The 130,549-nt window shown below is 57.7% G+C and overlaps 12 protein-coding genes and 1 non-coding gene across 36 annotated transcripts in view; 4 read left to right on the top strand and 9 right to left on the bottom strand.

Moving 5' to 3' along the window:
* Positions 1 to 149, top strand: part of SLC10A3 (solute carrier family 10 member 3) — a 3,396-nt gene extending 3,247 nt beyond the window's left edge. For 12 of the 13 annotated variants that reach the window (XM_010369217.2, XM_030933869.1, XM_030933870.1 and 9 more), the window contains one exon: positions 1 to 149. This exon is cut by the window's left edge and continues 1,627 nt beyond it. The gene's annotated coding sequence lies outside the window, so the exon portion shown is untranslated. The other variant, XM_010369224.2, reaches the window with a different exon arrangement.
* A 609-nt stretch (positions 150 to 758) lies between these two features.
* Positions 759 to 3,715, top strand: UBL4A (ubiquitin like 4A). Its single transcript, XM_030933872.1, has 4 exons — positions 759 to 916; positions 1,120 to 1,225; positions 1,474 to 1,682; positions 1,801 to 3,715. The coding sequence occupies exons 1-4, from the start codon at positions 869 to 871 to the stop codon at positions 1,909 to 1,911; spliced, it is 474 nt and encodes a 157-aa protein (XP_030789732.1). The 5' UTR covers positions 759 to 868; the 3' UTR covers positions 1,912 to 3,715.
* A 6,732-nt stretch (positions 3,716 to 10,447) lies between these two features.
* LAGE3 (L antigen family member 3) lies at positions 10,448 to 11,994 on the top strand. The gene is made up of 3 exons (XM_030934805.1): positions 10,448 to 10,972; positions 11,313 to 11,441; positions 11,666 to 11,994. The coding sequence occupies exons 1-3, from the start codon at positions 10,785 to 10,787 to the stop codon at positions 11,778 to 11,780; spliced, it is 432 nt and encodes a 143-aa protein (XP_030790665.1). The 5' UTR covers positions 10,448 to 10,784; the 3' UTR covers positions 11,781 to 11,994.
* Positions 11,995 to 15,797: 3,803 nt separating this feature from the next.
* PLXNA3 (plexin A3) lies at positions 15,798 to 31,587 on the bottom strand. 2 transcript variants are annotated; one of them, XM_010369210.2, is made up of 33 exons: positions 31,442 to 31,587; positions 29,085 to 29,705; positions 28,227 to 28,766; positions 27,544 to 27,726; positions 26,271 to 26,399; positions 26,100 to 26,200; positions 25,717 to 25,840; positions 25,478 to 25,634; positions 25,290 to 25,389; positions 24,922 to 25,036; positions 24,575 to 24,775; positions 24,271 to 24,367; positions 23,962 to 24,152; positions 23,729 to 23,874; positions 23,539 to 23,659; positions 23,297 to 23,433; positions 23,016 to 23,186; positions 22,659 to 22,752; positions 22,339 to 22,578; positions 22,122 to 22,265; positions 21,809 to 22,043; positions 21,586 to 21,728; positions 21,251 to 21,507; positions 21,081 to 21,147; positions 20,841 to 20,987; positions 20,595 to 20,754; positions 20,328 to 20,431; positions 20,026 to 20,122; positions 19,614 to 19,804; positions 19,135 to 19,304; positions 18,444 to 18,656; positions 18,123 to 18,273; positions 15,798 to 16,847 (listed from the first exon to the last, which is right to left on the bottom strand). In XM_010369210.2, exons 2-33 carry the CDS (start codon positions 29,676 to 29,678, stop codon positions 16,752 to 16,754), a joined length of 5,616 nt encoding a protein of 1,871 aa, XP_010367512.1. In that variant the 5' UTR covers positions 29,679 to 29,705; positions 31,442 to 31,587; the 3' UTR covers positions 15,798 to 16,751. The 2 variants fall into 2 exon arrangements, with proteins under 2 accessions (XP_010367512.1, XP_030790348.1); XM_030934488.1 differs by lacking the exon at positions 31,442 to 31,587 and having other exon boundaries at positions 29,081 to 29,236.
* Positions 31,588 to 39,020: 7,433 nt separating this feature from the next.
* On the bottom strand, positions 39,021 to 45,533 carry FAM50A (family with sequence similarity 50 member A). Of its 2 annotated transcripts, none has more exons than XM_010369208.2 (13): positions 45,319 to 45,533; positions 43,983 to 44,067; positions 43,789 to 43,888; positions 43,142 to 43,287; positions 41,147 to 41,223; positions 40,951 to 41,017; positions 40,738 to 40,799; positions 40,395 to 40,471; positions 39,955 to 40,009; positions 39,743 to 39,791; positions 39,574 to 39,644; positions 39,354 to 39,464; positions 39,021 to 39,249 (listed from the first exon to the last, which is right to left on the bottom strand). In XM_010369208.2, the coding sequence occupies exons 1-13, from the start codon at positions 45,427 to 45,429 to the stop codon at positions 39,241 to 39,243; spliced, it is 1,020 nt and encodes a 339-aa protein (XP_010367510.1). In that variant the 5' UTR covers positions 45,430 to 45,533; the 3' UTR covers positions 39,021 to 39,240. The 2 variants fall into 2 exon arrangements, with proteins under 2 accessions (XP_010367510.1, XP_010367511.1); XM_010369209.2 differs by having other exon boundaries at positions 39,743 to 39,758.
* Positions 45,534 to 46,198: 665 nt separating this feature from the next.
* On the bottom strand, positions 46,199 to 52,756 carry GDI1 (GDP dissociation inhibitor 1). Its single transcript, XM_030933728.1, has 11 exons — positions 52,376 to 52,756; positions 51,035 to 51,142; positions 50,803 to 50,902; positions 50,528 to 50,662; positions 49,523 to 49,721; positions 49,124 to 49,255; positions 48,431 to 48,530; positions 47,846 to 48,017; positions 47,385 to 47,529; positions 47,232 to 47,286; positions 46,199 to 47,141 (listed from the first exon to the last, which is right to left on the bottom strand). The coding sequence occupies exons 1-11, from the start codon at positions 52,418 to 52,420 to the stop codon at positions 46,989 to 46,991; spliced, it is 1,344 nt and encodes a 447-aa protein (XP_030789588.1). The 5' UTR covers positions 52,421 to 52,756; the 3' UTR covers positions 46,199 to 46,988.
* A 371-nt stretch (positions 52,757 to 53,127) lies between these two features.
* On the bottom strand, positions 53,128 to 60,952 carry ATP6AP1 (ATPase H+ transporting accessory protein 1). The gene is made up of 10 exons (XM_010369207.2): positions 60,737 to 60,952; positions 60,414 to 60,537; positions 57,692 to 57,766; positions 57,138 to 57,331; positions 56,641 to 56,681; positions 55,894 to 55,979; positions 55,155 to 55,393; positions 54,442 to 54,489; positions 54,124 to 54,355; positions 53,128 to 53,948 (listed from the first exon to the last, which is right to left on the bottom strand). Exons 1-10 carry the CDS (start codon positions 60,889 to 60,891, stop codon positions 53,739 to 53,741), a joined length of 1,404 nt encoding a protein of 467 aa, XP_010367509.1. The 5' UTR covers positions 60,892 to 60,952; the 3' UTR covers positions 53,128 to 53,738.
* A 5,511-nt stretch (positions 60,953 to 66,463) lies between these two features.
* On the bottom strand, positions 66,464 to 76,804 carry TAZ (tafazzin). Of its 5 annotated transcripts, XM_030933519.1 has the most exons (12): positions 76,381 to 76,801; positions 76,119 to 76,247; positions 75,075 to 75,120; positions 74,760 to 74,845; positions 74,272 to 74,274; positions 74,137 to 74,223; positions 68,632 to 68,712; positions 68,509 to 68,550; positions 68,162 to 68,224; positions 68,003 to 68,055; positions 67,524 to 67,601; positions 66,464 to 67,384 (listed from the first exon to the last, which is right to left on the bottom strand). In XM_030933519.1, exons 1-12 carry the CDS (start codon positions 76,487 to 76,489, stop codon positions 67,283 to 67,285), a joined length of 879 nt encoding a protein of 292 aa, XP_030789379.1. In that variant the 5' UTR covers positions 76,490 to 76,801; the 3' UTR covers positions 66,464 to 67,282. The 5 variants fall into 5 exon arrangements, with proteins under 5 accessions (XP_030789379.1, XP_010367506.1, XP_010367508.1 ...); XM_010369204.2 differs by lacking the exons at positions 74,137 to 74,223; positions 74,272 to 74,274 and having other exon boundaries at positions 76,327 to 76,803; XM_010369206.2 differs by lacking the exons at positions 74,137 to 74,223; positions 74,272 to 74,274 and having other exon boundaries at positions 76,381 to 76,798.
* A 2,437-nt stretch (positions 76,805 to 79,241) lies between these two features.
* On the top strand, positions 79,242 to 87,281 carry DNASE1L1 (deoxyribonuclease 1 like 1). 3 transcript variants are annotated; one of them, XM_030933518.1, is made up of 9 exons: positions 79,242 to 79,260; positions 79,555 to 79,639; positions 83,352 to 83,573; positions 83,924 to 84,012; positions 84,093 to 84,179; positions 85,424 to 85,524; positions 85,667 to 85,779; positions 85,858 to 86,106; positions 86,207 to 87,281. In XM_030933518.1, exons 3-9 carry the CDS (start codon positions 83,439 to 83,441, stop codon positions 86,339 to 86,341), a joined length of 909 nt encoding a protein of 302 aa, XP_030789378.1. In that variant the 5' UTR covers positions 79,242 to 79,260; positions 79,555 to 79,639; positions 83,352 to 83,438; the 3' UTR covers positions 86,342 to 87,281. The 3 variants fall into 3 exon arrangements, with proteins under 3 accessions (XP_030789378.1, XP_010367502.1, XP_010367500.1); XM_010369200.2 differs by lacking the exon at positions 79,242 to 79,260 and having other exon boundaries at positions 79,479 to 80,189; XM_010369198.2 differs by lacking the exon at positions 79,242 to 79,260 and having other exon boundaries at positions 79,480 to 79,639.
* An 828-nt stretch (positions 87,282 to 88,109) lies between these two features.
* Positions 88,110 to 91,900, bottom strand: RPL10 (ribosomal protein L10). Of its 2 annotated transcripts, XM_010369201.2 has the most exons (7): positions 91,684 to 91,900; positions 90,529 to 91,006; positions 89,677 to 89,735; positions 89,476 to 89,583; positions 89,130 to 89,268; positions 88,400 to 88,562; positions 88,110 to 88,320 (listed from the first exon to the last, which is right to left on the bottom strand). In XM_010369201.2, exons 2-7 carry the CDS (start codon positions 90,549 to 90,551, stop codon positions 88,168 to 88,170), a joined length of 645 nt encoding a protein of 214 aa, XP_010367503.1. In that variant the 5' UTR covers positions 90,552 to 91,006; positions 91,684 to 91,900; the 3' UTR covers positions 88,110 to 88,167. The 2 variants fall into 2 exon arrangements, with proteins under 2 accessions (XP_010367503.1, XP_030789380.1); XM_030933520.1 differs by lacking the exons at positions 88,110 to 88,320; positions 91,684 to 91,900 and having other exon boundaries at positions 88,443 to 88,551; positions 90,529 to 91,541.
* LOC115898877 lies at positions 88,611 to 88,745 on the bottom strand. The gene has a single exon (XR_004058532.1). It is a non-coding gene; the product is annotated as a small nucleolar RNA SNORA70 (small nucleolar RNA).
* Positions 91,901 to 96,152: 4,252 nt separating the features above from the next.
* LOC115898579 (collagen alpha-1(II) chain-like) lies at positions 96,153 to 98,624 on the bottom strand. The gene is made up of 2 exons (XM_030933516.1): positions 97,063 to 98,624; positions 96,153 to 96,870 (listed from the first exon to the last, which is right to left on the bottom strand). The coding sequence occupies exons 1-2, from the start codon at positions 97,248 to 97,250 to the stop codon at positions 96,159 to 96,161; spliced, it is 900 nt and encodes a 299-aa protein (XP_030789376.1). The 5' UTR covers positions 97,251 to 98,624; the 3' UTR covers positions 96,153 to 96,158.
* Positions 98,625 to 102,426: 3,802 nt separating this feature from the next.
* On the bottom strand, positions 102,427 to 129,851 carry FLNA (filamin A). 3 transcript variants are annotated; one of them, XM_010364786.2, is made up of 48 exons: positions 129,738 to 129,851; positions 126,074 to 126,562; positions 123,078 to 123,326; positions 122,876 to 122,973; positions 122,632 to 122,779; positions 121,890 to 122,008; positions 121,721 to 121,798; positions 121,468 to 121,630; positions 121,184 to 121,384; positions 120,510 to 120,647; positions 120,297 to 120,420; positions 119,988 to 120,124; positions 119,693 to 119,886; positions 119,387 to 119,500; positions 119,150 to 119,293; positions 117,447 to 117,570; positions 117,204 to 117,364; positions 117,028 to 117,118; positions 116,765 to 116,934; positions 116,456 to 116,573; positions 116,075 to 116,337; positions 114,794 to 115,391; positions 114,530 to 114,703; positions 114,282 to 114,444; positions 114,044 to 114,204; positions 113,782 to 113,952; positions 113,254 to 113,377; positions 113,009 to 113,165; positions 111,308 to 111,497; positions 111,125 to 111,148; positions 108,709 to 108,956; positions 108,500 to 108,595; positions 108,264 to 108,366; positions 108,035 to 108,175; positions 107,799 to 107,927; positions 107,438 to 107,611; positions 107,182 to 107,343; positions 106,887 to 107,090; positions 106,658 to 106,810; positions 106,439 to 106,561; positions 106,067 to 106,333; positions 105,770 to 105,907; positions 105,467 to 105,582; positions 104,791 to 104,923; positions 103,915 to 104,091; positions 103,533 to 103,751; positions 103,246 to 103,449; positions 102,427 to 102,935 (listed from the first exon to the last, which is right to left on the bottom strand). In XM_010364786.2, the coding sequence occupies exons 2-48, from the start codon at positions 126,444 to 126,446 to the stop codon at positions 102,748 to 102,750; spliced, it is 7,944 nt and encodes a 2,647-aa protein (XP_010363088.1). In that variant the 5' UTR covers positions 126,447 to 126,562; positions 129,738 to 129,851; the 3' UTR covers positions 102,427 to 102,747. The 3 variants fall into 3 exon arrangements, with proteins under 3 accessions (XP_010363088.1, XP_010363089.1, XP_030789375.1); XM_010364787.2 differs by lacking the exon at positions 111,125 to 111,148; XM_030933515.1 differs by lacking the exon at positions 121,184 to 121,384.
* Positions 129,852 to 130,549: the final 698 nt, after the last annotated feature.

Below are 130,549 nucleotides of genomic sequence, written 5' to 3'. Positions count from 1 at the left end.
CTCATGCACTATGCACTCAGAAAAATCCAGGCTTATTTTTTTTACTGATTTTTTATTCTCCAGCTTTCAGTGCCACAGAGGCCATGCTGAGTTAGGTAGGTGGGTGCTGCCCAGAAAATATATTTCAATAAAAGAGAGAAGCAAGCTTGGGTCCCTTCTAATCTTTGCCCTTTGGGGCCTGGGCGTGGGGGTAGAAAGAATGTGCTGGGTAGGTGTGGACCAGGGTGGAGGGCCAGCTTGGGTGACACGGTGACCCCTGCACAGGCTTTCTCTATCAGCCCTTCCCGGGCGTGTCCCCACTGTAGGAGAGGTGGGAAGATGAGGGCAGAGGCTGGCCCCCCACCCCCTCTCAAGCTCAGTGGGGTGTTTCGCAGCCAGACCAGAAAGGAGGAGGCAGAAAGCCACCAGGCAGGGAGCCGGGGCGGGCCGTCTGTGGGTATGCAGGGCCAGGTTCCGCCAGCAGTAACGGCGCGTGGGGTGGTCCAGGCAGTCTGTGGGGGCGAGCGTACCTTCTGGCCCTTCCTTCTCCATCCCCCAGCTCCCAGATGACGCCAACCTGGCCCGACTGGTTCCTGCTCCCAACTCCCCGGCGCTGTTGCTTTGGGAGGGGTCTGCCGGCCAGGGAAGTCGCTGCGCGTGTGCTAGGCGGGACCCCAGGAGCACTCCTCCCGGGGTGCAACTGGGCCGGGGGGCGGGGCCGGGGCGTGGACGGGGCAGGAGGGCGGGGCCGGGAAGCGCGGGCGGCGGGCGCGCCCCTCTCGCTGCTTCCGGCGGCGGCGGGCGGTTCCAGCGCGCGCCCGGGGCGGCGGCGCGCGGCGGGGGGTGGTTGGGGTGCGCGCCGGCCCGAGTGGACGCCGTCGCGACCGCCATGCAGCTGACGGTGAAGGCGCTGCAGGGCCGGGAGTGCAGCCTGCAGGTAGGGTCCCCGGGCCGGGCGGCCGGGTCCGGCGCGCTCTCTCGCCCGCTCCTGGCAGGGTGACCAGCAGGGCCAAGGGCGGGCACGGGGCGGCCGGGCCGGGGACTGGGAGCCGGGAGAGCTGCCCTCGGGAGCGGACGCGTGGGCTTCGCCGCCTGGGGGCCGCGGCCTCAACCCTTGCCTCCCACCCTCCGCGCGGCCAGGTGCCGGAGGACGAGCTGGTGTCCACGCTGAAGCAGCTGGTCTCCGAGAAGCTGAACGTCCCCGTGCGCCAGCAGCGGCTGCTGTTCAAGGGCAAGGCCCTGGCAGGTACCCAGGGAGAGGAGACGCCCAGGGAGCCCCGCAGGAAGCGGGACTGGGGTGCGCGGGCCGAGGCCGGCAGCCATGTAACGGGTCGGGGTGCCGGCGCCAAGCGCCACATGACCCCCAGGGAGGCGGCCGCATGCCTCACTGCCGGATGCCGCAGCGCTCCGCTCCTGCCGCCCGAGGCGGTCTCGCGTCCCGGGCCACCCCCACGGCGGCGGAGGAGGAGGAACCCATCGATCTGTCTTTGGCAGATGGCAAACGACTCTCGGATTATAGCATCGGGCCCAACTCCAAGCTCAACCTAGTGGTCAAACCCCTGGAGAAGGTGCTACTAGAAGAAGGCGAGGCCCAGAGGCTGGCCGACTCCCCACCCCCGCATGTCTGGCAGCTAATCTCCAAAGTCTTGGCCCGCCACTTCAGTGCGGCAGATGCCAGCAGGGTCCTGGAACAGCTACAGAGGGTGAGAAGGGTAACCCTGGGTATCCTCTCCAGGCCCAGTTCCTCCCAGCCCCTACCTCTGTTGCAGTGTATGGCTCCCCACTGGCAGCCCCTGAATCTTCCTGCCGTTCTCTCCCCAGGATTACGAGAGGTCCCTGAGCCGCCTGACGCTGGACGACATCGAACGGTTGGCCAGCCGCTTCCTGCACCCTGAAGTGACTGAGACGATGGAGAAGGGCTTCTCCAAATAGCATTCTCGGAGCATGGGGAGGTGCCCAATGCCAGGCCACAGCAGCATGTCGCACTAAGTGTGTTCACCTGTTGCAGTTGGGCTCATAATAATAGCTGGCATGTACCTGGCTCTGGCCAGGTGCTAGGCACTCCTCACAGCTTGACCTGGGTTTGCTTCCACACCCTCAGAAGAGGTGAGCCAGCACAGCAGAGGCACTGGCCATGAAGTGGCGGAGCCCCAGTCGGAATCCAGCGGCTTCTGAAAGTGCCTTGGTGTGAGAAGGAGGAAGGGGCTGCTTGGAGAGCTGGGCTCTGGCATGTCATGTTTAGCCCACTGAGAATATACTCAGGTGACTCCTTCCCAATCCTGAAAGGGAAAGCAGCTGTCACCTGACCTCTGGCGGGTCCAACATAGCCTTCAGCTTACCTCTGCAGGAGGCCAAGTGACAGCCAGCCCTGGAACCACCACACCCCCACCAGCTGCTGCAGCCAGTGTGCTTTCGACAAATGAAAAAGCAGGTTGGGGCCAGGGAGTCAGCAAGTCACCCCAGCTCTGTGATGTGACTTCGGGGGAGTCTCAGTGCCACTTTAGTCCCCAGCCACGGACTCTATACAGTGAGGGCCACTCCCCGACCTGAGTCAGTGTCCTTCGTCTCACAGTGCCCCCTTCCCTTCTGTTCAGTAAACAAACTGAAGCCAAAAGCGAAGCAGTGGCCAAGTGTGACCCAGAGATGGGGTGTCCTGGCCCTTAGTGACACAGCTCCTCTCTGGGGCACCCTGTCTGCTTGTCTCCTCCAGGAAGCGTTAGGGCTGATGGGTGACTCAGCAAGACAGTGTCAGAACTGGGACTGGGCATAGGCCTTTGTCCTCGTCCCCAGCACTCGCCTCCCTGTGGAAGATGAACACATCCCAGCCACCTGTGTACAGGGGCTCATTTTGTGTGCTCCTTGTTGCCTGAGAGGAAACCTTGGGGTGCCAGGGTGGGGACAGAAATATAAGCTGGGTTCCGGTTCCTCCTCCACTGTGCCCTGTGCATGGGCACGAGAGGACATCTAGCCACCTGCTCCTTGGAGGCCCCCAGGGGTGGTAGAGGCTAGAAGGAAGCTACAGCAGGAGGACGCCACTCTGGGCCCTCCACCCTTGCCAAGTGAGCCGCTCACAGTGTGGTTGGGGCTGCGCATGCTGGAGGCCCTCCTGCCTGGGCCTGATGGGGCAAATACTGGGTCCCCCAAATATTGGAAAGATGGACAGAGGCCCAATGGGTGAAGGCTTTGAAGAGCACACAGAAGCCCCTGGCCCCCACGAGAGCTGGAGAGCCATGTATATGTCTTCAAAACCACCCATGGCAGGGACACACTTGTGAGCATGGGTGGCCTGCAGCTCAGGTGATACATTTACCAGTGCTCTTGTTTGCGTGGTGCCAGGAAGTTGATTTTGGAAAATGAAATAACATTAAAGGTGAACGTGAGACTTCCACTTTTATCCAAAAGGAGCTATATTAGCTAGGCTGTTTCTGATGTCCGGTCATTGGTTTAACAATAAAGGCAATTTGTTTAATCAGTAACGGAAATTTCTTGGCTTATGAAAGTGAAAAGCCCAGTGGTATCGGTATTGGCAGCAGGGGAGCAATTTCATCCAGTGTCTTCCTGCCTCCCTCTGCGTTTGTATCTGCCACATCCCAGGCCACCACCTCCAAGGATGAAAAGATGACTGCCTGCAGCTTCCACAGAATCCCTCCCTCACTGCCAGAGCAGCACCTTCTCTGTAGCACCTCTGCTGTCTCAGATGCCTCCAGCAAATAAACACCCTTCTCGTTGGTCAGAACTGGATTGTGCGTCCAATCATTTTGGCCGGGGTAGGGGGTGATTATCCGTCAGGGCTGGCTCCCTGGAGCTAGGCATGGGGTCACTTCCCTGGACACACATGGGCTGTGCAAGGGACAGAAGGCTCTGGAGGAGGGCTGGATGAATGGATGTCCTCAATGGTGGCAGCAAGTGGCAGCTGTCCACTACAGGGGAAATGCATGTGTCATATCAGGGCCACCTAACAGGTAGTGGAGGAGAGGGCTGGAGGCATCAAGATCACACAGGGAAAGCGTTTCCTGAGGCTTGCGTTAGGGAAGGCACCAGAGAGAGGAAGTGGGGGGGATCATTAGAGGACACTGGGGACTCTGCATGAAGATGGAGCAGCCACAGGCTGCAGCCCCCCAATGCTGAGATCCTTTAACGGGGGTCAGAATGTTTACTGCAGGTGCTGCACCCCTCTGAGCCAATTGTCGGCCCTGAAAGGTAGCACCAAGTCATCCACTGCCCCCTGCCCGGTGAAGGGCCCTGAGATCCACCACCTGCCCCTCAGGGAGGGGTCTCAGCACAGTGTCCGACCCTGCGGCCATAGTGTGACTACGATGACCTCAGGCGATGGCAGCATGAGTGAAGGGCCCGGCTGGGATAAGATGCTTTTGGTGTCATTTCCCAAGGGCCCACGGGAGGAAGAGCGGCCTCAGAGGACAGCAGCATTTGCCTTGCAGTGGGGAGGTTCCCTGGCAATGGATTAGCTGTGCCCACAGTTTGCTGGCGCCTTGCAGGTGTCCCATGTGGGCCTCACCAGCTCCAATAGATCTGCCTGGGCCTGGTACTCCCAGGAGTAGATGCGGCAGAGGTGGCCAGCCTTGAGCCTCCCAGCCCTGAAAAGCTGTCAGGAGAGATGAGAGACACGCAGCAAGTACCCTGTCCTCCTCCAGGGCCCAGCTGGAGCGACCTGCACACACCTTCCAGGCCCCACTGAATGGCTGGCAGTCCTCATTCCTCAGCCCTCACCCTCTCCTGCCCTTGCTCGCGTGCTGTTTCCACCGCTTGCTCCTTCTCAGGCTCTCTTGCTAGGTCTTCACACACACCCCACCCCTCAATGTTGGGGCCCCAGGGCTCTGTCTCTGAACCCCTTCTCTTCTCTCTCTCTATCACTTCTTGGGGGAGCTCATCCAGCTTTGTTTCTATTTCTGTGCTTCACTCCCATGTATACGTCTCATCCCAGCCCTCTCTCCTGAGCTCCAGCCCATGTCTTCCAGACAGCGCCTGACTTTGCTGCAGACACCCTGCTCATCACTCAGTGCCCCCTGTGTCCCAAGTGCTGGCAACCCTGAGACTGGACAACACAGTCCCTTCCCTCTTGGCACTCACATCCAGCACTGGCCAGCTCCTCAACACACACATTTTCTCCATGGCCCACCTGGATGAATGGCAATGCCACTCAGCCAGGCTTCTGAGGGAGCAGGAGGCCATCTTTGCCTCTCCCAACTAGCCATTCTCCACAGGTAATCAGGCAAGAATATTTTTGGAAGCATCCAGGGCAACTGATACTGTATCCTTTCCTCCTCTGACCACACTCACCCCCAGCCCCGCATCTGGCGGCTGGCAGGGTCAGGCTGCCCCACTGCTGGGGAGGCTGTTTGATCACATAGCCCAGGTGGCGGCTGCCAGATCTCTCGCCTGTAAAGACGCAGTTTCCCTTCCTGATTCACAGGTAATTTGGGGTAATATTTTGAGACTTTGTGAATATCCTGTCCCCAACAATCTTTCAGCTAATGCTTTTGCCATCCAGTGACAATCCTTGCCTGAATCAAAATTTTTTTTTTTGAGACAGAGTCTCGCTCTGTCACCCAGGCTGGAGTGCAGTGCAAGCTCTGCCTCCTGGGTTCAGGCCATTCTCCTGCCTCAGCCTCCCGAGTAGCTGGGACTACAGGTGCCCGACACCATGCTCAGCTAATTTTTTTTTTTTGTATTTTTAGTAGAGACGGGGTTTCACCGTGTTAGCCAGAATGGTCTCAATCTCCACCTCATGATCTGCCCCGCCTCGGCCTCCCAAAGTGCTGGGATTACAGGCGTGAGCTACCGCGCCCTGCAATTTTTTTTTTTTTTTTTTTTTTTTTTTTTTTTTTTTTTGAGACGGAGTCTCGCTCTGTCGCCCGGGCTGGAGTGCAGTGGCCAGATCTCAGCTCACTGCAAGCTCCGCCTCTCGGGTTTACGCCATTCTCCTGCCTCAGCCTCCGGAGTAGCTGGGACTACAGGCGCCCGCCACCTCGCCCGGCTAGTTTTTTGTATTTTTTAGTAGAGACGGGGTTTCACGGTGTTAGCCAGGATGGTCTCGATCTCCTGACCTCGTGATCCACCCGTCTTGGCCTCCCAAAGTGCTGGGATGACAGGCTTGAGCCACTGCGCCCAGCCTTTTTTTTTTTTTTGAGACCGAGCCTCACTCTGTCACTCAGGCTGGAGTACAATGGCGTGGTCTTGGGTCACTGCAATCTCTGGGTTCAAGAGATTCTCCCGGCCGGGCGCGGTGGCTCAAGCCTGTAATCCCAGCACATTGGGAGGCCGAGACGGGCGGATCACGAGGTCAGGAGATCAAGACCATCCTGGCTAACACGGTGAAACCCCGTCTCTACTAAAAACTACAAAAAACTAGCCGGGCGAGGTGGCGGCGCCTGTAGTCCCAGCAACCTGGGAGGCTGAGGCAGGAGAATGGCGTGAACCCGGGAGGCGGAGCTTGCAGTGAGCTGAGATCCGGCCACTGCACTCCAGCCTGGGTGACAGAGCGAGACTCCGTCTCAAAAAAAAAAAAAAAAAAAAAAAAAAAGAGAGATTCTCCCGCCTCAGCCTCCTGAGTAGCTGACACTACAGGTGCACGCCACCACACCCGGCTAATTTTTTTTGTACTTTTAGTAGAGATGGGGTTTCAGTGTGTTGGCCAGGCTGATCTCAAACTCCTGACCTCGCAATTCACTTGCCTTGGCCCCCCAAAGTGCTGGAATTTCAGGCGTGAGCCACTGTACCTGGCCATCCTGAATCAATTATTAAGTTAATAACAATTAATTATTACATTAATGATAATAACGGTTGCAAAATGGTAATTTTCTGATCTTTTTTCTACAGCTATTACTTGCCATTTCTGTATAAAAACCTTTCCTTTATCTCTGCTTTATTTCCTGAACATCATGGACTTTTTCGTTTGTTTGTTTGATTGAGACAGAGTCTCACTCTGTTACTTATGCAGAGTGCAGTGGCTAGATCATAGCTCACTGTAGCCTCGACTTCCTGGGCTCAAGAAATCCTCCTGTCTCAGCTCTCTAGTAGCTAGGACCACAGGCACATACTGTCACAGCCGGCTAATTTTTTTTTTTTTTTTTTTTTTTTTTTAGACAGAGTTTTGCTCTTGTTGCCCAGGCTGGAGTGCACAATGGCATAATCCAGGCTCACCGCAACCTCCGCCTCCTGGGTTCAAGCGATTCTCCTGTCTCAGCCTCCCGAATACCTGGGATTACAGGCTCCTGCCACCACAACCGGCTAATTTTTGTATTTTTAGTAAAGATGGGGTTTCACCATGTTGGCCAGGCTGGTCTCAAACTCCTGACCTCAGGTGATCCATCCATCTTGGCCTCCCAAAGTGCTGGGATTATAGGAGTGAGCCACCATGCTAGGCCTGGCTAAAATTTAATAATTTTTTTTTTTTTTTTTTTGGTAGAGACAGGGTCTCACTATGTTGCTCAGGCTAATCTCGAACTCCTGGCCTCAAGTGATCCTCCTCCCTCAGCATCCAAAAGTTCTGGGATAACAGGCTTGAGTCAAGACACCTGGCCAAGCCAATTCATTTTTTTGGGGGGTGGGGGGTGGGTAGAAATACTATATGGTGGGGCACGGTAGCTCATGCCTTAATCTCAGTGCTTTGGGAGGGTGAAGCGGGTAGATCACTTGAGCCCAGGAGGTGGAGACCAGCACAGGCAACATAGTGAAACCCCATCTCTACCAAAAAATACGAAAATTAGCGGTGGGGGAGAAAAAAATTACAAAAATTAGCTGAGCGTGCTGGCACACAGCTGTACCACACCTGTAGTCCCAGCTACTCGGGAGGCTGAGGTGGGAGAATCGCTTGAGTTCAGGAGGTGGAGGCTGCAGTGAGCTGAGATCGCGCTGGTGCACTCCAGCCTGGGCAACAGAGTGAGTCTCTGTCTCAAAAAAAAGGAAAGAAGGAAGGAAGGAAGGATGGAAGGAAGGAAGGAAGGAAGGAAGGAAGGAAGGAAGGAAGGAAGGAAGGAAGGAAGGAAGGAAGGAAGGAAGGAAGGAAGGAAGGAAATAAAAGAATAAATACTATATAGTAAATTGAAATGGGCAAATGTGATGAAGAAAGCTTGCGGGTACTGAGTTACACTGGTGATCCTGAAGGCCTCTTGGAGGTGACATTGGAGACAAGGTCCTGATGATGAGGAGGAGCTAGCCCATGGGAAAGTTTGGGGACAGTCTTCCAAATAGAAGAGTAAGTGCAAAGGGCTGGGGTCAGGCTGCCCTTGGTCGGAAGCAGAGAGAAGGTCCCAGTGGCCACAAAGAATGAGGGAGCAGGCAGGTGGGGTATGAGGCAAGAGAAGGAGCTGGGAGTTAGATCACACTGGACTTTGAGAAGATAGGGCAAGGGGTTTGGACTTTAGTCAAGTGCAAAGGGAAATCATTTTAGGGTTTTAAGCAGGGATGTGATCCCATGCATTTTTTTTTTTTTTTGAGGGAGTCTCACTCTGTTGCCCAGGCTAGAGTGCAGTGGCACAATCTCAGCTCACTGAAACCTCCACCTCCGGGGTTCAAGTGATCCTCCTGCCTCAGCCTCCTGAGTAGCTGGGATTACAGGCGTGCACCACCACACCCAGCTAAGTTTTGTATTTTTAGTAGAGATGGGGTTTCACCATGTTGGTCAGGCTGGTCTGGAACTTCTGACCTCAAGTGATCTGCCTGCCTTGGCCTCCCAAAGTGCTGGGATTACAGGCATGAGCCACCACGCCCAGCTCCATGCAATTTAAATTAGAATTAAAAAGTCATTCTGCGGTGTGGTGAATAGGTTGTAGAGGGGAAAGTGTAAAAGAGAATCAGCCAGGAAGCTGTTGAGGGCAGTCAAGGAAAGATGCTGGCTTCCATTGCAGACTAGCAGTGGAGAGCGAGAAGTGGGCTGATGTGGAACCTATTTCAGAGGGAAACCCAACAGGATTTGCTGATATAGTTCAGTGTTCAATCCTTCCTTATGACTGCAAAGGAGGAAAATAGGTTGTCCAAACATGACAAACACTGTTGGAAATTTTGTCACTTCATTTATTCATTTTTTATTTGCATTATTTTTCTTTTTGAGACAGAGTCTCCCTCTGTCACCCAGGCTGGAGTGCAGTGGTGTGATCTCGGCTCACCACAACCTCCACCTCCCGGGTTCAAGTGATTCTCCTGTCCCAGCCTCCCGAATAGCGGGGACTACAGGCGCGCACCACCACATGCAGCACATTTTTGTATTTTTAGTAGAGACGGGTGTTTCACCATGTTGGCCAGGATGGTCTTGAACTCTTGACTTCAAGTGATCCACCCACCTCGGCCTCCCAAAGTGCTGGGATTACAGGCATGAGCCACCGTGCCTGGCCTGATGTCACTTTAAATATTTTTTTTTTTTTGTATTGTAAATGTCATAAAAGACCACTTTGGAAAAACTAGAGGGAAAACACAAAAAGGAAATTAAAACCACCCACCATACTATTAGCAGAGATCACGAGGATTTACATGTTGCTGTATTGTTCTAGGATTTCTCTACATATGTACTGTAAGAGACTAAGTTGGCATTTTCTTTTATTTTTTGAGGCAGGGTCTCACTCTCTCAGCCAGGCTGGAGTACAGTGGGGTGACCATGGCTAACTGTAGCCTCCGCCTCCCGGGCTCAGGTTATCTTCCCATCTCAGCCTCCCTAGTAGGTGGGACCACAGGTGCGCACCATCACACCCAGCTAATTTTTGTATTTTTTGTAGAGGCAGGGTTGCCCAGGCTGGTGTCGAACTCCTGGGCTCAAGCAATCAACCCTCCTCAGCCTCCAAGAAGCTAGGACTACAGGCACGCTCCACTGCGCCCAGTTAATTTTTAAAATTTATTTTTGTATTTTTTGTAGAGATGGGGTCTCACAATGTTGCCCATGTTGGTCTTGAACTCCTGGGCTCAACTGATCCTCCTCCCTTGGCCTCCCAAAGTGCTGGGATTACAGGCGGGAGCCACTTTGCCTGGCCTAAACTGGCATTTTCATACTCAAGAGTTGTGCAGTCTGATTTTTCACGTTATATTAGACCTAGACCCACTGCCAGTACTTTCGTTCAAGGCCCTGTCATTTTTCGCCTCCGTGCAGGCCTTCTGCTGACGGGTTCCCGCTCTGCACAGCCCACCCACTCTAAAACGCTTCCTGTAAAATGCAAATCCAGTGCTTCACAATCCATGGTGAAGCCTCCTTGGTTGGGCAATGGGGTCGAGGGCGAGCAGTATCCTTGGGGGTTACCCGACCTTGCCACCCTCCCTCCGCGAATCGCAGCATGGATGTTGTGCCACATCTCCTGGGGATCTTGGGTCCAGGTAAGAAACAGGGCGGGGAGCGTCCAGGCACCCCAGGGCCTCACTGGGGCCCCCAGGGCCGAGGCGGCAGGCCCCGCCAGCGCAGGCGCGCTAGGGTCACAAGGCGCCGTTAGGGGCGGAGCCTCGCGGAGTGCGCCTCTGGGCTAGGCGTCCACGGTGTCTTCAAAAGCCCCGTCAGGGCTGGCTTCCTGGGGCCTGACTGATTGTGGGTCAGTTTGCACCAGCGCCCTGGGATCGAGTTACGAGCGAAGGGGCAGAGTTTCTGGAGGAAACCGCAGCCTCTCAACCGCTGACCGGGTCTCAGAAGGCCCCCGGCAAGGCCGCTTGGCGGGAACTGACCACGCGCCAGGCAGGCTCTCCAGGGACCCGCGCAGGCGCGTGTGGACGGAGTCGTGCGCAGGGGGAGGGGCTTTAGGAAGGAGCCACAGAAAGGGCGGGGCGTGGGGCCTGCGCTTCGTGGGTGGAGTCGGAGCGGCGCGGCGGCGGTCATGCGGGACGCGGATGCAGACGCAGGCGGAGGCGCAGATGGCGGGGCTGGCCAGGGTGGCCACAGCTGCCCCGGGGGCGCGGACACAGCTGCAGCTCCGGCCGGTGGAGCTCCCCCACCGCACGCGCCAGGTCCCGGCAGAGACGTCGCGTCTGCGGCCAGGGGGCCAGGAATGCGGCCGCACATATTGTGTCCTTTCCGAGGGGAGGCCAAGGAACGGTCTGGGGGCTGCTTGCGGCGGGGCGAGGGCAGGACTCGGGGAGAAAGAAAGGAGGGCGGGGCGGGGCGGGGGCCGACGGAAAGGGGAGCAGGGGGACCGGGGGCTGGGGTATACGGTCAGGGTTGGTTGGAGGAGGGGAAGAAATTGAAATGGAGGAAGAGAAGCTCTGCCAACGGTGGCCTGGGCGAGGTAAGGAGTGAAGCGGGTGATGCTGGGCAGGGTGACCTGAGAGGGGGCTTCAGAGGAGCAAGAAGGCCTGAGACATAGGCAAAGTCGTGTCAGATGGCACCTTAACCGAATGACTCCCAGCACCCTCAGCGTGCCTTTCCCAACCCCCTTGGAGGCGGAAATCGCCCATGGGTCCCTGGCTCCAGATGCCGAGCCCCACCAAAGGGTGGTTGGGAAGGATCTCACAGTGAGCGGCAGGATCCTGGCCATGTAAGTTCTGAAGGGGACCCGGGTTGGGGGAGGCGGCCGACGGAGACATGGGGAACACCCAAGGATGAGCCCTAAGGAGTGCTGCCAGGCGCGCTGGGCCGGTCTCTGCCTGAGGGGCTGTGTAATGACAGGGCTCCCAAGGGTTTGCTGTAATGGGTGCCTGAGGGGCAGAGCGAGGGACCAGGAGTTGCTACCTCCAATTTGATTTTCTTTTCCCCTTTTAGCCGCTGGAAAGCTGAAGACTGCCGCCTGCTCCGAATTTCCGTCATCAACTTTCTCGACCACCTTTCCCTGGTGGTGCGGACCATGCAGCGCTTCGGGCCCCCAGTTTCCCGCTAAGCCTGGCCTGGGAAAATGGGGCGAGGTCTCACTTTACCTCTCCTCCTAGGCAGTGCATCATCCATCCTTCCCTAGGGCAGGAATTCCCAGTTGCTACTTTCCTGTGAGGGCCTCATGGTCGGCTTGTACTGGCCTTTGGGTGCTCAGAGGCCCTTTGTTTTATCTGGTTCTTAAATGTTTGTTACTACAGAAAATAAAACTGAGCTACTATTCCAAGTCTGAGTTTATTTTCAGCTGCAGCACCTCCCAATATTCTTGTCGTTGTGCTTGGGTTGCAGGGGAGATTCCAGAATTCAGATATTCAAGGAGTACGAGGAAATTGAAGACAATTTAGGAAATGGAAGAAAATGAAAATCAATTGGGTTCTGTCATTCGGGATTAACTACTGTCAACATTTTGGAATACTTCCTCAGTTTTACAGTTGCATTTACGTAGTAAATGTGTAACTAATATGTACCACATAATATTTGCAAGTTTAGTGTTAAATTTTTTTCCTTATTTTCAAATCTAACATGAGCTGTTTTTCTGTAACGATCAGTAAAGACAGTGCTGGGGCAATTGACTAGTGTCTGGGGCAAGGATTTGGCTCCCTGGAAAATACAGCGTCTCCAGCCTTGCTAAACTCAGTCTTAGGGCTCTTTCGTAGATTCTGTCGGATTTTCTGAGTGGAAAGGAAGAAGTACAACTGCTTTTATTCTCAGAAAACATGGAAATGGTTTGATCCTTTTGAATCTTGTTTTGAAGATGTGCTGTGTGGGACCAGAGCAGCTCTTACTGTAGGCTTCAGTTTCCCTCTACGGAAGCAACAAACAGCATTCTGGGCCCCCTGGCCAAAGCTCCTTAGCCAGTGCTCCCTAGGTGAACATAAGCTTCTCTATCCTGGTGGATGGGGACAGCTGCTAGGCCCTGTCCTGCTTGCACACTGGAGTTACTGTTCATCCTCTCCTGCTGGGGTGATGGCCTTCCCTGGCCTTGGGTAGCTTCCTCATGCGCCGGTGCTCACCAGTAGTCGTCTGCTCAATACTGGAGCAGGAGCCTCTGTGGATATCCAGGGTTCTTTCCCTGTGCAGCTCTCTTCTCTCTGGTTCTCCGCCCTGCAAACACCAGCTGCTGGGATTCTCTGAATCAGTTTCAACTCCTAAAGTCCGAGTGTCTGCCAGGCTCCACCAGGAAACTCCACACACGACACTGGGCCAGCCGCATGGCTTACCTTGTTTCCCAGTTCACACACCTCACTAGCCCACAGCCAGTTTCTTTACACTCTACATTCCATATATTTTGTCTGGTTTGGGGGGTTCTTTCATATGGCAGGACATATTCAGTCCCTATTACTCCATATGGAGGAACAGTTTCCCTTTGTAGAATCGGGAGCTCTGCCAGTGGTGACGTTGGCACTGGTCTTCAGCTTATGAAGATGACGCTTTCCTCTCTCCCTCTCTTTTGCTCTTATTCCTTTCTTCCTTTCTTAATATTTTTTAGACATTAATTATTGATGAATAGTTGGCAATATAGATCTTTCACTGTTTTTTTTTTTTTTTTTTGAGCCGGAGTTTCACTCTTGTTGCCCAGGCTGGAGTGCAACGGTGCAATCTCGGCTCACCGCAACCTCTGCTTCCCGGGTTCAAGCAATTCCCCTGCCTCAGCCTCCCAAGTAGCTGAGATTACAGGCACGCACCACCATGCCCAGCTAATTTTGTATTTTTAGTAGAGACGGGGTTTCTCCATGTTGGTCAGGCTGGTTTCGAACTCCTGACCTCAGGTGGTCCACCGGACTTGGCCTCCCAAAGTGCTGGGATTACAGGTATGAGCCACCACGCCCAGCCAATCTTTTTTTTTTTTTTTTTTTGATACAGGGTCTGGCTGTGTCACCTGGGCTGGCACAATCATGGCTCACTGCAGCCTTGGTCCCCCAGGCTCAAGCAATCCTCCCACCTCAGCCTCCTGAGTAACTGGGACCACAGGCATGCACCACTACGCCAGGCTAATTTTTTATTTTTTGTAGAGAGAGGGTCTTGCTATGTTGCCCAAGCTGGTCCTGAACTCCTGGGCTCAAGTGATCTTCCCGCCTGGGCCTCCAAAAGTGCTGGGATGACAAGTGTGAGCCACCACACCTGGCCCCAATTTAGTTCTGTTCCCCTTCCTCTTCCTCTCATGATGCTGCTGTTAGATTCCATTCATTTCTGAGGGATTTCCCCTGAGGTTAAAAACTGTCTTGTTTTCCTGTGGCTTAGTTGTTATTATCATATGATGGTAACATTTTCAACCATCTCCCTTACCTCTGTCCCCTGTCCAGATGGTTCTGTCTGGGCCGATGGCACAGCTGTCATCCCACAACTTCTCTTTATCCTGGGCTACAATCCAGTCCTGCCTCACACGTCCTTCTCTTTATTATTTTACTCCTTATTTGTGCAGTTGGTTGTTACGTGGACATGTCTGGTTTTGGCATACCTACAGTCCTGTAACCACCACCACTGTCTGGCACTGTGGCCCCATAGCTGGACAGCTGGAACTGGCAGCTTTTAAACCCAACTCAGGTGGCCTCCAAGCTGTCCAAGCCACCCTATTTAAAATTGCATCTCACTTGGCTGGGCACAGTTGCTCACAACTGTAATCCCAGCATTTTGGGAGGCCAAGGCAGGAGGATCACTTGAGCCCAGGAATTCAAGACCAGCAAGACTCCATCTCTACTAAAGAAAAAAAAGAACAGCTGGGTATGGTGGCAAGCACTTGTAATCCTAGCTACTCAGAAGGCTGAGGCAGGAGGATCACTTGAGCCCAGGACATCAAGGCTGCAGTGAGTTGATTTTGCCACTATACTCCAGCATGGGAAACAGGGCAAGATCCTGTCTCAAAAAAAAAAAAAAAAAAAAAAAAAGGCCGGGCATGGTGGCTCATGCCTGTAATCCCAGCACTTTGGGATGCCGAGGCAGGTGGATCACGAGGTCAGGAGATCGAGACCATCCTAATACAGTAAAACCCTGTCTCTACTAAAAATACAAAAAAATTAGCTGGGTGTGGTGGTGGGTGCCTGTAGTCCCAGTTACTCGGGAAGCTGAGGAGGAGAATGGTGTGAACCCGGGAGGCGGAGCTTGCAGTTAGCCGAGATCATGCCACTGCACTCCAGCCTGGGCGACACAGCAAAACTCTGTCAAAAACAAAACAAAACAAAACAAAAAACCATAAAAAGTAAAAATAATAAGATTCCATCTCACCTGGCCAGACACAGTGGCTCATGCCTGTAATTCCAATACTTTGGGAGGCTGAGGGGTGAGGATCACTTGAGGTCAGGAATTCAAGACCAGCCTGAACAACACAGCGACACCCTATCTCTATTAAAAAAAAAAAAAAAAAAAGCCTGGCATAGTAGAGTGCACTTACACACCCAGCTACTCAGGAGGCTGAGGTGGGAGGATCACTTGAGCCCAGGAGTTTGAGACTGCACTGAGCTGTGATCTTGCCACTGCACTCCAGCTGGGGCAACAGAGCTATACTCTGTCTCAAAAAAAAAAAGTAAATTGCATGTCACCTTCCCCCCACCTGCATTACTTAATAGACCTGGGAGTTAAGACTTTGGTAGGTGCACCATGATGGGTGCCACAACCTTGACAGTACACAATTGTCAGGTTTTGAAGGAGTTGGCCACAGCTGAAACCACTGGAGGGTTCTAAACAGTGAGGCAACATGATCCACCTTATATCATAACAGGATCTCTCTGCCTCCCACACTGAGAACAGGCTGGAGAGAGCCAGGGCAGAAGCAGGGAGACTGGCATCCAGGCAGAGATGATGGCACGGGAGAGCTGGGTAGGGCTGGTGGAAGGGAGGAGAATCTATCTATCTTGAATCTGTCTTGAAGGTAGAGCCCAGGGTTTGCTGATGGGTCGGGCATGGCCCTGCACCTCCCCAGACCCTCTGGGACCCTGCAAGGAGTGGTCCTTTCTCCCATAATGCAGCTCTAGCTCATGCAGCATCCACAGGTCTACTGACCTGCCCCAAAGACAGAGCCCCACATGGGCGCCATTTTCCCAACATTTAATTAGGAAAAAACATTCCATGAACAAAGAAAAAATCTCATGCAACTAAGAGGAGAGAATGGGGGATCTGGGACCATGAGACAAGGTCAGATTCCTCAGAGGAGGCAGAAGACACGGAATAGTAAGGCACGGCCGCCGTGGCCCCTCAGGGCGGGCGCTGGACGGAGCGGGCGCTGAATGGGGCGGCTGAGTGAGTCGGAGCAGGTGCACACAACACTGAGGACGTTTGGCAGTAGGCTGAGGAGGAGGAGCATTCTGGGGCCCTTAGGCCTAAGTCAGGCCCTGGCACAAGCCTGGGTCCAATCCTCCAGATGCTCAGCAAGAAGAGGGCCCCAAGATGCTTGAGGGGGACCCTGTGGCCCAGTGTGGCACAGCCACAATTCTGAGGAAGCTTTGGAGACCTCACCCCAAGTGCCACTGGTACTGTGACCCCGCCTTGGAATGGGTGGGGTCAGCCATGGCAGGGGTGAGGTGCCAGAGGCCAGACCAAGGCTGATAATGCTACACAAAGGAGCCCAGACGGGTGGCAGGGCCCAGGACAGCTCAAGAACAGGCAGGTGAGTGAGACTGGCAACATCCCATGGGGGACACATATTTACAGATGGAGACGGAGGCGGAGTTTGATTCAATAAATAGGCAGAGGGATATAAATAGCAGGGAGAGCGGATCTGTCCCAACACCTGGGCACAGGGCAGGAGGGTGGGGGTATTGCTGCTGCTGGGATGGGGGCTCATCCTGTCACCCCTCCCCCTGCAGGGCCCAAAGCAAGGCACTAATGAAGGGGGCCTGGGTGTGCTGGGGGCATCCTGGCCAGGGTGACCTGCTCCACGATACCCAATCCAGGGCTCAGCCTGGGGACCCATGCTCGAGCCAGCCGCTCCCCTGGAGGGGAGGACGGCTCAGGACTGAGAAGCCCCTCCTCACCCATTCCACCGCCCTTAGCTGTCACTGGACACGAGGCTGATGATCTGCTCCAGTTTCTGCCGTATCTTATGCTTCCGACAAGAGGCATCTCGTTCCAGAGCCGTGAGAATCTGGGGGAGAGGAATCCCCTGGAGCTGGGCTCTGTAGGGGGTGCAGCTCCTGCCGTGCAAAGTCCCCACTTCCCAGCTGGGCTCCTCCCTCCCACATGCCTCACCCCTCCGTCCTCCCCCGCAGCCCCTGTACAAACCCACCAGCTCTCCTCAGCCCCAAATGCCCCTCGGACAACAGCACTTTCTCCTCCTCTCCACGGCTAGGGTGCGACCTGGACTCTGGACTTGCTGTGCTGGATTCCCCCTCCCATTACCTCCTAGCCCAAGCCTCCCTCACCAGGCCCGTGACCCTTGCCAGACCCCGTGAGCGTTCTGCAGGACACCATCCTTCACCAGCAGCAGCGCTGGAAGACAGAGCTGGCCACTGCCACTCCCTGACCTGTGAGGGGTCCTCACTGGCTCAGGTTGCCAGACTACACCAGGCGCTCTCGGGCATCCTCCCTGCTGGCTGCCGCGCCTCCCCTCCCCTCCCCTCCACTCTTTGTGTCCTGGGGCCCTGGGCTCAGTGCTTGGGCCGCTTCTCCCTCCACACCCACTTGCAGCTTCCCTGTGAGCTCATCCAGGCTCAGGGCTTGATGCCATCCAGAGGCTTGCAAATGTGTCCGGCCCAGACTCCATCCTAAAGTCCACACCTCTATGTCCTCCTGCCTCTGGCCATTTCTCATCACAAAGCCTGGCCCATCCCTTCCAGTGCTCAGGCCCTTTAACTTTTGCCCAGTGGCCACTTTGTACCCAGCCAGTGGCTTATCTCCTGGGTCCCTCAAATTCCAGCATCTACCTGTGATCCCAGAGAGCATCACCTGTGCCGGCCCCGGGCCCTGGTCGGGGAGAGACCGTGAACAATCTAAGAAATAGGCTCTGTGGCCGGGCGCGGTGGCTCAAGCCTGTAATCCCAGCACTTTGGGAGGCCGAGACGGGCGGATCACGAGGTCAGGAGATCGAGACCATCCTGGCTAACACGGTGAAACCCCGTCTCTACTAAAAATACAAAAACTAGCCGGGCGAGCTGGCGGGCGCCTGTAGTCCCAGCTACTCAGGAGGCTGAGGCAGGAGAATGGCGTAAACCCGGGAGGCGGAGCTTGCAGTGAGCTGAGATCTGGCCACTGCACTCCAGTCCGGGCGACAGAGCGAGACTCCGCCTCAAAAAAAAAAAAAAAAAAAAAAGAAATAGGCTCTGTGTCCCTTCTGTCCCCAACCCTCACCAACCCTCCTGTCTTTGTCACTGACTGCACCTTCAGGACCAAGTAACTGGGAGTCTGTGGGGATGACACACACCTCCTGGCGGTACTTGGTGACATAGAAATAGAGCTCGCTGAGTGCACTCAGGACATTGAAGTCGCTGGCATGGAGGCGGGACTGCTCCACCAGGTAAGCATCCATGTCCTGGTCGCTGATGGATGCCATCTTTGCAATGTCTCGATAATACCTGTTGGGACCCTGAGTATGTCACTCGGGCGATGTCACAAAAACTAGAACCCCTGCCCTCACTGCCCAGCCAGTCCCCGGGCTTTCTCCCTGTAGCTGGCCTGCCTCAGACAGGCAGCCCAGGGAGGGGCAGGCCCTGTCCTCTGCCACCCACAGCAGGGCAGAGCCCACCTCTCCACCCAGCTCTTGTAGTTGGGGATGTCCTTGGCATAGAGCAGTTTGTTGGAGGGCGAGTCCTTCCCCAGGCGGTGCTCAGATGTGGAGCAGGAGTCCATGAAGGTCTGGGCTACCACCGACAGGCAGGCGTCCGTGATGCTGTTCTTGTGGATGTCGAACACGAACTGCGGGTTCTTGATCACATTCACCCAGAAGCGCAGCGGCAGGCTGTGGACAACAGAGGGTCACGCCCCTGAGGCTCCCTAGTGAGCCCGGGGGGCCCCTCCCATGTGCACATCTCTTTCCTGTCGGGCCGGCTCACATCTTGTCCAGAGGTGGTGAGAGCAACACATTTAGGGTGAACGGCCTTTCCTCAAAGTCTCCACTGAACTTCTGTTCTCAGTAAGTCTCAACCCCCTCCGCAGCTTCTCCTGTCACTGCTCTCACCACCAGCATCTCTACCTGGTGCAAGACCCCAGAGCGCAAAGGCCCCGCCACCACCATCCCACCCACCCGGGCAGCCCAGCTCCAGGACCGGACGCAATGGGCCCCTTGGCTTGATGGCACTGTCAGTGTCAGCCCCAGGCCAGGCCTCATTCCCTCCTGCCTGGATGCTACTCCAGGCCCTGGGTCCCAGCAGAGCCACCAGCATCTTTCGCCCACCCATCTCCAGACAGATTGCTGGCAGCCCAGCACAGGGCGATACCAGTTGCTCTTCCAGGTGTGGCGCACGTCGGGGTCGCTGATCTGGCGCTGGTCGGCCTGCTCGTCCAGGAAGTCGAACATGTACTTGATGGCCAGGGGCAGGGCCGAGCCCCGGTGCGCTGTGCTGAACACTGTCTCAAAGAGGTCATCCACGAACTTCTGCAGTGTGCCCTGTGTGGGGCAGAGAGGTCACAGGCTATGAGGGAGCCAGGCTGGGATGTCCCCAGAGCAGGGCAGATGGAGGCAGAAAGGTTTGGCAAAGAGCGGGGCTTCCCTACAGGGCCAGTGGCCTCTCAGATAGACACGGCCTTGATCTAAGGCTCAGAGTTCCCATAGCAAAGACCCTAAGAAAGGCCCACGGGACCCAAATGATCCATGGTCCCCTCCCCTGTAAGGCCGGGACAACCTCTGGGCCAAGGCCAAGAAGAAGGCATCTAAGCATCTGTGCAGAGGCCAAGGTGGCGAGAGGCAGGCCCACACCTTGGTGGCCAGCAGCCGTGTCAGGTAGATCTCGGAGACCATCTTGCTGCCACGGTCCCCCTCGCGATGGTCGGCATGGTCGTGGTTTTTCACCAGGTGCCACAATTTGGTGCCCGTCTCTTGGTCAGGCGTGATCATGGGCGCCCGTGAGCGGAGGCTATCAGGGCTGCTGGCTGTGCGGAGCAAGCTCTCTGGAGCAGAGAATGCATGTGACCCTTAGGCCAACACCTGGCCCCTGCCCCACTCTCCCGGGAGCCCAGCAGCCTGTGGGGACCCATCTGCCCTCACTGGCTAACCCTCCATCTACACTCCACAGAATCGCAGACCTCCCAATGGCACTTAGGAGGGGGGTTCCCTGGGACGGCTTAAGCAGCCTTGAAGGGCACACGGCCACCATAGTGGAGACACCTACCGTAGCGGCTGAGGGAGCGCGTGAAGGTGAAGGAGTTGGCCATGTTATAGGCAGATACTTGTTTGGGCACCAGCGCTACCAAGGAACCATCTGTCACCTGCAGGCCCCAGAGACAGAGGAGGGCAGTGCAGGAAGCTGAGAAGCCAAGGAGCCCCCACCCACCCACACCCAGGATGGGAGCCCACGAGTCCAGGGAGAAGGGCAGGGGGAGCCAGGGCCACTGCTCCTGTGTCCTGCTACAGCTCAAGGCAGGGTCCTGGCTCCCAGGTGGCCCTGGGGGTGAACGGGCCCCAACCCCTCACCTGGTAGTGGGCCAGTGAGTTGAGCCTCTTCCAGTCACACTCGATCTTGGTGGTGACATCCTCATCCTGGAGGATGATGCGAGTCATGCGGCCCTGGCGCCACTCTGTGGGCCACAGGCAGCCCTTAAGATTATGCTGGAAGCCCCCAAGTCCCTGGCCCACTCCTCTTAGAGAACAGGGTTCAGGTGGGGAGTGGGAGAGCCCACGGAGGTCACACGGCACAGGAGGGTATGAGTAGGAGCCAGGAAGAGAGGGCGGGGACCTCACCCAGGTCCATGTCCTCAGCTTTGGGGCGCTGGGAGTACGGAATGCCCTTGTACACAGTGTCCAGCAGCTTATCTTTGGCCTGGGTGATGCTGTCACAGTTGAGAACCTTCACTGGGACTTGGGCACTGCCCTCATTCTCCGGACACACACAGTGCAGGGTCTGAGGGAAAAGCAGACCCCAGCATCAATCTAGGGTGAGGCCTCTCTCTGCGCCCGCACCTCTGGCCCGCCTGGCCCTGGGCTCACCAGTGTTTTGTAGTCGATCTGCTGCCGGATCAACTTGTCCTCGCTCAGGGAGTATCGCGCCTCGCCCGTGATGGCATCGATTGGGCCCTTTTCCATCTGCTGCTTGATGGCGCAGTAAAGCAGGAAGAGAGGCTCCCCAGCACACTCCTGCAGCCAGGGACAGGTATACAGCTGGCTGCCTGCCTGACCATCAGCTGGTCCTCCGCCACCACCTCCCTGCCACCCACCCACCTGGCGCACCTTCAGAAACTTATGCAGCAGGAATGTGAACCAGTTGGTAAGCATCTTCTCAGCCACTGACTCTGTCCTAGGGCAAGAGAGGGGTGCTTGGGCCTGACAGAGGTGGGGCTTGGGCAGGGGGGAGGGCCAGGCAGGACAAGGGCGTGGCCTGGATAGAGTGAGGCAGGTACCTGCGTAGCAGCAGCTTGGGATGGTTCTTACTCTCGAGGTTTTTCTCGATGAGGTCAGCCAGCAGTTGCTTGAGCAGCCCCGTGGCATAGTCGAGCCGGCTCTGCAGGGCCACCATGGTGAGCGAGGCCACGGTGCCGCGGTCGCGCATGGAGAAGCTGCTCTGGGCTTCCAGCGTGTGGATGAAGGTAAGCACGAAGGCGCGGCTGTGCAGCAGCTGCCCGAAGAGGCGCAGAGCCTTCTCCATATTGGGTGGTGTCTGTGGGGAGCAGGAGGTCTCAGAGGGTGGGATCAGCCCTGAAGGGAACCGGTAGGGGCAGGCGAGGCAGAGGCTCACGTCCAGCTCCTTGAGCACCGGGTGGGCCTCGATGCCCGGGAAGAGCACGCGCACGGCATAGGTCCGGTAGTCCAGGAAGGGGATCTGCACCTCGTCCATGTGGTTAGTCAGTTCGTTGATGTCTGTCTGCAGCTCTGCAAAAGCTGGGGGGTGGAGAGAGGGAGTGAGTGGGCAGGAGGGAGGTCCCCAGCTTCCACACCACATCCCGCCCCGCCTCAGGCACCTTCCTTGCACTCCAGAGCCACGCGGGACTCCAGGTTGTCCATCTGCAGCTGCAGGCGCTTGAGGGTGCGGTCCGCGTCCTGAGTCTTGCGCTTGTAGGCCACCAGCACAGCTGTGATGGCCAGCAGCAGGAGCCCACCCCCCGCCGCCAGTCCCATCATGGCCGGTAGGGTCAGTGCCCGCTCTGCCGAGATGTGCAAGGTGCCCAGCCAGAACTCCAGGCCACCCACCAGCACCTGTGGGGACAGGCCTGAGGTGAGCTGACCACCATGTCCACCCTGGGCTGCCCAGGGGGTCTCCCCATCCCCACCTACCATGACAGGCTGCCGGCCAGTCTGGCTGGGTGAGTCGCACAGGAGTTGTGTGTCTGAGACAGTGAGCGCACACGGCTGGCCTCCTATCAGCACGGTGTAGTTGAGGCGGGAGCTGCCGGCTGCTGCGGGAATCAGGTTCTTGCCCTGGGGATGGAGGACAGCGTCAGCCCAGGGCTCTCCACTTTCCCGCCCCTCCCCACTCCCACCCCGCCTGCACCTTCAGCACCACGTGGGAGCCCGGTTTGACGTCCAGCACACCAGAGGGCCCCAGCGGCTCAAAGCTGGGGTCAGGGTAGTAGGTAAAGGAGGAGCGGTTGAGGGAGCGGGCGGTTTGCACGTGGTCCAGCAGGAAACCAAACTCATCAGGGTGCTCGCCTTGCGCCCGAGGCTGGGGCTGCCCAAGAAAGATGCCGGGGGCCTTACACAGCATGGCAGTGTCGTTGATCACCTGACATGTCTGTGGGGACAAAGGTGGACAGCCAGGCACGTGAAGCCATGGGCTGCAGGGTCGGGTGGGGCGGGGCAGCTGGTACTCACGTTGGTGGTCTCGATGCCGCGGTACTTGGCACGAACCCGGGGCTCCTGGACCGTCAGCAGGTGTGTCCCACTCACAGTGATGGCGGTGCTTCCGCTAGGGACAGGGCAGGGGCCTCAGGCTCCCTCCTCCAGTGCACCCACCCAGCCCTGGAGAGTGCTCGAGGCTGCCGTGGCAGCCCAGGCCTTCCCTGACCCTGGATCACCTAGTGAGTGGTGGGTACTGTGCGGCCAGGACAGCTCTACCTCCTCTACCAATGAGGGCCCTGGCTCCAGGAGGGGCCCCACTGGAGCTCAGAGACCACCGAGTCCCTGAGCCCTCTGGACACTGCCGGGCTCCCCAGTCCCCCAGGGTCTTACTTGATGATGCTCCAGGTGGGCTCAAGGCGGGTGACGGTCGGGTCCTGAGTGTAGGTGTAGATGACCCCGGGGCTGGAGATGTTAGCCCGGTCAATGGCAAGTGTGATGGGGGCCTGGCTGGGGCCCAGGGTGGAGACGGGTGAGATGCACACGATCGCCTTGGCATCTCTCCTACATTGGCAAGTGGGGTGCTTGGAGTGGGTGGCCCAGGGCCTTCCACCCCCCGTCCCCACGGCCCCCGACACAATGCCCAACCCAAAGCTGTCAGGGCCCCAGCCCACCTTACGAACTGGCACTCGCTGTCCCTCACAGTCACTGTGACCCTGCTGCCAGCATCCAGAGAGCTGCCTGAGATGGTGAGCCGTGTGCCCCCTGACGCCGGGCCACGGCTGGGACTCACTTGGTCAAATGTTGGGGTCTGCGGGAGAAGCTGCCCTGAAGGGAGGAGCCAGGCCGGGCTGCTCCACATGCCCCTTGCGGGAGAGAGAAGGGACAGGAAGGGGGAGGGCCAGCAGCCACGCACCACAAAGCTGTAGAGTTGCTCCGACTGTGTGCGGAAGTCAGCTGAACAATCACCCACGCACAGCTCCACGGGCCCCGGCGGCGGGCTGGGCACCAGCGACTCCTCCATCTCACACACGATCCTAGGGCTCAGAGAGCGTCAGGGCCGGCCAGGCCACACACAGCCCGGGCACCCACACAGCCGCACTCACCTCTCAGCACTGATGTACTCAGCCGGGATAGAGTTGCAACGCACACCAGCCACCCGCAGGCCCACCTCTCGGGACAAGAGGCCCAGGTTCTCACCCATGATGGTGACCCGGGTGCCTCCTTCCTTAGGCCCCACAAGAGGGTGGATCTGTGGAGCAGGATGAGCAGTGAGAGGGTTGGCTCAGGCTCCCAGGGGCCCTGTTGGCAGTGGGCAGGGGTGGTTAGGGAGGCTGACCTGCGTGATGTGGGGGTGGCTGCACCGGGTGCCCTTCTGGCTCAGGTGCATCCAGTTGGTCTTTGGGGCTGGGCAGTGGGTCCGTAGCTGGCACCTGTGCTCTGAGATGCACCAGCCACAGTTGAAGCGGGGATCAGCCTTGAGGCAGAGGCCACAGCTAGGCCGCTGCGCCCAGCACTTGTACAGGAGGGCTGCAGGCACAGAAGGCACTGCTAACGGAGCAGGCAGCCGCAGAAAAGTGGCAAGTGGGGAGCACTAGGGCCCCCAGACCCGACCCCAGCAGTGCTGATTGCCTGTGCTGCCCTTTACCTCGGAAGCTGGGAGGCTTGTCTATGGGGAAGTCTCCATCCCAGACCACAGAAAAGTCCAGCTCGGTGTCACCATGCTCATCACCTTCATAGGAGTACTAGAGGAAAAGAACCCATGGGACCCCAGATAAGATGTGCAGAATCCCCCCCACCAAGATTTTTGCCAGCTGTCCCCTTCCTCCAGGTACAGGAATCCCTAGCAGGAGACTCAGAGAGTTCCCTGCCAGGGAGCTGGGCATAGACAAGAACGATCCGCACCATGCCACAGCCCAGACCCCGAAGGGAGGCAGCGGGCAGGACCTCACCGAGGCATTCTGGCACTGCACACTGCTGCTGTTGAAGCGCACGGCAGGCACCCGCTGCTGCCGCCCCTGCACCCGCACCACGCACTCATAGTTTTTCTGGCCCGACTGCGGCTGAGGTAGGTTCTTAGCCCGCAAGGTAAGAGGCTGCATGACCCCAACGGGGATCAGGAGGTCCCCACTGGGCAGGATCTCAGGGCAGCCCTGGGGAGAAAACACCTGTCAGCTGCACACAAGGCCACCCTTCTCCAGGCCTAGCCCAGAGAAGGCTCAAAGAAACTGAGAACACAGAAGCCAGTGACCCGCCCGCACCGCAGAGCCCAGCCCCTCACACGCGGCGCCCGCCTCACCTCAGGGCTGTGGACCCTGCCCTCCTGGAAGGAGCACTCATGGGGGCGGCTGGTACAAGCGTGGCGGTACTTACACCAGTGGCAGGGGTAGGGGCTGCCAACACAGGACATGCACCTGGGGGGGAAGTGGCTTCAGAAATAACAGAGGAGGCTGCACTGCCCCTCACTGCTCCCCAACAGGACACATCGGGAACCGAAGGAAGAAGGCAGCCATATCAGGGGACAGAGAGATATGGGGATGTCAGGGGCTATCAGCACCTGACAGTTAGCCCCTGATGCCCCAGAAACAGTTGCCCTGCAGGTGTCGCCTGTCCCAGAAGTTCCCTCTATCCCCAGGGGTAGGGGTGGGTGCTGGGCCAGGTACTCACGACTGGAGGACGCTGCAATTGTAGAAGACAAAGTCAGCACCGGCGAACCTCACGCCTGTCTCCTTGGAGAGAAGCTGCAGCCGCACGGTGCGGGTGGCCCCTGCAGCAGTCCCGGGGTGGCCATGAACTCTCTGGGGGCAGGGAGAGGCCTCACCCTGCCCCACCCTGGGCAGCCCCAACCCACTGACCATGCCCTCTGGTAAGAGCTCGGAGCTCCTGGAGGGAGGGTGAGGGGCAGAGCAGTTCACCGGAGGGCAGCAGGATCGCCTCACTCTCCGCCACCTCCTCGAAGGTGCAGCTCACGCCTGCACTGAGGTCCGGCACATTATGCAGGGCGACGGTCAGCTGGGGGAAGCAGAGGGCTCAGGGCAGGGCGCACTCCCAGCACATGTGTGCACACCCAGCCCGGCACCCCCAAGCTGCTCACCTGCACCCCAGGCGACATCACTGACACATTGTTGGGCCGGACCCGCACCTGGACACACTTGCTCAGTTCCTCAGCAAAGCCGTGCGGGGCAGAGGCGCCCGGACAGGCCCCTTCGCGGCAGCACCTGCACGAGGTCGGGCCAGAGCCGGTCCCGCCACTGCCCTGAGAGGGCCCAGGCCTGTCCAGCTCACAGTGCCAGGCAACAGCGAGCCTTGGCCTCGTCCCCGGGGGCCTGAGGGACGTCACTCGGGGTGGAGGTTCCGCTCATTAGCTGGAGAAAGTGGAGGAGGGCAGGGGAGGCCGCAAGGGCACGGCTGGGTGTGGCTGGCTCCCCCTGGCTAGTGGGGCCCTCCAACTCCCCAAGCAGGGGCCCCCGCCCTCACCTGTGCTGCAGCACACACCAACCACAGTGTGGGTCCCCGGAGCCCAGGCAGGCCGTGCAGCTCGGGTACTGCTCACAGGTCTCCACTGGAAGCTGGCTCACCTGGGGACAGCCACATCAGCACCCAGCCCGCCCCCACCCCACCACCCACCGCCACCCATCACAGGCCCACCTGCTTCTCACTCAGGAGATAGATGTGCTGGTGGTCTGGGCTGAAGAGCAGGTCTCGGAGGATGGGGCTGCCATCCACCACGGGGACCGTCTCATACAGGTGGGCATCCAGGGAGCCATCAACCCGCACCTGAGCCACAAGACCAGCCTGATGCCACCACAGCCTCCTGCACCTGGGACATTGTCTTCTCCGGCCAGAGACTTTGGAGGTTGTGGCTGAGGTGAAGTCAGGGCCTGGTGGGGTTCAGCACTCACACCCACAGCCCTGAGGCCAGAAAAAAGAGGGTGCAGATGCCAGAAAATGCCCTCAGCAGACAGGAGGACAGAGTGATTCATGTTGCCCAGGGTCAGGGGATTCAGGGGAGGGGAAGAGCTAGAGGATGGCACTGATTACGGGAAAGAGGTAGTGGCGATGGCTGCACAGCTCTGCAGATCCACAGAAACCCACTCAACTGTGCACTTTAATCGGGTGAATTGGATGGTGCGTGTTCAACAAAAGCTGCTACAAAGAACAAGAGGGTCCCAGGAACAGAGCAAGTGGGCCAGGAGAGCTCAGCATCCTTCTCCACAAACCCTTCCCTACGCCCCCAGACCGACTCTTGCCCTCCTGGGGGATGGCACTGCATCTATGAGGCAAGCAGGATGAGAGCACTGCAGTCCCCCAACTCCTACCTATTCAGAATGTACCTGAGTGCCCAGTTCACCTCCCCCTTCATGCCAAGCTACCCCCAGATCCCCAGTGGAAGCAGCCACAGCCGCAGGTCCCATGAGGGAAAGAACAGTGGGGCGGGTGCATGGATCTGGAAAGCCCTCTCTGGGAAAGTGACATTTTGGGTGGGAGGAGAAGGATGGGAAGTAGTGAGCCAAGGAGAGGGCAGGGACGAGCGGGTCCATCCACGGGATGGGGAGGTTCAAGGGGCAGGGCATTTGCTCTCTGATTCATTTAACAAAGGACCCAGCAATGACGGCTCAGCCCCAGCCCTGCTCTCGTGGCAGGGAGACCCCACAATAGGTCTGTTCTCTGTCCCCAGAGCCACAGGAAGCTGGCAATTCAGTCCACAGTGGGAACTGGCAACGGTGAGGGTGGGTGGCCGAGGGGCCACCCGAGGAGCAGGGCCAGGCTCCTGGGACCCAGCCAGGGAAATCTCCCTCCCTGCACCAGCCATGTCCTCTCTTGTCCTATCCTCAGGGGTCTCCTGTGTGTTCCCACCACCAGCCTTGTCCCATATCTGAGACTGTCCCCACCCCCACATGCCCAGGGCTCTGGGGGCCACCTTCTTCAGGCTGCCGCTGCGCGTGCCAATGAAGACCACAGAGTGCCGGCGGTAGGTGTAAGCGGCCACACTGGCCATGCCATCGGTGCTGTCGGCCAGCAGGGGCAGCCCCTCGATCACGTGCAGGCCTCCCAGAGGCTGGTTCAACACCAGCCCGCAGAAGTTGCCGTTGATCTGCATGGGCTGGTGAAACAGAGGAGGGACCCGTGAGAGTCAGAGCTCCCCGGTGCAAGCACACAGCAGTCAGATGGAGGCTGGCAGTTCCTGTGTCCCAGAAGAGAACGGGATCTAGAACCCGGTCCCCTCCAGCCAGGCCTGACTGCTCGCCCTAGGGTGCTCCAGAAAATTGGCGGCTACGGAGGGAGACAGAGGAGGGACAGCAGGGAGGGAGGAGCGAAGCCTGGGCCCACAGGACACTCGCTGGCTCAAGACAAGGGGCATCCAGGAGACAAGAGCAAGGAGGAATGAGCTAGGAACGGAAGCAGAAGTGGGGCACTGGGCAGGCCAGAGACAGGGAAGGAGAGGGCAGGGACCCCTGGAAGGGAGAAACAGGTGGGAGGGCAAAGGTGCCACTTCCAGGGCCATGGCAAAGCCTGGGACAGGATGACTGGCCGTGAGCCCAGGCCAGGCACAGCAGACCTGGGACAGGGCAGAGAACCAATGTGGGGTGACGAGGGGCTCACAGTGTTGATGCAGGGCAGCTCCTTGTTCAGCAGCCAGGGCAGGGCCAGAGTGCCCTCGCCGCGATAGCAGGACTGGATACGGCGCCGGATATGGGCATTGATGTTGCTGAGAGTGAAGAGGCAGAGGATGGTCTGCCGGGGTGGGCTGGCTCGGTTCTTCTGGCCCTGAGAGAAGATGGTGAAGAGGACGTCCTCGTCAGCCGGCACGCCCAGGGCCTGGGCCAGCAGCAGGCCAGGCTTGGCCAGGTGGGCGCTCTGCACTAAGCGGTACTCCACGCCACGCCAGGAGCAGCCGATAGGGAATTCCACATATGAGTAGAACTCTGAGTCCCCAGCGCACATGCGCACGATCTTGGACGTGAAGAATTTCTCCCCCGCTGTGTCCAGCAGCGTCTGCTGGGTGTCCAGCTGCAGCGTCAGGAAGTACACGAAGGAGGCGCTGACGAAGCCGTAGATGTAGTAGATGTCAAAGGCAGGGTACAAGGACAGCGTGTCCGAGGGAATCTTGATCTGGGAGGAGACAAACTCATCCTGGTACACCTGGGGAGCAGGGGGAGAAGACAGCATTGGGTGAGGCCCTGTGCCAACATCGCGGGCCACTGCCAGCTTCCCTCTGCATCCCCCTCCCGCCCAGAAGATCACAGAGGCCCAGGCCAGAAAGGCTGCATAGGGCAGGGTGATCAGCCTCCCCGCACATAGGGGACCCCCACAGCCTGGGCTCAGGCTGTCGTCCCACCCTCTGCAACCTGTCTGCATCCCAGACACTGAGGAGCCAAAAAGTCCCCTCTCAGAACAGGACTCTTCTGGGAGGCAGAGCCAGGACTTGGTGGAGGAAGGAGGGAAGGAAGGCTCACGCACGAGACTGAACATGTCCACGCTGTCTTCATCACTGATGAGCTTGCGGGAGCTCAAGGTGGGGAAATACTCCGACTTGCCGTCGACAGCAGTGCCCACGAACAGCTTGCTGGGCCCCTGGCCCTGCTCCACAATGACACCAGCCATGGAGTCGGGCTCCTGGGCCCCTGACAGGTAGTGCTCCTTGCGGTGGTGCGGCTCACCCAGCTTGAAGAGGTCGTCCACACGCAGGAACTGGCAGATGCCCTGCCAGATGCTGCCGCAGGCCACCAGGCGGCGGGCCGCATAGTCTATGAGCAGCAGCTTATTGATGTTGTCCACGGGGGCCAGGCGGTGGGCACACACGCGCATGCTGGGGGGTGGGTAGCAGCGAGCGTTGTCCTCGACAGGCCCCGTGACATGGGCCCGCAGCTCAGTCAGGTTGGGGGCCAGCTTAAAGACTCGGTTCACTGCACCCACGAACACCTCTCCAGTCATCCGGTGCACAGCCAAGTGGGTAAGCGTGGTATCTGTCACCACAAAGGCACGGAAGGGCCTGTTGCCCAGGGCCCCCCCCACGACAAGGAACAGCAGCAGGAGGAGGCAGACAGAGGGCATGGCCGACAGCCGTGCCTGGGGACAGGCCTGGGGAGAGACGGTGTGTGGGAGTCAGAGGCCTCGAGCCACAGAGGGCCGGGCCATTCACCCACCACCCCGCCAAAGCCCCAGATGGCCACCGCGACAGGGAGAGAGGAGGGGCCTCCGCCAGGGCGCATGAGTGAGCAGCTAGTGAGGGCAGGCTTGGGGGCCATCAATCGTCCCTCAGCCCCCGTGCTGGAAAGGAGCCAGGAGGCCTCGCCTCAGCTGGGCCACACCCAAGGGGGCAGCAGAGCAGATGCTGGGAAAGGCCAGGCAGGAGACCCTCTGGAACTGAGACCCCAGATGCCACACCTCAGAGCCCAGGGCAACCAACAGCAAAGAACAGCAAGCCCCAGGCCTCTGGGCTGCCCCCAACGCCTGAGCTGAGGGGAGAGGGAGGCAGGGACAGAACAATTGCAAGCTGAGAAAGAGGGGCAGGGGCAGGAACACCACCCGGAGCGGCACTGCCACCAGGAGCCCTGGGATAGAGGTCTAGGGAATGGAGGCCTGATGGAGGATCCAGAACCACCATGTCCCCTGAAGGGGCCCCAGCTGCCTCCCTGACAAGGGCCTCAGCTGGCTGTCCAGGAGCCCGCTGTCTGGCGTCCCGGATGCAACACAAAGCCGAGTCGCGCCTGCCCCCTCAGCCACGCACCCAGACACACATTATAAGTCAAGCTCTGCTCATGCACAGCCTGCGCGGCTCCCCCTCCAGACCCAGAGGTTCACTGGGGAAGGGAATGTACAGGAGGCCCTACTTGCTGTTCGGAGTCCCAGGAGCCTTACAAAAGGAGGAGCAATGTCCCCAGATACAGTCAAGGCCTTGGGGAGACAGGGCAGGAGCCACAGGGACAGTGCTGGGACTGGCACTTAGCCCCCAGGCCACACCCAGCCAGCCCCAGGCTGCTAAGACAGCAGAGCAGTGTCTTGGCAGCCAACAGGGCAGGGCTCAGCGCTACCCTCTCAGTGCCAGAGCCCCCGGGGGCAGATAGGAGGTACCCAGCTTGAGGGGGGGGTGTGGGGGGGCGGTGCAGGGAACCAAACCAAGGAAGCACAGGAGAGAAAAAGGTAAAAAAAAATGCATTTGCCAGAACAAGGAGCAGGCCCAGCTTGAAACTGCAAAGTTTCAGCTCCGATTGATCACCTCTCCAGGGCTCTTTTGTCAGCTGGACCCTCATGCAACAGCCGGAGAAGAAAGGAAGACCAAAGAAAAGAGAGGCCACATCCTGTCCTCACCTCCTCTACACCCCGGGAACACAAGCCTAGGAACAGGCTGGGGACAGGTAGGGAGGGAGACCTGGGGAGGCAGAATTTCAGGCCCAGCCCCCACCTGTAAGTGGCAACCTCGGGCATCACAGGTACAGCTGGGCCAGCAGAGAGCCTGAGGACGGGGCAGCCCCACGCAGAGACGCGGGTCCAGCGGACGCCCCCCAACACCCCCCACTGTGCTGCTGGTCCAGTTTGCCCGGGCCCCATCAGGGCACCCCTCGGCGGACTCGCGGAGCCCTTAGCGGGAGGGAAGTACAGCGTTGATCCTCCGAGGGGCCGCTCCCCTGCGACAAAGGGTCCTCTTTGGGCAAGGGGCTGGTCTTGGGTTGGCGTCCCCACCACGCGGGGCACAAGGGGCCGGGCAGACCGGCGCCGACGGGCAGGGGTAGGGCCTGACCCCCACAGTCCGAGCCGGAGCCCCGGGCCCCAAGTTGGCTGGCCCCGCACGGACGGCGAAGATGACGGCCACCTACCTGTCCCTCCGCTGGCTCCGGGTGACCGCCCTCTGGCCACGTGGACGCGCCCCCGAGCCCCACCGCGACCCCGCTCGCGCGCCCCTTCGGCCTCGCCCCGCGCCCCGGGCCCCAGGCCCCACGCGCGCAGCCGCCGCCACCGCCCACACACTGGGCCGGCCCGGGGGCCGCCGCAGCCTTTTAAACCCGGACCGTACCACCGCGCGGGGCGGGAGCGCCCGGGGACGCCCGGCCGAGGGGCACGCAGCGGCAGGGGGCGCGAGCGGGGCCGCTGCTCCCCGCGGTCAGGGACCTCGCGCGCAGCCCCGATCCCCGCGACCTGCAGGGGGACCCGCCCGGCCAGCCGACCCCCTTCGCTCGATGGCCGCGTCCGCGGCGCGCGCCTCCCCCGCGCCCCGGCTCCCCGCCCCCCGCCTCGGGCGACCCCGGAACCCGCGCGCGCGCGCGCGCGCCACACCCCCTCGGGCCTGGGGCGCGCGCCCGCCTCGCCCCACCCTGGCGCTCGGAGACGCGCCTGGGGTCACCTGCCACCGGGGCGCGGCCTCGCTGGTCCCTGCCTCTCAGGTGCACCGCCGCCGAAGGACTCGCGCCCCTAGCTCAAGACATGCCCCCGACGGTCTCTAACCCGGAGGGCCTGCGGCGACAGCCGTCCAAACCAGCCCCTTCCCCGGCGATTCTGAACCCGGGCCTTTCTTCCTTCCCTTGCTTTATTTTTCCTTTTTTTTTTTTTTTGTTTTGTTTTGACACAGGGTCTCGCTCTGTCACCCGGGCTGGAGTGCAGTGGTGAGATCATAGCTCACTGCAGCCTCGACCGCCCCAGGCTCAAACGATGCTCCCGCCTCAGCCTCCCAAAGTGCTGGGACTACAGGTGTGAGCCACCGTGTCCCGCTAAGGTTTTCCTTTTCATTTCCCTGATGACTAATGATGTTTAGCATCTTTTCATGTGCTTGTTGGCCTTTTGTATATGATCTCTGAAGAAATATCTATCCAACTCCTTTGCCCATTTTTATTAACCATATATATGTATGTATAGATAGATAAGATAGATTTTTTCCCCCTAAATTGAGGTCTCCCTTTATCACCCAGGCTGCAGTGTAGCGGCACTGGATCATGGCTCACTGCAGCCTCGACTTCCTGGGCTCAAGGGATCCTCCTGCCTCAGCCTCCCAGGTAGCTGGGACCACAGGCAAGCGCCACCACACCTGGCTAACTTTTCATATTTTTGTAGAGAAAGACAGGGTCTTGCTACATTGCCCAGGGTAGTCTTGAACTCCTGGGCTTAAGCAATCCTCCTGCCTCAGGCTTCCAAAGTACTGGGATATGCTGGGTGTAGTGACTCGCCCGTAATCCCAGCATTTTGGAAGGCCAAAGTGGGCGGATCACCTGAGGTCAGGAGTCCAAGACCAGCCTGGCCAACATGGTGAAACCGCATCTCCACAAAAAATACAAAAATTAGCCGGACACGGTGTCATGTGCCTGTAGTCCCAGCTACTCAGGAGGCTGAGGCAGGAGACTCTCTTGAACCTGGGAGGGGGAGGTTGCAGTGAGCGAAGATCATGGCATTGCACTCCAGCCTGGGAGATAGAGCAAGACTCTGTCTTAAAAAAAAAAAAAAAAAAAAAAGTACTGAGATTATAGGCATGAGCCGCCGTGCTCGGCCCTCAACTGACTTTAAGTAAAAGAGATCACCCTTGATAATGCGTGTGGGCCTCATCCATTTAGTTGGATGGCTTTAAGAGCAAAACCCGAGGTTTCCTGGAGAAGCAGAAATTCTGCTTCAAGACTGTAACACAGGCCAGGCGCGGTGGCTCAGGCCTGTCATCCCAGCCCTTTGGGAGACCGAGGCAGGCAGATTACCTGAGTTCAGGAGTTCGAGACCAGCCTGGCCAACATGGTGAAACCCCGTCTCTACTAAAAATACAAAAATTAGCTGGGCATGGTGGCGGGCATCTGTAATCGCAGTTACTTGGGAGGCTGAGGCGGGGGGCAATCGCTTGAACCCAAGAGGCAGAGGTTGCAGTGAGCCGATATCATGCCATTGTACTCCAGCCTGGGCAACAAGAGTGAGACTCCATTTCAACAACAACAACAAGACTGTAACACAGAAATTCTCCAAGTTTCCAGCCTGTCCTACAAATTTCACACCAACTTGTCAGCCCCGACGATTGTGTGAACCAAATCCTTAAAATAAGCTGTGTGTGTGTCCTGTTGGTTCTGTTTCTCTGGAGAACCATGACTAATACAGATGTCTTTCCATTTATTTAGGTCTTCTTTAATTTCTTTCAATGATGTTTTGTAGTTTTCAGTGTACAAATCTCATGCTTCTTTTAAAAAATATTAATATTTTATTCTTTTTGCAGTGACCAGATCTCAGCTCACTGCAAGCTCTGCCTCCTGGGTTTTCGCCATTCTCTTGCCTCAGCCTCCCGAGTAGCTGGGACTACAGGCGCCCACCACCTCGCCCGGCTAGTTTTTTGTATTTTTTTTAGTAGAGACGGGGTTTCACCGTGTTAGCCAGGATGGTCTCGATCTCCTGACCTCGTGATCCGCCCGTCTCGGCCTCCCAAAGTGCTGGGATTACAGGCTTGAGCCACCATGCCCGGCCAAATGGAATTATTTTTTTAATTTCATTTTGGATTTTGTGTAGAAATACAATTGATTGGCCAGGTGTGGTGGCTCATGCCTGCAATCCAAGCACTTTGGGAGGCAGAGGTGGGCGGATCACTTGCCTGGCCAAGATGACGAAACCCCGTCTCTATTAAAAATACAAAAATTAGCCAGGCATGGCGGCAGGCATCTGTAATCCCAGTTACTTGGGAGGCTGAGGTGGGGGGGCAATCGCTTGAACCCAAGAGGCAGAGGTTGCAGTGAGCCGATATCATGCCATTGTACTCCAGCCTGGGCAACAGAGAGTAAGACTCTATCTCAAAAAAAAAAAAAAAAAATTGATTTTTGTATAATAATCTTTTTGGAGACAATGTCTCACTTTGTCACCCAGGCTGGAGTGCAGTGGCATGAACACCACTCACTATAGCCTCGCCTTCCCAGGCTCAAGCAATCTTCCCACCTCAGCCTCCCAAGTAGCTAGGACTACAGGAGCATGCCACCACGCCAGGCTAATTTTTGAAATTTTTGTAGACACAGGGTTTCACCATGTTGCCCAGGCTGGTCTCCACCTCCTGGGCTCAAGTGGTCCGCCCACCTCAGCCTCCCAAGTAGCTGGGACTACAGGTGTGTGCCACCATGCCCAGGTAATCTTTGTATTTTCTATAGACACAGAGTCTATGTTGCCCAGCTGGTCTCGAACTCCTGGGCTCAAATGATCCACCTGCCTAGGCCTCCCAAAGTGCTGGGATTACAGGCGTGAACCACCACGCCTGGCCTTAGTCCCATCTTTGTCATCTCATCCATTGGCTTGACCAGATGCACAGGTGTTACCCTTCGATTCCCTTGGCCATCTTTCTAGTTTCAGAGCATCAATCATGTCCTGTCTTGACAGCTCTGCAAGTTCTCACTCCATCCTCTCAAGCTCTCCTGTGAACTCCAGGCTCCAGGTTCATAGATCCAAATCTCTGCTTGGATCTCAACATACCATTTCCACAAGCGAAGCCTTCGTTGTTCACCCCAGACTTGCTTCTCTTTGCATGCCCCGCATCTTAGTAAAGGTTCTTCCTCTTGCTCAGGCCAAAGTCTTGGAGTTCTTGACTCCTCTCTTTCTCTCAAACACCATGTCCTATTCCTCAGCAAATCTTGTTGCCTCTCCCCCCAAAATCTATCCAGAAGCTGATCTTCTATTCCCACCCTGGTCCAAGCCACCAGTCTCTCATTAGGATGGCTGTGGTGGCCTCCTCACTGGACTCCCATGCTTGCCCTCCCCCAGTCCCTTTGCCACACTGCTACAAGAGTGACTGGAAAACTTAAGATTATGTCTTGCTCCTGGTAAAAGCCTCCAATCACTTCCTTTATAACACTGACTTCCAGAAGACCTTCTAACTATGACCTCAAACCCAGAAGGCATAGAAGACAAAAGAGTCCAACTAGCTAAACATAAACTTCTTGTGTCTAAAAAACACCATAAAATCAATGAAAAACGAGGAAAAGTATTTGCACTATTTAACATAAAGGGGTATTCTCCTTCATATATGGAAGGTACCTAGGATTCTACATATTATTTATTTATCTGAGACAGAGTCTCGCTCTGTCACCCAGGCTGGAGTACACTGGTGCGATCTCGGCTCACTGCAACCTCCGCCTCCTAGGTTCAAGCAATTGTCCTGCCTCAGCCTCCTGAGCAGCTGAGATTACAGGCGCCCGCCACCACGCCTGGCTAATTTTTGTATTTTTAGTAGAGACGGTGTTTCACCATGTTGGCCAGGCTGGTCTCGAACTCCTGACCTCAGGTAATCTGCCCACCTCGGCCTCCCAAAGTGCTGGGATTACAGGCATGAGCCACTGCACCCGACCGGTTTCTAGATAAAAAAGACCAACAAGAGGCCAAGGCAGGAGGATCACCTGAGCCCATGATTTCAAGATCAGCCTGGGCAACATAGTGGATCCTGTCTTTATTTAAAAAAAGAAAAAAAAAAAAATCCAAGAAGACCAACAATACAATTAATGGGCAAATGTCAGGAATAGACATTTTGCAGGAGAAATAAAATGCACATAGTTTTTAAACATGTGAAAAGATAAATACAAATTAAAAACCACACTAAGATCAAACAAAAACTTGTACGTGAATGTTCATAGCAGCATTATTTACAATAGCCAAAAGGTAGGAACACCTGAAATGCCCATCCATGGATGAATGGATAAACAAGATGTGGTGTACACAGACAACAGACTACGACTCAGTTAGTTATAAAAAGGAAGGAATTCTGACCATGTTACAGCATGGATGAACCTCAAAAACATGATACTAAGAAAAACAAGCCAGACACAAAAAGTCATGCATTGTATGATTCCATTGATGTGAAGCTTCCAGAACAGTCCAATCCATTGAGATGGTAGATTAGCAGTTGCCAGGGCCTGGGGAGCTGGGGAATGGGGAGAGACTGCTGAATAACCACCGGATCTCCTTTCGGGGATGAAAGTGTTCCAGTAGAGAGAGGCAATGGTCACACAACAATGCGATGTACCAAATGCCACCAAATTGTAAATTTTAAAATGGTTAATAGCTACTTTTCTGTTATGTGAATTTTTCCTCAGTTGAAAAAATTAAAAATACAAAGAAACAAAACCACACGCTGAGAAACCATGTCTCCATCTCAGCTTGGCATGCGCCTCCCTGCGGCGAGTGAGGGCACTGTGTGGGCAAGGCTGGGGGAGCTGGCCCTCATCCTGCCCGTGGGGCTGCCAAGTGGGCAGGCCCTAGGGAGTGGAGTTGGCCAATATCTGCCATGCCGACTCTGTAGCTGAAGAGAGAATGGGGAGGGTCTCTATGCACCCATGTGGAAAGATGCCAACTATTGGGATATATTGCTAATGGACGCTACGGTGTCGAACAGCATGCAAGTGCAATACCTTTCATGTGAGAAAGGTGAGGGCCAGGAGGGGCAGCCATAGGAGCTTGTCTTTGTCTAGAGAAAGAGGACAGGTAAGCAGGCACTGAAGAAAAGCACATCTCTGTTGGGGACATTGCAGGAACTGGCTTCCACACTGACATGGGAACCACCTGAATACATGGCTTCTGCTGGACAGTGAAGGTGAGGGAAAAGGGTAGCATCCAGCCCTGCCCCTCATCTTGGAGCTTCCTCCTTCCCCTTGTTCCAGCCCAGCTCACCCTTTTTTTTTTTTTTTTTTTGGGGATGGAGTTTCACTCTTGTCATCCAGGCTAGAATGTGGTAGCATGATCTCGGCTCACTGCAACATCCGCCTCCTGGGTTCAAGCGATTCTCCTGCTTCAGCCTCCTGAGTAGCTGAGATAACAGGCACCTGCCACCACACCCAGCTAATTTTTGTATCTTTAGTAGAGATGAGATTTCACCATGTTGGTCAGGCTGGTCTCGAACTCCTGACCTCAAGTGATCCACCCGCCTCAGCCTCCCAAAGTGCTGGGATTACAGGCGTGAGCCCCTGTGCCCAGCCTCCAGCTCACCTTTGACCCAGACTCGGTGTTCCCTCTGCCTGGAACGCTCCCTCCCGCATTGGAATGGCTGACTTCTTGTCATTTGGATGTCAGCTTAAATGTCCCCATGCTAGAAAGGCCAGTTCATCTTGTTCCTACATTTTGTTTTGGTCTTTTGTTTCCCTCTCTGTTGTCTAAACACACAGCCCCCAGGAACGAGGACCAGGTGAGCAAAGTAGGTGACCACCCCGATACACACTGATCCTTGGTGACCTTATCCAGTTCCGGAGCATCAAATAGCCTCCTCAGCCAAACACAGTGGCTCACACCTGCAATCCCAGCAATTTGGGAGGCTGAGGTGGCAGGATCACTTGAGCCCCGCAGTTCGAGACCAGCCTGGGCAACAGAGCTCTTAAGATCCCATATCTACAAAAAAATGTTTTTTAAATTCTGTTCCAATTTTCATGTACATAAAAATAGCTGGGTGTGGTGGTGCACACCTGTAGTCCCAGCTACTCAGGAGGCTGAGGCGGGATGATCACTTGAGCCCAGGAGGTGGGGGCTGCAGTGAGCTGAGATCTCGCCACTGCACTCCAGCCTGGGAGACAGAGCAAGACCCTGTCTCCAAAAAAAAAGGAAAGAAAGAAAAAGTACATTACTCTACCCTCATCTCTATTCCTAGTGGTGCCAGATGGCTACTTCCCAGCCACGCTGAATGAGACACTGGGCCTCTGCACTGTCGGGCGCCATCAGATCTCCACATTTGCCAGGAAGGGGAGGCCAGACCCAGGACTGAGGTGCTCCTGACCAGTGAGGGGCTATCCCCTGTCCTTTCTTCTTGGCTTCAGGCCAGGGGAGGAAACAGGGAGCTGTTTGCTGGCCTTTCTCAGCCTCCTGGAGCCAGGCCTGCCTGCCTCAGCTTCGCCAAGTGGAACCTGGGGAACCAGCTGCTGAGGTGGCAGAGTAGGGGTCCTGGACCCATCCCCGATCTGGATCCTGCCCCAAGGGCTGTCTGAGCAGGGCTAGCTAGGGCAGGGCAGGCAAGTATGGAGCGCAGGGCACCACAGCAGACCTACTGTGCTGGGACGGCCCAGAGCAAGGAAGGCAGGGGTGGCCACAGGACGGCCACGTCCCCTACAGGAAACTCAAGAGGAGCCCAAGGGCCTGGGAAAGAGGCCTGGGGAGGAAGCCCCTTCCCACCCACCAGAGTCACCACCGCCCAAGGACAGGTGCCCACGGTCAAGAAGCAGTGCCACAAAGACACCTCAGATCCCCAGGCCCGCATGACACATCCAGAACAGGCCAATCCATGGAGACAGAAAGCAGATGAGAGCCTTGGGGGGGATGTGAAGCGGGGAGCCTGCTCATGGCCACAAGGCCTTTTGGAGGGATGAAAATGTCCTGGAAGCAGACCAAGGTGATGATTACACAACATGGCAAATGTGCTAAATGCCACTGAACTGTACAGTTTTAAATGGTCAAAACAACAAATGCATTTGGTCCGAACACAAATGGTTTCTCACACTGCAGGCGCTCCAGCTCTCACATGTGCACTTCTTTATTGGAAAAGAATAAAGCAGTCACTGACGTGCCGGGGGCAGGACACGAGCAGCTGCCATCCTCCTTCCCAGCGTGCCTGGCATGGTCGCAGGGGAGCAGGTGCCTGGAGTCCCGGGGACACCACGGGGCACGCTGAGGGAGCTGAGGAGCCAAGGCTGCGCAGCCTCCCAGATGCTCAGCGGATCTGGTGTGACGACAAGGTGGGTGGAGGAGACAAGGAAGGCGAGGGGTGAGCAGGGACTGACCAGCATCCCCACCTGGGAGGGGTCCCTGCCAGCCGCTCCTCACCGTGTACTTGTCCCACTTCTTTTCAGGGTCGTAGGGTTCCCAGCGGCTGGCAGGGAAGATGTGCTTGTTCTTCTCATACCAGCTCCTCAGCACCACCTTGCCTGCATGTGACTAAGGGAGGAAGAGGGCAAAGGGCCGCCTGCTGACCTCCCCTTCCCTCGGTTTCTCCTCCACAGCCCAGGGACACCCGTTCCCCCTAACACGGCACCCTATGCTGTACCTCATCCTTCTCCACAGTGGCGTCACTGAGCAACCGCACATCGTCATGAACATCAAAGTTGAAGAGCGGCCCTGCAGGAGAGAAGCAGATAGCCCAATGTCCTGCTGCTGCCCCAGTGACAATATGGGGGGCAAGGTGCTATGGGGGTGGCTGGGCCGGGGGCACTCACCACTCTTCCCCCGTGCCTTGGTGACGATAAAGTCGTAGAAGCTGTGATGCTGGGAGCCAAGGGCAGGAAAGTGGCGCCTTGATGGCCTATCACGGCCCCTCCCCCCCCCCCCCCCCCCCCCCCCCCCCCGCCTGCGCACACCACCCCCACCAGCCTGAGCCAAAGCCCAGGGCGCAGCACCCACTGCGGGTCCTGGGACTGAAGGGACTCACGTGCGGGATGATCAAGTCCTCCTTGATGTACATGAGCTGCTCCACCCCTGCAGACCTGAGGGAGGAAGGCAGGAGGGCGTGGGCAAGAGGATAGCACCCCTGCCCATGGAGGGAGGAGGCAGCCAGCCCAGGAGAGCCCGTGCTGGGGCTGGGAGGCAGCGGCCAGTGGGCTCTGAGGGAAGCTCCATGGTTTAGTGAGCCCAGGACTGGCACCCAGCACCCTCCCCCTTTGGGCTAAGGAACCAAGGCAATGTGCTCCCAGCGAAGCTCTCTCTGGTGGGAGGGAAGGGAAGAGGAGCCTGACCCCGTCTTTTGGGAAGATAGTGCCCAGCACGCTGCCTCCTTGCCCAGGCAGCGCCCACATCACACTGGGTGTCTGGCACCCGGGCTGGAGCCACAGGTGCCACACACACCACCATGCACACAGGCACACCTCGCACCTGAGCTCACTGAAGTCTTTCCGAAGAATCTCGAGTGCCTTCTGCAGGAACTGCTGCATGGTGTTGCCCTTTCTCATCTGCATCCGGGAATCCAGGAGTTGGGAAGGGAAGGCAGAAGCCTGCAGAAAGGCTCTCAAGAAGGCAGAGGCCCAGAGGGCCCTACCAGAGACTGCAGAGCCTCAGCCAGGCCTGGGCCTCACTCCCCAGACAGAGGGCCAGGCCCCGGAGCCTGTTATCCTCAGGATCCCTGGGGCTTCCCAAGTCAGGAAGATCAGTTCCTTCCCACGGAACCTAAGGGAGGCTGGGCCCACGGTGAGCAGGAAGCAGGCTGCACGCTGCCTACCTTGACTGTCCGCCGGTGCCCAGAGCCATCCCAGTAGCTGAAGGTGATCTCGATCTCCTCGCCTACAAGGCAGAGCTGCCTCTTGGTCTCCAGACCCAGGCACCCCCACCCCACCGAGAGCACCCTTGGGGCTCAGCGCACCACCCAAGAGACTGTGGACAGGAAAGCTGGCTTGGGCCTAGGCCCCTCGCGTCTGACTCCGCAAGGACTCACTCTTGATCTTCTCCTGCTTGGCTTCCCACTCCTGCCGCAGCTCTTCCCGAAGCCGATTCTCCTCCTCCTGGGAGAGGGAGCAGGCAGACGGGTGAGGCCCAGCGCTGCTCAGGGTGCACGCAGAGCCTGGCTCCCCGAGCAAGGGTATCCACCAGGGCTGGAGTCGAGGCCGGGGTCAGGGCCAGGCAACCTTTACCTCACGGTCTCGATCAGGCAAGAAGCTTGTGTCCACGTCTGGGTTCTTCCCCAGTTTTCTCTTCTTCGTGGTGATCTCTGGAACAAAAGGAAGCCAAATATCATAGCATTATTATGAAAACGATTTTGCTACGGCCGACGCCTGGGGTCCCCCAAGCATACCTTGAGAACAGCTGATCTAGAAGACAAGCCTAGGGCGGGCACAGAGACTCACGCTTGTCAACTCAACACTTAGGGAGGATGAGGCAGAAGGATCGCTTGAGCCCAGGAGGTGGAGACCAGCATGGGCAACATAGCAAGACCTCGTCTCTACTAAAACTCAAAACAATCAGCACAGCTGCAGTCCCAGCTACTAGGGAGGTTGGGGTGGGAGGATCGCTTGAGCCTGGGAGGTCGGGGCTGCAGTGAGCTGTGATCAAACCACTGCACTCTAGCCTGGGCAACAGAGTGAGACCTCATCTCAAAAACAAAAAACAAAACAAAACAAAAAAACAAAGACAAATCTAAACTCTTTAGCCTGATGCTCAAGGGCAGAGATTCTGGAGCCTGGTTGCAGATTAGAATCATGTGGAGAGCTTTACAAAAATGGATGTCAGGGTCTTGTGGCTGGGCCCCCAAACGGAGCCTGTAGTGGGAGGGAAGAGCCCACCAAGCAGTGTTTTGTAAAAGCCCCAGTGATACGCAGTGAGGGTGACAACCTTTCCCCAGGCCTGCACTGTCCATGCCAGTAGCTCCCAAGCTCGAGACCAGCTTGGGCAACATGGCGAGATTCCGTCTCTACAAAAAATACAAAAATACAAAGCGCCTGTAGTCCCAGCTATTCAAGTGGCTGAGGTGGGAGGGCCCCTTGAGTCCAGGAGGTCAAGGCTGAAGTAAGCTGTGATCACGCCTCTGAACTCCAGCCTGGGCCACAGGGAGACACTGTCTCAAAAACAACAACAATCAAAACAAAAACACAAACACAAAGCAGTAGCTCCCGCCGCACACAGCAGCCGAGCACCACAGCTAGTGCATGTGCCACAGTGGTGATATTTTGGATATACTGGGTGAAATACAACGCAATACTAAAATCCTGCTTGTTTCTTTTTCTGTTTTACTGTGGCTGCTGGAGCACAGAAGCCAAAAGGCAGGTGGCTGGCAGGTTCTTCTTCCCCACAATCCTGCACTTCCCTCAAAGCCATGGCCCCCAGACTGTTACCATAGCCACACAGCACCATCCCGCCTCACTTCGCTCCCTCCGCCATTCCCCGGGGAACTGCCGCCACACCCTCCAGGGGCCTGTGACACAACTTGCTCCCAATCTTCAAACGTGCCCACTCTTTCCCGCTGGACTTCTGGCATGTACTTTCTCATCACCCCTCCTGTCTCTCTGGCTAATGCAATTCCCCTCATCCTTAGGGCCTAACTCAACCCTCCCCTCCTTCCCTGACCCCTGGGTTAGCCCCGTGGGCCCTGAGCAGAGCCGTAACCCTGAGTAGTGTCTTCAGTGCATGGTGACCCGTGACTTCCACCAGGAGAGGGACAGCACCCTATGTGCCCTGGCCAGGTACAGCACAGGTATGTGGCACACATGGCAGCTAGGCTGGCTTTACCCGCACTCTCCAGCCATCCTGAGCTTTCCCTGACAGCCCCTTGTTCTCACAGCTGAGACCTGCAGTGTCTGACTAGTAGCCACGGAATTTCTGTGACTGTATACATTTACGCTGAAACAAATCAAATAGAATTAACCATTTAGTGCCCCAGTCATACAAGTCACCTGCAGCAAGTGGCTACCATATTGGGTGGCACAGACTAACATTTCCATCGTCACAGAAAATGTGCCCAGCCAGCCTGGTCTAGACCAGCTTCTCCCCTCCCTGGTCTACTGTGTGTGGTGCCTCCAGAGGGCAGCTTTTAGAGCCATCTTGACAGGGCATCAGCTTTGCTGACAGCCTCTCACACTGGGGACCCCTCCCCAGGGGCCACGGGCGGGGCTCTGACTCAAGCCAGCCCTCACCTTCCCTTTCCATCTCCTCCTCATACATAGCTGCCTCCTCTTCCTCCTCGCCTCCCTCTTCTTCCTCCTCCAGGGTGAAGGACAGGCTGGAGATCTTCCGCTTGGCTTCCTTCTTACGCTCCTTCTCTCGAAGCTTCTCCAGCTTCCTAGCGAGGTGCAGGTGGCCCCATCACACACCATGTCCTTCCCCAACCCTGACCCAGCCGCTTCCTTGACCCAGAACCACCTGTGTGCCCTATGTGGGTCCTGCCCAGCCTAGGCTGGGTCCCCAGTGCCCCAGAGGGGTCCTGCTGTCCTGGATCACTTCAAGCTCATGGGTGAGGGCTCTGTTACAAACAGCAAGCACAGAGGGCCATAGGGGCCGCAGGACAGAGAGGAATGGGGAGAATGCAGGCTGCTCAGGCACCAGATGCAGGGAAAGGACCCACTGCATTTAGAGGGTCAGAAAGAAGACAAGCCGCCATGGTGAGAAGACGTGAGCGTGGACCCAAGGAGGCAGGAGAGAGAAATGCAAATCGCAAGCTAGATGCTACCGCTGTCCCAAGGCAGGAGACAGGGTCTCCCCCCAGGGTGCAAAAAGAGCCTGACCGGCCCCGGGACCCCGTGAGCACTAGCTCCATGTTGAGGGCTGTGGCGAGAGGACCCACATCTGCAGCTCCTTGGACTGCTCCTTCTTGGCCAGCTGCTTCTCCCGCTCCTTCACCAGAGCCTCCTGCTTGGCCTTCATGTCATTCAGGGTCACAAGACCTTTGAAGCAAGGAGGCACAAGGGGCAAGGTAGTCACAGGGCCAGCAGAAGAGTGGCCCAGGGCCCGGGTGAGGGGCACCCGCACCCTGCTCACCCACGGTGCTGGACTTGAGCTCTGCCTCCACCGCGTCGTAGTGCGCAGAGAACTTCTTGTCAATGTTGGATTTCATGATGTTCTCCTGCAGGGAGGGACAGCCACCATGAGAGCCACCCCTCACTGTGGAAAAGGCAGGCTGGTCATCAGGGACCTGGGTTATAGTCCAAATCTGCCCCTGTGCCCTTGTTGATGGAAGGTTCCATGAGGCTGGGCGGGGCTCTTCAAGTGCTAAGAGTGCCAAATGGGGCCGTTTCCATCCCTGAGCTGCTCTGGCTCTTCAGGTCTCCTGCTGGGGATCACAGGTCCCTCAGTAGCCTGAAGCCACCAACCCTACTGACCTTTGGCCTTTTTCATCTCCAGTCTTTAAGCTGAAGCTTCCAAGACCCAAGCCAAGGGGTACCAGGAGAGGGCAAACAAGAACAGAGTGGCCGAGGGGCCTGGTCCCTCCCTGAGTGATTTTCCTCCCTCTAGGCCCCCGAATGTCATCAACAGCTTCCCAGGAGGCCTCTCTTTGGCCCCAGCCCCATTCCACTTGGTACCATGTCAAGCCCTCGCTGACCAGTGGCCTCCCAAGGTGGCTGGCAGAGAAATACACCTTCTGCTTGCTGGGCACCCCGGCTCACACAGTGTGGCCAGGGCATGAGGACTTGGTGTTTCAAGGCTCCTCTGGCCAGGCTTCCCCAGTTCCTCAAGCAGGAGACTGCTCTTTCCTGGAGCCCCGAGTCCTGATGAGTGAGTCTCCCTAAAAGGATCAAGCTCCTCCACGCTCCTTCCCTGACCACCACCATCACGGGCCACTCACGGGAAGCAGGGGATGAACCGCTGGCGCCCGGGAGGTTCATGCCTGCCTCACAGATGCAAGGGGTTCTAGAAGGAGCCTCCTGGCCAGTGGACTGGCCAGGTCTGACTCAGGCCTCCCAGCGCCTCTCCAGGGGGAGAGGAACAGCCCTGCCCGGTGTCCATAGGACCAGGGCAGAGGCCTGGCTCTGAGGGCCGAGGGGCCAGAGCCAGGGCGCTAGGTGCCCAGGCGAGGCGACGAGAGGCTTGTCCCCGCCGTGCCTCCCAAGAGAAACTGGCTCGGCTCCGTCCTGCCGGAGGTCGGTCACCAGTTAGTGGCCTCAGCCTCGGAGAACGCCCGGCTCCGGGCCCATTTTACTGATGAGACTCGCCGGCTTGCTTCTGTGCTCTGCTGGAAGTCAGCGAGCCAGCGGCTCGCCCCGGCGCGCCGCCCGCGCTCCTAAGCCACCGCCCCAGGGCTTCCAGGGCCGGAGCGTGGCGCGAGGCAGCTAGGGGACCTGGGCAGCGCGCATGCTCCGAGGCTCCCGGCTCGCACCTCCGCGATGCGCTGCTTCATCTGCTCCATCTGCTCGCGCTGCTTCTCCCGCTTCTTCATCAGGTGCATGGCGCGGCCGGCCTCGCTCGCGGCGCCCTTGTATTGAGCCATGGTAGCGGCGGCGGCGGCGGCGGCGACAGCGACAGCGGCCCAGCCAGGTCTCGGCGGCAGCAGCAGCAGCGGCGGTGGCAGCAGAACAGTCAGCTGACGCCCGCGCCGTGACGTCAGCCACCAGGAGACGCACGGATGCCCCGCCCCTCCGCGCGCCAGCTGGCCCGGAGCGGAACCGCCGCCCGCCCCGCCGGAGACCGTCCCTTACCCTGCATGGACTCCCGTCCCAGCCCCCACCGCCGGCTCCTGTGGACCCCGAAGGCTGAATCCCCCAGCCCCTCGCGCTGCCTCGACGTTAACCTGAGCCAAGGCTGGGCCCCTGGTCCTTCTAATTCTTCCTGTTGACCCCAAGGCTGGTCCCCTTGCTGCCTCCCTGCCTGAGGCCAGGCCCTGGTCCCCCGCATTAAGCTGAAAACTGGCACCCCTGTCCCCCTGCTTCACCCCATCCAAGGCTGGCCCGGGTCCCCTCTGGCCTCTCAAGCCAGAGGCCAAGACCCCTGCTCCCTCTGCTTTCTCCACGTTGACACCCGCCCCCCACCGCACTCCCCCTGCATTGAGCACTGAGGGCTGCAGTCCTGGTACCAGCATTAACTCACTGGGTAGCCTTAAGCTTTAAGGCAGTTTGGCCCCAGCGTGCTCTGGGTGAGGAATTCCCTGACGAATGCCAGCTTTTACATTCCAGAGTGAAGCTAAGCCAGAGCCCCAACCCAGGCAGCCAAAGCCCTGCCAGGTACCCAGCTTTTGGGAGATAACCGTAAAGATCCAGAGGTTCAGGTTTCAACCGTTTTATTGGGAGGTTTTGTTTTCTGTGAAATACACTAGAGGGTGGGGAAGGGGACACATTCACTTTGCAAGATAAGGGTTTCCCACCACTAAAGGAAAGGTACGGGCAGGGCACACTGGGGTTTGGGTCCATTTTCCCACCTCCTTCTGCTTTGCTCACATTTCTTTTTCTCTCAGCAAGTACCACAGAACACAAACACAAAGACAAGAAACAAAACAGCAAATCAACCTCCAAAGGGGCCACGCCCAAGCCTTCCCCACTGCCCCAGGCTGGGCAAGGGCTGGGGCGGCTCACTCTACAGCCCCCAGGCCACACGGGAAGGCTGCAGGCTCAGAAAGGGTGGGTCGAAGTTAATAAATTAGAATAAATTAGGGGGGAGGAATGCAACTTTGTGCTGGGAGGGCCCCTTCTCTCCAACACGCAAGAGTTGGTGGGGGGAGGTGGGGGCATCTCCAAAGGCCACTACAGTGGGGGTAAGAGCGGTGGGGGCAGAAGTCACCTTTTCCTCCCCGTCTTCCCAAACAGAGCAGAAGAATTAGGGGTGGGGGGAAGAGACACACACAAGGAGAGGAACCCTCTTTTCCTAGGATAAGGAAGGGCCAAGAAAGAGGATGCTATCCAACCCCCCATCTCCCAAACCATCGCTAGGGTTAAGGATTTGGTCAGTGGATCAATGAGGTGGGTGATGGGAACGTGGTGGGGGAAGCAGAGGATGCTGGAGCCCTCTAGGAGAACAGACACAGCCTGGGGCAGCAGGGGCTGGGGGCGGCCACAATCACTGCTCAGCTTCTCCAAAGACGTCGTTCTGTTTACGCTTCATGTTCTCAAAGTCAAAGGCCATGCCAGCCATGCGTTTGTAGATGTCTTTGATGTCGTTGCAGGTTGTCTCAAAGTGTGTGGTGGCATCGTAGGAGCAGGAACAGAATACCTGGAAATAGCCAAAGCCCAGCGCCCAGGGTGAGTCAGGCAGGTGCCCTGGGGGGGCAGCCAGGAGCCAGGGCTGGGACAAGCTGCTTACCTGGCTCTCACAACCATCATCAATGGGCTCATACAAGTCACTGATAGCCACAAACCTGAGGGGCAGACAGAGGGGAGGGGACAGGCCTCACAACGGGCCATGCCCTTCCTGGGCTCCCTCCCTCTCCCCCTCAGGCTCAGCCCAGCCCCTCACTTCTGGTCAATGGGCTCCAACAGCTCCAGAGCTGGCTCCACCTCCTTTTCAGGGTCCGTGGTCTCCACAGTAGTGCTGGCGATGGCGATGTACTTGCCCTGGGCCGCCACGTTGTGTGCATAGGAGATCAGGCACACGTAGATGTCTGGCCACAGGAAGAGCTCCGTCAACTCGGGCCAGAGGCGCTGGCCATACGCAGAGATGGTTTCCAGTGGCTGGACACAAGTCTGGCCCACCTGCCCCCTCCCCAGCCCCGCAGAGCAGGTAGCATCCAAGCCGCCACCCTCCCGGAGGGGAAGAGTCCAGGCCACCCAAACCCTAGGGGTCCAAGTTGTGGTGACTACAATGTGGGTCAAATTTTTTCCAGAGAGGTAAGGCAGGGAGCTCCGACACTGATGGGGAGAGAAAGGGTAACCCCAAAGAGAACACCCTAGAGGAAGTTGCACCAGCACCCGGCCTACCTGACTTCCTGTTGACCTGGTTCTGGGGGATGATTATTTGGCAGGAGTTGGCGTCGTTGGTGTTCTTGATGGGGTGGCTAAGGATACAGATGATGCGGATAACCTGGCCAGCCTTCCGCACACGGTCCGGGATGTAGCTGGGGTCACAGATCAGCTGCTTGCAGCGGGCCACCTGAGAAAGCACCAGAAGTCCTCGCCCGTCAGATCACTCCCTTAGGTAGTCTTGGGGCTGTGCTCACAGCAAAGGCAGGCAGCTCTGGCAGACAAGGCGCTCCTCGGAGCCATCACTACTGCCCCTCCTGAATGCATGGCCCTGCCCTGCAGCTCACAGAGGTGGGCCCTGACGCATAGGCTGGGTGCCTCCCAAGACGCCCCGTGATCAAGAACACTTTCTGCACTACAGACATGGCGTGTGGCCTCTGAAATAGCCCTCTCACCCACAGTCATGGCTCTGAAGACTTCTGGACCCCCAGTTCCCAGCTCCAAGACCCTCGGAGCTGTGCAGCAGGAGACCCGGCAGCACAGTGAGAAGGTGACCAAGCCCTGCCTCAACCATGGTGACTGCACTGCACCAGAAAGGCTCACCTCTCCCTCAGACTTCACGCCCACCACCTTGCCGTTCTCCATGATGATGTCATCCACAGGTTTGTTCAGCATATACGTCCCCCCATAGATGGCACTCAATCTGTGGTGAGAACAGCCCTGGTGAAGGCCCCTCCCAGGAGAAACGGGGACCAATTCCACTGTCACCCTTCCTCCACCAAGGTGCAAAAAAGGCTGCCCCAGGCAGGCAGCAGGCAGGAGACGCCGGGATTCATCCCAGTTCTGTCACTGCCGTGAACTCTGGCCTTATCTCAGTGGGCTCTTTCCTCTCTGGAGCTTCTTCTGCCCAGAATACACTGCCAAGGACCAGCAGAAGGGGGCATGAGGGAGCAGTGCTCCGCACCAAGACAGCCTGAGGGACCAGGATGGACTCTCTCAAGATAGGTCACCTCCCAGCGAAGCCCTGACTCAAGGTTCTGGGGCCCCGGGCCCAGTCCTGGTGCTGCCGGGAACTGAGCAAGTCACATTTGTGGAAACTTGGTTCTTCAAGTGTGGAGACTTCTGTACTTCAGTGCACTGGGGTTGTGCCCTCATCACCCAAGGATGGAGTGAAGTAAATGAAGATCACAAATTGGAAAGGAGGAAATGCTACTAGGGAAATGCTCAAGGGGGCCATCTCCACTCCTGGCCCTAGTCCTATTCAGCCATGCCAACTGAAAAAACCCACGTCCTCACCTTGCAAAACCCTGGGGCAGCTCGCCCAGGCCGTAGAGTGGGTATAAATATGGGCTCTTGCCATACCGGGCCAGGGACTCACTGTACAACTTGATGCGGTTGATGGTCTCAAGACAGGGCTGGTCCAGGTAGCTGGGGGACAGGGGTTAGGGAAGATGCTCCAGTAGCAGCACCCCTGACTTACCCCCACCCAAGTACCAGGTACCAGGCCAGTCTTCCCACCACCCTGAATGGCCTGGGGAAGATGAGGATCAAATGCAAGGGGGAAACGGAAAGGGTGATAGGTGAGCCTATGGCTGAGTACAAAAAACATGCGGGGCAGGGGGACAACAGGCAGGTGTGGGGAGGGCAGGAGGTGGGCCGGGCGAGGGGGCTGCCGCCACACCAGCTTCCCCTCACTCATCAGTGCGGTAGAGTGCCAGGGCGTGGCCAGTGAAATCGATGACATCCTGGCCCAGATCAAACTTCCGGTAGACATCACGCATGCTGGTAGTCTGGGGGTCAACGCCCTCAAAGGTCTTGGGGTCATTCTCATCGAAGTTTGCCACAAACACCAGGAACTTGCGGAAGCGCCGTTTCTCAAACATGCCCATCAGATCTAAGGAAGGCGACGGGAGGAGGTTGTGCACCAACGCAGCACAAAACTCTCCATCCCAGCAGGGCAGGCACCCCCACTCCCAGCCTAGCTGTCCTGTGACCTTAGGTTAACCTCTCCACCCTTTTTAGCCTCAGTTTCCCCACCAGGATGAAGAGGGGATTGGCCTGGATGGGCTCTAAGGGCCTTCCTGGCTTGGACACTTGGGGATGTCTTGAGGATCCAGTGGAGCCCCTGCCAAAGGCTCAAGTTTTCTTTGTTGTTGTTGTTTTTTGAGATGGAGTCTTGCTCTATCGCCCAGGCTGGAGTGCAGCGGTGTGATCTTGGCTCACCACAACCTCCACCTCCCGGGTTCAAACCATTCTCTTGCCTCAGCCTCTCGAGTAGCTGGGATTACAGGTGTGTGCCACCACACCCAGCTAATTTTTTGTATTTTGAGACGAGACGGGGTTTCACCATGTTGGCCAGGCTGGTCTTGAACTCCTGACCTCGTGATCTACCCGCCTAGGCCTCCCAAAGTGCTGGGATTACAGGCATGAGCCACCGCGCCTGGCCAGGCTCAAGTCTTTCAAAAGGAGTCCCGTTCCCCTCCACGTCACATCCCTGTTGCATGCGGACCTCCCTCCTGGCAGCCAGCCATGCAGCATGACATGGGGCAGAGAGAATACAGAGCGAAGGGCCTCTGGTCCTTCATGGGGGAATGTGACTTTGGACAAGGGGGTGTCTTACTCTGGGCAGCCACCCATCCCAAAGACAGTTGGCTTCCCTGCCACCCCATGATTTCTCTGGCTCAGGGGGCCCACACTCACTGGAAGCCAAGGCCTCAGTCTCAGTGGACGGCACTTTGTAGATCTTGCCCCCCTTGTAGACAAAGCTGCCCTCCACCACCTTGAAGTCCAGGTAGCGAGTCACCTCTGTATACAGTAGCATCTTTACCAGTTGCCCTGTGGGGGTGCACAAGGGCAACATCAGCACGCTCTCTCCAGAGGTTCTAGCTGGTCTGGCTGCGCCTCCTCTGGAGCCTGACTGTCCTCAGGTCTTCCCTATCACCCCCGACCTGCAATACCTCCTTCCTCTCCCTCACCATTAGCCATGAGGAATTTGGGAATCAGGTCAACGTTCCAGTCTCGGCCTCGGCCCATCGACTCAGGGGGCCCCTCCAGCAACTGAAAACGCTTATACAGCTGTAAGCAAAAGGGAAAGAGAGACACTTCAGGGACCACCTCCTTCTGCTCCAGGCACCTGGAGAGCTACTTCCACCCTGTGCCGCTATGTGGGAGGTTAACAGGGATGGGCCTGGGCCCAGGCAGCCTCACCTCCTCCAGGGGTGTGATGGAGGAGCTCTCGCCCCCGTAGTAGGGGTTCCGGTCCATGTGCAGCACCTTCTTCCCGTTCACAGACATGATGCCCGACAGGATGCATTCCTGGGGGAGGGCCACACAATCCGCTGCACTCCCACCTGCCTCTGCTCCTACCAGCAGCCCTGATTTGTTCCCCACCCAAATCTGCCTCAGTGGACAGCTCCTTCCACCCACCACCCCCACCGGCTAGTTGCCTCGCCTAAAATTGGGGTGATGGCTTCATCCAACCACACTCTCCATTGCAACCTTGCTGGGTAAAGGGGACTCGTGCCCCTCACAAGGCGGACAGTGAAATAACGGAGGCTTTGAGGGAGGCAGGGCATCCAGTAGACACAGGATGGCCTTCCAGTACCAACACGCCGAGAGGCATCTACCTACGCAGAGCCGCACAAAAAGGCGGATAAAACACAATGAGGCAGAGAGGGGACCCAGCTGGACTGCGAAGGACACTCCAAAGGGAAGCAAAGAAAGGCTTAGCACAGTCCTTGAAATTGTAGGCCCCACCCTGGACTGCTCTTTCTTCAAAGAGCAGGTGCCCCTGCCGCTGAGGAGGGGCATCTGGGTCTGGACCGAGGGAGAAGAGTCTCTGAGGGGAGTGGGCCAACGGGGTTTTCGGGGAAAAGGGGAAGATAAACACCCTCACCAGTCACTGTCACTAGCCCAAGGACAAAGGCTGCAGATGCTACTCAGCCTGAGGTCTCCATGGGCAACCGAGATGGGGTTGTGGGAATGTGCTTACTGCCCCCACTGCTGCTCCTTCTGGAACATTCCCTGGATCCCCTGGCCCGAGAAGACGACGAGGAGGCGGGCTGAGGGCCCACCCTGGCGAGGCCCCCTGACCCCAGGTCCTTGTACTTCATCCTCACAGGGATTAGCGCAAGATGGGAAGGGACGCTGGGAGGCAACGCTAGGCGGGCGATGGGTGCGGGCGATGGGTGGATGCCGTGATGGGTGGGCGGGGTGGGGGCGATGGGTGGGCGGGGTCGGGGGCATCGGGCCGAGTGGGGGTGCGTTTTCCGGTCCAGAGGGCAGGGGTAGGGAAGATGGGAGAGAGCCGGGGTTCGGACCCGGGTAGCCCAGGGGGCGGCCAGGAAGGGGGCCCCTTCGGGGAGATGGGGTCATGGCAACGAACAGAGGCGACATCGTGGGGGGAGCAGCGGGGTGGTCACGGCGCCGGCTTTTCGGGGAGCCGAGCGCAGAAGATGGCAGTGACCGGAGGATGGGCCGGCGGCCGCATCATCGCGGGAAATGGCGAGGGCACGACGCAGGGCCAAGGGCGCCCGGGGCCGCACTTACGGTGAGGCCGGTCCCCAGCACGATTACATCGTATTCCTCGTCCATGGTCAGGCCTCGGTGGCAGCGCCCGGTCGGCTCCTCCTCCTCCTTCACCGCAGCAGTAGCCACCACCACCGCCGCCACCGCACTGGACCAAAGATGGCGGCGCGTCGGCCGCCGTCCGACCCCTCCGCCGCGTCAAAGAGTCCCGCCTCTTCCCGCGCCCCGCCGCCCCCGGCAGGGGACACCGCCTTCCCGGCTCGCCTCCCGGGAGGGCTGCCAGGGCCCGGGCCACAGCACCAGCGCGGCTCCGCGGGCGACGTTGCTCGCCGAGAGTCCAGAGAGGCTCGGGGCGGGGCGGGCGGGGCGGGCCGGCGGCCGGTGCTGCGGCCCGGGAAGGATCCATGCGCGGGAGCCGCGCGCGCCCCGCCCAACCCGCCCCGCCCCGCCCCGCGCGCGCCCGCCCCGCCCCCCGGGAGTCTCGGCGCGGCCCCGCGACCGGACGCGCGCAGCTGCGGCAGCCGGGGGCGGCTCCATCACGACGCGAAGGCTGCTATTGTTACTACGGCCTCCTGAGACGCCGAAGCGCACCGAGACTCGGCTCGACCACCCTTCCCTGCCCTAAGCGGTTAGGGCCCAGCTTACTAAAGCCCCTCCCGGTCTCCGCGGATGCCTCCTAGCCTCCCCCTCGCCAGGCTCCATCCTCCCGCATACCTCCGGCGAGCACGCGCCAGAAGCTGGGCGCAGAAATGAGCGACAAGAGGCCCAACGCATGGCGATCCGCGTTTACTTTATTAGGAAGGAAACAACCGACCACCCCCTGCTCCTGCCAGGCACTTCCGGTGGGAACATGCCAGACAGCCGACGATCGCACCCAGCCCACCTGTGGAAGTGCCTTCCTTCTCAGGCCACAGAAATAAACCCCAGTGTACTGCTTATTGTTAGCCCAACATCACCAGAAAACGATAACGACAGCCAAGCAGGACAGTTAAGTAGAACGTCCACACCCCAAACTCAGGGAGCCCTATAACCTTAAAGAGGGAGCATTTGCTACACAAAAACACTATCCACAGCCAGGGATGATGTAGACACAAGAATAAATAAGGAGAAAGGGGACCCTAGAATTCATGTCCCTTACGCCTCACAGCGACTAAGCCTGGGAAGCTGGTTGGTCTAGCATCTACGTAGAATATGTACACCTTGTTGGGAGAGATGGGGGCAGCCCAGGAAAGCTCCTCAGTGGGCTGAAGAGGGAGCAAGATGGGCTGAGGGGAGCTTGGGGTTCATGCTGCGGTAGGAAGAGGGAAGCTCTTCAATCCAGTGTGCTGCAGGGTGGGAAAGCAACAACACGGACACCCACCCTCAACCCCCCACTGGCATAGGGTCAGACAATCTGGGTCAAAGAAATGGTGGGGCCCTTGTGGTCATCAAAGCGATCCATGGTCTTGAGGCTGAGGATCATGTGCAGGCCGTAGGTGAAGATGAAGAGCATGAACAGGGAGGTCAGCAGCCCCATCCAGATGCCGGGGGAGAAGAAGCTGGCACAGTCGCTGGCATAGGAGAACTGCTCCCCCATCACGTTGAAAGCCTGGATCTGGCAGACACACAGACACGGGTCAAAAAGGACCGTTGGGAGGCCCAGCAAGGACTGGGACAAGGGCAGCGCAGGGACAGGACTCTCAACTACATGCCCAAGCCCAAGCCTCTCTTCGTCTCTCAACCACCAGCCTGGGCTCCCCCACCTGAAGCTGGCCACCCCTGCGCCATACCTGGAAGTCCTGAAGCATCATCTGCCAGGGGGAGGGCTGCGTGCGGGCCACGAGGAGACTGCCCTTCTTGCTCAGGCTGCTGACATACTCGCAGTGGAAGGAGTAGATGCTGGGCCCTGTGACCTGGGAAGCATTGAAGTAGGCAACGGAGCCATTGCTGTGGACTTCGAGGCGCTCCATGGTAAACCAGTGCCGGGCGGACACTGGGTAGAGGCGGTTGGCCAGAATGAACCTGGGGAAGGTGGCAGGGATGTTAGGTGAGCTGGGGAGGCTGGGGCCACACCAGCCTACCCACACCTCAACCACCCCAGGACTCACTTGAATGTCACTGTGGTACCAAAGAGTCGTTCATAGGTCAGTGAGAGCCTGCAGAGGCAGAGAAAGAGGTGCACTGTGAGGCTCTGGGAGGGCCTTTGGCATCTTAGAGGAACAAGTTCCTCAGCTCTGCTCTTACCTAAGCTGCCTTGGGTCCTTGCAGCCACCTGAAGAAGCAGTGACCCCACTTGACAGATAGGAAAACTGAGGATCCAGTCACATTGCAAGCCCAGAACAGAGCTGGAAGCCAGGACCCAGGTCCCCCTTGCCACCAGCATGGGGGTCCTTCCTCTGGTTCCCCTGAGCTCACTACCTCTCCTTTTACTCCCTCTTAGGGTCACTAAGGTGCCTGGGCTGGGCTTTGGGGATGAGAGCAAACAGAAGGGCATGGTTGCCCCATAAATGCCTCAGGTAGCTGGCCTGGCATTTGCCCACACAAAGTCCCAGAGATTTTGCTCAAGGGGGAGGTGTTAACAACCAAGGTCCCAACCAAAGACTCACAAGCATGGGGAGGCAGAAGTCTGAGCAACTCCCCTCCAACAGCACCCCCCGCCATGACACCTCCTACATCCTCACACTGCCCAGACCCCAACCAGACCATGGCCATCCCCACCCCAACACACAGACCTGACCCTGGCTCCCTGCCCCACCTGCGACTCACAGTGGTGGGAAGGTCACCTGTGGTGGCACAGTCCTCCCCAGCCTAGTGCCCTTGCCTGGCAAAGGAGTCATTCCAGAAGGAGCCAGTCAGGTTGAGCTCCTGCACCCCAAAGGTGAGGGGAGTCAGGTCCTCCCACTGGTCCTTGTACGCCACAGAGAAGTTTTGGGCCCAGAACAGGATCCGGGGAGCGGTGTCATTGTAACTCACAGGAGGATGGATCACAGGTGATATTGGCTGTTTTTGTAGCAGCTGGCGACCTAGCCCTTCAGCCACCACCGCTACATCACGGGCCACCTGCAGAAACACCCAACCAGCCTTCTTTCAGCAGCCCTGGGAGACTGTCATACTCCAACCCAGCTGTCATGCCCTCCCTCCTCTCCCGACAGGACACCCTGTCCACTATCTCAAAGTCCCACCAGCCAGAGGAGGCCTTTCCTCCAGAAAGCTTTCCCTGATGGCCCCTAAACCCTGATGACGTTCCTAGTCCCTCCAACTTAGGGTCATTTAGACTTAGTGTCCAATTCTGCCACCCACAAGCCTCAAAGGACGAGATGGAAAGCTGCCCCTGGAATGGGGAGGCAGCACTTGAGTGCTCATCCTAGTCCTCCCCCAGAGTCAGCCCAGGGACAAGCCACTCCAAATAGTCACACCACAGGGGTTCTGTGCCTGATGCTTCCCCTATGCTGGGCCTCCTGGGCAGCCTGCCTGTGGCATACACCCCCCACCTCCAGACAGACTCACCACACTGCCTCTCCCTGCATGCCCCAGAGCCCCCCTGCTGGAAGGGCACATACCCTGGAAGGGCGGACCGCTGTGAGGGCCGCTGTGTACGGGACATCTTCAGACTTGAGTGTGCTCAGGACCTGCCCGATGACCTCATCTGAGGGTCAACAAGGAGAGCAGAGACTCAGGTCACCGAGCACCCTGTGTAAAGAAAAACTCCCCACCGTCTGCTTTAGAACCCTTCTAGACCATCTGAAAGTGGTATTTTTACTTTCCACTGAGGATCCTTAGGAGCAGCTATTTCTCATCCCACCCCCATTCCCAGCCTCCCCCAGGGACAACTGTGGCTTCGGTCATCGACTTCCTAATGCCAAGCCCTACCTATGTGACACGAGAAAATACATATCAATACAGAAAACTCCACATCCACCCATGAAAGGTTTGCGACTGCCTTTTCATGGGGACTGACTGTTCTTTATTGCAAATAGATAAGTCCCCAGAATTGTTTTTCCAAATGTCTGCAGTCTTCTCAAACCCATAACTCAAGGATTCACACTGCATGCACAGAAACTGGTTCCATAGCCTCCAGCACAGAGGGCACCCCCCCTGCCAAGTGGGGTCTGGCTGGACAGGGTCCTCTGCTAGGTGGTCCCTGGCTGGTCCTGGGAGCCAGCATTTCCCTGCTCCACTGTCAGCTGCCCCGAGAAGCAGGCGGGCCATCCTGGGAGTGAGGAGGCTGAGGAACTGCAGGCCAACTGTCTCTGTGGTCCCTGCCCAAGGGCTAGGTGAGGACGTGCATCCTCCCTGATTCTACTCACCGTTGCCTGTGAGGACTTCCCTGGGTGCCATCAGACCAGAGCTATGGAAGACAAACAGAGCGCCAGAGTCCTCAGGCGGCCTGGACCTGCGCTGCCTACTACCCTTCCCCCGCCCCAGCTTCTCCTCCCCACTAGCCCCACACACCAAGCCTGCACACTCTTACCTGAGTGCCCACTCCTGGAAGCCCATCTCACCCCAAGGCTTCTCAGTCACACTCAAGTCCTAGCCACCTGCTCTGTGACAAGGGCCTGGCTAGGTGAGAAGGCTCCCCACCCACAGGGCTCACATCTGCCTCATCTCTGGAGCTAGGCACCAACTCCTGAATCACAGAAGAGGCCCCCCCCACCTCTTCTGGCCACACACGGCACCTTCTAGAAGGGCTAGAGGGGTGGGGAGTACTGGCATCTTTGGCCGAATGGTGCCACCACATGCCATAGTCCAGGGCCTTGCTGCTCTCTGGACCCCGAGGCTGGTGGTTGGGCCATGTGGGCAGTACCTGGCCGTGTAGGGCAGGCGAATGAGCAGCAGGGCGGGGAGGCTGGCGTTGAGCTTCAGCTCCCGCAGGGTGGCCAGGTCCACATGCAAGGGGCTAGCCCTGAGCTTCTCCTGCAGGTAAGTGGTCAGAGTGCTGACTGCATACCAGTCAACGGCAGGAAGCACCAGGGAGGAGGGGGCCAGGTCCAGGGCATTCTGGTGACAGGGGAGAGGCAAAAGGTGAGTTAGCCAGGGGCCAGTGGGCCTGGGCCAGCCCCCCAAACCTCTCTGGCAGGTCTCCTCTGGCAAGCCATACCCACAAAGGCTCACCAAGAAAGTGGCCCACACCTCAGCCCCTGACATTCAGGCCCCAGGCCTTTCTACCCCAAAGCCAGTGTCTCTGCTAAGAGTATGAGGTGGTTTTGTTGTTGTTTGCGGGGTGGAGGCGGGGAGGCGGCCCAGAGGAAACTCAGACCCAAGTACCAAGTAACCCTGATATGAGGTAAGAGTACAGTTCTTATGCTGGGAGAAGCACAGAATGTCCCCCATGGCCCCTGGCTGGGAGAGGACTCTTACCTGTAGATTAGAAAAGGCGCTGTCCTGCTTGTTTCCAAACACACCGCCATATGCTGTGAAATCCTCAACGCTCAGCTAATAGGGAAACAGGGGAGACATCTGAGGAGGTTTGACAAGGAATGGGGGGCCAAGGCAGGGGACAACCACCTTCCCCGTGCATTCTCAGGGCCAGCAAAGTCTCACTGAGAGTCAGGTTCGGTATAGTGGAGCACAACTGTGTGCTGGTAGTGGTGGGTGGGAGACTCGCCTCTTCCCTCCAGCACTGTCAAGGCAGGGTGAGAAGACATGGAAGGCAGTCATGGGGGTGGGGAGATCTGCAGGCAGCTGACTTCTGGTAACCTCAGGAGTAGGAGTCAGCTGCCTTACCCGCCCTACAGACAAGAGGAACTGGGGAGGGAACAGGGAAGCTGCGGGGAGGGGGTGGGGCAGCCAAGAGCATTTGCAGCAGGCCTCCCAGCCAGAGAAAATGGGAGTCGGCTATGTCCAGTCTGGACGGGACCCTCACCCCACTTGCTTTTGGTGGAAGGGGAGAGAGGTGAGATCTCAGAACATGCGGAGGAAGCACTGAAGTCTTTTGAGCTCTTAGGACCACAGTGGCCCTGACCCCACCCCTTTTCCTATACAACTTACAGATGTCCTTTGTCCTTTCGCTCCCACCCCCCACTCCAATCTCCAGCTTCCTCTGGCCTTTCCCAGTTAGGCCCTGAGGAGATTTTAATCAGCTTCCCTAACCTGTTTGGTATATACACTCGCCCAGTCTCCCCTCCCTTGTGGGCAGGACCTTGCTGCTGTTTGGCTGCCTGGGCTCCCAGTCGGAAAGCCCAGGAGTTGCTGGTGGGTTCTGTGGGCTTTCTTTAATTGAGAAATCACACCACTCCCTGCTCCACATTACCCAAGGCTTTCTTACACATTTAGAACTGCAACTGACCTTCCCCCTCATGGCCTACAAGGTTCTACTTCATTGCCTGGCCACCTGAAAACCATCTCCTACATCTCCTACCCCTTTCTCTCACTCACTGTGCTCCAGTCACACCAGCTCTTCCTTGAGCTTGCCAAGAGCACACCTCGCCCAGGGCCCTTGCATTTGCTGTTCCAGGAATGTCCTTCCCCCAACGGCTCCCTCCCTCCACTAAGATCTCTGCTCAGATATCACCTCCTCACCTCCTCAGTGAGGCCCGGTCTGACCACCCTTATCTAAAACAGCATCCCAGTCACTCTGTCCCCTTAGCCTGCTTCCTTCCCTAAAGACTATAACACTGACATCATATAATATACCAACTTAGTATTTACTGGTCACCCTCATGAGAATGTCAGCTTCCTGAGGGTGGGGGATTGGGTTCTTCTGCTCACTGCCATAGCCCCAACACTTCACAATACCTGGCACATAGTAGGCTTTCCATATTGGGCAAATGAATGAATGGGTGAATGCCGTAAGACTGGGGGGTCCTGGCTAGATGTTTTATGTGGATTATAAGAATTCCCCCTCACAGGCCGGGCGCAGTGGCTCACGCCTGTAATCCCAGCAGTTTGGGAGGCCGAGGTGGGTTGTTCATGAGGTCAGGAGTTCAAGACCAGCCTGGCCAACATGATGAAACCCCGTCTCTACTCAAAATACAAAACAAATACAAAAATTAGCTGGGCGCAGTGGCAAGTGCCCTGTAATCCTAGCTACTCGGGAGGCTGAGGCAGAGAATTGCTTGAACCCAGGAGGTGGAGGTTGCAGTGAGCTGACATTGCACCACTGCATTCCAGCCTGGGCAACAGAGTGAGACTCCGTCTCAAAAAAAAAAAAAGATTTCCCCCTCACAGCCCTCTGATGTAGGTGGTGTCTTCATTTTACAGATGTAGAAACTGTCATTGACAAAGATTATTTCATGCCTCCAATGGCTGGTTACGTGGTGGAACTAGGACTCAGTTCCTATCTGAGTATATTATTTACCACCTCCTGAAAAGACTTCAGGCCACCATCTGCCCACACAGCAACGAAGGGAGACTGCAAGGGCAATGAGGCATACAGGCCGCTAACAAGGGAGGGCCTAGCAGACACTTGATATCTTAGAATCATCTCGTGGTCTGCACGCCTGCTTTGGGGGCAAAGATCCTGGATGGGAGGGAAAACAGCATGCAGGTTATGAGCTCCAATTGGGAGGGAGGATTGACAGACTCAGGCTGGAACCAAAATGGTGTCTATCAACTGTAGTGAAACATTGTATCTCGACAAACCTTACTTTCCTTGGCAGTGAAACCAAGATAATGACATCAGTATAGCAAGTGCCTACAAAGCACTAAACAGGTGATCATTTTCCAATTATCAGTATTATGATCATCACAGCTAGAATTACAACTGTGCCACCCATTAGCTGTATGAGCTTGGGCAAGTCACTTAACCTCCAGCCTCAGTCTTCTCATCTATAAACGAACAGGGACGATAATCCCCACCCACCATATTGGAGTAAGTCAGATATCCAAAGTGCTTGGTAATCAGTAGGTACCTGGTCTCTGACCCGTCGCTTCCTCCAATCAAGTTGGTGCCATTTCCGAGGCTATCGCCATGCCCACTGAAGCGTTTACTACAGGCCTTCCCATGAGAGGACCCACACCTCCCTACAGTTGGGACAAGGTCACTGAAGCTTCCCTTGGGCAATGGGCGTCAGTGTCATGGGGGTAGGGGTTCCTGGCTGTCTCCCGATGACCGGGGGAGAGTGGGCTGGGGCAGGCGCACCTTGTCCTGCAGGAACAGCAGCACATTCCGGGGACCCAGCTCCAGGGCGGGATCTAAGTAGGCAGAGAGTTGCAAGTCGCTGGTGATGTGGCCTTCATGAGTGTCCGCAGGAGCCCACAAGTCCCTGGCAGGGGACAGAAAAGGTGCTGTCAGACGGGGGCGCATGTGGACTGGAGCTCTGTCGCCGGCAGATTCGCTGCGACCCCCAAGGAAAGAACAGTCCACCTCTGGGCCTGACCACCCCTCGCCTACGACAGCGCCAGAGTCGGAGTCGGGCGAGGGCGCCTCAGCCGCCACAGCGCATCCCACCCCGGCCCGCTCACCGGTCACTGGACCACAGCACCAGCGGGACCTGCTGCTCCGCCGCCGCCGCCGCCGCCGCCAACGACAAAAACACCGGCAGCCACGGCATCCGCCAGAGCGCCTGGGCGCACCTCTGCCCCATCCGCACTCGAGCCGTCGCCGTGGCCGCCATCATAGCCTCAGCCTCCACTGCTTCAGCTGCCTCGACAGCCGCGGATCAGGTGACCGTTGCCCCCGCCCGAGCCCCGCCTCGCACCTCTATTGGCCCAAGCGCGGGCCGGCTGGCAGGGCCGCAGGTAATTGGACCAAATGCATGCCACTCGCGGCCACTCCTTCTCACTGGTTGGCTGTACGTGTCTCCAGGCGCTCACACTCCGAGTGGGAAAGGGAATGGAGCCCAGCTAGACCGACTAGGACGAGACAAGAGGGACAGGGAGGCTCCGCGGAACCATGCGCGCACCCTACGCGTTCGCCCGTCCGTTTTTATTTATTTATTTATTTATTTTTGTTGTTGTTCTCTTCTTTCTTTCTTTTTTTTTTTTCTTTTTTCTTTCTTTCTTTTTTTTTTTTTTTTTTTTAGAGACATGGTCTCCCTATATTGCCCAGGCTGGTCTCGCCTACCCCCACCCCCTAGCTCAAGCGATCCTCCCGCCTCAGCCTCCGGAAAAGTGGGACCACAGGCGCGCATCGCCGCACCCGGCCAATCCTTGTTTTAATCCTTTTCCTTAAAATTGCAAAAGTGATGTCTTTTTCCTGCAGATGGACCCTCCCTGATACAGGTGAGAGGAGACTGTAATCCCTTAGAATGAGGACAGAAGCGGGCCCAGGATAGCATCTGCGGGAACACCCAGCACTTAACTTTGGGTGGAAGGAGAAGGGTCCAGAAAAGAGATCGGACAAGGAGCAACCAAACAGGAAAGGGGAAAACCCAGAGCGAAGCGTGGCTTCAAAGACACCCTAACGGGCCGGGCGCGGTGGCTCACGCCTGTAATCCCAGCACTTTGGGAGCCGGAGGCGGGCGAATCTTGATCAAGAGATCAAGATCATCCTGGCCAACATGGTGAAACCCCGTCAATACTAAAAATACAAAAATTAGTTGGGCATGGTGGTGCACTCCTGTAGTCCCACCCAGCTACACGGGAGGCTGAGGGAGGAGAATCACTTGAACCCGGGAGGCGGAGGTTGCAGTAAGCCAAAATCACACCACTGCACTCTACCCTGGCGACAGAGCAAGAGTCCATCTCAAAAAAAAAAAAAAGAAAAAAAAAAGAAAAAAAATTGTAGTCATGATTGTCACATGTGATTCAGACTAGGACTAGGATAGTGGCAGTTGAGCTGGAGAGAGGAAGTGGGTCTGACGATACAGTCAAAGAAAATTGTAGCCTTTGGGTCTCTCTGAGTTCAGGACTAGGAGATGAGGTCACTTGGGAGCTCACTGAGTTTCGGGTGCTTAGGGAAACCCCCAAGTGGCTATTTCCAGGCCTGAACTAGCTGAGGAGAGACGTTTTCGCTGGAGCTTCACTGTATCCCAGGAGAATCCAGCAAACTTAAAAAGGAAAGCATGTCTATTATGTTTCTGTTACTTTTGTTACATAGTTTCAAGGCAAAGACTTCCTCTGGAATGTGGAATGCAATCTTGCCTCTACCGGGACTCTGTTGCGAGCTGTTTTTCCATCCTTAGGGGAGAAACCCACCTGTGACTGCTTTTATTCTTCCCTCCATTGCCAGGGGTCCCTGGAGTGATAGCCCTTGAGGCTTCCTGAAGCACCTGCTATGGGCCAGGCACCCGGACTCTGCCCCCGAAGTTGACAGTCTAGTCTAGAGGACATGCAGAACAGCAGGTCATGATACAGGGTCATGCATGTTCCAAAGGTTGAGACATGGGACTGGGAGGGACGTAAGGAGAGAGGTACCCATGAAGCTGCTCCCACCAGGAGGTGATATCTAAACTGAACCAATCACCAAATGTTGACAGCACCAATGAGCACCTTCTGTCTGGGGACTTCATCTTTAGGGTAAAAGCGTTTCTTCATTGAAATCCTGGCTGGGCGTGGTGGCTTATGCCTGTAATCCCAACACTTCGGGAGGCCGAGGCAGGCAGATAACCTGAGGTCAAGAGTTCAAGACCAGCCTGGCAAACGTGGCAAAACCCTGTTTCTACTAAAAATACAAAAATTAGCTGGGCGTGGTGGCGGGCACCTGTAGTCCCAGCTACTCAGGAGGCTGAGACGGGACAATTGCTTGAACCTGGGAGGCGGAGGTTGCAGTGAACCGAGATCGTGCCATTGCACTCCAGCCTGGGCAACAAGAGCAAAACTCCGTCTCAAAAAAAAAAAGAAGAAGAAAGAAAAAAAGAAATTCCTTCAGGCCCTCATCTCCCTGTGGCTTTTAAAATTGTTTTAATATACTATTGGACACATACCAAAATATGTGGAACATACATGTTACATATACATGTGTAAGGTACATTACACATACATTACCTCTACATGCAGTATAAAAATAAAAGGAATGGCCAGGCGCGGTGGCTCACGCCTGTAATCCCAGCACTTTGGGAGGCCGAGGCGGGCGGATCACGAGGTCAGGAGATCGAGACCATCCTGGCCAATACGGTGAAACCCCGTCTCTACTAAAAAATACAAAAAACTAGCCGGGCGAGGTGGCGGCCGCCTGTAGTCTCAGCTACTTGGGAGGCTGAGGCAGGAGAATGGCGTAAACCCAGGGGGCGGAGCTTGCAGTGAGCTGAGATCTGGCCACTGCACTCCAGCCTGGGCAACAGAGCGAGACTCCGTCTCAAAAAAAAAAATAAAAAAAGAATCAAGTTAAGGTGAGGTCATACTGGATAAGGGTGACCCCTAGTCCAATGCCTGGTGTTTTTAAAGGAGGAGAAAAAGAGACAGACACAGGGAGGAGAGCGCCACATGAAGCTGAAGGCAAAGATTGGAATGACACCTCCGCACGCCAAGAAACACGGAGCGTTGCTGGGAACCACTGGAAGAAGCCAGAAGAGACACATGGAGCTGACTCTCCCTCACAGTTCCAGAAGGAACCCACCCTGGTGCCACCTTGATTTTGGACTTCTGGTTTTCAGAACTGGGAGAGAATAAATTTCTGTTGCTTTAAAATTCTCGGTCTCTGGCACTTTGTTACTGCAGCCACAGGAAACCCATACAGTGCACACTCTGCCTTTTGTGTTTCCTTTTCTGTGAAATGCCTTTTATTTTTTTTCTTTTTTCTTTCTTTTTTTTTTTTTTTTTTTTTCGAGACAGAATTTCACTCTTGTTGTCCAGGTTGGAGTGCAATGGTGCAATCTTGGCTCACTGAAGCCTCCACTTCTCGGGTTCCAGCGATTCTCCTGCCTCAGCCTCCTGAGTAGCTGGGATGACAGGCACCTGCCACCACGCCCGGCTACTTTTATTTATTTATTTGTAGAGATGGGGGTTTCACCATGTTGGCCAGACTGGTCTCAAACTCCTGGCCTCAGGTGATCCACCCGCCTCGGCCTCCCAAAGTGTTGGGATTACAGGCGTGAGCCACCACACCCAGCCTTAACTACTTTTAACTGTACAGTTCAGTGGCATTAAGAATGTTCACATTGTTGTACAGCCATCACCACCATCCATCTTCAGAACTCTTTTCATCTTCCCAAACTAAAGCTCTGTCCCTATTATACAATTTCCCATTCCCCTACCCTCCCAGGCCCTAGCAACCAACGCTCTACTTTTTGATTCTGGATCTGAAGCCGGTAAGTACATCATGTAAGTGGAATCATGTAATATGCATCCTTTTGTTTCTGGCTTATTGCAGTTAGCATGTTTCTTGAAAATCCTTTGAGAGTATCCATTTGGTAGCATGTATCAAAATGTCATTTCTTTTTATTTTTAAATTAAAAACATTTTTTTTGAGACAGAGTCTCACTCTGTCGCCCAGGTTGGAGTGCAGTGGCACGATCTTGGCTCACTGCAAGCTCCACCTCCTGGGTTTACACCATTCTCCTGCCTCAGCCTCCAGCTGGGACAACAGGCGCCTGCCACTACGCCCGGCTAATTTTTTTTGTTAGCCAGGATGGTCTCGATCTCCTGACCTTCTGATCCGCCTGCCTCGGCCTCCCAAAGTGCTGGGATTACAGGCGTGAGCCACCGCGCCTAGCCTTTTTTTTTTTTTTTTGAGATGAAGTTTCGCTCTTGTTTCCCAGGCTGGTGTGCAATGGTGCAATCTCGGCTCACCGCAACCTCTGCCTCCTGGGTTCAAGCAATTCTCCTACCTCAGCCTCCCGAGTAGCTGGGATTACGGGCACCTGCCACCACGCCTGGCTAAGTTTGTATTTTTAGTAGAGATGGGGTTTCTCCATGTTGGTCAGGCTGGTCTCGAACTCCCGGCCTCAGGTGATCTGCTTGCCTCGGTCTCCCAAAGTCTTGGGATTACAGGCGTGAGCCACCGCGACTGGCCTAATTTTTATATTTTTAGTAGAGACAGGGTTTCACCGTGTTGGTCAGACTGGTCTCAAATTCCTGACCTTGTGATCTGCCCGCCTCAGCCTCCCAAAGTGCTGGGATTACAGGTGTGAGCCACCACAACTGGCCTAATTTTTGTATTTTAGTAGAGATCGGGTTTCACCACGTTGGCCAGGCTGGTCTTGAACTCCTGACCTCAAGTGATCCGCCCATCTTGGCTTCCTAAAGTGTTGGAATTACAGGCGTGAGTCATGGTGCCCAGCTGCTTTTATCTACATTTAATTGCAAGTGTTTGTTTTTTCCCAGGTAATTTTTTTCCCTTTTTAGTCATTTTTTTAAAAGCCTTTTATTTTGGCCGGGCACGGTGGCTCACACCTGTAATCCCAGCACTTTGGGAGGCCAAGGCAGGTGGATCACGAGGTCAGGATATCGAGACCATCCTGGCTAACATGGTGAAACCCCGTCTCTACTAAAAATGCAAAAAAATTAGCCGGGTGTGGTGGTGGGCGCCTGTAGGCCCAGCTACTCGGGAGGCTGAGGCAGGAGAATGGCGTGAACCCTGGAGGCTAAGCTTGCAGTGAGCCGAGATCGCACCACTGGACTCCAGCCTGGACAACCAAGGGAGACTCCATCTCAAAAAAAAAGAAAAAAAAAACTTTTATTTTGAAATAATTAGGCACCGACACTGCTGAAAGACCTGGTTGTCTGAATCTTCTCTTGTTGCTGGCTCATCTTTGGTGGTTCTATCTTTTCTTTCTTTCCATGTTTCTGTTATAGTATTTTTAATACTGTGTCTGCAACAACACCCTGGATTTGCCTTTGCTCCCACCCAGGATCCTCAGCTCCATCTGGGCAACCCCAATCCCACCTCCTGATCGCAGCATGCACTGCTCATGGCTGGCTACTCGCCGGGCTCTTCAGAGCTCCTCTCCCACCTATGATGCAGCCCAGGTAGGATCCAACTGATTCTCCCCACTTGGGGCTCTCTGAAGTGTGGCCCCAATCTACCTGGCTAGCTTTGGGTTTTGAAGCAAGTTCATTAGCCTCACTCCACCTCCTTGGCAAAATGAGGAGATTAATCCCTATTTCTGCAACGTTGTTTCAGGGATTACAGACAATAACTGAAGCCTTAAGTGACTGGTGTGGAAGAGGTCAATGCCCATCTGCCCAAGTGTGCTCCATGTGCCCCCATCTGCTCAAGTGTGCTCCATGTGCCCAGGGCACTAAGGGTCCAGCTTTTCTGTCCAGCAGTCACTTCCTATTTCCACCCCTACAGAGAGGCCAGAGGCATTATACAACAAGCCAACACATATGCTTTATGGTTCTGTTTCAAAAACATGAAAACCCAGGCCCCAGGACTCAAGTGATGTTGAGAAGCAGAAAGGATGGAGAAGTCGGTGGCCCCAGCATGGGTGCAAGCAGCCAGACCTCAGGCCCTCGCTCTAGGCTCCACGTGGCTGGGCTTGACTTCTGGCCAAGGGCTGCTCTTCCCACCTGAGGCCAGACCTTGCCTGAGGAAAGGGCCTGTGGCAGGAGGGAAGCTCAAGCAGAAGGAAGACTTGGCCAGCGGCCATCCCTGAGGAGGTAGTGAGCAGCTCCTGGTTCGGCAAGGGTGGGGGGTAGGAGCCAGGCTGAGGGGTCTTAGGGTCCCCTCTCCACAGCTCCGGTGGGCCCCCCACTCCCCCAGCCAACTGCTTGCTCACCTGCCTTCTATGCTTCCTCCTGATGCCAGCCCCTGGGAGAGAACATCTGAAGGCAAGAAGGAAGGAGGGCCCTGCCTAAGCTTCTTCCTCCCTGCTTGGCCAAGTGGGAGAAGCAGCTGAGGTCCTTCGTTTAACTGAGGAAGCATAGAGGAGCTGGAATGCCTACCAGCTCAGAGAGGGCACTTGAGAGGGTCTATGAACAAATCTGTCTAAAAGCCACATTTGAGCTAAAAGCATCAGTCCATTCCTCAGCCCCAGCTCTGTGCAGGCCAAGTATCCAGAAGGCAGCAAGCAAGGCCAGCCAGCCCAGTTGGTCCTGGACCCTGGTGCCGCCTCTTCCTCCAGCCTCAGCCCTGCCTGCTCCCCCAGGGCCCAGAGGAGGCAAGGTCAGGGGCTGGCCAGGCGGGGCCTATCTCCCAGGCTGGAGGTGGTTGTGGAGCTGCTCTGCCTGAGTCTTCAGACGCTGGAATTCCTCTTGAATGAAGTCTGTCAGGGCTTTGCGCATCTCCACCTGAGGGAAAGGACCAGGGATGGCCTGCACCCCTCGGGAAGCTTGGCCAAGGTGCCTTGGGAGGGTGATGGGACGGAGAGGGTGGAGGCACCCTCAGGGGGTCCGGGGACAGCTATGGGGGACCCAAGAGGAAACTCACAGCTGACTTGTTCTCTGCCCGGAGACGCTCGAGTACAGGCAGGGCACTGAAGGGCTTCCCGATCAGCACAGTGATTTTCTGTGGGGTGGCCACCAAGAGTGATGAGGAGCAGGAGGAGTGCCCACAGCCCCAGCCCAAGCAACCCGGGAGCCAGAAGCTAAGCTCCGGCCCTGCTGTGCCACACATTCCCCAGGGGCCACTCTCTCTCTAAAATGAGGTCCTGGTCCTGGGTCCTGTGCTGTAGATAACCTGTCCTGTCCTGACCCCATGGCCCACCCCTGCCCCAGCCTGACTTCCTCTGCTCTCATTTTAATGTCTCAGTGTCAGGAAGTCCCTGTCTATGTTCCACTCAGTCCCCTACTGTAGCCTCACACTCAGCTCCTCCTGCATCTGGCCTCCATAGTGCTGAGTGGGAGACATGGGGCAGATGGCAGACAGGCAGACAGACAGACAGCCGAAGGTCAGCAGTCCCCACCCACCTGTCCAAAGCGGGGGAAGTAGGGAGGACTGTTAGGAAGGACGTCATTCATTCCTGCAGCACAGTGGACAGAAGGCCAGATGTGGGGTGGAGCAGGGCAGCCTGAGTCCCAGGCCCCCCACCCTAGATACCATCTCTCTGTCCCTGTTCCCAGGCTCACCAACATGCCACAGGGGCAGGATGATGGGGTTGAGATGACACTCAGCAATCAGGCGCCCGATTCCTGCCCGGGGGGGAGGCAGAAATGTTAGCATAAGCTGGGCCCTGAGCCAAGCTTCTGTGCCAGCCTCTGGCCAGTGCCACCCTGGACATCCTCCAGTTCAATTCAGCTCCCCTGGGCAAGCCCCTCCACGAGGCAAGCCCTAGTCTCAGCACCTGTCCCCTTCCTCGCGCTACAACACACCCATTACCCCCCATACAACCCAGCCTGAGGGGGCAGGAGCCAGGGCCCACAGGGCCATCTCTGGGCCGGGTGGATGGCTGTGGCCAGAGACCAGTAGCCCTTACCCCACTTGAAGCGCAGGAACTCGGAACTCATGTTCACTTTCCCTGGTGAGAGAGCACAGAGGCGAGGCTTGGGAGCCCATCCCGCTCATACTGTGGGGGCTCGACCCAGTCAGCCCTGCTGACCTTCTGGGAAGATATGCACCCAGTCCCCATGGTTGAGCTTCTCCAAAATGAAGTCCATCCCCTTCTGGTAGACGCCATCTCCTGCAAGGAAAAGGCCTCTCCCCATCAGTCCCCATTCTCAGGGGTGTGGGGTGATGGGTTAGCTTACCCTCAACCCTCTCCAAACCTCGATGAAACAGGCCCTTCTCCCTGGGGCCCATGCTTTGGGCACTTCCCATCCCCCACTGCGCCATCCACACAGATGCCCTCCAATGACTGTCTCCAGGGTCTGTGTGGCACTTGGGCACATTGTGGGGCTTCCTTCCTAATATCTTCTAAACCCTTAAGTGCCAGGCAGCATCATCTCAAGTCATCTCCTACTGAGATTTTGACCTGGCAATTCCTCCATCTACCTATGACGCCTGTCTTCAGTGGCTCACCAGCTGGGCGGCTTCAGCCACATACCCCTGCACACTCTCGAAGATCCCCAGGTCGGTGCACCACCTGCCTTCCCTCCCCAGGCAGGCCCTGGCTGCCAGCCGACCGCTCTCAGAGCCTCATGTATTCCTTTCTCTTCGAAGGTGCCACTCCTGGGGTGATCCTACCATGTGCTGGCTGCTAGAGAAACCAAGTGCATTTGTGATTTCCAACCTCACTTAGGCTCCAGATTCTGGGCAACAACCCTTTGCTGGGGTCTCAGCGACGTGTCACAGCCACTCCTCAGAGGGCACATTCATTTGAACACACATCAAGAGTTTGGGAAAAACTCAAACTTGCTAGACTGCAAACAGCGGAGTCGAACTGCTCCTGGTCTAGCAACTTTCAACATTGGAGATAACCCTGAGACCAAGACACTGGACCCAAGAGAAGGAAATGCAAACCTCCTTCCTTCTGAAGGCAATGTTGGCTGCGTGTTGGCTGGAAGCCTGGGGACGCTTGGAGACAGTAAGTACACAGTAAGGATCTCATCAACCTCGGTGATGGAAAAGTAACCACATGTCGGACAAAACAGGAAAGAGGAGGTAGAGAGGTTGAAGGAATGGGGTAAAGCAGATATCCTCATCTTATAAAGTAGGGAGTAAAGAAGTTCTATCACAGAGGGAGAGACAGACATTGGGAATACCTCTGGCAATGAACTTTGTTCTCTGCAAGGCCGATTCTTTGGAAGGTGCTAGTTAGGGATCCAGGAGTCTCAACCCAACCCAAACAGTGCCCTGACCCAGCAGCCCACTCGGGCTAGAGGGAGGGTGACAACCCACTGGAGTTTTCTCAGGGCATGGGAAAAGCAGCAGTTTCCCTACTTGGGACACAGCATGTGTAACAGTAGGGGGGAGTCTTCATAGGTACTGGCCCCTTCTCTACTAAAACCCACTGATGCAACCTATCCATTGAGCTTGAAACTGGAATTTAAAAAATAATAATAATATGCTTTTGGAGTCTGGGCGCGGTGGCTCAAGCCTGTAATCCCAGCACTTTGGGAGGCCGAGACGGGCGGATCACGAGGTCAGGAGATCGAGACCATCCTGGCTAACACAGTGAAACCCCGTCTCTACTAAAAAATACAAAAAACTAGCCGGGCGAGGTGGCGGGCGCCTGTAGTCCCAGCTACTCGGGAGGCTGAGGCAGGAGAATGGCGTGAACCCAGGAGGCGGAGCTTGCAGTGAGCTGAGATCCGGCCACTGCACTCCAGCCCGGGCGACAGAGCGAGACTCCGTCTCAAAAAACAACAACAACGGCCGGGCGCGGTGGCTCAAGCCTGTAATCCCAGCACTTTGGGAGGCCGAGACGGGCGGATCACGAGGTCAGGAGATCAAGACCATCCTGGCTAACACGGTGAAACCCCGTCTCTACTAAAAATACAAAAAACTAGCCGGGCGACCTGGCGGGCGCCTGTAGTCCCAGCTACTCGGGAGGCTGAGGCAGGAGAATGGCGTGAACCCGGGAGGCAGAGCTTGCAGTGAGCTGAGATCCGGCCACTGCACTCCAGCCTGGGCGACAGAGCGAGACTCCGTCTCAAAAAAAAAAAAAAAAAAAAAAAAAAAAAAACAACAACAACAACAACAACAACAACAAAAAACATGCTTTTGGAGCAAGACTTCATCATTTGTAGCTTTTGCAAATGCTACTACTACTCATTTGTGTCACTTGTGTCAAATCACTTTGATACTTAAATACCATATTAAAGTCTACTCCTGGAGAAAAAGGGAATTTTGGGACACAGAAGCCAAGTGTGCTAGATACTGCCTTTGCCTTAATGACATATTATTAGTTCTTTGTTGAAGGAACTGAGAGGCAGTGGCGGGGGGTGAATGAGTAGAGTCCTCATCTCTCAGACCAGGTTGGGATAAACGACGCCACGGTCATTTGCCAAGACACTGTGGCCTCTGCTTGTTTCTTAACAAAGACAGAAGTTCCTTCACAGAGAAAAGTAGCCTCCAAAAGCAGCAGAAAGAGAAACCGCTCCAGGGGGCTGCTTCTGAGGAGTAGGGCTAGGGAGGTGAGGGGCGGGCACTGCAGCTTTCCATTAAAAGCCCCTCTTTGTTATTTGTTGTTACTTTATGGGGTTTTACCACATTCTACTTTGACCAGCTAGAAATAATAAACCCCTCCTTGACCTCTAATATCCTTTGGTTACTCTTCCTTCTGTCTCTTTTTCCTCCCAACTGAACCTCTAGGAGGAGCTGCTGCGCCTGCGGTCTCCATTCCCCCGCAACTGCAGCACCACCAGCCCTCAGGCCACAACAATCTGGCTCTGGCAGCCGTCACTCCATGGAAACGCTTCTCCAGCATCACCTGCTGCTTCCATGTGCCACAGGCGCCTGGTTTGCTCTTCTCTCTGGCCATGGCTCCCTGCCATCTTGGTGGCTTCTCTCTCCCTCTGTGCCATCCTGGGCCTCTGCCCTGCAGACTCTCACTCTGCATTCATGACTTTGTGGTTGAATTCCCAGTATCTTTATTCCTGATTTTTTTTTTTTTGTTTTTGAGACGGAGTCTCGCTCTGTCACCCAGGCTGGAGTGCAGTGGCGCAATCTCGGCTCACTGCAAGCTCTGCCTTCCGGGTTCACACCATTCTCCTGCCTCAGCCTCCCGAGTAGCTGGGACTACAGGTGCCCGCCACCACGCCCGGCTAATTTTTTGTATTTTTAGTAGAGACAAGGTATCACCGTGTTAGCCAGGATGGTTTCGATCTCCTGACCTCGTGATCGGCCCACCTCGGCCTCCCAAAGTGTTGGGATTACAGGCGTGAGCCACCACGCCCGGCCCCCTGATCATTCTTCTAAGCTCCAGAACTGGACACCCCACTGCCTCTGGGACTGCTCTCCTTCCACAGGTGAGGGGCTCCTCAGATGCAGCACAAGCAAAACAGGACTCACCCTCTCCCCTCCCAGCCCCTGCACTGCTTTCCCTTTGCACTCGTCTCCCCGTGACTCAGCTCCAACACCTGGTATTATCTTTGAGTTCTCTTCCTCACCCCACCCTACACTTAATCTATCAACAAGTCCAGAGTACATCCCAAAAAAGTCCCCTTCTCCGGTTCTCCACCGTGACCCTTGGAGGCCCAGCCACAATTATCTGCTGCTGGAGCTACTGTGACAGCCCTGAACTGGGCTCCTCATGTCCACCTAGCCCTGCTGCAGCCACATTGCAAACTAGGATGCTATTGCTCTCTTTTTTTTTAATTTTTTTGAGGTGGAGTCTTGCTCTGTTACCCAGGCTGGAGTGCAGTGGCACAATCTTGGCTCACTGCAACCTCTGCCTCCTGAGTTCAAATGATTTTCCTGCCTCAGCCTCCTGAGTAGCTGTGATTATGGGCATTTGTCACCATGCCCAGCTAATTTTTATATTTTTAGTAGAGACGGGATTTCACCATGTTGGTCAGGCTGGTCTCGAATTCCTGACCTCAATGAACCACCTGCCTCAGCCTCGTAAAGTGCTGGGATTACAGGCGTGAGCCACCGTGCCCAGCAGATGCTATCTCTTAACCACAGACACAAGCATGTCACCACCTAGATGAGAGAGCACAGCCAAGTACAAATATATATATATATTTTTTTGAGACCAGGTTTCACTCTCTGGCCCAGGCTGGAGTGCAATGGTATGATCTCAGCTCACTGCAACCTCCGCCTCCTGGGTTCAAGCGATTCTCCCACCCCAGCCTCCTGAGTAGCTGATATTACAGGCATGCGCCACCATGCCCAGCTAATTTTTGTATTTTTAGTAGAGATGGGGTTTCACCACGTTAGGCTGGTCTCAAACTCCTGACCTCAGGTGATCCACCCTTCTCAGCCTCCCAAAGCACTGGGATTATAGGCGTGAGCCACCGCGCCTGGCTGGCTGGCTGGCTATCTATCTATACATACATACATACATACATACATACATACATACATACCTGGGGTCTCACTGTATTTCCCAGGTCGGTCTATCTATCTATCTATCTATCTATCTATCTATCTATCTATCTATCTATACATACATACATACATACCTGGGGTCTCACTATATTGCCCAGGTCGGTCAGTCTATCTATCTATCTATCTATCTATCTATCTATCTATCTATCTATCTATACATACCTGGGGTCTCACTATATTGTCCAGGCTGGCCTCAGTTGGGCACAATGGTTCATGTCTATAATCCCAGCACTTTGAGAGGCTGAGGTGGATCACTTGAGTCTAGGAGTTCAAGACCAGCCCTGGCAACGTAGTAATACCCCAACTCTACAAAAAAAAAAAAAAAAAAAAAAGAATTAGCTGGGCACACTCCTTAGTCCCATCTGCTCAGGAGGCTGAGGTGAGAGGATCACTTGAACCCAGGAGACAGAAGCTGCAGTGAGCCATCATCATGCCACTGCACTCCAGCCTGGACCATAGAGACAGACCTTGTCTCAAGGAAAAAAAAAAAAAAATCAAGGGCTCAAGTGATCTTTCCACCTCAGCCTCCTGAGGAGCTGGGACTGCAGGCATGCACCAATGCAGCCAGCTAGAATCCAAAATTCTTGATAGGATTATTCTAGAACCTTCATATTCTACATACAACTTATATTTTCTACGTTTCTTTTGTTTAAAATATGTTTTTTTTTTAATTTTTTTTTTTTTTTTTTGAGACGGAGTCTCGCTCTGTCGCCCAAACTGGAGTGCAGTGGCTAGATCTCAGCTCACTGCAAGCTCCGCTGTTTGGGTTTACGCCATTCTCCTGCCTCAGCCTCCCGAGTAGCTGGGACTATAGGCGCTCGCCACCTCGCCCGGCTAGCTTTTTGTATTTTTTAGTAGAGACAGGGTTTCACTGGGTTAGGCAGGATGGTCTTGATCTCCTGACCTCGTGATCCGCCCGTCTCGGCCTCCCAAAGTGCTGGGATTACAGGCTTGAGCCACTGCGCCCAGCCAAAATATGTTTATTTTTAAAGAGACAGGGTCTCACTACGTTGCTCAGGCTGGTCTCAAACTCCTGGGCTTGAGTGATCCTCCCACCTCGACCTCACAAAGTGCTGGGATGACTAGTGTGAACCGCTTGTGCCTGGCCTACCTTTCTCTCTTCTCTCTCCAGCACCTGGCATGTGCCTGCCTGTGTCTAGAACACCTTTCCCCTCATTCTCTGCTTGGAAAAATTCTGCTCCCACAGAGGGAGGAGCAATCTGGATTCAAATCCCGGCTTTGCCACCTCCTACCCCATGACCTTGGGCCAGCAGCTTAATCTCTGTGATCCTCCCTGTCTGGAGAATAGGGATCAAAATGGCCCCTATCTCCTGGGGTTCTCACCCCACAACCCTGTTTGTTCTCCTAGAAGCAAAACCCTCTGGCCTGCAGGTACATGCTACTGCCACCATGGACCAATGACAATGCAGTGTTCTCAATGAGTCTCTTAGTGACATGTCTGAGATAAGGGGGTGTGGATAATGCCTCCTTGAATTCTAATGCCAAGGTTCCAGGTCCACACGATCCCTGGGCAGTTGTAGAGAGTTGAGGGCTCTCCAAGGAGCCATCCCTCCTCCTGCAGCCTCTGCCTCCTCTGTTGGCATGTGATGGAGCTGGGCCTCATGTTGGCTCCTGGGCTGCCTGCCCCCATAGGTCCCTCCAAAACAGAGACACTGGCCACCAGCTTTCCTGCCCCAGAAGTGCCTCCCTGCACTCGCTGGAGGAGCAGCTCACCTCGGCACACAGGCACACATTTGCCCAAGCTGAAGAAGTGGGAGTGCAGCTCCTTGGTGAAGCAGATGTCTGCAGCTGCAGGGGTCCTGAGCAGGGACAGATGCAATTAGTCCTGCCCCCTGCAACCCGCTCCACAACCCTGCCCCCAGCATTGGCATGCAGAAGGGAGGCACAGGGGAGGGCCTGCGGGGCCCCACCCCATGCCCTGCCTGGACTGCTGGACGCCACCTCCTGGGCAGAGCAGGAGGAGGGCAAATCTGGGCAGAGGCAGGTGGGGCCGGCCCGGCCCACTTCGAGGGGCCCATTCCTCCTCACCAACGCATCAACTTCAGGTTCCAGATGTGGCGGAGTTTCAGGATCCCTAGAGGAGAGGAAAGACTTCATGCCCCAACTTCCCATATCCCCAGGGAGTGTCCTTCCTTCACCTCATTTCAGGGAATGAGGGACAAGGACAGCAGCACTACCATTTCCCTACAGCCCTAAGTGGCATCTTTCAGACCCGTAGGTGAGACCGTTCAGTTCTCCCTGGCTCCTGCCTCTCCCCCACCCTCCACATCTTACTAATCACTGCACCTGGACTGCCTACCTCCCCAACATACTTGGACAATGCCCATTCTTCTATACTTCTCCCTGTACTGTCACTGCCACCAGCCCAGTCTAGGCTAGTGGATGGCTCAAAGACCTCCTTCCTGGCCTCCCAGGATCCACTTGTGACATCTATAGGCCTTTCTCCACCCAGCAGCCAGGATGAGCTCTGAAGGGCTCTAGTGCGGCCAGGTGGCTCCCCACGAGCTCTAGGACAGTCTAACCCTTCTGTTCAGAAGTGGAAGCCCTGGGCACCCCTCCACCCAGCCATCTGGTTACCAGGGCCAAGCAACTTCCTGTGAAGTCAGCAGAGCAGGAACCTCTAGGTGTGGCAACCAGGCTCCCAAATAGGGCTGAAGGGTACCCACCCAGCCAGGGGCAAACCTGGAGCCAGGACACTGGGCTTCCAGTCCCTGGCCCAGAACTTCCTCACAGGATATCCTATGTCCAACCCCCAATTTTTTCCCAAGACTGTGGGGCCCTGGATGGTTTAGAGAACAGAGGGTTCTCCAGGACCGTCGTTAAAGAAGCTGTAAGACCTGCCCTGTGGCCGTTCCTTGGTCCTGCTCCATGCCCAAGGCCCTCTCCAAATCATGCTCCCTCAGGGGATGCTGCAGGAGTCACAAATCAAAGTCAGCCCTGTGGCAGAACACCCGGAAACCAGAGTGCCAGGGCTCCATGAAAAGGCAGCGAGAAGGGGTTTGTTCTGACAAGGCTGGGGCCGTCCCGAATCCTCGCCTTTCCTCCCCCTGCCCAGCACACTGGCCCGGGTACCCCAGAGATGAGGGTCGTCCATGCAGGACTGGTGATTGGACACGGTGATGAGGGGCGTGGCCGGGCCTCGGTTCTCGATGAGCTCGTACAGCACCTCCTTGTTGTGCACGGTCAGGTGGTTCATGTACTCTGGCGGGAAAGGAGAGGTCAGGCGCTCTGGGCTCGCCCACCAGGTCGGGGGCGCGGCGTCCCCCACCCTAAGTCCCACCTCCGGCCGGGCATAGGTACCCAGGCGGGCCTGCCTCGGCCTGGGTCCACTCACTGGTCCAGAAGCAGCTGTAGGTGCCCACCAAGCCCATGACGACGCTGCTGGCCAGGGTCCAGGTGAGCGGCGGCACCGCGGGGAACGGCCACTTCACGTGCAGGGGCATCCCCACCTGGCCCGCGGCCGGCGCTCCCCGCGTCCCGGGCCGGCCTGTGGGGCGCCTCTAGGTCTGCGACCTCGATCGCTCGAGACACTGGCCCCTGACTGGCCCGCGCACGGACGGACGGGAGGCGCGGCGCAACAGGGGACTGGACCGAGGTCCCTTCGCAGGTCAGGCCGGAGCCGCGCCCGGCCCCGCTCTCTTGTCACTGAGGAGCGGTCGCCAGGGTCACAGGCCGCGGGCGCGCTGCGCAACCGGAGGAAACGGGAAGGCGGGCGCTGGCGCCCCGGCCCCGCGCAACCGCCGGAAAGCGAACCTACGCCGGTGCCAGGCCCCACCGACTGTCGCAAAGTGCGCCCGGGCCGTTTGACGGCAGCGAGGCCAGCCCCGGGGCGGCGGGAAGTAGCCTCAACCCTGCGGGGGCTCCAGTTTTCCGGCAGCCGCCTGAGCTCGCCTTTTGTTTCTCTAGTGTTTCTGTTTTTTGTTTGACACAGGGTCCAGCCAGACCCGGACTGCAGTGCAATGGTGCGATCACGGCTTACTGCAGCCTCGACCTCCCAGACAAAAGCGATTCTCCTGCCTTAGCCTCCCGAGTAGCTGGGACCACAGGCGCCGCCATCACACTCTGATCCACAAGCCTCGGCCTCCCAAAGTGTTGGGATTACAGCCGTGAGCCACCCCGCCCGGCCCACATATACAATTTTATATAGTTACAGTACTACATGATACTATGTATATGTAGCAATATATAATCTACTGTGTGGCAGAATATATAATATATACAGCAATATATGCAAACAGATATTGTGTATTATATATAATACAAGAAACAGTATTTTATACCGTCTGATACATTTACAATGTGTGCTACTACCTCTAGTTCTGAAACATATTCATGACCTGGAAAGAAAGCCCCCTATGCATTAAGCAGCCAGTTTTTTTTTTTTTTTTTTTTTTTTTTTTTTTTTTTTTTTTTGAGACGGAGTCTTGCTCTGTCGCCCGGGCTGGAGTGCAGTGGCCGGATCTCAGCTCACTGCAAGCTCCACCTCCCGGGTTTACGCCATTCTCCTGCCTCAGCCTCCCGAGTAGCTGGGACTACAGGCGCCCACCACCTCGCCCAGCTAGTTTTTTTTGTATTTTTTAGTAGAGACGGGGTTTCACCGTGTTAGCCAGGATGGTCTCGATCTCCTGACCTCGTGATCTGCTCGTCTCGGCCTCCCAAAGTGCTGGGATTACAGGCTTGAGCCACCACTCCCGGCTGCAGCCAGTTTTTTATTTTTATTTATTATTATTATTTATATATATGTTTTTGAGAAGGAGTCTCACTCTGTCGCCAGACTGGAGTGAAGTGGCACAATCTCAGCTCACTGCAACCTCCACCTACCGGGTTCGAGCTATTCTTCTGCCTCAGCCTCCTGAGTAGCTGGGACTACAGGCACAGGCCGCCACGCCCGGCTAATTTTTTTTTGTATTTTTGTAGAGATGGAGTTGCACCATTTTGTCTCGAACTCCTGAGCTCAGGCAATCCACCCACCTCAGCCTCCCAAAGTGCTAGGATTACAGGCATGGGCCACCGCACCCGGCAGGTTTTTATTTGTATTTTTATTTATTTTTATTTTTGAGACAGAGTCTTGCTCTGTTGCCCAGGCTGGAGTGCAGTGGTGAGATCTCAGTTCACTGCAACCTCTACCTCCCATGTTCAAGCAATTCTTCTGTCTCAGCTTCCCGAGTAGCTGGGATTGCAGGCGCCCGCCACCACACCTGGCTAATTTTTGTACTTTTAGTACAGACTAGGTTTCTTCATGTTGGTCATGCTGGTCTCAAACTCCCGGCCTCAGGTGATCTGCCCTCCTCGGCCTCCCAAAGTGCTGGGATTACAAGCGTGAGTCACCCCACCCGGCCTGTTTTTTATTTTTAAACCATAATTTATTGGTTTTTTTGTTTGAAATGGAGTCTCACACTGTCGCCCGGCTGGAGTGCGAGTGCAGTGGTGTGATTTCAGCTCACTGCAACCTCCGCCTTCCAGGTTCAAGCGATTCTCCTGCCTCAGCCTCCCGAGTAGCTGGGATTACAGGGGCCCACCACCACGCCCAGCTACTTTTTTGTATTTTTAGTAGAGATGGGTTTCATTATGTTGGCCAGGCTGGTCTTGAACGTGGTCTCGAACGCCTGACCTCGTGATCCACCCGCCTCGGCCTCCCAAAGTGCTGGGATTACAGGCATGAGCCACCATGCCAGCCCATAATTTATTGATTTTTAAAAATTTGTCCAGCCTTCTATCACCACGTTAAATCCATTAGCTGCAACCATCCCATGAGAAGCTGAGTGGATTCAGCCCCACCGCCTGCTCAGACTCTGTCTGAGCACCTCAGTTGTCCCAACAGCGTCACTGTAGGACCCCCAGGACGTTGGACTGGTAGCTCCCTGGGTCTCCTCCTCTCTGGGGCAGATCCTCAGTCCTCCCTTGACTTCACAACTGTGGCCAGATCATGTGCAGACTGTCCCTCACTTTGGGTCTCCAGAGCACTTGCATCAAACACCTCTTAACTCAGAAGTGTGCAGCCACACTGGGACTCAGAACCCGAGAACAGGGACAGAAGACTCATGCCCTTGGGGTGCCCGGTCTCGCAGCACTGGGCATGACTTCCAGCTCCTGCGCCTTTCCCAGCAGCTGCTGACTGGGGACCCGGACCAGGGGCTGAGCGACCGGCCCGGCGAGCGAAGCTCGGGGTCTCACTTAGGCACCAGCTCCTCCTTGCCCCGGGCCCTTGGCACAGGTAAGTGCTCATTAAGGGACTGCTGCTGCTCAGCCACGGAGACAGCTGGCCTGCGCGGCTTGAGTCACTCACAGATCTGTCATGTCCCGCTGGCCCGGGAAGGCGGGGTCTGGGTGGGAAGGTGGGCGGGCAGGTCAGCAGTTCCCAGGCCTGGTGCTCGCCCTCCTTGTCAGCGGCGGGGCGGAGACGGGGCGGGCCTGCCTGTCGGCAAGGGTGGGGCGTCCGGCCCGGTCCAGTCCTTCCTGGCTGGGTGGCTCAGGAACACAGCCTCTTCCTCTTTTTTTCCCCTGCTAGCCCTATTCAGGCAGGAGCTGCTCTTCTGGGGTATCGCGATCCACTTAAGGATGAGGCAGACTTGGTGACAAGCTGGTCTGAGCAGGTATGGGAGCCTCCTGGGGAGACGGAAGAAGGGAGGAAGTTGCCTTCTGCCTGGAGAGGGTTTGGGAGGGAGAGGGAAACCTAGGGCTCCAAGCAAGGCTGATGTTGACTGCCAGGGTTTGGGGCTGAAGCCAGGAACAGTCGCTCTCTCTGGTTCTTACTGGTATCCCTCATGGGGGTCCCTGACGCCAGAGCCTCCAAGGCTGCCTGTGCCAGCCCAGGGCTGCCCACATGCCCACGTATATCCCAGAATAGGCACCAGGGCAGGGAACCCAAACTAGCGTGAGTGACAGAGCAGGTGGTCAGGGAGAAACAGACATCAAACCCAACCAGGAGAGAGATACCGCAACAGAGAGACAGAGAAGGGAAACCAGAGACGAGAGGGAAAGTGAGACAGAGACAGGCAGAGCCTCAGAGAGGCAGGAAGTGAGCCCAAAGGGAAGGTGACAGGTTGATGGAGAAAAGCAGACAGAGCAGAGGAACTCATGCCTCAGGATGCAAAAGCCACATGGACAGGGCGTGGAGCAAGGGGCTGAGCCCTGCAAGGTCAGGTGAGTGTGAGACAAAGACAAACTGACGGGGGGGGGGGGGGGGGTGCTCCAGCTGGTGAGATTAACACAAAGGGCTCCCCAGTGGTGGCAGGGGCATTGAAAGAGTCCCCATCACAGGTTGCAACGGGGATGATTTGGCCATATCTGAGATCTTTTTAAATACACACGCCCTTGTACCCAGCAATTCACTGCCAGGAGTTTATCTTAAAGAGAACATCTCACAAGTGGGGAGACAGAGATGAATGAAGATGTTCCTGTAGTTGCTAATGGAGGTGAAAAGCACTGGGGTTTCTTGGAACAACATGGTGAAACCCCATCTCTCCAAACAAATTTTAAAAATTAGCTTGGTGGCCGGGCATGGTGGCTCACACCTGTAATTCCAGCACTTTGGGAGGCTGAGGCGGGAGGATCGCTTGAGGTCAGGAGTTCGAGACCAGCCTGGCCAACATGGCGAAACCTGTCTCTACTCAAAGTACAAAAATTAGCCGGGTGTGGTGGGCGCCTATAATCCTAGCTACTTGGGAGGCTGAGGCAGGAGAATCACTTGAACCTGGGAGACGGAGGTTGCAGTGAGCTGAGATTGAGCCACTGAACTCCAGCCTGGGAGATAGAGTGAGACTGCATCTCAAAAAAAGAAAAAAAAAAAATTAGCTTGGTGTGGCAGCATGTACCTGTAGTCCCAGCTACTCGGAAGGCTGAGGTGAGAGCATCACTTGAGCCTGAAAGGTGGAGGTTGCAGTGAGCTGAGATCACATCACTGCCCTCCAGCCTGAGCAACAGAATGAGACTATCTTAAAAAAAAAAAGAAAAAGAAAGTGGGTCGGGCGCTGTGGCTCACGCCTGTAATCCCAACTACTCAGGAGGCTGAGGCAGGAGAATTGCTTGAACCTGGGAGGCGGAGGTTGCAGTGAGCTGAGATCACGCCACTGCACTCCAACCTGGTGACAGAGCAAGACTCCATCTCAAAAAAAAAAAAAAAAAAAAAAAAAATGTAGACTAGGCCAGGCGCAGTGACTCAGGCCTGTAATATCCCAGCACTGGCTGGGCACGGTGGCTCACACCTGTAATCCCAGCACTTTGGGAGGCCAAGGCCGGCTGATCACCTGAGGTCAAGAGTTCCAGACCATCCTGGCCAAGATGGTGAAACTCTGTCTCTACTGAACAATACAAAAATTAGCTGGGCGTGGTGAGAGGCGCCTGTAATCTCAGCTACTCGGGAGGCTGAGGTTGCAGTGAGCCGAGATCATGCCACTGCTCTCCAGTGTGGGCGACAGAGTGAGACTCTGTCTCAAAAAAAAAAAAAAAAAAAAAAAATCCCAGCACTTTGAGACGCTGAGATAGGAAGATCACTTGAGCCCAGGAATTTGAGACCAGCCTGGGAAACGTAGAATTCAGGAGGCTGCAGTGAGCCGTGATGGCACCATTGCACTCCAGTCTGGGTGACAGAGCAAGACCTTGTCTCAAATAAATAATAAAAGAATAAGCTTGACCGCTTGTGCACTGTTGGTGAGAATGTAAAATGGTGCAGTCACCATGGAGACCAATGTGACAGTTCCTCAGAAAATTAAAAATAGAACTACCATATGATCCAGCAATTCCACTTCTGCGTATATACCCAAAAGAACTGAAAGCAGGGGCTGGACGCTGTGGCTCACACCTGTAATCCCAGCACTTTGGGAGGCCAAGGTGGGCAGATCATGAGGTCAAGAGATGCATGAGGCTGGGGCACCAGGGCTCATTTCTGCAATCCCAGCACTTTAGGAGGCTGAGGCAGGAGAATTGCTTGAGCATAGGAGTTCAAGACTAGGCTGGGCAACATAGTGAGACCTTGTCTCTCTCTCTAAAAACAAACAAACAAACAAACAAACAAAAAAACAGCAGGGCACGGCCGCTCACACCTGTAATCCCAGCACCTTGGGAGGCCAAGGTGGGCAGCTCACCTGAGATCAGGAGTTCGAGACCAGCCTGACCAACATGGAGAAACCCCATCTCTACTAAAAATACAAAATTAGCTGGGCGTGGTGGAGCATGCCTGTAGTCCCAGCTGTTTGGGAGCCTGAGGCAGGAGAATAGCTTGAACCTGGGAGGCGGAGGTTGCAGTAAGCTGAGATCCTGCCATTGCACTCCAGCCTGGGCAACAAAAGCGAAACTCCATCTCAAAAAAAAAAATAAAATAAAATAAAAGGAATATGATTCAGCCATGAAAAGGAAAGAAATTCTGACATGTGCTCCAACATGAATGACCTTTGAGGATAGTGAAATGAGCCAGTCACAAAAATACAAATACTGTAGGATTTCACTTTTTTTTGAGACGGGGTCTCATTGTTGCCCAGGCTGAAGTGCAGTGGTGCGATCGTGGCTTCATCTTGACAGAGCAAGACTCTGTCTCAAAAACAATTTTTTTTTTTTTTTTGAGGTAGAGTCTCACTCTGTCGCCCAGGCTGGAGTGCAGTGGTATGATCTTGCTTCACTGCAACCTCCGCCTCCCAGGTTCAAGCTATTCTCCTGCCTCAGCCTCCTATGTAGCTGGGATTGCAGGCACCTGCCACCACACCTGGCTAATGTTTATATTTTTAGTAGAGACAGTTTCTCCATGTTGGCCAGGGTGGTCTCGAACTCCTGACCTCAGGGATCTGCCCACCTCGGCCTCCCAAAGTGCTGGGATTACAGACCTGAGCCACCGCACCCGACCTCAAAAACAATTTTTTTATTTTTTTATTTTTTGAGACGGAGTCTCGCTCTGTCACTCAGGCTGGAATGCAGTAGCATGATCTCGGCTCACTGCAAGCTCCGCCTCCCGGGTTCACGCCATTCTCCTGCCTCAGCCTCCCGAGTAGCTGGGACTACAGACACCTGCCACCTCGCCCGGCTAGTTTTTTTGTATTTTTTAGTGGAGACGGGGTTTCACCGTGTTAGCCAGGATGGTCTCGATCTTCTGACCTCGTGATCCACCCATCTCGGCCTCCCAAAGTGCTGGGATTACAGGCTTGAGCCACCACGCCCGGCCTCAAAAACAATTTTTAAATGAAAAGAATGCTGTCAAGCCATACATGCAGAGTCAGCAGGTGGCCACGGAGAAGGGCGGGGAACCTGCGGGTTGGCAGGTCTGGGAGGCTGGTGCTGGGCAGCAGCTAGTGCCACTTTCTCTGTTCCATATTTCAGCCCTCCCAGAGCCAGAACTGAGCCCAGTGAGAGCATACCCTGGGGCAGCCTGGATTCCTGGGGGGTCCCCGGCAGCCACACGCAGTCATGCACTATCCAACTGCACTCCTCTTCCTCATCCTGGTCAATGGGGCCCAGGCCTTTCGCATCTGCGCCTTCAATGCCCAGCGGCTGACGCTGGCCAAGGTGGCCAGGGAGCAGGTGATGGACACCTTAGTTCGGGTAAGTTCATCACTTCAGGGAAGCTGTGCCCCTAAACACCATGACCCAAAGCCCCCAGCCCTGCCTGACCAGGAGAATGTTCCAGAGAAGAGGGGACAGGAAGAGATGTGGCACGGAGATGCAGCACAGGCACTTGCCTGCTGCTGGCCTCAGTCTCCTCCTCTGTGAAACAGGTGATGTGTGGGTGGGATGAGTCTTCTCCTGGGGCCTTTCCAGTCCCACTGCTTTCTGTGGGCTGCAGCCAGCAAGCCTTAACACTCTTGGCCACAACAGTGCCAGTTCCCTGGGCCCACTGCCTCCTCTCAGGGCAGCTGGCACTGAGTCAGGCTGGCCTTCCTGGTGTCCTGCAGATCCTGGCTCGCTGTGACATCATGGTGCTGCAGGAGGTGGTGGACTCTTCCGGCAGCGCCATCCCCCTCCTGCTTCGAGAACTCAATCGGTGAGGAAGGCTCTGTGAGTCTAATCAGGGGCGCACCCAGAGCCTTGAGGCCCTGACTCTGCCTCCCCTTTTCTTGGCAGATTTGATGGCTCTGGGCCCTACAGCACCTTGAGCAGCCCCCAGCTGGGGCGCAGCACCTACATGGAGACATACGTATACTTCTATCGGTGAGCACGGAGTTGGTGGCGCAGCAGGGCAGGGGGCGGGGAGGGGGCGGGGAGGGGGCGGGCGCAGTCCTTGGCCCTAATGTGAGGTAGGCTCGTTAGTCCCCGGGGCCACAGGCCCCCCATCCTGGGACAGCCTCATCTGCTTAGCATGCTTTTTCTTCTGAACACCTTTTATTCTGGACTCTTCCCATCCTCGACCCCCACCAGAGTGTCCATAGAGCAGGAGGCCTTCCTTCTCTAAGCACAGATGTGGGGTCCCTCCTCCTCTCTCCTGTGGGAGCTGCTGGGGCTCAGGGCGTGGCTGACCCCCTCTATGAAAGTGGCCAGCAAGGGCTGCAGCTCCTGGGAAGAGGCTCCGTGAGGACCACTTATGGGCCTTGGGTAGACCCGATCTTCTAAGTCTCTGGGAGGACAGGCTGGCAGGGAGCCCTTTGGAATCAGGATCCAGAGGGCAAGGGAGGCTGCAGGGAAGGAGAACTGATTCTCTATGTAAATAAAATTATATGACATCTGGTATTTGCTCCAAAATAACTGGGTAGGCAGGATATAGTGGCTCCTGCCTGTAATGCCAGTGCTTTGGGAGGCTGAAGCAGCAGGATCACTTGAACCCAGGAGTTCAAGATTGCACTGAGCTATGATTGTGCCGCTGCACTCCAGCCTGGGCAACAGAGCGAGACCATGTCTCAAAAAAAAAAAAAAAAAAAAAAAGAAAAAGAAAAAAGAATGACATCAAAGTGTCCAAATATCAAAATGTACTATACCCAGTCCGTGGAATATTATTCAGCCAGAAAGAGGAACGAAGCACAGACATGTTACAGCATAGACAAATGTGGAAAACATTGATGATCTGATTTCATTCATATGAAATATCCAGAATAGGCAAATGCACAAGATAGAGAACAGATTAATGGTTGCAGGGGCTGGTGGGAGGAGAGAATGGAGAGTAACTGGTAATGGATGTTACGTTTTGATTAGGGGTAATAGATACCAATGTTTTAAAATTGATTGTAGCAATAGTTGCACAGCTTTATGAATGCACAAAAAAACCGTGTTGTATACTTGAAGCAGGTGAATTTTATGGCATATGAATTATGTCTGACGTTTTAAAGTTCTAGAGACAGGTTGGGAGGGCTGTGCCCACATTGTCGCTGTTAGTGGAGGGCCCCTCCCTGAGTGCCGTTTGGCACTTGCAAGCCAAAATCGGTGATGTGGGCCCACTGCTGCTCATCCCTTGGTCCTCCCAGGTCACACAAAACACAGGTCCTGAGTTCCTACGTGTACAACGACGAGGACGATGTCTTTGCCCGGGAGCCATTTGTGGCCCAGTTCTCTTTGCCCAGCAATGGTAGGGAGGGAAGAAGGGTGGGCTTGGTATGTGGGAGCAGAAGGGGGGTTCTGGCTGGCTCCACTGGGGGCTTCCTCACCCAGAGGGGCTGGGGGAGAAGGGCCAGGAGTGGATGGTAGCCCTCGGTCCCTGGGCCTTGCAGTCCTTCCCAGCCTGGTGTTGGTCCCGCTGCACACCACTCCTAAGGCCGTAGAGAAGGAGCTGAACGCCCTCTACGATGTGTTTCTGGAGGTCTCCCAGCATTGGCAGAGCAAGGTAGGCCTGGGCAGTCTGTACAGGAGGGACAAGGATAGGGTGGCCCAGCGGCCAGCCCGATGGCTGCTGTGTCTCTAGGACGTGATCCTGCTCGGGGACTTCAATGCTGACTGCGCTTCACTGACCAAAAAGCGCCTGGACAAGCTGGAGCTGCGAACTGAGCCAGGCTTCCACTGGGTGATTGCCGACGGGGAGGACACCACAGTGCGGGCCAGCACCCACTGTGCCTATGACCGCATTGTGCTGCACGGGGAGCACTGCCGGAGCCTGCTGCACACTGCGGCCGCCTTTGACTTCGCCACGAGCTTCCAGCTCACCGAGGAGGAGGTGAAGGGATGGGGCTGGCAAGAGGAGGGAGGGCAGGAGCAGGGTCACAGGGAAGCCCCTCAGCCCCAGGCACTGACACTGCCTCACCACCCATTTCCAGGCCCTCAACATCAGTGACCACTACCCCGTGGAGGTGGAGCTGAAGTTAAGCCAGGCGCACAGTGTCCAGCCTCTCAGCCTTACTGTTCTGTTGCTGCTGTCACTCCTGTCCCCTCAGCTGTGCCCTGCCGCCTGAGCCCCCCCATCCCCCATGGCCTGCTGCCTTTTGGGACTTAAACCCCAGCCTCCCCCGTCCATCCAGCCTGGGGCTGGGGGGCTTCAGCTACAGTTGCCCTGTGACTGCAGTCCACCCCCGCCTGCCTTTTTTGGCTCTTCTTTGGTTGGGCTTGTGCCTAGATTAGGAGTGGAAGCCAGGGGCCCCGAGGCTGGACTCATGCCACCTGCCAGGTAGTGTAGTATCAGGAGTGGAGACAAAGTGGGCTCTGGGTTGGGGGAGGGGAAGGGAGGGCTCAGAAAGAGGAATCAAGATGTTATATGACAAAAAGGAAAGTTACTGAGAACAAAAATCCAGATTGGTGAGATATGACACTTGTGCGGCAGATATGCCAATGGGCCATCTTTATTGTGGATTGGTAAGAATCACCAGGAAACCATTAACCCCCAATAGCTACAAGGAGGGTGGTTAAGCCGCTACATCAAACTCCTTCTCTGGAACCAGCAAACACCAAGAAATATTTCGGCTCATTGTAATCCGGTGAACAATGCAGTCAGGCCTGTTATAACTGCTGAGCAGTCATGCTCGCACCACTTGGGTGCTGTCGTCTGTGTTGGCACAGGCTTTTGCACGGCTGGTAAAGTCCAGCCAAGGCTGGTCAACGCCAACATCTGCACACAGAAAATCTGCACCAGTTACATAACCTAAAAAGCTGTGTGAACCCAGGTGCCCCGGGAAAGGGGCTGCAGGACACAGCAAAATGCCAGCAGCGTCCCAGACCCCTCCCTTGCATCCTCCTCTCCAGAGCTCAGGAAAAACACTGGCTGGGATGATAGAAGGGCCATGTGTTAACTATAATCACATTTATGGTTTGGAACCATCACCCCAAGGTAAAAAATAAATAAATAAAAGGTATTCCCAGGTATGTTTGGCAAAAGAAAATAAAGGTAATTAAAAACCTTACAAATGGCTATAAATTGAGATTACCAAAGACCAGAGGCCTCTTGGGAGCCACTGGGGACTGGGGCCAACATATTCCAGCTCTGGGACCAAAAGCCTTTGGAGTCCTGTCCCTGGATACAGATGCTCAGGCCACCCACCTAGCATGCCTCTCATTTTTGCTACTCCCCCAAAAGCTAGCGCTGTTCTATCTAGCGATAGTTCAGCTCAGACATCTGGGATTCCCAGGTCAAACCATGCCACATGTGCCTGTTCTGAGGTCTTTTTGTTGTAAAGGACCAAAGGTTAGCCCAGACCTTTGGTCAGGTGGTGAGGGCCCTGGGAATGCAGGCTCTCGAAGAGGTTAGTGCATGGGGCCCAGGAGATTGCTAGAGATATGAAAAATGCAAATCCCAGAATGATTCCCACCAAGGAGGACTGGCTAAACCAGATGGGTGAGACCACACCCAATGTGATGCACACCTACCCTTGCTAAATAAATGCTGATGCTGGTCAGCCTCTAGCCCACAAACTCCTCTTGGTTCCCATGTGTTGTAATAAGCAACACAATCGTAGGCTGACCCCAGCCTGGGATTGCAAGGCTTTGCTGCAGCTGTGCTTCATGAAAAGCACTTCAATGCTTTTCAACCTACTGCCTAGGACCTGGGGAGGTCCAAGTCAAGCTCCAGAGTAGACAACTGACATTAAGGCCACCAGTCCTAGCCCTTTGCAGGGTTTGCTGCCTCACGAGCAGGGCTGAGCTGTCAACCTGTTTCTGAAGTGAAAGGGCAATGACCCCAAGGTTCCCAAAGGAAGTTCCTTCTCCCTCAAGAATATAAATATAAAAACGTAGGTGGACAGGAAGTAGAATTTATTGGTATTAAGTGGGGGCAGCATATTGGAAGCCCTCATGAGTGCAGGGCCCGCCATTTGTCCAGAGGACCACGATTGGGGATGTACTTGACCCCACAGCCATCTGGGATGAGCCGCTTTTCAGCCACCATGTCTTCAAATTCATCAGCATTGAACTTGGTGAAGCCCCACTTCTTTGAGATGTGGATCTAGGGAGCAATGGAAAGAACTGAGTCAGAAGGCCTGGGGCAAAGAAAGGTGGGAGAAGGGGGCTGCAACAGTACGTACCTTCTGGCGGCCAGGAAACTTGAACTTGGCCCTGCGCAGGGCCTCAATCACATGCTCCTTGTTCTGCAGCTTGGTGCGGATGGACATGATAACTTGGCCAATGTGAACCCTGGCCACAGTGCCCTGGGGCTTTCCAAAAGCACCTCGCATGCCTGTTTGGAGCCTACATTGGGGTAGTGCAAAGTTAGAAACATGAATGTCCATCGGAAAGGCCTGTCTCCAAGGTCCCTTAGAGCAACCCATACAACAAACAGGCTGCATACACTACCAAGGAAGCTGCTGTTTGCAGCCATTGCACACTGGGCCCCCATGAGGAAAGGAACTCAGTCGGCTTAATTGGCTGCAGAGCATCTCAAAAACCATGGAGGCGTCCTGCAAGGCACCACTGGGCTCCTCTACTAGCTTCAACTACCTGCTTGCTGGCAAGATGGTTGTCATCTAGCTAAAAGAAAAGCTACTCCCATCACAAGTGTTTCCCCTCACCTGTGGGAAACAGCTTGCTTGCTAAGACTTACTCATGCTTTGTTTGTATCTGCAACAGTACATAGGAAAGGGTCCTGAGTGACCACTGAAAGTCACTTGCCAGCTGTGTCCTGGCTTTTCTAGTAGCCGTAGTGGCTGAGTCACTGGGGCCAAGTATCTCTATGCTCTGACGAATTAATGCAAACCTAATAACGTAGAGACTCCAAGTTATGGGAAAGCTGCCTTAAAAGGCCCAGACCAAGCTCACCTGTCAGCCCCAGCACAGGACAACATCTTGTTGATGCGGATGACGTGGAAGGGGTGGAGCCGCACGCGGATATGGAAGCCATCCTTGCCACAACTTTTTACCATGTACTTATTGGCACAAATTCGGGCAGCCTCCAGGGCTAGGTAGGGGGAAAGAAAGCAGCAAAGTGAGATAAGATAGAGAAACATTCACCACGACCTTCTCCAGCTCGGGGGAAATGTGTTGGCTGAGTTTTGTAAAAAGGCTCATGTTTCATTAACTCCCAATTCCAGTGCAGTGTATGTGGATGGGGTTGAGGGAGCAAAGAGGAAGGACTGGGGGTGACGAACAAAGAATCCTGCCTTACCTTCAGAGGACAGCTGCTCATATTCATCTGACACCATGTGGCCACAGAGCGGAAACTCATCCACTTTTGCCTTCTTCCGCCCCAGGTCAAAGATGCGAATCTTGGCATCTAAAAAAGGATTGTGCAAGTGTGCAGGGGGTGTCACAGACGGACGCTGAGTCAGTAGAGCCAACCCAGTGCAGGGGCCCTTCCACTACTTACCAGGGACACCTCGGCAGAAGCGAGACTTTGGGTACGGCTTGTTCTTACAATACCGGTAACTGCAGGGGAGTGAAAAAACACAGGTTAGGTGAGGTTCACATAAAGCCCAACAGTGACTTTGCCCCTCAAGGAACAACCCAAAAGAGGGACGGGAAAACCGTGGGGAATGCACGTCCACTTCTAAACCGTTTGCATTCGGGGAAATAAACTACAAAGCAACACTTGGCTGCTGAAACACAGAGGACACCCAAAATTAGAAACACAACCGCCACCATCTTTCGTTAGTCTTACGCTTCCTATAAACACTTTGCAACAAACTTTCCTAGTTAAAAATTATCTCTTCAAGACACTGCGTACTACAAAATCGCCGCATTATCACTGAACAGCTCAGACCACCCAATTTAAGACTTTCGGGCACGTGGCACTAAATCCACCTCCGAGCCGAGTGGAAAGGCGTCTGGCGCCCCCTGTAGGACACAGGAGGCGGCCGCACCCGTTTTTCCCGGACTGCCCTTCACGTCCGACAAGGCACGCGGCACGTCGCCCGGAAATAAGAGAGAACGCACAAAGGCCCCAAGAGAGCATCGAGCGTCCGAAAATGCGGTGAGCTTGCAGGACACAAGGAGAGAGATATATGAGGGAACGGTCGCTTCCACACCGACACGGGAACGAAGGAACAGACAGTAATATTGAAGACTAAAAAAGAACTGGAAGATGTAAAACATAGGATCAGTTCCCAAAACAGGGCCGCCGCACGGGGGACGCTCCACCCCACAGCTGTTTTCAGCGGCCACAGGCACTTCTTTCCCCTCCCGTTTCCCAGCAGTGAAAGTACACCGATTCAAGACTCACCAACGGGCGGGGCGGCGGCCCATGGCGACACCAGGATCTTCAGTGGCTGCAACGAGAGAGAGAGAGTCGGAACGGAAGACGAGAACAGACCTAAAAGGGGTGAGAACCAGCAACGGCACTGCAAGAGATTACAACTACGCTTACTCACCGCGCCGAAGGGAAAGAGACGCTCCCACGCCTGCGCATGCCTTATATAGGCGGTCTAGCTGCGCGCGTAAGAACCATAGAGTCCTGGCGAAGGCGGGTGGACGCTCTGTCAGACGTCATGACCATAGACGGAGCCGCTTTTAGCGCCTGCGCCCAGGCGTAGCCCAGCATATGCGCAAATCAGAGAGGTGGCCGGTTACTGGGGCCGCGGGCGGCCAGCTGACGAATGGGGCCTCGCCACATGGTCACGAGAAGCCCGCTTCCGGCTGGCCATCTTGGGCGTAGAACTCTTGCGCTAGGCTTTGCTCTTAACTGTGACAGACGTATATTTCTGAGAGTGGAAAAAAGGAAAGCACCCTGGGTGGGCCTCCCGGCGACCGCGAGAGTGTCCCCGAGCTTGCGCGGGTCCCGGACATGCGCTCCGTGCCTCCTAGGCTAGAGGCCCCGGCGGTGAAGCGCCATATAGGGACCTGGGCCGGCGTTCCTTTGTCAACCCGGGAGGCCGGAGCGGGAGACCCATTCCCCTACCGGAGAGGCTGGACCAGGCCTTGCTGGGAGCCATGCCCCATATCCCCGTTTCCTGGAGACCCAGGATTCGCACATTGCCGCGGGGAAGAGGTCGAGGAGAAGTCTCCACAGAGATTCATGGCCTGGGAGACCCGGGGGCATCACTGGCCCCGCTCCGCCCACCCTGACCCGCACCGTCCTGGCCAGCTGCGTCTCGGGCTCCGCCTCCCATGAACCGCTCTCGCCTGCGCACTGCCCCGCCTCGCCCTTCCCACTCCACTGTGCTCAGAGTGCCTCGGAGCGCGTCTGGGGGTCGTGGGGAAGCAGGGCCGCCCCAACCCGCCCACGGAGCAGCATCCAGGGAGAGGTGCGCAGAGCAGGCGGGCGTCCTGGGGGAGGTGGCGTCTGGAGGTGTCTGTCCACCATCTGCAGGTGGGGCGCGGTGGGGTAACTTCCCGTCCTTTGACAGGAAGGACAGGAGGGAATCCTGCTCGAGCGCACCTGTTTTCCAGGATGACATGTCGCTTTTACAAATGGCTTCAGATCCCTTTGAGAAAAGCTTGGGACGATTTCTGGGGTGCACTTGCAGCAACGGTGCAGGGTCCTTCCCAGGGGAACGTAGCCTCCCTTTCCATCATGGGACTCTGGATCCCGGCGGTGACTTACGTCTGTAACTGGGTTCCAGGCTGTAACACCACTGGGGCAATACAAGTCAGGGATTGCGGCAAGGCGCGGTGGCTCACGCTGTAATCCCAGCACTTTGAGGGGCGGAGGTGGGCGGATCACTAGAGCTAAGGAATTTGAGACCAGCCTGGACAACATGGGGAAAAACTGCCTCTACAAAAATTAAAAATTGGCCAGGCCCAGTGGCTCACGCCTGTAATCCCAGTACTTTGGGAGGCCAAGGTGGGCGGATCACGAGGTCAGCAGTTTGAGACTAGCCTGGCCAACATGGTGAAACCTCGTCTCTACTAAAAATACAAAAATTAGCCGGGCATGGTGGCGGGGGCATGTAATCCCAGCTGCTCCGGAGACTGAGGCAGAGGTTGCAGTGAGCCAAGACCGCGCCATTGCACTCCAGCCTGGGCAACAAAGCAAGACTCTGTCTCAAAGAAAAAAAAAATTAAAAATTAGGCAGGCGTGGCGGCACATTCTAATCCCAGCTGAGGTGGGAGGATCACTTGAGCTCAGGAGGCAGAGATTGCAGTGAGCTGAGGTCACACCACTGCACTCCAGCCCAGGCAACGGAGCAAGACTCTGTCTCAAAAAAGTCATGTATGGCCGGGCGCGGTGGCTCAAGCCTGTAATCCCAGCACTTTGGGAGGCCGAGACGGGCGGATCACGAGGTCAGGAGATCGAGACCATCCTGGCTAACACGGTGAAACACCGTCTCTACTAAAAATACAAAAAACTAGCCGGGCGAGGTGGCGGCGCCTGTAGTCCCAGCTACTCGGGAGGCTGAGGCAGGAGAATGGCGTGAACCCGGGAGGCGGAGCTTGCAGTGAGCTGAGATCTGGCCACTGCACTCCAGCCTGGGTGACAGAGCGAGACTCCGTCTCAAAAAAAAAAAAAAAAAAAAAAAAAGTCATGTATGGCCAGGTGCGGTGGCTCACGCCTATAATCCCAGCACTTTAGGAGGCCGAGGTGGGCGGATTACCTGAGGTCAGGAGTTCGAGACCAGCCTGGCCAACATGGTGAAACCCCGTCTCTACTAAAAATACAAAACTTAGCCGGGTGTGGTGGTACACAACTGTAATTCCAGCTACTTGGGAGGCTGAGGCAGAAGAATTGCTTGAGCCCGGGAGACAGAGGTTGCAGTGAGCCGAGATCATGCCACTGCACTCCAGCCTGGCCTACAGAGAGAAACTATCTCAGAAAAACAACAAAAAAAATTCTGCCTACAGGGTGGGTGCACTGGCTCACGCCTATAATCCCAGCACTTTGGGAGGCTAAGGTGGGTGGATCAGTTGAGGTCAGGAGTTGGAGACCAGCCTGGCCAACGTGGTGAAACCCCGTCTCTACTAAAAATACAAAAAATTAGCTGGGCATGGTGGCACATGCCTGTAATCTCAGCTACTCGGGGGGCTGAGGCAGGAGAATTGCTTGAACCCCGGAGGCGGAGGTTGCAATGAGCCAAGATCACACCACTGTACTCCAGCCTGGGACCACAGAGCAAGACTCCTCTGTCTCGGAAAAAAAGAAAAACAAAAAAGAAATTCCACCTACAGTCTCCTCACTCTCTAGTGGGTGTTAAAATGAACTTTCCGTAGCCACTTTGGGCAGAGGGAGGATACAGTCTAATCCTGCATGCCCTAGAAGGTCGTGCAGGCTGTTTTCTGCACAAGGACACCTTCCTGGGGAGTGAGAGGGCTGAAATCCCTCCCGTGTCCTCGCCTCCAGCTGACTACCTGCCGGGAGAGCAGAGTGCCTCTTGCTGATCCGCACACAAGCCTGCAGGGGCGGGTGGGGGCCGTGGAGCCCAGACAGGCACCAAGCAATCTTGCAGCCCTACACGGTGAGGACAGGGGAACTGGTGGAGTTCCACCTGTTGGCTCCTCTCCCTCCTGACCTTCCCATGGGAATCCTTCCAATACATGAACCGTTGACACAAAGAAATTGAAGTGGGTTTCTCCATTGCTACCCTCACCATCTAGGACTCCACTGTCCTTTTTTTTTCTTTCTGAGACAGAGGTTGGCTCTTGTTGCCCAGGCTGGAGTGCAATGCCACTATCTCGGCCCACGTAAAGGGCATGGCGGCACACACCTTTAGTCCCAGCTACCCGGTAGGCTGAGGTGGGAGAACTCCTTAAACCCAGGAGGTGAATGTTGCAGTGAGCCGAGATTGTGCCACTGCACTCTAGCCTGGGTGACAGAGTGAGACTCTATCTCAAAAACAAAAAAGTTGAAATTATAAAAAAGCTTAAAAAAAAAAAACAAAAAACAAAAACAGAAAATCACTACAAAATGTGTAGCACAATGGGTTTTTTTTTTTTTTCTTTTGAGACAGAGTCTCACTGTGTCACCCAGGCTAGAGTGCAGTGGTGCGATCTCAGCTTGCTGCAACCTCCGCCTCCTGGGTTCAAGTGATTCTTCTACCTCAGCCTCCCCAGTAGCTGGGACGACAGGCACATGCCACCACACCCAGCTAATTTTTTGTATTTTTAGTAGAAACGAGGTTTCACCATATTGGCCAGCTTGGTCTCAAACTCCTGACCTCGTGATCCACCCGCCTCAGCCTCAGAAAGTGTTGGGATTACAGGCGTGAGACACCGCGCCCAGCCAGATAATGGGCCTTAAATTGTTTAACTATGTGGGTGATTGCCCAGAAGAATAGTATAAATAACTTTATACTACTTTATACATGGGATAACTTGCTTCAAGTTGTTTCAAAAACCGTTTTTTGTTTGTTTGTTTGTTTTTGTTTTTGAGACAGAATCTTGCTCTGTCACCCAGGCTGGAGTGCCATGGTGCCATCCTGGCTCTCAGTGCAACCTCTGCCTCCTGGGTTCAAGCGATTCTCCTGCCTCAGCCTCGTTGAGTAGTTGGGATTATAGGCGAGGGCGCCACCACGCCGACTAATTGTGTTATTAGAAACGGGGTTGCACTATGTTGGTCAGGCTGGTCTCGAACTCCTGACCTCAAGCGATCCACCAGCCTCGGCCTCCCAAAGTGCTGGGATCACAGGTGTGAGCCACCGCGTCCGGCCTCAAAAACCTCTGGATGATTCGCTTGAATATGTGTAAAGTGATGCACAGGCCACCCTGAAGACTTTGGTGGTTTCTACTGAAACTACACATCAGGCCGGGCGCGGTGGCCAGTGGCCAGTGCCCAAAATCCCAGCAAATCCCAGCACTTTGGGAGGCTGAGGTGGATCACCTGAGCCCAGCAATCCCAGACCAGCCTGAGCGACAAAGCGAGACCCCATCTCTACAAAAAGTAAAAAATTAGCTGGACGTGGTGGTGGCGTGCGCCTGTAGTCCCAGCTATATGAAAGGCTGAGGTTGGAGGTTGAAGCCCTCGCTGGGGTGGAGAGGTCAAGGCTGTAGATGAGCCCTCATCGCGCCACTGCACTCCAGACTGGGCGACAGAGTGAGACCCTCCCTCAAAAAAAAAAAAAAAAAAAGAAGAAGAAGAAAACGAAAACATTACAAATAAAGCTATACATCCACTTCTGCGTGCACTCGAGCGTTCAAGACGGGCGTGGCAACCCGATGACAGGAAACCCTGCAAGTTCGTGCTCCCTGGAGGCTCTTCCGCGAGGGCCACCAGCCACGGGAAACCAGGACCTTGTCCCTCACCAGGAAAAGCTCAGCCTGTGGCTCCGCGAGCGTGGACCGTTCCGTGGCCATGAGCGGGAAGAACCACGGACCCCCGCCCAGAGCTGGGATGGATCTCGCGGGCGGGAGGCGGAGGGTACGGCCCACCCCAGCGGAGGGCAGCGCGTGGGTCCGTTGAGATAACGCTCCGCGGACTCGATGACTCCTGGAGCAGAGCCCTGGCTGCGCTGCACCGCAGGAGGGAGGAGCTGCGTCTACTGCGGGGCCATGAGAGGGAGGAGCCGGTCCGGGGATCGGGGGTGGGGGATGGGGGGTGGGGGGCAGAGACTGGAACCCGCGCAAGCGCGGAAATGCTCACGGCCGCGCCCTCCCGCGCGAACCGCGGCGACACCCGGGCCGCCCTCGGAAGGCACGGATGTCGCGCCGCGCTCCCGGGGTGCTTCAGTTGCGCCCACGGCCGACGCCCGGCAGCGGCGGGCAGGTGCCACGACCTCTGGACGTTTCTCGCCCCTTCTCGGGAATGGAACGCTTAGAGAAGCGCAGGTCCGCACCCAAAACACAAGGCGGCAGTGTTGCGTGTGCACCGACGACTCTGCGGCCAGCGCCGTGGCTCTCTCCCCGGGAACGCCTAGGAGCCAGAGAGCGCCGCAGCAGCGCGCACGCGACACGGTGTCGTCCATTGGGCAGCAGGAGCGTCCGTCAAGGGCGAGGGGCGGGAATTCCGTGCAATCTGAGCACGGTCATTGGCGAGGACAGGCGAAGAGGAGGATGGATAGGCGGGTCGGGGGCGGAGCTTCCTGTGGGCGCCTGGAGCCCACGGGGAGCGACCGAGGCGGAGGTTGGGAGCGAGGTAGCTTTGGGCCCCGGCGGGCGGAGACTAGGTCTGTCCCTCCACGCCCCGCCCCGCCCCACCCCGCCGCCGCCGCCGCCTCGGCGTCGCCTTCCGAGCCTCCCAGTCCTGGGCCGGGCCTGCGGGGCATGCGCCGAGTCCCCTTCCCGTGCAGACCGGCGGTCACTGTCCTCCCCAGGGGACGAGGCGGACGGGCGTCCCCCGAGATTAGGGCCCGGGAAGCCCCGTGAGCCGCTCTCGCCTGGGCGCCGTCGAGGGGCCGCCCCGCCCTTCCCACTCCACTGTGCTCCGAAAGTGCCTCGGGGCGCGTCTGGGGAGTCGTGGGGAAGCAGGGTCGTCCCCACCCGTCCACCCGGCAGCGAGCGTCCAGGGATAGGTGGGCAGAGCGGGCGGGCGGGCGTCCTGGAGGAAGCGGCGTCTGGAGGTGTCTGTGCAGCGTTCCGCGGTGGCGCGCGGTGGGGTAACAAAGTCTTGCCCGTCCCTTGACAGCGGTGGCCGCCGGGGAGGGAATCCTGCTCTGCTGCGGGCGGTCGTGGGCTGGGGCGCTTCCTGGCCTGTCTCCTGGGGGGTAGGAAAGGTGAGCCCCGCAGAGAAGGCGGTGGCTTCCCTCGACGTGGGTGCCAACAGGAGCCATCCCTCCAACCGGTCTTCCCGCGGGAGGGTGCCTGGCTGGGAACACCCGCAGGGCTGGTTCCAGCACCCATGGGGCCGCTGGGTCCAGCCCAGTGTGTTTCCGGGGAAGACTCGCCTTACCCGCCAACCTTCCCGCACCGGGAGGGTTCCCAGCTGCTGGTGATGCTGCTCAGGCGGCTCCCCACAGCGCCACCACCCACCCCCGGAGCCGGCCGCTGGGTTTGGCCCGTCCGCCCTGGTTCCTCTTTGCTGGGCTCCGAGGCCTGGCGGGACTTCCCGTCTCCGCGGCGGCTCTGGCGACCCAGCATCCCTTTGCCCTGGGGTCAGACGGACTCCCAAGGAATTGCGTCCCGGTGGAGAAGACGCTTCCTTCCCTCTTCCTTCCTCTCCTCCGCCCCCTTTTGCTCTCTTGTCCTTGCACTTTGCCTTGTCCGTGTGTCCAGCTCTGTGTGTGTGTGTGTGTGTGTGTGACTGACGCGAGCCCTTAGTCACCTCTTGCTACTATTTTTTCCCCATGTTATCACTTGTCTCTTGACTGTGCGGTTTGCGGGTTGTGCTTGGTCACACAGGGGATTTTAGTTTTCGTGTCATCGGAATCTCCAGGCTTTCCTGATGGCTTCTGGGGGTTCTTGTTGGTTTGTTTCCTTCTGGCTAACGCCGTGTCTTGCCCCCTGGACGCTGAGCACCAGTTCCGACTGCTGGGTAACAGACGACTCCACGTTTCGGTCCTTCCCCACCTAGCGCTCCTCTCACCCCCCAGGGTTCTGAGGGACAGGCTCTGGGAGGGCTCTCGGGGAGCCAGGACTGTGGCTCAGGGTCCCTCTCAGGCTGCGGTCAGGTGTCCACCGGGGCCCAGTCATCCTATCTGACTGGGTGGGGAGCCCTCGTGATGATTCTCCCTCTGGAGGCTGCGGCAGGAGACCTCAGTTCCTCCCCACCTGGCCTTCTCCCAGGGCTGCTCGGCTTCCCCCGGACCTGCAATCCAATCGAACCAGCAGGAGAGGGCGCCCCAGACCCGGCCACACTCTCTTTATGACCTGGCCTCCTAAGTGACTCGCCTCACCTCCGCTGTGGTTTTTATTGGTCTCACAGGCCCACCCTGGAACGTGCTGGAGAGGGCGCCACGCTCAGGGTGGAGGCTGTTCCTGAGTGCTGCAAGTCAGAAGCGCCCTTGCGCCTGTAGAGCTGTGTGGGCTGCTGGAGACCCCGAGCGGGCCGCCTCAGGGACGTGTCCTTGGTGTCAGCGGGAGCAGCAGGCCACCTCCTGGGGCTGACACTGGCCGGGGTCTGCATTTCTGAGGGCGGGGCGTGCTTTGACATCCTGAAAGGGTTGCAAAACCCATCACAGAGAACCCCAAGAAGGGAGACTCTGCCCCCAAGATCCAGTGTGCCCCGCAGGGTCTGTGCCGTGTGCTCTCTGGCTCTGCATGGAAGCCTTTCCCAGCCCTGGTCGGGGACCCCTGGTCCAACATCCCCAGGAGCCCTCGGGAAACCCGTTCTAGTCACCGCAGCCCCTTTTGCATGGCATGAGTGCCCCACGCCAGCTTGCATGGCATGTGCCTCCCACTTCCAATGCCCTCCTCCCAGGGGCTCATTCCTGCCCCTGCCCCCTCTCTGCCTCAAGTGGGGCGACCTCTCTCTGCAGACAGGGGCGGCCTCTCCTCCCGGCATGCAGCCCTGAAAGGGGAGGGGCCGGGGCGGGGAGGGGGTGTGCCGCGCCATCATGGTGAAGGCAGAGCAGCTCCTTTTTTCCGTGATGTGTCAGGCTGCCGGATACTGGGCTCCAGGGGCAGTCCCTGGCCTGGGGGGTGGGATGTGGAGGGCCAGGTGGGTCCTGGAAGGAGCTTTCCACTGGGGCCCCAGGAGGTTGCCCCATCCTTCCCACTGGGACTGGCAGGTGACTTCCTGATGACGCTCTCCGTGGCTCTGAATTTGTCACAGAGGTTCCGTGGGCGATGAGTGCTTTTCCTGTTGGCCGGTGCCGCCTCTGGGCAATGCAGGGACCCTTGATGACAGCTCCTGGCCCCTTCCAAAGCCGCCCGGCCCTCCTTGAACCCGACGAGAGCAGGTTGCCGGGCCTTCCCTGAGGAATGTGTTCCTGGCAGGTGGGGACAGCCCCTCCCCCAGGGTGTTGGGTACAGGGTCCTGGGGCGCCTCAGGACACGGTCAGGCCCACTGAACCCCCACACTCCTGGGCCACCTGCCCGCTGGCTGTCCTCTGTGACCCTGTCTCCCCTGAGCCAAGGTGTCCGGCCTGGTCCCCCAGGAAGAACAGTGAGGAGGTCTGGCTCTCCCTGCCATGGGGGCCTCCCTCCCCAGGCTGCCCGGCGCCCTCGCTCAGGGAGTGCTCTTCTAGCGGCCTGTTCGGCAGACGGGCACAGTCACGACGGCAGCCAGACCCTGTCCCGGCCCATGCACCCACCTGGACAGATCGGCGCCCTCCTAGACTCACTGGCTCCATTGAGGGTCCCAAAGGGGCTGCCCCAGAGCACCCTGGGGTCTCCAGACCCCTCGGCCCACAGCAGCTACCAGCAGCCCAGGCGGGACCCAGGGGCTTCCGGGTCACAGAGGCGCCACTCCCTGGCTTGTGAGCCCGGGGCCTCTCCAGCCGTCCCCTGTCGGGGGCCTCCACTCCTGCTCTGGATCGAGGTCCTGCCCCCAGGGAGAGCTGGTGCCTTTGGGGGACCGGGCCCTGGTTGCAGTTGGAGAGTGCGTCCAGGGATGGTGCTCTTCTTGGCTGCCGCCCTGCCTCCCAGGGGCCTCCCCAGACACCCGGCTGCTGTCAGCTGGGGCTGGGGGGGGTCCTCTGGCCTAGGGGTCATCCCGGTTTGGGAGTGCCCTGCCCTGGACACCGCGTCCAAGAAGGATACATGCTCGCCCTTTGTTGGGGGCCAGGCACAGGGTGAGGGGACACACGGCCCACCACCCCTGTCTCCGGGAGCCCTGGCTGGGTACGGTGCCTCTTCCGAGAGATCCTGCCCGGGACTGGTGCCGCCTGCCTCGGGCCTGCCTCCCACACAGTTGGGGACCCTGGCCGGGCACCTCCTGCCAGCCCCCTGCTTCTATCCTAGCCTCAGCCGGGCCCTGCAAGCTGTCCATGTGCCTGCGACACCCGGTCCCTCTGCGGATGTTTGCAAACACCCCTGCCCCCACAGTGATGTCTGGGGGCCTCTCTGGGCCTTTGTGTGCCGAGTTGGGGGTGGGTGGTGGAGGGGGGTCTTTCCATAGTTGCCTACTTCCTGTCCTCCTCGGCCCCAGGTCCAGGGGTGCCCTGCCTGCTCAGTTTCCAGCCTGAGCCCTTCCTTGAGCTGGCCCAGTCCCCTAAGCTTCTGCAGCAGGTTCCCAGATCCACCCGAGGGACTCCTGGCCAGTGTTCCCAATGGTGTCTGAGTGCTAGACTCGGTCCCTGGCCATAGATTTCGGGGAACCCCGCTCTGAGGGGCCGTTGCTTCCGTTTCCTCTCCAGGTCCCCTCCCGGTTGCCTCGGAGAGCGGGGATGGGGCTGGCGGGAGGCAGAAGGGAGGGTTGGGGTGCAGAGGTGTGGCTTAGGGGAGAGAAAGTCAACTGGGCTACCGCCCCTCCCTGCCCTCCCTGAACTCAGTCCAGACATGACCTGCGGGTTGGAGGCCTCTGCACCCTGTATCTCCTCCTACTAGCCTGGCGGGTCCTCCTGGGTCTTCCTCAGTGTGGCTGGGTCCCCAGACCATAGGCCCTAGCAGGGTAGGGGCCCGTGCTCTGCTCTTGTTTTTGCTCCTACTTGCCCGCCCTTCCCGGGGAGGCCCCTGGCCACGACCATGCCAATCTCTTTCCCTGCTGCCTGCCTGCCTGCCTGCTTGGGTGGCCTCCAGCTCACCGCCCTGTGAGGCCTGTGGCCTCTCGCCAGGGCTGTCCTCGGGGGCCTGGATCCCCCTAGTTTATCTACCGCCCTTGCTGCCCCACCTGTGTCCCTGCAGCCTGGGGATGATCCGGAGGGTTGGGGGATCGGTGCCCTTGGTTCACCTAGCCCAGCCCTAGGGCGGTTCCCCCGGTGGCCCTGCCAGGTATGGGGCTTGGGAGAGGATACGATGGAGCCGGCACAGGGAGGGGGGCAGGAGACTCTGGGTGACTCGGGGCAGGAGGGGGTGCCCCAGAGGTTCAGAATCCTGGGCACACAGTGGGCTGAGCGGACAACGCGCAGCCTCAGGGGGACCTCCCGTCCTCCCCGCTGGCACTGGATCTTTCTGGGCCTGGCTCTGCTGCCTCCCATCCCCATTCAGCTGGTGGCTTCTAGATGCTTCCAGAGTGTGCTTGGCCCCTTTGCCTCTATGCCATTGGGCCCAGGGGGAGCAGTAGAGTGGCTGGGGCTGGGGGTGGGACTTCCCCTTTCTGTGTCTTGCTTGCCCCGTGTCTCCCAGTGAGTGGCCGCCCTGAGCCTGGGGCCGGCCGCCCAGCCCCAGTGAGAAATAAAAGTAGCCATCCTATGTGAGCTGCCGCTGCCTTTTCTACTCTGCCCTCTCAACAGGAGTCAAGGAGGGCACGCGTGGTGTTGAGGTCTCAGAAGGCCTGGGTCTGATGTGGGCCATGGCTGCAGGCTATGGACTGGTCCTTTCCTTCCCCTTGCTCATGTGCCTGGCCTTGAGCTGTGGGCTCCCTAGGGCTTCCTGTCAGATGCTGTGGAGCTGAGGGAGGATGTGGCAAGAAAGCTGAGTGTTGTCCCTGAGAGCCTTGCTTCCTGGCCCTTGTCTGCAGATGTCTGAGGTGGCAGTGTGCTTGTCAAGGGTTTGATCTGGGCCAAAGCCACTTGAAGCCCTTGGCCCACGGAGCAGGCAACTTTGTGTGCTGTAGTTGGCATGTCCCAAGAGCATGCAGGCAGCACTAGGAGCCAGGACGACTTGGGATGTGTGTTTGGGGGCAGTCTTTACAGTGGGAGAACATAGGTTGGTGTGGGAATCCACGGCAGGGGTACCAATGAGGAGATATTCAGCAGGGGCCCCAAGGTACCTGGGATTGGCACCTTGAATGCATCCACCTACTGGCACCTGTTAACCAAAGGGCCCTGTACCGAGCCTGGGGGAGGGAGCCTCATCCCAATCCCTTGTTCAGGGGAATGGTGGCATGTTCAAGTTACCTGGCAGATGGCCAGGGCCTGCTGCCATTTTGAGGACTGCTTAGAGGGCCCTTGACTATCTGGCCACCTCTACCAGGGAGCCTTCCTGACTGACATCACCCTACCCAGTAATGGGCTCTCCTCCCCAGCTCTTTGCCTCCTTGCAGTCTGGGCTCCATTCCGGGTTGCTACATGTCCCTCGCCTTGCGTTGGCTCGAACTCAGGGAGGCAGAGGAAGCAAGTATAGATCGAGCCTTCTGGAGTCAGGGTGGGGTGAAGCAGGAGCCCCGGAGGGAGATGACCTGTGGTTGGCCCACGCTTTGATATGCTCATTGGCACCCCTGTCAAGTTGGCCTTGACTGGTCCCCCAACACCAACAAAGCTACGGCCACCCACAGGAGAATGGAAGCAAAACTTTATTCCTCTTGGCTGGAGAAGAGAACTAGTGGGTGGTCGTGTACAGGACCCCCATCCCTCACCCCTCCCAGAACCAAAGAAGACAAGCAACGCCACCAAATGGCTCCCTCTGCCCAAGTGAAAGCCGAGAGGTCAGCGGCTGGCTGGGGAGGCAGGTGAGCGCAGCACGGCGCAGGGCAGGGGCGGCTGCAGTGACAGGCGGGCGGCCAAGGTGGCCCGGGGCCAGGGCTGAGGGGAGGAGGGTGGGGCTGCTTGGATAGTGGGGCAGGCTTGGGGGCTGCCGGCTGGCACTGACCCCAGACTCAGGGCACCACAACGCGGTAGGGGCTGCCTGGGATGTGCTCGTCGCCCCACTTGACCACCAGTGTGTACTCCCCCTTGTCCTTGAGCAGGTAGGACACGCTGTAGAGCCGGCTGCCCACGTGCTTCACCAGGATCTCCTCGCAGGGGGTTCTTGGGCCATGAACCCCCACCAGCAGCATGTTGTTGCCTGAGGCAAGAGGGGTCCTCAGTCACAGGTCCCAGCCCCCTTCCTCCCGCTGGTGTCCTCTCCTCTCCTGTCCCTAGCCAGTTCTGGGGTGACAGTTCTCTCTTGCTAAAGAGCTGCCAGCACCTCCCCAACCCAGGGCGGCTTAGCAGATTCCGGTTCCTCCCTGGCCTTTGTTTGAGGGTCCAGGAGGTGGCTCTAGAAGTGACAGCCATACCCCAAAGGCGGTCCCCGCTCTCTCAGACACTGGCCATCCTGTGATTTCTGGCCTCATTTTGGTGGGAAGGTGGGCCGGGGGCCCAGGTTTGCCCACCTGCTTTGCTGCAGTCTACTGTGAAGCTGCTCTTCTGGCCTATGTAGGCCTTGCTCAGCCCCAGGCCCTTGGCCACCACCTTCGTGGCGTCAGCAGGCCCAGGACCCGGGACCCCATGCTGGGGGGTGCAGGTGGCCTTGGTCAGAGAGTCTACAAATACTGATGATGTCTCATGGAGGCTGTGGTTGCTGACGAGACGGGGGCCTGCAGGGCAGAGTGGGTGGGGCTAGGAGGTGGCCATGGTGCCAGGCACTGGGCAGGTGCCAACAGCTTGGCCCCAGACTCACCTGTGACTTTGGCCTTGAAGGGGCTGCCCCCAATGTGATAGGGGCCACCATACTTGATGGAGATGAGGTAGCTGCCAGGTGCCATGGGGGTATAGGTGACACGGTAGCCCTCAGGGCACTCCTGGCAATCCATCTTCACCTTGGAGGGGCCATCAATGGTCACCGACAGGGCACCAGCTCCTGCATTGCTCGTGTTCACGATGAACTCAGCTGGGCTCCCTGGGAGCACAGGAGGTCAGGCAGAGCCAGACTGGTCTGCCTCCCTGTCCTCGGCCACCCAGCACAGGCTTGTCACCTCCAGATGCCTCCCGTTGTCACCAAGAGCTTGGAGGCAGGGGCGTAACAGCTGCGTGCACACCTGCAGCCGCACCCACAGACTTACCTGTGACACCGCCTTCCAGGCCTGCTCCGTAAGCAGACACCAAGCCTGGGTCCCCTCCATGCCCGGGCTCCCCAACTCGGATCTTGAAGGGGCTTCCAGGGATGTGGGTGCCATTGAACTTGACGTCAATCAGGTAAACGCCATTCTCCCGAGGGATGAAGCGCACAGCATATTTATCTGAGGAGCAGGGAGCCATGCTGTGGGCCTGGGGCCCCTCCTCAAACCAGCAAATGGTGTCTGAGGAACAGCCTCAACCCTGGCCCTACCCGTTTTGCCGGTCCATCAGTGTGAGCCCAGCCATGCTGGGCACCTGCACCCTGCAGCAGACCTCCTGAGGGCCGAAGCTTTAGACACTCAAGCTGCCCACTGTCAGGGTGCATTGGGACAGAAATCTTTTACAAGCCAAACCCAGGCCTCACTGCCTCCTAAGAAAGGTTACCGTGAACACCATATCCCCTGCATGTTAACGGGCTCAGAGACAGGCAGGAACTTGCTTCAGGTCATGCAGCTGGGAAGGGCAGGACTAGGCTGTGAAATGAAGCCCACTGGGCTCCTCCTACCCCCAAGGTTGCCCCAGGCCTGTGCACAAGTACCATGGCCGTGGCTAAAGGGCCAAGCAGCACTGAGGCTGGACTTTGAGTCTTTCCCTGTGGAGACAGCATGGTACTGCAGGGTAGAAGGCCTTCCTAATAGCTGTGGGCGGTGAGCCACATCCCCAATGGCTTGGGTCACCAATTGGGAAAGGGTTGCTTGGCTTAGGGGGGCCAGGAGATGGGGCCCCGTCTTGGCTGCTTACAGAAGCGGTACCTTCCTTTTGTACTCTCAGCCTGCTTCCAGCCAGCAGGGCAGGGCGGCCGGGCGGGGACAGGGCCTCACCTTGGTCAATTTCTGTGACATAGCACTCCTCCAGGGCTCCTGAGGGGCTGTGCACCTTGGCATCGATCGCCCCCTTGGCCCCATTCAGGCTGACTGCAAAAGAGGCTGGCTGGTTGACCTTTAGCCCTGACTCCTGGAAGCACAGCAGACATGGTTAGATGGGGGGCTTGGGCCAGGGCAAGGGCAAGGGAGGAAGGAAAGGCCCCAGGAGCAGGAGGCCCGCGGGTCGCACTTACCCATCTGGCGTCCAGCTTGGTTTAAAGAGGGAGAGCCACTGATTTGCAAGGGGCAGCAAGCCACAGGCACACATCCCCGCGCCTGCCCCCACACTCTGCCATCGCACACACCCAGGTGGCAGGAAGGGAGGGCGGCCCCACCCTGTGGGCAGCACCCAGCCTTGGCAGGCTGTCCCTCTTTAAACCGCAGCCCTGGTGCTCAAGGGGCACAGGCTTCTGTTCAAAGCCTTTAGACCTGAGACACGAGAAAAACTCCACGTGGTGGGCAGGATATTTCCTGCCAACCCCAAGCGTGGGCTGCACCCGGCCAGAGCAGAGGCCTGGAACCCAGAGCTGGGCCAGGGGCTCACTGGACACAGGGCCGAGGCCTGCTCTCTGCGGTGGCTCTGGTCTGTCCGGGCCCAGGAGCCCCAGGTGGGCGGTTTCTCTCAGTGCCTCACCTGAAGGCTAGAAACAGTGAGGCGGCGGGCATCGCCAGACGGAGAAGCCACAGGCACCACGAAGGGGCTGTCGGGAATGTGTTCCTCGTTGAACTTGACTGAGACTTCGTAGTCACCTGGGCAGGGAAAGAGCGTAAGACCGGTTCATCAGCCTTTGGGCCTCCCGCCTCCCACGAACAGCCTGGGTGGCCCTGGGACCAGAAAGTGAAGAGTGAGTGCCACGCAGGGCCATCTGTGCAATCCCTGGGTCCAATACCCACACTCAGGCCCCACCTCCTCCAACCCCAGCCGGGTTCCCAGTACCTGGCTCCTGGACCACATAAGCCACACCACAGGAGCCGTCCTTGCGGTCCTCAAAAGAGATCTCAGCCTTGCTGGGGCCCTCGACAGCAATGGCCAGGCCTCCGGCACCAGCTTCCCGGGTCCAGATACTGAATTCGGCTGTGAGAGAACAGTGTGCCCTCACTGAAGGCTGCTCCACCAGCCTTGGCCCCCTCCAGGCATAGCCAAGGTAGACATGCCTGCCAGCTCCTTCCTCCACCCCCAACCCCACCCCGGCCAACGCAGGAGAGCAAGCGCTCAGAGTGTGAGCAGGCCTACCTGGCATTCCAGCTTCAGCCCTCTCCAGGCCAGGGCCCCCAGCTCGGACCTTGTGGGCTCCCCCTTCCCCTAGGGGCCCCACGGTGAACTGGAAGGGGCTCCCAGGCACGTGCTGGCCCTTGTACTTGACGCTGACTGTGTGTGTGCCCATCTCAGCAGGAACAAAGCGGATACAGTAGGTGTGGTTCTCCCCTTCCACGATCTCGGCCTCATGGCTCTTGCCCGATGGGCTGGTCACCTGGGCTGTCATATCCTGGATGCTAATTTCTGCAGGGTAAGGATGGGCTAGTGAGCAGCAGCCCTGGGCTCCACCCCTCCTCTTGGGTCTGCTTGAGCCCCAGGACCCCTCCCCAGGCTCCCCACAGCCCCTACCAGGGATCTTTAGGCTGAGATCACAATGACTGCCAACGTTGGCCACTGAAGGAGCCCGGCGCCTGCGGGTGATGCTCTCTTTCACCCGGCCCTCACCTGTCACCTTCACAGAGAAGGGGCTGCCTGCAGGAAGAAAGCACGGCCCACGCCCCTCCGGTCACACACCGCATGTGGGCCCTGGTGTAGTGACGGGGGCTGCCGAGGCACTGCTGCACTCACCAGGCACATGCTGGTCGGCAAACTTGATGTTGATGATGTAGTTGCCAGGCTCTGTGGGGCAGTAGGTGACCCTGCACGTCCCGTCCTCCAGGTCCTCTGTGTTGATGTCCACCTTGCTGGGGCCCTCAATGGACAGGCTGAGCCCACCATAGCCTGGGGAATGGATACCCCTGAGCTTCGGTGCTATGCAGAGTGTTCCCACCCCAGCTGGTGGGCAGCCACTGCCTACCTGCATCTCGGGTGTCAATGATAAACTCCGCAGGCTCAAAGGTGTGGCCTTCATGAAGGCCCTGGCCAGAGACCCGAACGCGACTGGCATCCCCGATTTCCGACTGGCTGATCACCACCGGGATGGGGCTGCTGGCCACGTGCTGGCCGTTTTTCTTCACATGCACCAGGTGCTCCCCTGTCTCCTTGGGCACGAATGAAATCCCTGGACACAGGGCAGGGCTATCAGTCAGGGAAGGCGTGGGTTCCCACAGACTGCTGCCTTTCTGAAACCCCTGGACCCTTCGGCTGCTTACCCACGTGGCCATTACGCAGCCGCTTCAGCAAACAGGGCTCCTCCCGGCCTGAGGGCGGGACCACAGTGGCTGTCAGCAGGCTGAGATCCGTCTCTGAGATGTTGATGGGGATGTCAGCAGCAGAGCCCACCTTTAGGTGGGACATACGCATGGAGTCGTCACCTGGCGGGGGCAGGCCAGCCATCACTGTGTGTCCAGCCATGGGAGACCATGCCCATCCTGCCACCCGTTTGTCACTGCTCCCAATGCCACCCACCTGTGACCCGGGCCGTGAAGGGGCTGCCTGGGATGTGCTGTTCATTGTACTTGACTAGGATGCTGTAGTCACCCGGCAGCACAGGCAGGTAGGAGACGCTGCATGTCCCATCCTGGTTGTCGGTGCAGCTGATTTCCGCTTTGGACGGGCCCTCGATGGCCAGAGACAGGCCCCCTGGAGAGAGCCGTGGGTGAGCATAGGAACTATGCTGGGGACACTCCAGTTGGCCTACACTGAGGAGCCCCAACGGCCAGGGCAGCAGGGCAGGGAGCCCCATTCAGGAGCATCTCCTGAGTCCAGCCCTTAGCCCAGTGAGGGCATCCTGGGCACAGAGCAGGTCAAGACCGGAGCTATTGCTCACCCTCTCCTGCATCCTTGGTGTTGACGGTGAAGGTGGCAGGCTTGTTCACTACTCCGTGGGTGAGGCCAGGCCCATAAGCAGTGACATGGCCGCAGTTGACATAATCCACATAGAACTGCAAGGGACTTCCTGAGGCGGGAAGAAGGGCCTTGTGGAATGGCAGCCTCACGTGTTCCCCAGCCCCATCTCTCTGTGAGGTGGTGGCAGTGTACTGGGCAGAGGCAGGGCAGACCCACCTGGGATATGCATGTTGTCATAGCGGATGTCCATCTCGTGCAGGCCAGCCTCGCTGGGTGCATACCGTACGGTCACGGTGCCATCTTTATTGTCAGTGATGGCTGGCTGTGCCACCTTGCCTGAGGGCATCCGAACCTCCCCTGTGGGGCAGTGGGGCTGAGGTCACGGCACCTCATTGGCACAATCTGGCCCCCTTGGCTCCTGAGCTCCTTCCTAGTCCCCACTCACCTGTGATCTCGCCCTTCTTGATGGTGAAGGGGATGACAAGGTCAAAGGGCCTCAGGCTGGTCATATCCAGCCCATTGACACCCACCAGGGGCCTCTCTGGGGCCTGCAGTGGAGACACAGGGCATGGGTGAGGGGCAGTGGGAGGATCTGGGGGTCCCTCCTCACACATGGTAAAATAGGGCCTCACAGAACACCCAGCTGGCTAGCCCCAGTGTCCCTAGCTGGCCAGGCCGTACCCAAGTCTGCTGACCGCCCTGGGCGTAGGTATACTGTGGGGCCAGCTGCTGAGACCGTAGCGGGGGCTGCACCGAGGGCTGGTCCCCAGCCAGAGCCTGCAGGGCAAAGCAGAGAGCTGCTGGAGAGTCTGTTGTCACAGAGGGGCCCCAGGGGAACAGGCCAGGACCTGCCAGATGCCCCTGCTGACCTACCCCCCACCCCTCCTCACCGTCACTTGGAAGGGGCTGTTGGGCACGTGCTCGCCACCAAAGCGCACACAGATAATGTATTTGCCCGGCTGGGGGGCCGTGTAGAAGATGTCGAAAGTGCCGTCCTCATTCTCCACCACGTCCACATCTACCTCTGAGCCATCAGGCGTGCACACAGTGCATGTCACTTTGCCTTTGCCTGCCGCCTTAGTGTCCACGGTGATCACCGTCTCCTCCCCAATCTGGATGGTGGGGCCGATGCCAGCACCTGGTGGGGCAGGGTGGGTCCCCAAAGGGGGGCCAGTGTGTGAGCTTGGGCTCAGGTTGTTCCCGTCCGCCTGCCGCCCACACAGGCCTCTCATTGCCACCACCAAGCACAGCCAGGCCGCCAGGCCTCTTGCCCCACCCTGCCCCTCCAAGCTGGGATGGCGAGTGGTTTCTCAGAAGGCAGGAAGGGTTCTCCTGACCACCTCAAGTGCCCGTGTGGGAGGGGCCCGACGGTAGTACCCAGGTGCCTGGGAGGAAAAGGAAGGGCCCACTCCAGCCTAAGTGTTGACAGCCACTCCCTTGCCTACTCAGCCTCATCCAGCACCACGGCCCACACTGCTGAACGTCAGCATCTGGCTGGGTACACGGCTGCCTGCACGCACCCCTGTGGCCTGGCCCCGGCCCCCATTGCTGTGTGTGGACGCGGTGAGGCAGAGTCCTGCTGCAGCGTGGGGGGACGTGACACTTGCCTCCCCACCCCCCAGGCCTGATGGTGAAACCGTAGTTTCCTGATAACTGAGAAGGCTCGCGGTGAAAAGCAGCCCGGTGCAGGCAGGAGTGGGAACGGGGAAGCGGAAGGCAGTGGGGTTAGCACCCGAGTAGCGCAGTGCAGCAGGCTTGGCAGTGCGGGGACAGCACCCAGGGAGACAGGGAACAGGAGGCCCAAGCTACAGCCACCACTGCTGGGTTGCGAGGGCAGAGCAGCTGAGCAGGCTCCAGGGCCCCAGAGTGCCCGAGGAAAGGGGAGAGACAGTGACGTTATGATCTGGAGCTCCGCCGTGGAGGCTTGGGGGGCTGTGGGCTGTGAGGCCTGGCAGTGACAGTGTCCCCTGCAGCCTGGCCTCCTGCCAGGGAAGCAGCCAGGAGCATGAAACCCACTTGAAGGCCAAGCTTGAGGGGCTCTGCCACCAAGTCCCACTATCGGCCGAGGGCTCCTGCTGCACTAGGCTCCATGCTGGCCTGCCGTGGCCAGGCAGCTCTCCCGAGCTCTAAGACCTGGCTGCCTGCTGCCCACGCTGCCCTGGGAGGCTTCATTCATGCCCACCCCATGCCATCTAGTTAGTGTCTTGGACCCCAACTTCACAGGTACCCAACTCTCCCCACTTTCCCTGCCCAGCTCCCGGCTGGCCATCCGCAGGTCTGAGCCACTCCATCCTCCAAGTATGCCCCCTAATTTGGCTCTCACTGAAGCCCCCTGGCCACCAAGCTTGCCGGAGAGCGACTTCAGCACCGCCCCCTCCCTGTCTCCATTCTGCAAACAATAGCCAGGGAAATGAGGTTACTGAGTCTTGCTCCCACCCCCAAAGCCCCCAAGGCCCTGCAATCGGCACTCCCCAGCCTCCCCAGCCCTGCACACACACGCCTGTCACATCAGATCCTACCTACGGCCTGTTCTATAAAGCCATCTCACTCCTGCCGCAAAACTCTAGTCACCCTCTAACCCTTTCCTTAGCCACCTCGCCCAAATGTCAGGCCTGTAGCCTCTCATCAGCATTCCCGGGTGTCCCTGGCTGGGGCAGGTGACCCTCCATGCCTGTTGGGGAATGTCTGAATAACGTCACTGCTGGGGGATGGGGGAAGGGGGAAGGAGGGAGACGGATCACAGAATGCACTTTGGGGCTCTGAGGCTGGGCCGGGCCCCGCCATGCTGGCCGCCCAAGCAGTCGATACTGGCGCTACTGCACTACCAGCCAGCCCCACCCGCTCATGCACCTCCCCCAGACCGGGACGCAGAGGCCCCTGGAAGGTGGGGATGGGGGTCTGTGGATCTGGCCAGGGCTGGGGCTCCCACTGAGTCGGGGAGACCCCTTGTTCCCTCAGCCCACACAGGAGCCCTTGTGCTTCCCTGGGTGCCAAGATCCCGAGACCCCAAAGTCCCCAGTGGGGTGCCTCTCAGGATGCACCTCACCCCAAAGCTCTCAGCTGCAACCCGAGTTCTCAGATGGGGAAATAAAGGCCCAGAGAGGGGGAGAGCCGGAGCGGTCATGCTCAGCTCCGGAAGCCTCCCTGGGCCCTCACCCTCCAGCCCACGGCTTCATCTTCTGCGCCCCCCACTCTGTCCCTGCCTAGAGCTGCAGCTGGAACTGTCCTGGGAATCGGCTCCAAGAGGAAAGGAAGTTGCCCTCTGGGCAGGAGGGGCATTGGGAGTGGCCCCAGCAAGCAGCTTACCTAGCCCGTGACCTCCGATTGACACTGAGGTGAGAGGGCAGAGAGCAAGGAGAAAGGTCAGGTGAGTCACTCAAGGGGGCAGCCCCCACTCCCACACGCCGCCCCAAGCAGCGAGCCCTTGCACACAGGCACAACCCAAGCCCCGTGCCGAGCGCCGCAGCGGCCAACGGCAGGCTGGCTCACCTGTGACTGTGCACTTGCTGGCGTCCCCGGTGGGCACGGCACGCACGCGGTACGGGGAGAAGGGGATCTCGTCACCACCATACTTGATGAGGATGGTGTAGCGACCCGTCACATCTGGCACATAGGCCACTGTATACGTGCCGTCATGGTTGTCTTGGATGTGTGTCTTCTTTGGCTTGCCTTCCGGATCCTGTGTGGCAAAGGCAGGGGAGGCAGTTGGCTCAAGACCAAGTAGCTGCCGGGCGCGGTGGCTCAAGCCTGTAATCCCAGCACTTTGGGAGGCCAAGATGGGCGGATCACGAGGTCAGGAGATCGAAACCATCCTGGCTAACACGGTGAAACCCCGTCTCTACTAAAAAATACAAAAAACGGCCGGGCGCGGTGGCTCAAGCCTGTAATCCCAGCACTTTGGGAGGCCGAGACGGGCGGATCACGAGGTCAGGAGATCAGGATCATCCTGGCTAACACGGTGAAACCCCGTCTCTACTAAAAATACAAAAAAAAATTTAGCCGGGCGTGGTGGCGGGCGCCTGTAGTCCCAGCTACTCAGGAGGCTGAGGCAGGAGAATGGTGTGAACCCGGGAAGCGGAGCTTGCAGTGAGCTGAGATCGGGCCACTGCACTCCAGCCTGGTCGACAGAGTGAGACTCCGTCTCAAAAAAAAAAAAAATACAAAAAACTAGCCGGGCGAGGTGGCGGCGCCTGTAGTCCCAGCTACTCGGGAGGCTGAGGCAGGAGAATGGCATGAACCCGGGAGGCGGAGCTTGCAGTGAGCTGAGATCCGGCCACTGCACTCCAGCCCTGGCAACAGAGCAAGACTTCGTCTCAAAAAAAAAAAAAAAAAAGGCCGGGCGCGGTGGCTCAAGCCTGTAATCCCAGCACTTTGGGAGGCCGAGGCGGGCGGATCACGAGGTCAGGAGATCGAGACCATCCTGGCTAACATGGTGAAACCCCGTCTCTACTAACAAAATACAAAAAACTAGCCGGGCGAGGTGGCGGGCGCCTGTAGTCCCAGCTACTCGGGAGGCTGAGGCAGAAGAATGGCGTAAACCCGGGAGGCGGAGCTTGCAGTGAGCTGAGATCTGGCCACTGCACTCCAGCCTGGGCGACAGAGCGAGACTCCGTCTCAAAAAAAAAAAAAAGAAAAAAAAAAAAGACCAAGTAGCCCCAGGCCTGCCTCAGGCGCTCCTGGAAAGCGCCCAGCGTGGCTGCTACAGGGACAGCCTCTGGGCCTCAGGCCTCTCAACTGCTATGGCCCAAAGGGCTGCCTGCACCTGGCAGAGTCCAGAATGGAGACTAAAACATCCCACACTCCCCACATGACAATAGGCACGGCTAGGGAGCTTGGCACCCATCCTCAGCCCCAGGGCCTGTCCAGCACTAGGAGGAGCTCACCTGGGTGTTCTCAAGTTTTTATCCTATACCTGCCCCATGGGAATATTACAGGTGGGGAAACTGAGGCACAAAAGGCTTTGGTGACGTGCTCAGAGTTAACAGCAAGTGCATGTCTGGGGAAGCCTGTGCCTGTCACCACTATCCTAAGGTAGTCACAACCTTAGCGAACCAAAGACAGGGGCCCTGTCCTTCCCTGCCCTCCTTGGTGCAGCTCCCCAGGGAGATCAGACACTGGCCACCCACAGCCCACACTCCAGCCGCCCAGGCCCAGGCCCCCTTGCCTCCCCTGCTTGTTCCTGGAGCTCACCGTGATCTGGACAGCCAGTAGGCCCTCCCCAGCATCTTTTGCATCGATGGTGAACTCCACAGGCAGGCTGGCGGGCACACCAGTGGTGTTGAGTCCGGGGCCACTGGCCTTCACCTTGCTGGCATCATGAGTAGGCAGCACTTTGACCTTGAAGGGGCTGTGGGTATGGGTGTTGTAAGCAGTCAGACAGGTTCTCAGCATCCAGCCTGGGCTACTCCCCACAGGCAGCAGGCCCTGCCTCTTACCTCCGGGGCACCTCTTCATCTCCATACAGTACTGAGATGCTGTAGGGCCCTTCTCGGCTGGGCACGTAATTGACGGTCTGGGTGCCATCAGCGTTGTCCACCACGTCCACTGGCTCCACCAGGCCTGGCCCCAGACCCAGGGACAGAGCCTCAGCTAGTCTCCTAGGTCTCCATTCCTATCCCACCACACTGGACAGCCAGGACCCAGCCCCAGGCCTAGACCTCGCTTTATCCTCATCCGCCCGACCCTGGGAATGGCCTTGGCCCCCTCTGACACAAAAGACACACATCTGGGTGCCAGCTGGGAACCTTGCCCGCCTGCCTTCCTGCCACATCTGCTCAGTGACCAAGTCCCATCTGTTCTACCTCCTCTAAGTCCCCCTCCTGGATGCACTGTCATCTGAGGCTCTTCCAAAAACACCTACACACTTGCATCACTTCTGCACTCTGGGCCTCCAGTCTCCTTTCCCAGCCCTCAAAGAGGACACTGCCCTCCCGACCCCCGGCTCCAGGCACGCAAACACTCACCTTTGGGCCCTTGCACTTTGACCTGCAGTGGAGCCACACCAGCCTTGCTTGTGTCCACCTGGAAGGACTGAGGGAGGTTGGCACGAACCACGCCTGGGCTCAGGCCGGGCCCAGAGCACTTGACCTTGGACGCATCTGTCACATCATGCACAGGGACCTTGAAAGGACTGCCTGAGGGTTGGGGCAAAGGTATGGCAGCTGTATGAGACAGGGTGGGGAGAAGCAGACAGTCCCAGCCCTGCCCTGGCCGCCACCGCCTCACCTGGCACTTGATGGCCACCATAGGTGACATTGAGGCTGTAGGTGCCAGCCTCATAAGGGATGTACTCAACTGAGCAGCTGCCATCCTTGTTATCCATGCAGGACATCTTGGCCTCGGAAGGGCCCTCTACAGCCAGGCCCAGGCCGCCCGTGCCAGCTCCCCTGGTCCAAACAGACAGCCGGTCATTCCTGGGGTTCCCAGGCCTACTGGCCACCCAGGCTCCTGGGGGCTCCCTCACCTGGTCTCCACAGTGAACTTGTTGGGCTTGTTGGTGGTGCCACTTTGGATGCCTGGCCCATGGACACGCACCCGGGAGGGGTCGCAGCCCTCGGTCACGGGCACCTGGAAGGGGCTGCTGGGCACGGGGCTGCCATCGTAGGTCACGTCCACCGAGTGCAGTCCTGGAGGAGTGCAGGCCGGGTCAGGAGGAGCCCGGGCCACCCCACCCACCACTGTCCACCAGCCTGTGGGAGCCCCAGCACGCACCCTCCTCGTAAGGCGTGTACTCCACTTTGTACGTGCCGTCGCCTCGGTCCTGAACGTAGGTCTCTGTCAGGTTGCCTGAGGGGTTGGCCACACGGGCCTTGACGTGCGGCCCTCCGGTCTGTGTCAGAGCCCGGGCGTCCACACTGAACTCGGTGGTGGCCTCACGGAAGACACCTGCAAAGGGACACAGAGAGGAGGCTTGGGGCTCTGGGGTTCTGGTCCCTGTGTCCCCACTGCCACATACCCCACGGCAGGGCAACTCACCCTGGCCGTCAATCCCAGGCCCGTAACATTGGATGCCGGAAGTGTCCACTGCAGGCTCCACCTGCAGCTTGCTGGGGAAGTTGGGCACAGGCTGGCCGCCGTACTTGATGGTGACAGTGTAGGCCCCGGGGCAGAGAGGAATGTATGTAATGGTGTGCGTGCCGTCGCCGTGGTCCTGGATGTACACCTCAGCCGGCAGCCCCGCCTCTGAGCAGATCTCAATGGTCAGCTCCGCGCTGCCCGCGCTCGAGCAGTCTACTTGGAATTGGCCCACTTCCCCCGCGGTGGCCCGCTCCAGCCCAGGGCCTGAGCACTTGACTTTGGAAGCGTCAAAGCAGGGAACCACGTGGGCCTTGAATGGGGAGCCAGGGATGTGGGTGTCAGCGAAGAGGATGTTGATGTTGTAGTCCCCGGGCTCGGTGGGCACATAGGACACGGAACATGTGCCATCCCCATTGTCCAGGCACTCGAGCTGTGCCTCGCAGGGGCCCTCCACTGTCAAGCCCAGGCCACCTGTGCCGGCGCCCTTGGTGTCAATGGTGAAGCGGGCGGGGGAGCCTGCACTGCCTCCCTGCAGCCCCGGCCCAAACGCCTTCACCTGAGGGAAGAAGGGGTCAGGAGCCAAGGCCATGCTATGCCCCTGACCCCAGACCTCCTGCCTGACTCTCCACCTGCCTCCCCTTGCCCTGGCTTCCTGCCCTCACCAAACAGGGATGCTGACGGGCCCAGGCTGCCTGCCAGATGGGCCATCCATCAGTCATAAGGACAAAAAGGAGGGACGGGCGCGGTAGCTCACACTTATAATCCCAGCCCTTTGGGAGGCCTCAGGGTGGATCACCTGAGGTCAGGAGTTTGAGAACAGCCTGGCCAACATGATGAAACCTCGTCTCTACTAAAAATACAAAAAGTAGCCAAGCGTGGTGGCGGGCACCTGTAATCCCAGCTACTTGGGAGGCTGAGGCAGGAGTATCGCTTAAAGCCGGGAGGCGGAAGGTGCAGTGAGCCGAGATCGCGCCAGTGCGCTTCAGCCTGGGCGACAGAGTGAGACTCTTTCTCAAAAAAAAAAAGAAAAAAGAATGCTTTAACCCCGATGACTTTTTGTGGGTTTCTATTTCCCTCCTCCCCTTTACTCTCACTTAAACAGGGTCAAGGTTAACAGTCTGCCTCAGAAAAAAAAAAAAAGAGGAGGATTGAGGGCAGGTCTGGAGAAGATGGGGTGCCCTCTGGGCCCTCAGAGAACACAGTAGGTTCTACCCTTAGGGCCTCCCATACCCCAGTTACCTTGCTAGGCTTGGTAGGGGCTACAGCTTCCACAGGAAAGGGGCTGCCAGGCACAGGCACGCCGTCATAGGTCACCTCCACCTCATAGGGCCCTTCCTCACGAGGCACAAAGCGCACCACACTGTTGTCAGCCCCTAGGCCTGGCTCCACCTTGCAGGGCACTGCTGCACCCGAGGGGCCCACAATCTTGGATGCCACTTTGCCTTGACCACCAGCACCCTTTGATTTGACTGTGAACTCCTGGTCTTTGCCAACGTCCACCTCTGTAGAAACGATGAAAGGAAGGAGAGAGACATGACACCTAGCTCAGTCAATCCCTGGGACGACACTGGGGGTGCCTATGTGACAAGGGCCTTTGCGACAAGGGCCCCAACTACTTACTCTCTCCCAGGCCAGACACCTTGATCTTGCTGAGGTCCAGGCTTGGAGATACTGCCACCGAGAAAGGGCTCTTAGGGATGGGATCCCCTCCATAAGTGACATTGACGCCTACTGGACCCTAGGAAGGGTGCAGAAGGGAAGGGGGCATTTAGAGACACCAGAATTGCTCCCCAACCCCCTCCTGGGCCTCCATGCCTGCCCTTTCCCAGGTAAGGAATGAGGGTGGGCAGTAAGTCCCTTGGAGCTGTCCCCCAGGCTGCTGCGTGAGGAGGCTGGGGACTCAGTCACTGTAGTGGAGGACGTGGCTACCTGCTGCACAGGCGTGTACTTGACTGTGTAGGTGTTGTCATGGTGGTCGATGATGTCCACGTCTCGCACTGCATCCCCCTTGGTGAGTCCTGAGAACTGGACGTCCAGCTTGCCTTTGCCAGCAGCTTTCGCATTGACTGTGAAGTGGGTGGGCTTGCCAAGCTCGACACCTGAGGAACACGCAGGGACCGTGTAGGGGCACCCTGCCATAAGCCCTCCTACCTTTGATGCCCCACAACCTGCCATGGGGTACCTGTACTCACCAGTGCGACTGAGGCCAGGGCCCTCAGCCTTCACCTTACTGGCGTCATGAGAGGGCTCCACCTTGACTCGGATGGGGCTGGTGGGCGTGGCCTGCAGGCGGTGGGAGGAGAAGGCCTTAGAGGAGGGCAGACATTGCCTGCAATGACATCTTAGCGGTCAGGAGCACAGCACTCACCTGGTCAGCAAAGAGGACCATAATGGTGTAGCTGCCAGCCCCCCGGGGCGTGTACTTGACCGTAAAGGTGTCATTGTCGTTGCGGATGATATCGAAGTCGATGTCAGCTTCAGCGGGACCTACCACTCCAGGGGCACACTTGATACCGATGCTGACATCCCCTGCGGCGGGGAGAGGAGCAGAGACTGAGACCCCGCAGGGACATCCCAGCCACCTGCCCTCCCACCTACAGCCAGGCCTTACCCTGGCCAGCCTCGGCGCAGTCCACAGTGAAGTAGGTGGGCTCGTGAGCCTTGAGCCCTGTCTTGGCCACTCCGGGGCCATATACTTTGACCTTGTTGGGGTGGCTGCCAGCTCCCACATTCACCTGTAGGGCACAGGGGCAAGGGTAAGGGCATGAGCAGCCTGGAGGAGACTCAGAGGCTCCCTCGGCGACACTGGCAGGCACACAGAATGGTCCAGCTGCCTTGGGAAGAGTCTGGCAGTTCCTCAGTTGACCACAGAGGGACTGGGTGATGCTCCAGGTCACTCCGAGGCAACTACCCAAGAGAAATGAAAGCAAACGTCCATGCAAACACCTGGACCCACTGTTAACAGCGCTGTTCATGATCACCAAAGGCAAGCCCATCCTCAATATCTGTTAGCGAGTGAACAGACAAATGGAATGTGGTCTGGCCACATGATGGAGTATTATGCAGCCATAAAAGGGAATGAAGCGGCCAGGCATGGTGGCTCATGCCTGTAATTCCAGCACTTTGGAAGGCCAAGGTGGGTGGACCACCTGGGGTCAGGAGCTCGAGACCAGTCTGACCAACATGGAGAAACCCTGTCTCTACTAAAAATACAAAATTAGCTGGGCGTAGTGGCGCATGCCCAGCTACTCAGGATGCTGAGGCAGGAGAATTGCTTGAACCTGGCAGGTGGAGGTTGCAATGAGCTGAGATCACGCCATTGCACTCCAGCCTGGGCAATAAGAACAAAACTCCGGCTCAAAAAAAAAAAAAAAGGCCGGGCACACTGGCTCACGCCTGTAATCCCACCACTTCAGGAGGCTGAGGCGGGTGGATTACAAGGTCAGGAGATCGACACCATCCTGGCTAACATGATGAAACCCAGTCTCTACTAAAAATACAAAAAATTAGCTGGGTGGGTGGCAGGTGCCTGTAGTCCCAGCTACTTGGGAGGGTGAGGCAGGAGAATGGTGTAAACCTGGGAGAAAGAGCTTGCAGTGAGCCAAGATCGCGCCACTGCACTCCAGCCTGGAAAACAGAGCAAGACTCTGTCTCAAAAAAAATAAAAATAAGAACAAAAATTGGCCGGGCACGGTGGCTCAAGCCTGTAATCCCAGCACTTTGGGAGGCCGAGACGGGCGGATCATGAGGTCAGGAGATCGAGACCATCCTGGCTAACACGGTGAAACCCCGTCTCTACTAAAAATACAAAAACTAGCCGGGTGAGGTGGCGGGCGCCTGTAGTCCCAGCTACTCGGGAGGCTGAGGCAGAAGAATGGTGTAAACCCGGGAGGCGGAGCTTGCAGTGAGCTGAGATCTGGCCACTGCACTCCAGTCCGGGCGACAGAGCGAGACTCCGCCTCAAAAAAAAAAAAAAAAAAAAAAGCACAAAAATTTAAAAAAAAAATAAATAAAATAATAATAAAGGAACGAAACACCAAGACATGCTAAACGTGAATAAAAACATGGTAAAGTTCGTGGTGAGCGAAAGAAGCCAGACACAAAAGGCCATGTGGCACATGGTTCCATCTATAGAACATGTCTAGGACAGGCAAAGCCACAGCAGAAAACAGCTTAGTGGTCACCAGGAGCTGTGGGACAGAGGAGTCAGGATGGCGTGGAGTTTCTTTCTGCGATGATGTGAATGAAATGGACGAATTGCGTGCTATGTGAATGCTATCGAGATGGACTAAAGGCTGCTGGAGGTTGACTCACCCTGAAGGGGCTGTTGGGGATGCTGACGCCTCCCCAGGACACCATGGCTGTGTGCTTCACTGGCTTCCTGGGCACATAGGAACAGCTGTAAGTGCCGTTGCCATTGTCCTTGACCAATGCTTCCACAGGGCAGCCTTCATTGTCCTGTTAGGCAGGTAGGAGCAGGTGGCCTGCTGGTCAGTGCCCAGGCCTGGGTACCCACACCTGCCCTTCCCCCAACACCCGTGGGCACTCTACCTGGACTTGGACCCGGAGTGGGGCCTTGCCACCGTGCTTGGCGTCCACTGTGAACTCTGCTGGCTTGTTGACGGCCACACCTGTCTTCTCCAATCCAGGCCCACGTGCCTTCACCTAGTGGGAGACCACCCAGCTGTCAGGGGACCAGGTCTAGGCTGCCAGAGCCACAACCCAGGCAGGGTGGCCAGGGACACAGAGTGCCAGGAACACTGCTGGGGATACCAGCCCAGGACCCAGGCCCACCCCCACCAGACCCCAAGCAGGAGCAGCAGGGTGAGACTTAGGCCATCGCTGCCTGCTCTTTACCCTGTCTGGGTGGAAGTCCTGGGGTGCATCACGAATGTCAGCCATGAAGGGGCTGAGGCGGATGTCCTCACTGTTGCACAGCACGTGAACGGCATACTCGCCAGCCTCCTGTGGCCAGTAGCGCACATCACAGGAGCCATCACCCTTGTCGTCACATTCGATCTTGGCCTGCGATGGACCTTCCACCGAGAAGCCTGACAACAGCCACCAGTCCCCTCAGTGCCCTGGAGCCTCAGGGTGGGTTGTCCTTGCCATCGTCTGTCCCCAGGAGCCCATGGTGCAGCCCCCAACTTACCCAGGGTGCCCACGTCGTCCCCAATAGCCTCCACCACAAAGTCTGCTGACTTGCCAACGACGCCGCCCTCCAGCCCAGGGCCCCATGCCCGCACCTTCTGATTGCCACACTCGGTGCCCACCTTCACCTCGAAGGGACTGCGAATGGGAGAGCCACACAGGAATACCAAGAATCACTACACGAGCCAGCCTGGGCCCCACTGTGGCGGCCAGGCAGGAAGAGCCCGTGTGGCCCCTCATCACCAGGTGGGGAGGCAGGAGGAAGAGGCAGAATGTGCAGAGCTGGGAGATGGATGCCTGGGGGCCTCACCTGCGCCCAATGTTCTGACCGCCCCAAGTGATGGTGACGATATAGGTCCCAGGGACCGTGGGGTAATACTCGAAGCCATACACGCCATCCCCCAGGTCCTTCTGCTTCACGCGCTCCTCTCCCTCTGCAAAGACAAGGAGGGCCTCAGGCCTGCCCAGCAGTGAACCTGGGGGCTGCCGCCACCCACCCTGGCCTGGCTCCAGGCCAACTTACTAGGGCCCTTCACGGTGACCTTCAGCTCCCCACTGCCAGCGCCCTTTGTGTACACCTTGAAGTCGGCTGTTTCCTTCACCCGCACACCCTTGGGCTGGAGGCCCCGGCCGACTGCCCGGCAGGCACTCGGGTTACAGGCTGTAGGCAGAGGGGCCAGCTGAGCACCAGCAGCTCGGCTGGGTGACCCCTCCCTTGCCTCCTGCAGGGCGGGGCTGTCAGGACTGGAGGGTCCCTCAGAGCTTGGTTGGAGGGGGACATGCAAGAAAGAACTGGAAGGAACCGTGACCCCAGCAACTGTGGCCTGGGCCAGGACATGGCGGGCCTCCTCCCACCTGCTACACACCAGCCCAGAGCCCCCCGCCCTCCCTTCCAAGAAGAAGACAGATCCAAGTACCGTTAACCCTGTGGGCAGAGCAGAGAGCAGCAGGTTTCTAGACAGCTGGAGCGAGCTCTTCCAAAGGTGAAAGCGTGAGGAGAGAGATGGAGAGGGGCGAGGAGAGGAGAGGAGGAAGGGCCCCAGCAGGGGAGGAAAGACAGCAGGTGCCCAGACAGTGGAAGCTCAAAGAATAGGCGCCCTGGGGTGGGCTGCAACGGGACTGGCCCAGGGGGCTCCCCCTCCTGTGGGAGGCCCAGACTGCAGTGCCACAGCAGAGGGCGGTCAGGGCCGGGCCTACCTTGGCCAACAGTGACAGTGTAGGGGCTGCGAGGGATGGGCACGCCGGCAAACGTGACGTGCACGGTGTGGACACCCTCCATGGTGGGCTGGTAGGTGCAGCGGTATGTGCTGTCGCCCCGGGCCTCCAGCTGAGGCTCTACCGTGCCCTTCTGTCCCGCGGGGTCCTGGATCACAACCTCAACCTTGCCCGTGCCAGCTCCTGCCACAAGGCACCTGCTCAGCTCCCCGGCCCCAGTGTGGCTCTCCCCACAGACCAGCCGGGCCTCGGCAGCCCCCCCTTACCTGCTGTAAAGATCTCAAAGTAGGTGGTCTTGTTGGCGATGTTGCCACTGGGCTCCAGGCCGGGGCCTTGGGCTGTCACTTTGCTGGCGTCACCCTGTGACTTATCCACGTACACCTCGAAGGGGCTCTTGGCGATGTGCTGGCCAGCAAATAGCACAGTGACCTGTCCCCAGAAGGGTGGGCCGTGAGGGTAGGCTGGGGACCTCCAGCCACCACCTGAGGTCGCAAGCCTCCCCACTGGCCAAGGGCTCACCTTATGAGTCCCCGTCACCTCGGGGACGTACCAGACGGAAAAGGTGCGGTTCTTGTCATTATTGGCAGTCACTTTTGCCTGCAGTGGGAAGGAGCCTGTGAGCCTTCGCTAAGAGCAGCCCCACTGAAGGGAGTGCTGCGGGGTCTCCGCTGCCAGCAGCTAGCCCTACCTCCTCCTGGTGTCCGGCCGGGTCCTCCACGTACACCAGCACCTCTCCCTGGCCGGCACTTCTGGTCTCCACAGTGAACTCTGCCCGCTTCTTCACCATGTTGCCTGTGGGCTCGATGCCTGGCAGGGGAGGGCGAGCCAACCACAGGCCAGTTGTTAGGGCCACAGCCTCACCCCTCCACCCCTCAGCCCTGGATGCTAAGGGAGGCGGGCAAGAGCACCGGTGGCATGCCAGCCCCCAGGCCTCTGCAGGCTCAACACCCCTCCCTGCTGGCCCCTAAGTCAGGCACATTCCAAACTGGGCAAGTTCATTCAGTGTGAGCTGCGGCACAAAGCCTGGCCTCGGGACCCAGCTGTGCTTTTGCCGCCGGGACAGGCCTGTGCCTGTTTTCTGGAACATTCATTCTCACCGCACTGGGCCCTTGTTCCTGTGTGAGCCGTAACTGGGTTTTAGGTCCCTGTTCCTGAGTTCTGGTTCATCTCCATTTATAACAAAGACCACTGGGTGCTACTTCCCCGAGGACCTCACACTGCAGGTTTCTGGGACTGGAGGAACCTTTTGGCATTCTCTTGCCTACTCAGTGGAGTGTTGTCACTAGTCCCGACCCACTCCTGTCTTGGGTGGCCTGATCACCTAGCCACCATGTAACCCAAGACCCCTCGGGACCTCCACGTTTAGATGGGACACTGTCTTATGGGTAAGACATTGGCACATGGGTGCACCCCTGGCTGGGCTCCCTCACCTGGCCCGTAGGCACGGGCTTTCTTCGGGTTCAGTTTGGGCCGCAAGGGAGCCCCTGGCTTCAGCTTGGCCTTGGGGAACTGGGACAGGTAGGTCATGACAGAATGCTCGTCCACGTTGGGGTCCACAATCTCCTCGGGGGTGATCACCTGTCACGGGCAGAAAACAGGAGCCATCGGGCCTCCGAGTCTCTCCCAACTGCCGATCCGGTCCCCTACAGCCGCAGACAGGCCGGGCGGGTGTACCTGGGGGATGCCCAGCCAGTCATCCGCCTGCTGCATGGCCTCTCGTGCATTGTTCACAGGCTTGCTGGCATCCCAAGAGTCCCAGTCAGGACACAGGCCTATGGCACAAGGAAGGCTGTGAATCTGGGGGCCACAGAACCCCCTCAAGGGCCACCCATGGGCAACCCCAGCCCAGTCTCTCCTGCCTCTGTGCCCCCCTCACCCGGGGCACAGCTGTCGACCAGGGCACCCAGGGCCCGGCCGCTCTGCCAGTCCCGGCTGAAGTTGGTGATGGGCAGCTGTGGCAGCTTGTTCTGGATCCAGCCCAGGAGCCTCTGCTTGGGGGTCTGCTTCTTGGCCTCCTCATCCTCCTCCTCATCCCACATGGGCATGGAGATGGAGTAGTGCAGGATCAGGGTCCAGATGAGGCCCAGGATGAGCTTCAGGTTCCCATCCACGATGGCCTTGCTGTCTGTGAGTAGAAGAGTGGCCACACTGGGCACAGAGCTGTGAGGGAGGGGCTGCTCCCAGGCTTTGGGGTCATGGTCTGGTAGCACGGGGTGGGGGGGCCAAGGAGGAGGGAGACATGGGTAGGATGTGGATGAGGCCCTCTCTGCCCAGCACCCCAGGGGGTGTTCAGAAGTAAAGGAGACTTTGGGGTGAGGGGAGATACCCACAGACATGCAATGATAGCAGGGTATGATTACTGCCAGAAGCCCTGGGCCCAGAGGAAGGGCAGAGGGCAGACCCAGCCCACAGACGGTCAGCTCTGGAGAACAAGGGACTGCCACCCGCCTCAGGGGCCTATGGGGAACCAGGAGGAGGAGGTTGGCTCCAGCGGGCCCAGAATCCAGGGCCCATGACCTGGAGTGGGGCTGGGGCTGAGGAAGAGGAAGGCGGGTGGCCCTGGGTGGTTGGGAAATACAACTGTTGTTCCAGGGTGGGTGGGGTGAGGCAGGGGAAGTGGGGGAGTTAGGCAAACACCCTTTGGGTAAAGGAGTGTGACCCCCGCCACCACCTCCACTTCCTCTGCCACCTCGAAAACCCAAGCTTGGAGTTGGGAGGCCACAGGCCTGGCCAGGGAGAGGCCCAGAGCCCAAAGGAACCAGCAGTTGGGCCACATGGCCCTGACTCACTGGGGCCCATCGGGAGATGCCGGGCTGGCAGCAGGAGACACTGTGGGAACCCCCTTGCCACCCACTGCCTGACCCACTTGCCACCTAACGGGCCTGGGCCTCGGCAGGCTCACCACAGGGGAAGTGGTTAGGGCGGGTCCCCGACACCCCCCATCACCATGGCAACCCTGCTGGGCTCTGGGCCCCACCCAAAGCTACTTCTGGGTCTCAGGCTCAAGGCAGGATGGCTTGGGCTTTCTAAGAGCTCATCTTTAGAAGCCCTGTCAGCCTCTCCCATAATCAGACAAAATACTTCTCTGGTGAGTCAACTAGGGGGTGGGCCTATGAGGAGGGGCTGGGCCGTCCACGGCAGCTGCTACCCAGCCCAGCAGGCAGCACCTGGAGGGCCAGGTGAGCCGCTCAAAGTACAGTGGCCTCCCCAGTTCCCAGATTGGTCCTGGCCCCACGAGGCTGCCTTTCACTCTCCCCAAATGGCAGCGGGGAGAGGGGCTCAGAGACGACTGAGGGTGCAAGGCCAGGGAACAAGGCCAGCCAGGGCTTCCCATCAGGCCCCCACCCCAATCCAGCCTGAGACCCCTCAACAACCCCCAAACGGGGAGCAACCAGGCCCACCAGGTCCATGTTAGGCCAGCCTACTCCGTCCCCATCCCCCTCCCAAAAGAGAGTGTGAAGGACCAGGGCCCAGGGCTGGGAGACTGCCTGGCTGGATGGGCCCGCCCCATCCCACCCCCTTTCCCCAGCCCCCGGGCCAGCCAGCCCCTCCCTCCCCTAATCACTGCTGCTTTCCAACATTTTTTTGCCTTATATGGCAAAGCTCTGGGAACTAGGCCTGCTCCAGCCAGCTCACAAGGAGGAGGGGAGCTGGGAGGAGGGAGGAGACCCCCCCAAAGAGCTGGGGTGTGGCCCGCCTCCCCACATCCGGTCGCCCCCCCACACCATCCAGGACTCTGAAATGACTCAGCTTGGCTAGACTGAGGCTGGGACTTGGGGAGGTGGGCCTGCCCGTCGCCTCAACTGGCATTCCAAAGAAAGAACTTCAATTCTTGGGATCTGCCCTCTGAGTGGCTGGGGGACCCCAAGTCTTGGTCCCTCACTTTCTTGGGTTCAGCAAGGGCCATTCCAGGGCTGCAGGGATAACTGGAAGGCCTCTCAGTTCTGAAGAAGATAAGAATCATCATCCCTCTCCTCTCCCTGTTCAACGTCACCCCCAAGTTACCCGTTCTGGTGCCTGCCCTTCCAAGCAGCCCCTATCTTGAGAAAGAACTGGGATGCTGCAGCAGGTCCGGTCAGTGCCAGCCTCTCCAGTCCAGTGACAGACACTGGGCTGGCACAGTGCACGCCGGAGCATCTACCAACCAACTCCTGTGTGCTATACGCAGAAAAGCAAGGCCAACATGGAAGCAAGAATTTGGCCCAAGATGAACAGAAAAGTTGACGTCCAAGTAGTCTACAAGCCAGGTCCCTCAGTCAACCACGCCCAACTCCGGGTACAGTTTTGCTAACTACGCTTCTTTCTGGCCCCCAAGTTCCCTGTGTGTGGGGGGGAGGTAGATCTAAACTGGTGGTTGGAGCCATCTCCGATGGGCGACTCATCCTCCAGGGACAGAAAGAGCCCAGAGTCCTAGACAATGGGACGCAGGAGCTCCAACCCACACTTTAGAACCAAGGGGCGTCTGAAGACCAGAGGGCCCTCTGTAAACAGCTGTGGGGGGAGAGTCTGGGGCCTTCTCCTCCTCGAGGATGGGGCGCAGGAACAGAGCCTGCCCAGTGCCCGACCCCCAGGCCCACTCCCAGCGCGAGCACAGCTGCGGGGGCGCGGCCTGCTGAGGATGTGAGTTCAGCCTGGGCGCCGGCCAGCCGGGGCACGGCGGGCGGGGGCGCGTAGCGGTTCGCACGCCCGGCCGACCAGCCGGCCAGCCCGCGCGCCTTTGTTCTCCAGGTCCGCGTGGAGCAGAGCAGCCGGGGGCCTCGGGAGCTGCGCCGCAGCCCGGAAGGAGGTGGTTTGGAGGGGTCCGCCCGGGGGGATGGAAGGACGCACGGAATTCCCGCCCCCGCCCGCCCAGCCTTTCGGGGCGTCCCTCACCTATGGACACCAGTTTGATGCTCTCGCGGTCCAGGAACTCGAGCGCCACCGACACATTCTCAAGCTGCATTTGGCGGAAAGTGGGCCGCTGGTTGTGCTTGCGGTGCATCTTCTTCTGGCTGAGCACCTCCAGCAGCGCAATGAGCCGCAGCCCGTCGCTCAGGTCCGTCTGCAGGTTGGCGATGCGCTTGCTCACGCACTTCAGGTGCTCGTTGCACCAGCGCGTGAAAGTGTTCTGCTGGATCTTCTTCCACGGCGCGTCCTCCGCCAGGTCCTTCTCGGTGGCCGGCATCTCCGCGTCCCGCGTGTCAGCGCCACCACCCGGAGCCGCGCCCGCTGCGCTCTGGCCCGCCCGAGAGTGGGAGCTACTCATTTTGAGGCGCGAGAAGCCGGGGGGGCGGTGCTGCAGCCTCGGCGAGGGGACGGCCCTTTAATTAAAGTCGCAGGCACCTCGGCGCGCGGGAGGCGAGACAGGAAGCAGAGGTTGCGCTGCGGAGAGAGCGAGCCCTTTAAATGCGGGCGGAGGGCGTGGCCAGGGGGCGGGCCTCCTGCGGGGAGGGGCTGTGGGGTGGGGCTTCGGAGGCGCGACTGCCCCACCCCACCCCGCCCCGCCCGTTGGAATGCCCCCACTAGGCCCCGGGCTTTGGCTGATCAGACGCGAAACTCGGGCTCCGGGGTGGGTCGCTGGGCCCTGGAGTGGGCAAGGATGCTCCCAGCCCCGCGGCCTCCCGTTGGCGCTGCAGGAAACGCGCCCCAGAGCGAGGAAAGGCTGAGCAGTGTCTGGCGCGGGACTGCTTGGCCTGCAGCCGGCGCGCCTTACAAGGGACTTTCCTTCCCCAGGGCTCCTGCGAGGGGTGGGGTGGTTCTCGTCCCTAAGTCACTTGGGCTCTGCCCCGTCCCTGCACAACCCTACCCCCCCCCCCCCCACCGTCATCCCGCATCCCCGGGCCCCCAGGGCCTAGGGTTCCCGGGCGGCATCCCTGTCCGCCGCCCCGGCAGCGGCGGGAAGGGGCCAACCCTAAGAGCGAACCCCTGGAGAGCGGCGGCCCCAGACCAGGCACTGCCGAGGGCCCTTTGTGTGCGCATCACCTGGGAAGCGGCTGCAGGGCAAGGCCTGCGCCTACGCGGTCCCCGCATACCCCCTGCCACTGGCCCGCCTTCCCAGTCTGTAGGGCCCTCGCCTGTGCACCTGTGCCCGCTGCTTCCCACCACCTCCCTCTCTGCTTCCCTTCACCCAGGAGGATATGGGGCACTGGGCCAGGAGGCCGCCGACACTCCAGGAGCAAGCAGCCTTCGAAGGGGTCCGGGCGTGCCAACGGGCACGCCAGTGGGCACGGGCAGAGGGCGCTGTGCGATGCGTGCAGAGACGTGTGCCCGCCTAACCCTTCACGCCAGTTCACCCGGGGCACTGGGGGGAGTTGAAGCCCGGGTCCTCTCCTGTCGGAAAGGCCCCTGAGCCCAGCATGGCCAGGCAGGGGGCAAACGGGAGTGGCATTCCAGACCCAGAGGGGCCTGCTCAGCGGTTCCCATAAGACTTGTCAGACTCTGAGCACCTGGGTCTGGGTGGGCTTTGGGTGTGGTGGCAGGTGCAGAGGAGGCCTGAGGACAAGGATCAAGGGGACTGGGGGGGTTGTGTCCCCAGAGCAATGGGGGCTATTCACTCAAAATTTTCTGGTAGATAACTCTGGAGATGGTGCAGCAGCTGCTGTGCTGAGATGTAGACTGGGACCTGGGAACTGTTGGGGATGCTCACTGCTACTATCTTCAGCCAGAAGCCAGCCTGCCTATGGCTTCCTCCCCAGCATGCACTCCCTCTCTCAGTCCTCGGTACCTCCCCTCTCCGGAATGTTTCCTCCTCTGAGTGTTTTTTTCTAGGAAGGCAGGTATCTGTCCTTCCTGCTCAATTCTAGTAATAATTAATTTATCTGCTAAAGACCAGTGAGAGGAGGAGGCCCCGGCTTGGCCAGCACGTCATGCCCAAATATGGTTGACTCTCCTGTAGCCCTAGTTGTCTACATGACATGTGGTCGGGCTGTGTGTGATCAACCCAGCACATTCACTTCGGGGCTGCCTGTGGCCCCACTGGTTTTTCCCACTAGTGGTGGTGTTAGGGGGTGCAAATGGCATTTTCCAGTACTGAGGCCAACCCCTGTATATTGTCCCCTCTCCTGACGACTTTGAGACACACCTGCACCAAGTGCACCTGGGCGTCTGGGAGCTGGGGTGGACGTGGGAGGGAGGACTGGGAAGGGGGGACCCATACAGACCCCTCCCTGCCAGGCCCCATTCAAGACAGGCTTGAAGTTGTCCTTCTAGTCCCCCTGCCCCACTGGAAAGCAAGTTCCCAGGCACGGAATTCCATCAAGAATTGACTCTCCACTAAGGGCCATTGAGTTGGGTTGTCTGGGTTCATTCCTTAATCTTCAGAGCTCAGGGAAACTGAGTCAGAGTGACCAGTAGTCAATTCCAGCAGAAAGGGTGTCAGGAGATGGGTGCCCTGTCTTCCAGCCCTAGCTTTTCCCTATTTAGAGGAAACAAGGAATGGGCGTGTAGAGGGTTCTTGTCCCTAGAACATAGTATCACCGCCAGATGTCGCCCGATCCCAGAGCCCCCAGATCGGGCAGTCCTGGGAAGCCAAAATCCAGCTCTTTCATATTTTCCCTTATTTGGAGTAGATTCTTGGATGTTAGACACACCCCGCCCACCACACCACCCCTGGCCCTCAGACCCCAGGCCAGACCCTCCCACTGGGAGGTATAGCCCAAGCCCAGGGGCTGTTCAGCTGGGATCCCTAAGGAGCCATTTCCAGACCTGCGTAGCCAGGGGGCGCAGGAGGGAAGGAAGCAGCAGATTGGCAAGGTGAGAAGAGACCTGTGCTGGCAAGTCCAGGTGCGGCAGGTGAGGCTGCCCATTCCCAAGCTCCCACCTCGGCAGTGCACTCGGAGCACTTACAAATGGGTCTGCCAGTGGACTTTAACCTACTTTGCCTGGCCCCAGGTGGCACGGGAATCTGGAGACATTGTTGGTCACATCCTGGCTGGCAGTGCGCATCCAGCTCAGAGCCAATCTGGGATACGGCCCAGGGCCCGACCAAGGAACCTGGCCCGGCCTCAACCTCACCATGGCCCCCATGGAGTACAGCAGCCCAAGAACCAGCTCCCCTTTGCCCAAAGCAGCTGGTGTCCCATGGACTTGAGCCAGCAAAGGACACGCTGTCCCCCTCCCAGTGGGCACACTGAGAAGTGTCCTTCCAGGTGGCCACTCACCCTGAGTCCACACAAGTTCCTGGTGTCAGGGCCCTTCTCTCTCAGATAGGCATGCAGTCTGTTCATGGGCACCCACACAGGCACCAGTTTCCTGGCAAGTGCCCAGACACCCTCTCTCTCTAGGGGACCCCCCTCATGGCCTCAGGCTCCCACATTCGTGGGCACAGACACGGCTCGTGGGTCAACTAGAGAAGACATTCTCTGGACACGCACTCCCAGATGTCAGGGGCGCCTCCATCGGCTCACGCACCCCAGCTGAACCTGGCCCGGACCTGGGCGCGAGCTGGCGCCAGCGTTCTCGGGCCTCTCTGCCCGCCGTCTCCAACCCCGCCCCCGGCCGACGAGGAGCGCGGCGACCCTACGGCGCAAGGCGCGAAGGCGGGCCGCGGAGACCTCACCTGCTGTCCCTGAGAGCGACCGGTGACCGCAGGGTGGCGTCCGGATCGCCTTCGCGCCCGCGGCAGGCGCCTCGGGGTTCTGTCGGCGTCCGCTGCGCGCGACGCGCCTCCACGCGAATGGGCCGCCGCCGCCCGCCTTCTTGTTGGCCGCACCCCCGCCCCGCGCCCGCCCCGCGCCCGGCCCGGCCTGGCGAGAAAGCCTTAATTGGTAAAATTGCCCAGGAGCCCGGGACGGGTGCGTGGGGGGCGGGGTGCGGGGGCGCGCCATGAGCTCCAGCGACCCGCCGCCGGGCGACGCCGCCCCCCGAGATGAGCTCACCGCCGGCGAGGGCCGCCAGGCCCTGGGGGAGGGAGGACTTCGGCGGGGGGGAGTCGCCTCCAGCGCCCACAGGGTCTGCAGGGCTCATGTGTAGGCCCAATCACAAGGACGTTGCGTGTCTGAGTCTGGGGTAGCCAAGCGTACCCCAGGTGGAAAGGCCTAGGCCCAAGGCCACCTTCTCCAAGGAGCCACCCACAGTCACGGTCCCCTGGTGTCTGTCCCAAGTCGGGATTGTGTTTCCTGGGGTGGGGGCAACAGGTCGTTGCAGGTGTTTGCTGGGTGCCTACCTCAGGCAGGGCCCCAGGACGGGACTGCAGGGCTCTGAGCCCTGGGATGAGCCTGACTGCCACTGATTGGGCGCTGCCAGGTCTGGCCTGGGGTGGGCAGCAGAAACAGGACCGCTCAGGTGGACGCTCAGGGGCAGTCCCAGAGCCTGGGAGTGTGCAGTGGAGTGCAGCCAAAAGAGCCAAGTGTCTGTGAACATGGCGGTCAC

Source organism: Rhinopithecus roxellana, chromosome 7 (assembly GCF_007565055.1).
Source record: "Rhinopithecus roxellana isolate Shanxi Qingling chromosome 7, ASM756505v1, whole genome shotgun sequence".
Classification (NCBI taxonomy): domain Eukaryota; kingdom Metazoa; phylum Chordata; class Mammalia; order Primates; family Cercopithecidae; genus Rhinopithecus; species Rhinopithecus roxellana.
The sequence above is the reverse complement of the archived record's forward strand: the minus strand, read 5'-3'. Positions and strand labels throughout refer to the sequence as shown.

Excerpts from the sequence above, each read along its gene's own strand:
- DNASE1L1 (XM_030933518.1), top strand. The coding sequence starts at position 83,439 with ATGCACTATCCAACTGCACTCCTCTTCCTCATCCTGGTCAATGGGGCC. Across the intron at positions 84,013-84,092 it reads CTGCTTCGAGAACTCAATCG|ATTTGATGGCTCTGGGCCCT; the intron begins GTGAGGAAGGCT and ends TTTTCTTGGCAG. Across the intron at positions 84,180-85,423 it reads ACATACGTATACTTCTATCG|GTCACACAAAACACAGGTCC; the intron begins GTGAGCACGGAG and ends TGGTCCTCCCAG.
- GDI1 (XM_030933728.1), bottom strand. The coding sequence starts at position 52,420 with ATGGACGAGGAATACGATGTAATCGTGCTGGGGACCGGCCTCACC. Across the intron at positions 51,143-52,375 it reads TGCTGGGGACCGGCCTCACC|GAATGCATCCTGTCGGGCAT; the intron begins GTAAGTGCGGCC and ends GCCCTCCCCCAG. Across the intron at positions 48,531-49,123 it reads CTGCCCCAGGGTTTTGCAAG|ATTGAGTGCCATCTATGGGG; the intron begins GTGAGGACGTGG and ends TTCTCACCACAG.
- ATP6AP1 (XM_010369207.2), bottom strand. The coding sequence starts at position 60,891 with ATGATGGCGGCCACGGCGACGGCTCGAGTGCGGATGGGGCAGAGGTGC. Across the intron at positions 55,394-55,893 it reads CAGCGGTCCGCCCTTCCAGG|GTGGCCCGTGATGTAGCGGT; the intron begins GTATGTGCCCTT and ends GTGTTTCTGCAG. Across the intron at positions 53,949-54,123 it reads TGATGCTTCAGGACTTCCAG|ATCCAGGCTTTCAACGTGAT; the intron begins GTATGGCGCAGG and ends TGTGTCTGCCAG.
- TAZ (XM_030933519.1), bottom strand. The coding sequence starts at position 76,489 with ATGCCCCTGCACGTGAAGTGGCCGTTCCCCGCGGTGCCGCCGCTCACC. Across the intron at positions 68,056-68,161 it reads CCTGCCCCTGTGGCATGTTG|GAATGAATGACGTCCTTCCT; the intron begins GTGAGCCTGGGA and ends ACTGTGCTGCAG. Across the intron at positions 67,385-67,523 it reads GGGCAGAGAACAAGTCAGCT|GTGGAGATGCGCAAAGCCCT; the intron begins GTGAGTTTCCTC and ends CCTTTCCCTCAG.
- FAM50A (XM_010369208.2), bottom strand. The coding sequence starts at position 45,429 with ATGGCTCAATACAAGGGCGCCGCGAGCGAGGCCGGCCGCGCCATGCAC. Across the intron at positions 41,018-41,146 it reads TGCCTGATCGAGACCGTGAG|GAGGAGGAGAATCGGCTTCG; the intron begins GTAAAGGTTGCC and ends TCCCTCTCCCAG. Across the intron at positions 39,792-39,954 it reads AGGACTTGATCATCCCGCAC|CATCACAGCTTCTACGACTT; the intron begins GTGAGTCCCTTC and ends CTTGGCTCCCAG.
- LAGE3 (XM_030934805.1), top strand. The coding sequence starts at position 10,785 with ATGCGGGACGCGGATGCAGACGCAGGCGGAGGCGCAGATGGCGGGGCT. Across the intron at positions 10,973-11,312 it reads GGAATGCGGCCGCACATATT|CACCCTCAGCGTGCCTTTCC; the intron begins GTGTCCTTTCCG and ends AATGACTCCCAG. Across the intron at positions 11,442-11,665 it reads AGCGGCAGGATCCTGGCCAT|CCGCTGGAAAGCTGAAGACT; the intron begins GTAAGTTCTGAA and ends TTCCCCTTTTAG.
- PLXNA3 (XM_010369210.2), bottom strand. The coding sequence starts at position 29,678 with ATGCCCTCTGTCTGCCTCCTCCTGCTGCTGTTCCTTGTCGTGGGGGGG. Across the intron at positions 23,434-23,538 it reads AGCAACTCTACAGCTTTGTG|ACCCCAACATTTGACCAAGT; the intron begins GTGCGTGGCTGC and ends CTTCTCCCGCAG. Across the intron at positions 18,657-19,134 it reads CACACCTGGAAGAGCAACTG|CCTGCCGCTGCGCTTCTGGG; the intron begins GTATCGCCCTGT and ends TGTTGTCCACAG.
- LOC115898579 (XM_030933516.1), bottom strand. The coding sequence starts at position 97,250 with ATGCTGGGTCGCCAGAGCCGCCGCGGAGACGGGAAGTCCCGCCAGGCC. Across the intron at positions 96,871-97,062 it reads CGGTGCGGGAAGGTTGGCGG|GAGACAGGCCAGGAAGCGCC; the intron begins GTAAGGCGAGTC and ends CCTACCCCCCAG.
- UBL4A (XM_030933872.1), top strand. The coding sequence starts at position 869 with ATGCAGCTGACGGTGAAGGCGCTGCAGGGCCGGGAGTGCAGCCTGCAG. Across the intron at positions 917-1,119 it reads GCCGGGAGTGCAGCCTGCAG|GTGCCGGAGGACGAGCTGGT; the intron begins GTAGGGTCCCCG and ends CCGCGCGGCCAG. Across the intron at positions 1,226-1,473 it reads CAAGGGCAAGGCCCTGGCAG|ATGGCAAACGACTCTCGGAT; the intron begins GTACCCAGGGAG and ends TGTCTTTGGCAG.
- FLNA (XM_010364786.2), bottom strand. The coding sequence starts at position 126,446 with ATGAGTAGCTCCCACTCTCGGGCGGGCCAGAGCGCAGCGGGCGCGGCT. Across the intron at positions 104,924-105,466 it reads TCACTGTTTCTAGCCTTCAG|GAGTCAGGGCTAAAGGTCAA; the intron begins GTGAGGCACTGA and ends CTGTGCTTCCAG. Across the intron at positions 102,936-103,245 it reads AGTAGACTGCAGCAAAGCAG|GCAACAACATGCTGCTGGTG; the intron begins GTGGGCAAACCT and ends CTCTTGCCTCAG.
- RPL10 (XM_010369201.2), bottom strand. The coding sequence starts at position 90,551 with ATGGGCCGCCGCCCCGCCCGTTG. Across the intron at positions 89,584-89,676 it reads CTTCTGCCGAGGTGTCCCTG|ATGCCAAGATTCGCATCTTT; the intron begins GTAAGTAGTGGA and ends ATCCTTTTTTAG. Across the intron at positions 88,321-88,399 it reads AGTTTCCTGGCCGCCAGAAG|ATCCACATCTCAAAGAAGTG; the intron begins GTACGTACTGTT and ends ATTGCTCCCTAG.